This window comes from Lagopus muta, chromosome 3, assembly GCF_023343835.1.
Source record: "Lagopus muta isolate bLagMut1 chromosome 3, bLagMut1 primary, whole genome shotgun sequence".
NCBI lineage: Eukaryota > Metazoa > Chordata > Aves > Galliformes > Phasianidae > Lagopus > Lagopus muta.
In genome coordinates, this window is record NC_064435.1 from 44,870,121 (window position 1) to 45,014,299 (window position 144,179).

General features: G+C 39.8%; 2 protein-coding genes and 1 long non-coding RNA gene across 9 annotated transcripts in view; 1 reads left to right on the plus strand and 2 right to left on the minus strand.

Annotated features, from left to right (window-relative positions):
* Nucleotides 1-2,540: 2,540 nt before the first annotated feature.
* On the minus strand, nt 2,541-75,025 carry TAF4B (TATA-box binding protein associated factor 4b). 4 transcript variants are annotated; one of them, XR_007376047.1, is made up of 16 exons: nt 74,504-75,025; nt 59,801-59,949; nt 58,939-59,046; nt 54,582-54,749; nt 54,352-54,477; nt 51,869-51,958; nt 47,543-48,118; nt 42,670-42,805; nt 42,043-42,148; nt 36,241-36,413; nt 33,310-33,440; nt 28,119-28,244; nt 27,083-27,139; nt 15,607-15,726; nt 4,747-5,012; nt 2,541-3,061 (listed from the first exon to the last, which is right to left on the minus strand). XR_007376047.1 is itself a non-coding variant. In XM_048940284.1 (16 exons), exons 2-16 carry the CDS (start codon nt 61,749-61,751, stop codon nt 4,845-4,847), a joined length of 2,289 nt encoding a protein of 762 aa, XP_048796241.1. In that variant the 5' UTR covers nt 61,752-61,841; nt 74,504-74,559; the 3' UTR covers nt 3,085-4,844. The 4 variants fall into 4 exon arrangements, 3 of the variants coding, with proteins under 3 accessions (XP_048796240.1, XP_048796241.1, XP_048796242.1); XM_048940284.1 differs by lacking the exon at nt 2,541-3,061 and adding an exon at nt 61,697-61,841 and having other exon boundaries at nt 3,085-5,012; nt 74,504-74,559; XM_048940283.1 differs by lacking the exon at nt 2,541-3,061 and having other exon boundaries at nt 3,084-5,012.
* Nucleotides 75,026-99,368: 24,343 nt separating this feature from the next.
* Nucleotides 99,369-144,179, plus strand: part of SS18 (SS18 subunit of BAF chromatin remodeling complex) — a 49,353-nt gene continuing 4,542 nt past the window's right edge. Inside the window, exons 1-9 of one of the 4 annotated variants that reach the window (XM_048940286.1) lie at nt 99,369-99,536; nt 102,726-102,802; nt 103,989-104,073; nt 117,366-117,519; nt 128,867-129,088; nt 138,316-138,483; nt 139,227-139,331; nt 141,472-141,564; nt 142,284-142,406. In XM_048940286.1, coding sequence (XP_048796243.1) covers nt 99,468-99,536; nt 102,726-102,802; nt 103,989-104,073; nt 117,366-117,519; nt 128,867-129,088; nt 138,316-138,483; nt 139,227-139,331; nt 141,472-141,564; nt 142,284-142,406 — 1,096 coding nt within the window. In that variant the 5' untranslated portion in view covers nt 99,369-99,467. The remainder of the gene's footprint in view (nt 99,537-102,725; nt 102,803-103,988; nt 104,074-117,365; nt 117,520-128,866; nt 129,089-138,315; nt 138,484-139,226; nt 139,332-141,471; nt 141,565-142,283; nt 142,407-144,179) is intronic. The other 3 variants (XM_048940287.1, XM_048940290.1, XM_048940289.1) reach the window with 3 other exon arrangements.
* LOC125691230 (uncharacterized) lies at nt 106,636-111,533 on the minus strand. The gene is made up of 3 exons (XR_007376050.1): nt 110,856-111,533; nt 107,247-107,311; nt 106,636-106,990 (listed from the first exon to the last, which is right to left on the minus strand). It is a non-coding gene; the product is annotated as an uncharacterized LOC125691230 (long non-coding RNA).

The window sequence follows — 144,179 nt, forward strand, 5'->3', positions numbered from 1 at the left end:
CAAAAGTATCAAAGGATTTTAATATGCTGACACTTGCAACTTCTTCAGGAATCTCTCTCCTTGTTGCTGGAGTTTCACATCCAAGAGCTGTTACAGCTCAGAGCTTAGAGGAAGTTGTGCATTTCTTTTAAAGATAGGTTTTCACCTCAAACTGATTTTAGAATAACGTTCTCTGTGATCTGGCAGAGAGAATAAATTGTTTACTGATAATTGAAATTCTTAAGGAAAACACTGAGCTGCAGAGGGGAGAATGACTTGATAGTGTTGGCTGTATCACAGAGACCAGCTTTGTGGTGCAGGAAAGAGAATGGATGAGTGTCAGGTAGGGTTGTAGGCATGAATCACAAAATGATCCAGGTTGAAAGGGACCTCCAGTATCATGAATCTCCAACCCCCCCGCCAAATACTAGATGGCAGAGCCACCAACCTCTCCATCTAATACTAGACCAGGCTGCCCAGTGTCCCATCCAACCTGGCTCTGAAGAAAGATACCCTGCCAAGGAAATGTCTTGTAAAAGGTTAGAAAGACTGCTGCAAGGACCTGTAGAAAACCCTTGAATATAGCAGGGTCTAGAGGTAGAAGCCTTGGCCACCATGAAACACAAACTTCCTGTGAGAATGAAAAGAAAAGTCCAAAGAGAATTTATTGCATCTTTTAATACTTAAGAGGAGACTTACAAAGATGGAAAGAGACTTCTTGTGAAGGCATGTGGTGATAGGACAAGAGGTAATGGAAGCTGTAAAATAGAGGATCCTGAGAAGGGACAGGGCCACACAGTTAGCAACTAACACGCAAGAATAGTTACAGATAGCAGGAAAGGAGTAATCAGTTCATGCTTATAACAGAAAAGGCACTAGGAACGATGACCGACTTTTCCTTCCTTGGAAGGACAAATCTGGGTTTCTTGCCTATGCCTTCAAAATAACAGAAAAACCCCAGAGGGGTGCTTGGCTAGCTGGCAAAGGCCTGCACCAAGTGTAACACAGACCTTGTGACTTGCAGGCATGCAAGGCAGCCTTCTTACTGGATTGGGTGGGACAAACCACTGACTGGTGAGAAGCCAGTGCCAGAAATGGCAGAATGTCAGGTGTGATGAGCTCTTCAGGCTTTGTACTACTTTTGTGCCCATCCGAGTGAACCCTTTTCTGTGGATTCCTGTAACCTCCAGAGCTGCAGGCTCCATCCCTGAGTCCACGGATAACAATCTCACATGTGCAGACATCAAGTGTGGTACATACAGAGGTAAACACGTACAGTGCTTGGCCTCAGAAATTCAGCAGCTGTTGTTTGAGAAGTTACTGAGAGCAAGTCCAATCACTTGGACAGCCTATCCCTTTAGGACATCCTCATTTGCTTTTGTCTTTCCTTCTTAATCCCACTGATCGCAAATGAAAAGCAAAGAGAACACAGCAAACACATGAACCCGGAGAGCAGCTGACAGCATTTTTTTTCCAGGCAAAGTGCACTCACATGGTAGGACACAGGTGCCTACAAGAGAGCAGGCCTAGAACAACTTGATGCAAACAGTAGCCTTAAGCTACTCGTGTCAGTGTCCAAGAGAGCATGATGGCTTTGAGGAATCATCTAGCAGTCTCCCAGGGCCCTGCTACCTTCCTCATTAAACGTAGAACAAGGCTGCAGGGTGTGTTTGTGTGCTTCAGCTAGTCCTTCCCAGGGGGAGAGATGGAGTCAAAGACAGTGCAAAGAGCTGGCAAGTGGATCCAGCATTAAGACTCAAAAATGGCAATAAAGGAAAAAAGCAGCAGAGGGAGAAAGAGTGCAAGGCCTCTTTCGTCCCCATGTAACTTAGAAAATCCTGTGTAGTACGATGTTGTTAAAATGGTATTAATCGAGCCAGCAACAACAGCTTTCCCCCACACAACTGGATATACTGTTTTCTCTGAAGGCAAAATACTTGAATGCCATGGATAGTTCCCTGGACAGCTTGGTGCATCAGAAAGAGGCACTACACTAACAGACCATCTGGACAGCAGGAAGAGCCTGGAGTAAGCTTTAGACCCATTGCAGCATCCATGACATAAGTGGCTCTGCTGCTAAGTGCCGAGGCTGGAACACAAGCATCCCAGCAACCAAGAAGCACGGGAGAACAATGTCAGGGTTTGTCTTCATCATCTCATAAACTGAGCATTTATTGTGTAAAGGACAGTTCACCTTCCCATAAATGATGGTGAGTCTGGGAAAAAGGGGAAGATAATCCCATGGTCATCCCTCCTTTAACTCCTGGTATGGCAGAGCAAAGAGGTCACTTGCTCTTCTCAGAAGCAAAGGTGAGCTTAAATGAGATGTAGGATGTAGCCTCAGGAAGAAGACAAGTAGTTTTAGCCTTTGCACCTTCACCAAGGCTTCTTCTGTCTCAAGTCAGGCTTGAAACTGCTGAAAAGCTTTTGGAAAATGCCTGTTCTTCCTCCTAAAGTTTTGAACAGAGACAACTTGCTGTGACAGCAGTAACGAAAGCACATAATCTCTATTGCAAGCAGGCAATAAAAACATTCAGTTGTCTTTTGAAGTTTATTATATCTATTTATCATGTAATTCATTTTCTCTAATACCTTTTATTTTAAAGTCTCATTGGTTTAAAGAACAGGCAGGCCCATATGCAGATGCTCATCTGTGCTCTCCTACCTGCACTTAATTAGTTGCGAGTTGCTTCAAAAACAATCTAGGACAGTGCTTCCATTGCACACCTCTGAGGTCTGAGAAGCTTCCTGTGTTCCTACTTCCCAGAATATGTCTTAAGTACTTCTATTCATCTGATAAAACTAAACAAAACAAAAAACAGCTCTGTGCTGACTGACAGGGAAAGTTGGACAAATGAGGGGTTGCTTTTACTCTGCCCCCTCCCCATCCACTTGCCTTCAAGTAATTTTTTTGCTCTGTCACCCAGTTCTGTTTAAAAACCTTAGAATACAGATGCTTATCATTAACACTTCAGGTTGGGTAACCGTGCCAATCAGCGTGATGGGCAGATAGCTGGGGCTCATTTTCAGTACCATGCCATTAGTCGTGGTGATGACAGCTGCAGACGCTGAATTTCTCATACTAGGAAATAAACAAAGTTAGCTATTTATTATTTTTAATAAAATAATTGCTTTAATGCAGTATTTAAAATAATTTTAAACATCTGATCAATAAGATACAGTACACAAATATGGAAAATGCTGCACTTTACATAAAAAGTAAAGCTAAGCATTTAATTATACAAAACAATTTTGCCTGATGCTATCAATATCTTGCAAACTATAGCTTAGTCAAAGTACTGCTTTTCTTATATATATATATATATATGCCATATATACATATATAAATAATTTACAGCATTCATTGGCTAGATTTGTTTACTACTGTTTCAACACAAAAAAAAAACCTGACTCAAAACTTACTGAGTTTGGTAACTATATGCAGTGGTTCTGATGGTAGAGGGTGTTTAAGTTATCACTTTAAAGTTTTGAAGTAGCATGCCAAATAACCATAGGAAGCTTGTTCCTTGAAAGAAAATAAGTTTTAGCAGGAAGCCATTCAATATATCAGTGCCTTTCCCACTTGTCCTGGGAAGCAGCCATGCTATGCAGCACTGTGTCATGGGAGGCAAAGTGTCTGGAGGCTGGGGAGAAGGGTGACCTGGAGCTTTTCCCTCCTACCGCAAGGCAATCTTTACCAGCAGAGCAGAAAATCTTTGAATCTATTCTAGCAGTCTTGGTAGTCTGAGCATCCTCCTCACTGAATGGAAACAAGGCAACTGACTAAACTAACTACTTTCTACTTGAAAAGTTTCCCTGTTATACCACATTAAGGTATGATAAACATTAAGCTGACAACTAAATCAGTATTCTCAGTAAAGCAGTGAATCCTCTGCTTTGCAAACACTATGCTTCTCCTTAAAAGTCTCTAGCTGTAAAGTTTCAGAATGTTTAACACATCTCAAGTCATCCCTTTCTTGCAGTAACCCAGGCTTTGGTTTATTTCTTTCTAAATATATGCTTAAATCCATTGCCTTTTTTTTTTTTTTGTTTTGTTTGTTACCTACACACCTGTAAGAGATCAGTTTCTTTTTTTACCCTTCTTTTTCAGGCTTTTTTACTCCCTGTATTCAAGTTCAGTAACTCCAGATTTTCCCAAACATCAAAGTATGCCCTACCTACAACTGCTTGGTGTACTTTAACCACAAGAATGACCATTTGTTCATCCTCCCTCAATCACTTTTCTCCGCAGAAAGGGGAGGGGGACAGTTTGGAGTGATGTGTAGAAGACAAAGTGTCCCTCACTCCTTCTGTTTGCTACTTTGCTCCACAAAGTAACATTCAGTAGTAATTCTAAACCCAGAACATTTAAGGACATCTGATTTAAGGAGATTTGTTGAGACAAACAGGCAATACATTAGCATGTTGATTGACTGCTGGTTCATGAATAAATACAACTGTCATGCTGTGCAGTGCCTTTAAAGAGTTACTTGCCCCCTAGATAAGGTTGGATTAGAAGAAGGCACTACAAACAGATGTTGCAGATTCTGGAGTACTGAAGCAAGTAACGTACATAAACTAGTACACATATCGAGCCCTCAGAGCCTGCAAGACACACAAATGCAAGGTAGTCAGGGGCTTGTGTGTACAGCTCAGTGTTTTCACTGGTTTACAGACTGGTTTAAGCCAAACATTATTAAAAACCCTACTGGTGCTAAGTTAGGTATTTAATAAAAATGTTTATCTGTAAACAAGAGTTATCCTTACAACGGATCGTTTTCCAGAAATTGGAATTTCAAGACAGTGCAACAATGCTTCAGTGTTTTCTTTGGCAGTAGACAGCAAGTTGAAATGTGAAATTCAAATCACTTCAGAAGAGCACGGTACAAGGTTAGAGAATGCTTCATCTCCCTCTCTTGTTCCATGCAGAATATCAAGTCCCTGAGACAGACACGAGTTATTCTTGGACGAAGAAGCTGTTTTGTAAGGCTAAAATTTGATGACCCAGGAGCAATTCCATTGCTGTTCAAACCCTAAGAGTAGAAGGGGAAAGAAAAAAGAAAAATATTAACATTTCATGTCAATACAAGTTTTTAAATCAAATTGGTTGGGTTGTAATGCCTGCGTGCATAGAAGCAACCTGTTGATATTCAGCTTTACTTATTACAAACCAGAAATCCAGATGCCCTTGGTACATTCAAAAGACAAAGCAAACATGCCAGTTAATGGTTTACTCCAGTCAAAGCAATGAAAAAATTCTTACTCAAAAACTCCTTTTTTTCCTTAAACTGTATTATTGTAAGATAGGTACTGCTGTTTCACTGAAGTCATACTAAACAGCTGTGCTTTCTCACTACAAGCTCACAACAAAGGTGGTACTACCACTGTTCCTGTGCAGAGCTGTGTTGTGCTCCTAGTTGCAAGAACTCCAGATGTTTACATCTCTTCTTAAAGAAAACCATCACTGCGATGGGCATGAGCCTTGAAACGTGGCCAGGAGAAACTCTTATCCTGGCCATCACCCCTCAAATGTCCTTTACAAAAGCAAGACATAAACACAGTCCAAGCATCTGTGCATTCAGAATGCTGTATCCAAGCCTATCCATTTCAGACAGCAGCCTCACTTGGTTATGAAAGCACAATTGGTGTGCAGATGATGATGTTTAGTAGTTATACATTCAGGCTATTGGAATGAGCAACCCCCATGCATTCCAAAATGTCCCAAGATTTATTATTAGGGGTGGGGAGCAGGAAGAAGATTACCATGAGCTGCACAATAGACTGGCTACTTATCTTGGAGCCAATCTATGCTACACAGCCAGTCTCTTATCACTACTGGAGGGTTCTTGGTAATGAATGCAATTTGTACAAATACGAGTGCTCAGTCTCTGTAACTTCAGCAAGGCAATGCCTGCCAGCATCAACACCACTTGGAGATGGTGTTGCTTGGATGCTGTGCTAACTATATCAATTCTTACCCTAACACTCTGTAAGACTTCAGCAAAATGACTTTGCCCACTTTGCTTAGGGAAATCTGGTTTAAAAACCCATATATTAGATACAAATATCAGTAGTGGACTATTTATAGCCGTGAATGCTACAGTTGTTAGGAGGAAAGCATTGAAATTTATTTACCAAAAAAAAAAAAAAAAAAAAAAGGAAAGAAAAGGATTCACCAGAGAGCACATACTAGCCACGGAAAACCCAGGGCATATTGCAGAAATGGAAGCTGTATTTCTTACTAGCAGCATGCAGGGTATTCAGCACCATTTCATTTGCTTTACAGTCGATACTATTAAACACTATGAAATGCCATCATTTGAAACTTTCAGTTTGTTAAATGGCTTGGAACAAATGCGTGTGTGGGGAAGACTGCTGGCCACATAGCACAGAGAGGGCACTGCTGTCCTGGTAAGACACAAGGGGGTCACAGTTCAAGTTTGTCATATGACAGCCCCGAAGGATCCAGGGAAAAGATAGCTCTGCAATGCAGCTGCCAGCACGAGTTGAAAAGGAGGTCAGTCCAACAGGATGCGGCAGAAGGCCTGAGGCAATGTTATAAATGAAACAAACCCCAAGGGTTTGCAGGAACCCAACAGTAATGTCCTTTGTAATTCAAAGAACTTTATGGAGGGGAAAGTATTTTCTCTCTAAATAGTCATTAGACTACGAGACTTACCTTTAGAAAGATGCAAACCAAAGCCACCTCAATGCAGTTTTCCTCCTTACAAAAAGAAGGCAGACATCACAAATCCCCGAGTCTGCTTTGGATGCTATCAGAACAGCAAGCTGTTAAAACAGAGAAGCTGCCCATGCTTGAGACAGAATTATGGATTTGTTTATGCTTAAATTCTTTCCCATCGTGCTCAATGCAGGGACACAGAGTGATGTTTTGCAGTAAAGTCACTTCCAAGGCCAAAGCTTCTGTTTGCTAAGACAGTTCACATTTTTCAATTTCACACAGCATCAACAGGCCTATCAGAGCTGAGTACAGTATTTGAGGGGCTCTTCAGATAGCTACTGAACCTATCTAAACCAATGGCTGCCACATCCATGTTAAAAAAAAAAAAGGCCCCTCTGTGCAAGATGGTTTAAAATCACAGTAGTCACACAGCACAGCAGAGGTCATCCCAGCTCAGACTGGACTACAAACAGGCTCTGTATGGTCAGGAAACTCATCCTACATTACAAAACCTCCTGCATGTCTCTGATCAGTTTACACGGGGATGAGCAGTGACTAGTTGCCTCTCACAGCTGCATGGAAGTCTTTTATGGGTTTTGAACACTGGAACAAACAGCGCAGGGTGATAGAGTGTCTGTTTTTAATAAAACATTTAAGGAGTCAGAAGTAAAAACAGTTGAAGTTATGTTGTCACCTGCATACCACAATGAACCATCACACGCAAGCTTCAGTGTTCCCAGAAGCCTGCTCTTGCTCAAGTTCCTTCATCCTTCCTTAGACAAGTACCAGCAGCCTTTTACTTCGCATTTCATATGCCCCTTCTTGAAAGAAGATCTCTGATGCTGCTTTTCAGACATTAGTATTCATGTTAGAACAACACCAGTCAGCTGTACCTTACTCCCAGATATCTCTATTATGTTCCCTCCAGTGGGGCAGCAAATTGCTATGCAAAAAATAGAAAAAACTGTTTTGTTAGTCTGGGAGGCTCTTCATAGCAGAAGTCTTCTGTCTACCCTCAGACACATTTGTCATCCTTTTCTGAAGAGAACTGAAAAATAAGGCTTTTAATTATCAGTACCTCAATGAGCAAACAAACAGGAGAATTACCCAGCACAGGTACTGCCTGCCCAACAGGGTATGAGCAGCAACGCTGCAGCTTTAGTATAGCTTACAGACCCCATCTGTAAGTTAAGGAAGGTACTGCAGCAACTGGGCTCTGAGCTACTGGAAACCAACTCTCACAGCATGCAGGGCAGCTGGCTTAAAGCCAGCAAAGCTAGGCTACACAGGCTGCAGTTCTGTGCTTCACATACCCTCAGAGTTCAGTCAAATCAGCAGCACTGTCAGAGCAACTGCCTTTGTGATCCACATAGCCTTCTGTATATTCCTAACAGAGATCAGTTACTTTTACTGACTGTGGCAACAGAAAATACTGTGGAGCTCCTGCAGCAGTTCCATACCTGTTTTGCAGCTCCTGTGGTCAGGAGCCTGCTCCCAAAACACAACTTTAAGATCTTTAGAGCTCTCTCCAGTGGCCAGATGAAGAATTAAATATTGATTCTCTTTTCAAAGGCAAAAGTGAATTTGACCAGAGCCACAGCTGTCACAACAGTAAGGCTGAAAGACAAGACCCTTTCTTTACCTGAGCTATCATCATTCTCCTAATTCCTAGTCTCCCAGGTACTTGGAGCACACAATATAGAAGTCTGCATCTTAAACACTGCAGGAATACCAGAGCTGTTCAGAGCTATTACACAGGACTTGAAGCAACACTCAAAGCTCAACAGAATCCTGCCTTCCACGAACCTGCATAAGGCTCAGTGAGCTCACCTGGCAGAGAATACATTCCCTTCCCAAATTTAATGGCTTCCCATCAACTGCATTCAGAATTTTCAACTCTTGGTGTGGTTTCGCAGAGGTGCACTTTAAGGCAGCAAAACTTCAATCAGATGTTAAAAGTAGAGTCACGAGCTCTCATTTTAATTTATGGCAAGGCATAAATACTTCTAAGCCTCAATGCCAAGAGAGTAAACTATCAGTGCAGCTTTGCTGTGCATTACAAAAATATCACCAAAAAAAGGAAACAGTAAGGAGACAGTTTTCAATGGCATTTGTAGACACTGAGAAGTTGCAGCTGTTTGTAACAGATACACTGTTGGAAGGCGGTACAAACAGCAGCCAGCACAACTACTCTAATTCAGGTTCAATCCCCAACTCACTTGTGGCCACACTGAGTTCTGTGATAGCCAGTGTGTCCTGTACATCAGTCTCCTGTCTCATAGAATAGAATAGAAAAAAGGTTAAAAAAAAAAAAGCCATAAACATGTGAAGTGCTCACTTTTCTGGATCTCAACAAGAAAGGCAACCTGTCAAAATTCTGGAAATGTTGATTATGCAAATAAGTGCATAATTTAGGCTAGAGTGAATTTAGGCTAAGTGAAAGAAGTTGATACTTCAGTGGCAAACCAGCATACTGATTCTGCCTATTCTGTCAAGCCTCACAGTCTGCTAGAAATACTCCCACACTCGCAATGCTAAAATACTACGCTACTCAATGTTTATAAAAATGATTTATTTTTTAAGAAGTTGTTTTTGCTGTTGTTGTTTTTCATGTGTTGACATTTAAATCTCATAGACTATTAGGACAGATCAAGATGATGTCTGAAAGGCTCAGATCTGTTTCCTGACTGTTTTCGCATACAGCTGAAAACAAACATGTATATTTATGATGTTATCTATAGTCTACAAAGAAGTCTCACCAAGCTGTCAGATCTATACAACAGAGAATGCTATCCAACTACACATTTTCCTCAGATTTCATTGCAACATTCCTACAGGTCCTTTCATATGTAGGCAACAACATGCTTTACATATTGAAACAAATTACTGTGAATGCAACGTCAGTTTATTCACTATTATGCCCAAGATTCATGTACGCATGTCACTTCGTGTGGCTACATCAGATGCTTAATCTGTACCTGGAGGTAATGAATACTATACAAATATGTCATGTTAGTTAATAGACAATTATTAAGCTGAAATTTTCTGGCTCTTTGCCACATCTTTTTAAGCAATGTATTGTCAACTAAATTATAAATTGCTTGACCCTTCACATGTCATCAACATTTCTGCGTTACCAATATGTTCAGCCTAAAGCTACAGTGCAATTAGTCATTTAAATTGCAGATATCTTTCACACATAAGAAGAATTAAGTTCCCATCTAGCACAGAGAGAGCACAATGTGGGCCGATGAGCTGTGGTTCTGAAATGAATGAATGGCAGGCAGGAATATTTTGTCCTATTTACAGGGGAAAAAATTCACATCAAGTGTATGTATGGCCTAGACTGACAGCAGCCAGAAAATTCAGAGCTCAAATTGAAACTCCATAGCTGATAGGGCTTTGCCCACATATCTGCTGCAAGATCTAACTAGTATAGCTTCAATATCTTTTCTCATACCTTCCCCAAAGGTATAACTACACTGTAGACTCCTCAGTTGTCCAACAGCTTGAATTAAGAACTAGAAATCAAAATCAAAAGTCTGCGTATGTTATGCATATGCAAAGTAGAAAAAAAGAAAAACTCTCCTGTATTGCTTTAGACCTATGTCTCAAAATGGGCTAGGACAGAGAAAGGAGAGAGAGACCAACACAGAGACACTCACTGAGAGGAAGAAGAAAACCTCTCAAGTGTAGAAAGATTTTGTAGCCTGGCTCTGAAGACCTACTTACATGCGAGTAGTCTAATTTAAAGTGATTGATTTTAAATTCATTTTCTGTAGCTTTTAAGAAAATACCTTAGCAAATTATCGTGTACCAATATGAAACAGCAGTTAGAAGCTTCTCTGTACCCCACAGATACAGACAGGGCAGCAAACCCATCCTCCTTCACCACAGAATCAAGTTTAATTCACATTCAGGCAGAGCCACATCCTTCGCACAAATATCAAAGGAGATGGATTATGCTATTGTGTCCTCTCAGGAAGTCAAAAAGGTGGCAGTAAGTTCTTAAGCTAATACTTCTAATAGTGTAAAGCCACATGCCTCTTCCTTGACTGCCATGCATCCCTTTCTCAAACATAAAAAAAAGAACAACCAAAAAACCAAACCAACGTGGTAATTTGATTGTCACACTGTGGGAAAACAAACTCTCTCTTCCTCAATCATTTGTTTTTCCTTCATTTTGCAAGAAAGGACTTGTTGCTCAATGGCTTAGATCTTCCTAGTCAGCCCAAAAAATATCTCCAAAGCTTAAACATGCACCATTTACAGAATATGTTTGATCCACATGCATACTGGCATCCTAATCTGTAAAACAAGCAGAGTAAATTTAAGTCCTGCTAACAATGATCAGATGTGGCACAGAGCTTGCCCTAAAAGAGGAGACGACAAGCTGGCTTTCTCCACACACATTCAATATTAAAAATGGAACAGTGACCAGCATAGAATATGTATTTCTCCTGTTCCTTCTTGCCAAATTTCTTTCCAGAAAGAAAATGCCAGCTTAGTTGTGCACTGCAATATTGGAAGCTGTGCATCACCTCCAGAAGTACATTATTTTATGCTTGTTGACAAGAGCTAGGTGTTTTACAGAGAGAACGTATCTGAATACCTATTCATTGACCCCAAGATTTCAGCCTCACCATTTGCTTCTGCATCAGTAACCCAATGGGACCAGCCTGGGATAAGATCAGTGAAGGATACAGCACAATAGCACTCTGGGGCAAGGCAAACCTCAACACTTCCAAACGGTTGCTATATTATCATTAAGCTAGAAAACAGACGAGGAAAAAAGCACTCCCCCAAAAAGTTACAGTGACATGCAGGCATTCAAGAAAGTTTTACTATGTAAAGTAAGAGAATGGTCCAACCAGTTTTTTTTTTCCCATGCTGATCAAAAGAGTAACATTCAGTCTCCCTACTTTCAAAAAATAGTTTTTTCTTCCCTACTGTGTGATAAGGTACAAAACCACTGCTCTTACTTCACGATGGAAGACAATTTGGGAACTGTAACACTTTCAGTTAATGGAAAAAAAGCTTACAGATTCAGAACTGCAGCCTGATTCCTCAAGAAAAAAAAAAAAGGAAGTAATCTGCATGGGTTTTCAAACTTCTAAGATTCCAGCTATAGTGAGAACTAGACAAAACCGTTTTCAGAATGACCTTGACAATCTTGGCTATTTCTCAATATTGAAAACATCACAGTGTACGTTACTAACTAATAAAAAAGCCATGAAACAGCACTTGAAATCAGGAAAATAAATGTATGGCTTTGTTTTTACAAGAAGGGGTCTCCCTTTCTCCAAGGTAAGTTATGTCTCAAGTCTTCCTACTGTAATTCATTAGTATTCCCCACATGCCCCCAAGATGAGGAAGCATAAAGAGGTAACAAGTATACAAACCCCAAAACACACATGAATCAAATCTAAAAGACTTTCTCACACTTTTGTACTCAGAATAAGGTCCAGAATGAGAGATGAAGATATTACCACTTCTGCAATACCAGAAGCACCAATTACCACAATAGATGTATTTTCTTACCGGGATCTTCTGAAATCGTTATTTCTGAACAACATTCCAGTGTCAAGTTGCAATAAAGTCAACGTGCAAAATAAAACTAACACGAAAAAACTACTCCCAACTAGTGTTTGAAACAAGAAAATTGCAGAATTTCCAATAAATGGTTATTTTTCCAGGACCTGACTTTTTAATTTTGTGATCTTCATGGATTTGCCCCTACTATTGTTTCAAGTGTGGCAATGTGTAAAAAATAAACAAACAGGGCAGGATACAATTTACCCCTTTTATAATGCTTTTAGTTGAGAATTAGTTCAAATTAGATGAGAAAAACTCCTCTGGGCGGGTGCATTTGAGCAGGATTTATGTTCATTTGTTACCCGCCACTCTGCGAAGTGGTGTGCCTGCTGTTGAACAGACTTTTAATTGTAAAGCACATGCTTGTGCTCCATCTCGTTTTAGGCCCTGAATTAAATAATCCATAGCAGGTCTACTTAAGTAAAGAAATCATAATTCAAGAGAATAAGGTGCGGTAAATAAGTAATGATCAGAGATTCAAATACCCCAGGAAAAAGGACTTTCCAGAAGAGCTACAAAGCCCAGTGGTTGAGTGTGAAAGAAGCAGATACTCAGAACAGAGGAACCATCTCAAATAAACACTTTCTTTTGTGGAGAAACAGTCTGCTAACAAAATGCTGTTTCACACCCTTTACACTCACTGTTACTACACCACAAGATATTAAAACCAACTCCAACCACGTTCTTTAAGCTGCACTCTTTCAGTATCCATTACTTTTTGGTAAGGGATAAAGGTATATATGAAATTTGCTTGCAGTACTTCACTTTTTTAACAGTGTAACTGATTATTTCTTCCCTGCCTCTCCAAATACCTCAGGGCTTCAGTTTACATCAATAACAGCTTGAAATAATTCACTTCCTTTAATTACTACAGTAGGCAATGATTAAAAAAGCTGAATGCACAACTTTGCTGCAACAGAGACTAAAGAGATACAGACTCTGTACAAAGAACATTAAGCAAGTTGAAGAAGTCACTGTTAAAAAAACATCAGTGATTTCGTTCAATACTATCAAAGGATCACTCATATTCAGGAATAACTCCTTCCATCATGCCTGTCTGTCAAGATATTGGGCTTAAAAAACGGTCACAGGAGTATTATGCACAGATTTACTTTTTGACATTGCACAGTCGGGAAGTTCTGACATTTAATATTATTTGTGAGTGAAGCTGTCTGTATTTGCAATTTGAAATGAGAAAGTACATCCTGCCTGTTTAAATTATTCTCAGACAGGTTGCCCGAAAAAATGATTTTAAAGATGCCCAAATGTGTATCAGCCTAAGGCCATATTGTACTTGCTTTCAGTTTCAAAACCTCCTTTCATCTCTGAAGAATGGAATGTTGTTTACTGCTCAGAATGTTTTGCCATGTTATCATGAATGTATTACAAATGTTCTGCTTCTTGAAATATAGTGTTTGTCTAAACCATTTTTTATTCTACATGGTAAGTCTTAAGCCTTTTATAAATTTGTTTGGATATACTGGGACACTTAAATGCTTAAGTATAAAGAGCCTTCACAAGTTTGTCATCCTGCACAATTTCACAGGAAAAGAAATTCTGCAGAAAATTAATTTCTGGTAGCACGAAGCTTAAGTAGTAGGCATTGGAATGCATGTGAGAACAAAAAGTAGCTTCATTAGCAGAATTACCTTCCCCTTCTTCTCTTACAACTCAATAATTAGTAAGGCAATCCGTGAGAGAAACATCTTAAAAACAGCAGATACATTTGTGATAATGTTTATAGTGAGTTTTAGACACAGTCTGCACATTCCTTTTAAAAATGACAGTGTAAATAACGGATTGCCACCTTACAATTCCAGCACTTTTCCATTTCATTTTGGCACAATTCTGTAAAGCTTTTAATAAAACCGATACATTGCAGCTGATGAGAAATAACTGAAAAGCACCCAACAGGCAGACTTGTTAAATATTCAGAAACAAATCTGGCAATAATTGTAGGAAACCACCATGAAGAAGGGGAACAGTTATTTGATAGAAGCTTAGGAAAAAGAGAAAAGGAAGAGGAAAAGTTCTTATGTTGAACGCTGTTTTCCAAATCTTTCCGGGAGTAGTATAAAAAAATAATCTGTGCTTCCAGCTTCATGAGAATATGCATTAAAAAACAGGAGAGAAGTGAAGAGTAGCTACTCAAAAGCTTATCATGTTGCTTTCTATTGCTTGTTTAGATAGCAATTCCTTCACTTTACTGGCAGTAAATAGTGAACCTTTAAAGACTTGTGTGTCTGACTCCTTAACAGAACATAAAGAAAAAAAAGGAAGTTTACCCCACCTCCTTAGAGAGGTCTTTTGTCAGGCTGAAAGGAAACCAACAGGCCAGATACCACAATTGTCTCAGTTATGTTGCAAATATCAGTTAAGCTTTATACAAGGTCTTCCCAGATTCCAGCATACAAAACTATGAGAGTATTTTCACTCAAGCATATATTTAAGCTTCTGAAAACAAGCCTTAAGACAGGAAAAGCACTACTTCCACCACAAGTTACTTCCTGGGGCTTCTACTCATTGTGCTTAGGTGACAGGCCAAGCAGCCATTCACTCATGCAGCATTGAGGCCTCGTGAGAAAGAATGGCAAATCTGGCAACGTTTGCAATGCAGCTGGCAATACCCTTCTCCCATTCTCAGCCAAGATGATGATTTCTAACAGAAGCAGGCTGTCAGTCTTCTTGGAAAGAATTTCAGCAGCCTCATTAACTGTTTCCAGGTTTTGGAAACAGTTAATCTCCAGCAGAACATTAAGAGATATGTTCAGACCAAGGTCTGTTGAAAGCACCTTCAAGGCATTTTAAAGTGCTGGATGAGACAGAAAAAGAGATCTGACTCACTGCAGGAAGAGAACGGTCTAGCTTTATGTATTTATTTACGGTGGGGTTTTTTTTGGTGATTCAGCCAAGGCAAACTCAGAGTATAGTGAAAAAGAGTCCCTATGCATTGCATATGGAAAGAAGTGCACAAATGCCACATTCATTTCAAAAAGCTACCCAAAGCTACCATGAGTTCAACTGGTGAGCTATGACATCTAGCTACCACAAAAGACTAGTACAGCAGCATTATCCTCCACAAGTTTCTCTGAGCAGCCACTTGATCCAGTCAACACACAACATTCTTCATAGTTCTGGATATAGCACACAAACATGCCAATAAATTTACCAGAAGTAACCCTTACAAGTATCTAACACATGAACTGGTTTCCTTACTGTAGGTAATCAATCATTTTGTAAAAAGAAAATTCTTTTTCCCTGTAGGAATTTCTTCCTACAGGGAAGAATGAAAATAGTTCAGTATGAAGATACAATGCCATCATGTGAGTCATTGCAAACCATCTCAGTACCTCCATCCCAGATCCAGCATTTGATGAATCCAGTGGTCTCTTCTTCCTTGGTCCAATGGCTGCCAAAGCTGTAAGGTTAGCTTCTCTTTGTTGCATTTGTGCTAATTCCAACTGTTGCATCTAATTCAAAAAGAAAACACATTAAATACAGTACACAGTATCCTAAAAGGCTAGTGTTTTATTTTTTTTAATCATTGTTTCAGACAGTTCTATAATGCTTACTGCATATATATACTGCATATATCAGGAACATATTTGACAGCATCATTTCCTGTCTTTCTGGACACTCTTGACAAATTCCAATAAGTTGTTCCTGAAATGTTAACAGTCCTACAGGCAGTACTGCATAAATAATGCTTTTTATGGAGACTGTGCTGTAATATCAATGGAGTCACAACAGGAGCCTCTCTGCTGGTTCCTTACATCAGAAACCACTGCCGATTAGCAGAGAACATTTCGTCAGAAGTGATGTATGTGACTGCATTAGTATTATAAGTTGAAGCTACTGAGCTCTATGGAATAAGAATATGCTTAGTACCCAATATCAATTCACAACTGTGAATTCACTAGAACTCTTCAAGCTGTTTTTCCCCAACCATAAGCTTGATGTAACCACTCTGAAATATCTCACTGTTTAGATAAATAGGATGCTTTCAGTTCACTAATGTTTTCCCCTGCCCTCCCCTGATAAATATTTGAATCTCCAAACATGTCACACAAGTTAGACATATAGACTTGTTGGCATATATTTGGTTTTCAGTCACCTCCAAAATCCCTCAATGCAAAGACATTCTTATAGACAACCTCTGCCTGAGTTAGGTAGACTTAGGATGGGATTATTTATTTAAAGCCAGACCAAGTAGCCAGCAGATCTCAACAATATTTTTATGAATCTCAAGTAACAAAGTAAGACTTCCCTTTCTTTTACATGTCTGAGGATAGGAAATAGCCTCTGGAATAGAGATGGAAGGAAAGAAGGAAAAAGAAAGGCATATGTCCGCACTTCAAGATACATACTATTTTGCTCTGTTCAATAGATGCCAGCTGTTCTGGAGCTCAACCCAGGCAAGACTGCTGACAGACTTGCTAGCTTGGATTGCCGCTTTGCTAATACAGCTACACTGCTTTCAGATGCTTCAGCTGTCCAGCTGGGAGCACAGGCAGAAGGGAAAACTCTCCCTGAAGAAAACACAACTTCTCTATTTCATCAGGCTGAGTTTGTCCTTCAACACAAACCTCTAAGTTTGATACCAGTCTTTGGTATCTGACGTTTTTGGCATCTGACGTGCAATTTCAACAGTTCCTCAGCCAGCACTCTCCCTGCTCTCAGAACTTACAGAATCTGTTTGGACCGGAGTTCTCTGCATGCGTGTGCATGCACGTGTTTTTAGAAAAGAACACACAGCCACAGCATGGCAGCAAATTATCGAGTTCTCCTCCCTTCCTCCCCCCCAGTCATTAAAAAATTAACTGGAATTCCTCATTCAGTCAGTACAGTTATTTCACTTATCAAGCCTGAAATACACTGCTTTTATTTTTGCTCGCTTTTCAGCTGAGATTTCACTTGGAGAAAAAAATCAACTTGAAAGACCACCTGAGCTTGTTGCTCCTACATTAATTATCTCCTTCACCTGCTACTACTACATAAATTAGAGTCTGCAATAAAGAAATACTGTTGCTGTTGTTTGTTTGGTCAGTGGCAAAGGGAGGGTTTTTTTCCCCTTTTGTAATTTTGCTTTGATGTCATTTTTTCTACCATTTTATTTAAGATAGGCTTGTTCTTATTTTACTGATGCTGGCAGCTTCACATTGAGCACTGAATTAGCTAGGCTATTAAAAAAGACGAAAAAAGAAAAAAAGGCACTTCAGAGAATGATTCCTAAATGGATATCTTTCCATTTAAAACTCAAAAAAAAAAAAAACACACATTCTCAAGATTTTTCAACAGAAATTGGGGAATGAAGACCCTGCTATGAGTAGTTGCCTTTTTTCTTATCTGAGAATGAGTCAAATAATTCAGTTATGTAAACAGCAAAGTTTACAAGTCAGCACTGATTACAGTATTTAGGCTTTTGCTTACAGGAAAGTAGCAGTACTTCTGCAACACTAGATACCATCATTCACTTACCACATGCTATTCTTGCTCTTCTGCTCAATGTAAGCATATACAACTTTATTCATCAAAATTAACATAGTTCTGTGTGCTTAGTACCTTCCCCTCAAAGCATTTTTTTCTTCCAGTTATACCACTTTGTTTACAAGAACATTTTTAGAGATTGTAAGGTTTTATTTATCACTTAAACTTGAGAAGTGTTAGTGCTCCACCTTGTCCAAGGCTACCTCCAGCTGGTAGTATAAAACATGTTGTATAAAATGTTTCAGAGTTGATGGATCTTTCACCAAGCAGTCCCAAGATGATGCTGGGAACACCTATACACTATAATCTGCTCCTGCAGTAACTTCTCCACTCTGTAACTAGTCGGATCATTCAAATCAGTCAGAACCAGACACAGGCTTCAGAGTAAAAAGAAACAACAAAAAAAGGAAATTGCTGTCTTGTTGCATTCTAGACATCTTAGACTTCTTTTTGAGATCATAATTAAGACAAACAAATTTAAACATTCAGTTTCATAATGTACTCAACAGATTCCCATTCAGAAATAAAGGCAATCATCCAAACTACAGCAAAGCCAGCAAAATCATCATTTCAACAAGCTCTGTTCCCTTTGAAAGTGTGGCATTAATGCCCAAACATTGTGCAAGCGGTTAAGGGATGGGGATAAGAAAATGGTGAAGATAACATGAAGGGACAGCTGAGGATACTGACTGGCTAGCTATTGTTGCATTTTCCTAAACAAAATTAGGAAAGAGCAAGAGGCAACTAGGCGGAGTCAATTTTTTTTTTTAAAACTGGCATATTTGTAGCACACAAAGCAGAAAGATCACTACAATATGCAAAAGGCATTAAGACTAGTAAATACACCTTATTGAAATACAAAGCAAATACATCTAGCATTGTTTCTCATCGTTGGACTGCTTTTTTTTAGTATCAGTATCTCTGAATAAAATAGGATATAAATAGAAACTGTCACATTCAGACTTGTATCTTGAAAACAGATTTTTTTTTTTGTCTTCAAGACAGAAGTATAATGGCAATTTAAGAGAGATAGGGTGAACCTGTCATACACTGACCCACAACACAGGTTTCTCCCTCAGCTGACCTGCTTCATCTACTGAAAGATGCTGCTGTTTCGCCATGACATGGAGACAAATGCACACTCCATCCCAAATTCAGTCCTCAGGATCAATGTGAAGAGGGGACAAGCTCCAGGCAAGAGGCAGATGAGTGCTCCTGCTCCCCCTTTTCTGAATTTTATATACACGAAGAATTACAGTACAAAGAGTTCTAAAAACCTGTGTATAAAGATCAAATTGCTATGAAAACGTCTCAGAACTTGTAAAATAGTCTTTGTTGCTGCTGGCCTTTTTAATAATAAAAATAGGGTTTAAAGTCTGGTCTTGCAGCAAGCAGGAATCTCTAGGGTGACACAATAACCATTTTAGCTAATCTGACCTGCAGCACAAATCAAAAAGTAAGGTATGTTTTAAAGGCCTCTCTTATACTGAAACGGCATTTGCAGCATGGCTGTAATCACACAAAATGAAAGGTTTTCAAATTGACCTCTCTGTTCTTCACTCAATCCTCTACTGAGGAAAATATTTCTTTTTCTGCTCACAGAAATTGTAGTCACGATGCCTCATATCCACATTTCACAGAAAATATGCAAGATCTATTTTTACTGTTACATCAGTGACATTTTTGGTGGCGTTTTAGTATTAACAATTAAATTTCAAGCTGACAACAAGAGGCACTTGGGATGAAGCGTTGAGACTTTTTGAAGTTGATACTACATGTTGCTTTTAAGCCTTTTGAGCTAAAAACTACATGACATGTGATTGATCACATTATCAAAGCTCCAAAGCTGGATGTTGTTTTGAGGGACATGGTTTAGTGGGAGCTATTGGTGATAGGTGAACGGTTGGACTGGATGATCTTTTAGGTCTTTTCCAACCTTGGTGATTCTATGATTCTATGATTCTAATAATTCAAACCCTGTAAATCTAGTAAAGTTTTCCTTAAACCTGCAAGGAAGAATCTCTTAAGCACAACAGAAGGAAAGAAAAAGTATTCTCTACTAGAAATAAACTCATTAACACCAAGTAATCCATGAAGCAAATGGCAGCAGGTGACTAATATCAAGTAAGGAAAAAGGAGAGAATTGCTGAATGCATCTCCACTTTTGAAAAGGAGTAACAAAAGCACTTGTGTTCAGTCACAAAGCAGAACACGATTCCATATTTGGTATAAGCTTTCACAGAAGAAAAAGTGCACAAAACCTTTACTCTCTAGATAGTCAGTAACAGGTCTGAGGTTAAAGAGGAGCCAAACAGCAGTCATCCAGCACAATGCTGGCAGATGACAGGCACCTCAAGAAATGCATGCCACTGCCCACATCTGCAGGAGTTCTGATACACAAAAGTATTAGGAAAAACACTGAGAAAATTCTGAGAAGTGAAGAAAAAAAAAAAATCGAGGTGCTAGGAAGTTATGTTTGGGGAAAAAAAAAAAGCAGTCTTGGCAATGTGGTAACAAGTAGAGATGTACGGAAATGAGCTCAGAAGAAATGGTGCTAAGACAGATGGAAAGCTAAACACTGCAATTCTGGATTTGGTTTTAACTGACACAAGGGAAGAGACTAAAAAGTGTATCTAGAAGATACTGACTTTAATATCAAGAAAAGAGCAAGGATTGGGATGTCTCCACATACGAAGCTGTAGACTGACAGAGTATGGGACAGATTAAATAAAATATTTAAAGTAACAGAAGAACTGGCAAGAAAAGGCCAGGAAGAAAAGAAAGCAGGGAAGGCTGAAGACAAGTTAATGTATGCCTAAAGGCTTATGTGTGCTACCCAGCAATAAGTACATCAGGAGTAATAAAAGCACTACAGCAGATGAACAAGAATTTGTGTAAGACTTGCAGGAAGGAAAAAAGTAAGGGCTGCAGGCATACAGAAGAGGTATAAGACACAAATTCTTCCAGCTTCCACAGTGAAGAAATTAAACAATAAGTTGATTAATATCAAAATATTATAGATAAGTCAAAGCAACAGTCACCAAATGACAACAGTTCCTTCTAACTAGCTTGCAGCCAAACACACGTGTACATACTATTGCCCCTTACTAAATGTTTTTAAGCACCTCAACATTCAGTTCTTTAAAGTGGGGCACAAAACACACTGAAATTAATTCTCACCTTTTTATCCATTCTTTTTTCCAACCACCCTTTTCAGTTGAAGTTTTGTTGTGTTTCACTGTGTCCCCCATCAAACGTTTTTAAATCATCCCGTTCTCAGTTGCTTCTTCCCTTTCATTGTCTTTGGAAGAAAGCTTTCCAATTTTCTGCACTCCCTTTAAGCATTTTAAGAAACTTGTGACAAAAATGAAAAACAAACCTTAAAAATCTGTTTTCGGTTCTGTGTCTCTCATACTGGTTGTCATAAAGCTCAATGAGCATTACTGCCTCTGGCCTCTACCTTTCCTATACAAAATGTTCTGCCCTACAGGTTGAATGCTGCTGAATAGCAGTTCTCATACGGGGGGTATTCTCTGAAGAAAACTGACATTTGAAGGCAGCATATTTAAACATTTACCATCCTCTCCTCTTCCTATAATGCAATTTCTCTTCTTGCAATTGCTTTCTTCCAAACTGTTTTAATTAGCCATACAATTAGTTTCTGACTGACTTTTCCCTCTGTTGTAATTTAAAAGTAGAAAGACAGAATAGCACGCACTGAGTTGATATGCAGCCTAACTTACAGGGTACTACCAACTACTGTAGATTTCTTCCAATTTAATACTCCACATAGATGCTTCAGCAGCAAAACAGGCCTGAAAGTAGCTGCATCCTCCAAAACCAGATGCCTTAAATATTTATACCATAAAGGCTGCAAAATATTTTGGAAATTTTAGCAACACAACCATGCAGCAATCAACCACAGGTTAGAAAAAAATTGAAAAGTTTTATTTTGCTTCTCCTTCAGTAGATACTCGACATTTTCGAACGTATAAATAACTGGTACCTACAGATTTAAATAAAGATTTAAAGAAAAAAATCCTGGAGTTAAGAAGTTACTGCACCCTAATTTTGCCCATTCTTATTAAGAATTTCTCAGGTTTGGATTGCCTATTTCATTTTTCTGGCTTTTTAACAAATACTGATGTATTTCTGTGCTCCAGAACAACTGGAGTATGCTCAACCTCTGCATCCCATCAGTTTGCCTTACTTAGAGGCCCAGAGAAGTTCATGTGTGTCTAGTATCCAGCAGCAAGAGCATCAAGCTCTCTTTATGCATGTTGTTAGACACAGCTGAGACTACTTTTATTGTGAGGCCAATAAAAGGCTACAGCACCCTGCCAAAGCTATCAGCTTCCCCATAGTTTTCATTGTTTCTGATGCTATTTGTGAGAAGACTGCTCATCATTGCCATCGGACCTGCATTACCACAACAGAAGAAATGGACTTGGGGGTGTTGATCGATACTCAGCTGAACATGAGCCAGCAGTGTGTTCAGGTGGCCAAGCAGGCCAATGGCATCCTGACTTGTATCAGAAATAGTGCTGCCAGCAGAAGCAGGGAAACAATCATCCCCCTGTACTCAGCCCTGATGAGGCTGCATCTGGAGTACCGTGCTCAGTTTTGGCCGCCCCACTACAAGACAGACATTGAGGCTCTGGAGCACGTCCACAAAAGGGCAACAAAACTGTGAGGGGTCTGGAGCACAGGTCTGAGGGGAGCAGCTGAGGGAACTCGGATTGCTTAGCGTGGAGAACAGGAGGCTCAGGGGAGACCCTACCACTCTACAACTGCCTCAAAAGAAATTGTGGCAAGTTGAGGGTCAGCCTCTTCTCCGATATAACTAGTCACAGGATAAGAGGGAATGGCCTCAAGTTGCACCAGTGGAGATACAGGTTGGGTGTTAGGTAAAATTTATTCTCCAAAAGAGTGGTCAACTACTGGAATGGGCTGCCCAGGAAGGCAACGGACTCACCATCCCTGAAGGTGCTCAAAAAATCTTTTTCTTATTGCAGGGAAAAAAAAAAAAAACACCACCAAAAAACCAACAAACAATTATGCCTATTCGATAATCATGCTTTTTCAAATACCATAGAAGCAGGTAAGAAACACCACAGAAAAATAAAGACAATATAAATCAGGTAATTAAGTTGAAGCTCTCAGGAAGTCAATGAAAGCTCATGAAAAGCCCATTTATGGCAATGACATCTTATTTGCTTTTTTGCACTGGAAAGGAAACTGAAGAATTTTATTTTATCCTGCCACAAGAGTAGTCTTACAGAATTCCAACCATTAGATTCAGAAAACTAAATATAGAAGCAGCAGAAGAGTTGTGGGTAGGAAAGGAAATGATTCAATAGCTCGAAAATTGAGAGATGGAGATGGTAGGGAGAAGAATTGAGTTAGAGTTATTTGAGAATGTGAGGGGAGAAAGAAAGAGTCAGGATGGACACACAAAATAAAGTGAGATGATTTTTGAAAAAAGATAACACAGAACAACAGCATTTCCAGCCATTAGATAACTCCCAGGAATGCACTGGAATCATGCTGACTTCAGTGTTTTCTGTGGGGTTTATTTTGTCTTTACAGAAAAGTAGTGTTCAATCTTTTCCTCCAAAACAGTTAATGAGAAAGGTAAATTGAATCTTCTCAGTATCTCATCTGCTGCCATCTTTTAACATCTGAACCAAAATCATAATAAAATAACTTGTAGGAACAAAGAACTAGAAAGACCTGTGAAGTCATCAGAATACAAAGTTGCCAGAACAGCCAGGGAGGAAGCAAGCAAGTTTGCTGTTTATCATCATGTAGGCACTCCACGTGCTCTTCCCCTTGTTCAATATGCAGCTGCTCACCTTTTTCACTGCAGGGTGCATCAAGGTAAGAACAGAGGTGAAGGCCACTAATATGGATTAAACAAAGATGCTATCAGTACGATACTTGCTCACCTGCTTAACGTGAAGAAGCACTCTTGCACACACAAAATCCGAATGGCTTGCCCAGTTTCCACCTTAAACTTCCTACAGCTGTAGTACAAACAGACTCACTTTTCAAGATGACAAAGAACAAAAAAAAAATCAGAGTTTGTATTTAAGTTTACAGTACACTGATGCATACTGCCATTTTTACAGGTCGTCTTTGATGTACTATGCATATACCATGCTTGCTGACTTGATAGCATCCTACACTTACTTAAGTGGTCTCCTTTCAGAAAAAGAAAGGAAGCTAGAGATAAGCTGTAAATACAACTATAATAATTGCATCAATTGAATATTGTTTATAACAAGAAGTATAGTTGGAAGTAGAACATGAAGTATCAGAAAGCACCTGAAAAAAATTGAATTTTAAAAGTACAAGCATCAAGGACAGAGCAAGGACTGCATCTCTCTCAGTTTGAACCTGCAGCTAAGGGTGAATGAAAAGCAGGGGCAATTCATCCAGGCTTTGGAAATGCAGTTATACAAAGAGCTGGCCTATGAGGTGAGTAAGGACAAAATCCTTGAGTGGATAAAGGAGCAGCTTCAGGCAAGCCTAGCAGCTGTCTCACAAAGAATGTGCACTTTCTGTAGCTATTAAAATTTGCTGAAACAGGTGAAAGGGAGAAGTCAAAGACTTAATTCATAGCCAGCTATGTAGCCTAAGAATATAGCAAAACAAATGATTTATCATAAGGGAAGTTTTAGGTAATAGGTCATGCGAAAAGGGACAAGAAGGTCACAGCAATTACGTAGTCTTTTAGATAAAAGAATCCACTACCAAGTCTCTGGATGCACTTCCAGCAATTTCAAGAAGCTGCCCCCAGCTACTGGATGACAGTACATCCTGGTTTTAAAAGTATTCATTGTTACAATATACACCCTATATTTTGGGAAACACTGCTTTTGAAAACATCCAGAATGTCCAGTGCCATTACCCCACAGTCTTTCCCTAGTCCCAGCAGGTCACCATTAGCATACGGAAGATAGCTCTGAAGAAGGAAGACCCATATTCATTCTTTAAGACCTACAAAGGGACAATTAGATTAGCCTTTCTAGTGGATACTCAACCACAGTTGCCTGGAAGGGATTCGATTCCAGCTGAGAAAGGAATTGCAATTCCTACCTTTGGTTTGCTAGGAACAGGCTACACTCATAGCTTGACCAGTAAGAATGATAATGGTGAGCCTTTTCAGGCTTTCATCCCAGCACATCCTACACTAGTTTTAGGTTTAGGATGTTTGTTAATTTCAATTTTGCTCTTATTGCAGACCTACTTGCACTTGCATTTTTGTACTGAGCTAACCATCAATAAAGTGTCAAGACTGACCAGTTTCATGTGGGCTTCTTACAACTTAACCTTGACACAGACAAAAGAAAGCACCAGGAAGGTGGGTCTCCTGCACTGCTCATGAAATCTGGTGAAGTTCTAGCTGCCCCATACTCAGGAGAGCAGAGGGTAAGGCAATACCCACGAAAAGATCTTCATTGTCTAAAGTGGCACATCTGCCTGCTTTTCCTATGATGAAGCAGTTGGAGACCACTCTGTGATTGGCAAAGCACAGACAAAATGCAGGACAAGCACGATTAAGGCAGTGCTAATCCAGCACAAGATAAGATATAGGAAAGATATCTTTCCTGTATATGTCTTCGTAAGATATATGAACTAGAGGATTTTATACTCAAGCAGTCCTCTCCACTCTGTTGGCTGCTTTTTTGTATACCTAGAAGAACCAAAGTACACTGTTAAATTTCCTCCTTCTAAATATCTTGAGTCATGGAATATTTTTCAAGACCCTCTATGCTATTGTTCAAAGGCAAAGAGAAAAGTAGTTGCATAAACTAATTGCTAAAATGCAGGTTTGCAGTGGTTCAATAAGAAAACTACAAAAACAATCATATGATCTAGAAGTAAGGCCACCTACAAGACAAGACAAATCAGCGTTTACCCACTGATTGTTGAACCTGGTGGCAACGAGGGAAACTGGAAAGGGCTTTAAGGCAACTTCTGTACTGGTTGATTATTCTGTAAGCATGAAAAAGGAGTTGTAAGGAGGGAAAAGGAATTAAAAGATAGATAGTAAAGCAAGTTTTCTCTCCTCTCATTTTACAAATTTCTTCTTCTTTGGTGCAAATCCAGAGCATTGATTCTAATACTATTTTACTGGATTTCCATTTGTTTTGCCTCAGCTCCTACATTAATCCAAACAATAAGGGCCTTTAAAGCATTCATAAATAACCTGCTGCTGCTCCTGGCACCTAGGAGCCAAGTGCAGCAATGTTAAGCAACAACAAATTTCATAGTTCAAGAAGCACAGTTAAGGAAAAAGGTTGCTCAGAAAATCACACTCATTTAGCACAAAGATCCTTAAAAATTGCATGAAATCAGTCAAGTAACTATAGAAACCAATTTCTTCAGCTCTGTATCACACGTCTCACACCTCAATTGTCTTTATTATCATGTGCTGTCAGATCCTTAATCAGAAATGTGAACAGGCTTGATGATTTATTCAGCAGGGAAAAGAATCTGTAGGTCAAGTGAAAAATTTCACACACACATACACACACATCTTCAACCTTAGGTACTTTCATTTCATTCTGTTCCCAGTAGCTCTGGGGGCAACTCCAGTGAGATCCAATATTAAGGCTCAATTAAAATAAGCTCCAATTAGTGGAGCTTTTTTCTCTCAGGCTAGAAAAGTCAGGAAATGGATATTGGGAAATGTAAAAAGTCAGCTACTGAGAGGAGGCTGCAGACATAAATGAACTTATTTGTTGATTTCTACAGTTGCTATGCAGAGGCCTCTGGGAGTAAAAGCTTAACCAGTCTAAGCTATAAACTAAAACCCCTGCAGCTAAACATGAACTGTGTGAAACAAGGGCTCCATTCCAGAACAGAAAACTGCTGGGCCCAGAAAATTAAAAGCCAGAGGCGTTTTCCATTTAAACTAAATCCCAGTACCGCCTCCCAGCCAAAGAATTATAAGCAGTATCAGATTTACAAAACGAACAATTACCCTGGAAAAATGTAGCCTATTGTACAGTCCCAGATGCTAAATCTCAAAGTTTCTTTTTTTTTTTTTTTTCTAATCCCACATTATATTCCTACCAAGTGTATTGCTGTAGTTTACAAAGAGCCATTTCTAAACAAGACTAGAACTACGAAAATAAAATGTTGAAAGAGATCTCATAACTCATTGACCTCGTTTAAAGCACTGCCCTTGCCTGTAGCAGTTCCTGTCCTTCCCCAAGGCCTCTGCAAATGGTATGCAACAGCAAAATAAACCCTGACCTAATTGCCAGGACAGGGCTGCCAACCTTCTCTCAGCACACAAAGGCAAGCATGGTAACTTGAAAGACCTACCTCTTTCACTTTCTGCTTTAAACGCAGATGCTCTGGATCTTCTTTATTGGAACGGCTCTACCAAAGGAACAAGAAAAAGATTGAATAGGAATCACTAGCATCCAAACACCATAGCATACATACATTAAATATTTAATAAATGACAATTTTCTCCTGTGATTGAAAGATTTCGCTCCAGGGGCGAATGCCTCAATCCAGACTGGCTCCCCTCCCCCTCCACATACATACACCCTCCCCTCCCCCTTCCCCCATCTGGGCTGGCTGCCTCTGCTCCAGCCTGAAGCAAGATTAAACTGAAAATGATGCTAACGCTGTCAGTCAGGTCCAGTCTAGGCATGATGCTGTTCATGTCAGCAGCAGACACTTACAAAGGACAGGAAGTGCAGGAAAGAAAAGGAGTCATAATTCTGTACTTCTGCAAGTACAACTTGATTCTTTCCAGTCTGGATTACATTTCCACCCAAGGGGATCCAGAAGTCAGCTCAAAAACAAAACAACAAAATAGGAGAGGATCGAGTCTCATGTGATTGTGCAAGATCTACTGATTTGTTGGGGTTTTTTTGTTGCTGTTTGCTTGCTTTCTTTTCTGCTCTTGTGGGGAGGGAAGTGGGAAGGATACTTATTTCTGTTCTGATTCTCAGATGCTCAGATTCTCAGAAGTGTACCAGCTCAAAGTTGAACTCTCTGATCTAACTACAGAAAAGAAATATACCTGTCAGGGCAGCAAATCTCCCCAAATTCCAGGTGTGGAGAAGGACAAGGGCATTTTTTGAACTCAAAACTGAGCCATAAATGAAGTTTATGGCTATGCGAATATTACTTTTATTTCATTTTGTCCAGAAGGAATAATCAAAAGAAGAGCTCACTCTTACCTGAAAGAATTCCTTACCTACTTATCTGAAAGAATTCCTATGGTTTTTAGAAGAATGTAAAAAGCCTAAAACCCTTTTCTGTATGGTTTGAGTTATCCTAAACATTAAAGACTAGTTATAAGGCCAGTGTTTCAGCTCTTAAAAGCAAGAAATGATGTTCTTACCTTGGCTGCTCGTAGCAACATTTCACGTTCCTCTTCATCCTTCCTTTGCTTTTCTAGGTGATCAAGCTTTTCAAGAAATTTTAGCTGTGCTCTGGTGTCACTAGATACAATGTATGTATCACTCCCCTGAAAAGAGAACAGGACTTTTTATACACCACTAGAGCTAATTAATGGAATCAGCCTGAAAATAATGCTGTTTTCTCAAGCTGAGAAATGTAAGATGCTTTAGAAAGACTTCAGGTGGTATCTCCTCTCCACTCAAGCATGCTTCTTTGGATCTGTGACTAGCAAGAGGTTATGGAGCAATTGACAAAATTAACACCTCATTCTACTGTCTATTGACTATAATAATATTAGAATTGTAGTCTTTATGAAAGGCTATCATAAATTTCATAACCAGTAAACAAACAAGATTGTCTCCTGGATGGATTATTAAGAGGAAAAAGAACAGAACTGAGAATAGATCATCATACTTTCCCATTTAAAGACAGTGGATAAAAACATAAGACCCAAACTTTTGACGTTTTTGCCATCTAATCCAGAACTTGAAATAAACCTTGCCTGGTGGGGAATAAAACTGGTTATATTAATTTTGTGGTGGGGAATGTGAGGTGATTGTACATAATTTATTGTAGCTCCAGAAATATATATTTCTGCATCAGGGGATGCTTTCAAATCACGGAATAGTTTATGTTGAGAGGTGATCTGTAAAGTCACCTGGTCCAATGTCCAGCTCAAAGTTGGGCCAAATGAACATTATTGACTGGTTGTAACACTAACTGAACATGTATGCGTTGAAACAAGACTACAGTCATTTTAGTATGTACATAAACAGATAGCAATCAGTAGTTTGCTTTTCTTATCATTTTTTTCCCCTTTGGAAAGACTAAGTAACTTAGATTTAGCTTGTCTCGAAAGGAAGAACAACAGAAGGAAAGATCTAAAACGTTGTCAGCCATGAAAATCTATTTTTTTACTGCTTCTGCTCTTCTGCATTGGGTATTGAAATATACACATTGGACAAAGGACATCAAGCAAATCAAGATACTTATTTAAACCACTCTAATGTACATCCTAGAGTTTTCTGTCTCTGTTATTTTGTGATCTTCTCTTTTCCTGTTAAATTTATATTTAGGCTTTTAGCAACCAAACATATGTATTTTCAGCAATCCTTCGTTATATTCCATCCAATCTCACACTTAAATGAAGCAACTCTGACATGCAACTCTTATGGAACAAGCACAGGATGTTTTACAGGTATATTCTAAGGGAGGGTGTACTTTACATATATAAACTATCAGTGACTTCAATTTCCAAACACTTAAGTTTTCAGACACAGTATACTCAGACCATTCTTCCCACACTCATATACTTCTAAAAGTTGGAAGAAAAGTAAAAGTCACATTGTGAGTCACTGCTGTCTTCCAAACTCAATTCTCACAATTCAGACAAAGCATGAAATCAATCCCTCTTCTTGTATTCTGTTCGCTCTTTTCAGTGAGCCACCACATTGTCACGTATCACCAATTGTGGCTCAGACCACACCATGTGTTGCAACTAAGGAGACTTTGTCCTTCTCAAGAAGAGTCTGTGGTTCTGCAAAACAGTCTGACAAGCCTTTCTCTTCCCTCTTGTTACTGCTCTCAATTTTTTACTGCTCCCCACAAAACACACACTCCATGAGTCAGCCTCAGCACAAGTACAATTTGTTTTGGAGCAGTAGTTTATAATCCACCACCATGCTGCAATCCTTTTAACAGGACAAAGGAGAAAGCCATATTACCAGAAGATTATTTTTTGAAGTTTAGAAACGCTTCATTCTGGAATGTTGAAAGCCAGGGTTAGATGATTACATTTTTAAAGTCCAATCAAAGACTCGATGCCAATTAGTGATGCAAGCCACCCAATGAGAAGTACCCCGATGCACTATCATAAAGCCATAGGGGACAAGAACTAGGAGGATTTATTTATTTATTTTACACAATTTTTACTTAATAACAGAGGCTTAACACGTCTGAAGTTTCTTAAGAACCTCCAGTTACATTTTGTCCTTTCTATGCAACAAGCTTATTCTGTTTTCTGTTAGCACTGTAATTGCTTAGACAGAAAACGTTACATTGTATATGTGCTATACCTGCACATACCTCGTAACCGCTATGGCTATGAGGAAGCAAGCTGGATTAGTTTTTGTTCATATAAATGGATGAATTTCTTCACACAAGGCCAGACAGACCTCACCTACAGTAGTGTGACCCCTGCAAAAACTGAAGTTACACACAGGTTGTAATTAGGGAGAGAATCTGAGGATTTAAGTTAGTGACAAGTAATGCAAGTAACCACAATACAGAGCATGCCTAAATATGTGAGAACATCCAACTACAAATTAAAGGGAAAGCTGTACACCTTGTTCACAGTTTGCAAGCTCCTTTCTAGACTGTCATGTACTTCTAAATGAATTTGAAATCTAAGGTATTTCCAGTTTGGTACTAGGAAAGTATTTTATGTCAAGAGGTACACAAAAAAAAAACACACATGCGGAAGCTTCGTTCTTTTCAGTCCTCCAGGAGTGAAGCTGGAAGAATCCCATACAGAACAGTTCTTCTCCAGGAGCTGAACAATTCAAAGCATGTTGAAAAGCCTTGCTAAGGACAGAGTACGGACACAAGAGGTTACGGAGGATCAGCTACTCTGTGGGAACTTATTGAGCTTCAGCTTTACCTAAGCCAAGTTAAAAGCAGAAAAGTCTCTAAACCTCTCAGGAGTTACTTCTCTCTGCAGTTTGATGGGTTAGAGGTGGGCAGGGGGCAAGGGAAAGAAAAGAAGAAAAGGAATGCTGACACTTTTCACATCAAGGAGCATTTACAGCAGAGTTTACCCCTTTAACCAAAGGAGCTGCAACATCATATTGCCATACTGACAGGATGCCATACTTCATTGATACTGCACACTAAGACAGTGTTGTCATTAAACCAGGTTTACAACAGCATACAACTCTCAAAGCCAGGAGTTCATGGCTCCAAATACAGGAAACACAGAACAGTTGTCTGATACTGTGCTAAACCCAATCCACAGCAAAAACATTTTTAATCACTACACAGTTTAGTTGTCACTATTAATTCTGGTCTTGGCTATCATATGATGTCACAGGCACACTCATACCTCAGCAGCTCTCCAGATCACAGAAGGGAAGCAGCTGAGGAATGGAACCATTTAGCTGACTGTCTTTATTGTCTTACTAGGCCTTTCTCAAGGAATCGCAGTAAGAGCTGCAGAACAGACATCAGCTTATAGCAATTTAAAAGGCTATTCCCTGCTTTGGATACAGATCACCAGAACAGTTCAACACTAATTAAATTAGTAACTTACAATTACAATTAAGTGTGTGGCTTTTCTTTTTCTTTTCTTTTTAAGCAAAAAATGGCAAAAGTGGGAAAGTCTACACAGTAGCAAGCTGTGATACAAAGCCTTTAACCTGCCAAATCTCTTTGAAAGGCTAGTCATCAGATGGAAGCTGCTAGGCACAAGCCTAATACAATACAAAAGGTCTCCTTGGTATTAACCCATGAATTACTAACTTTCACAACAGCTTCTACCCTAGTATAGTTACCTTGATTTCACCACATCTGTCACAATACTCTCTTTTTCTAATGAATATATGCCAATAAAAAGCCCTGCAGAGCAACTATCCAACCCTCATGTAAAGTGTCTGGATGATTTTCTGAAATGCATGGAGTCCACAGAGTCTATAGCCTAGAGGGATAAAAGACAGCAGTGGCAAGCACTGGGGGGATAGAATACAGGCCTATACAAATACATACCAGTGCACTAAGACCCTGAAGTGTTCTGCTCTTGAACATAGATTTCTAAAAGCCTATCAGCATATTTGCAGTATTATTCATGTGAGAATAATCACAAGTGCAATCTTCCAGGGTATTCACCTGTAATTTAATACCACCTTCCTACTGAAAAAGGGCACCTGTGCCTCTAAGATTATCATGACCAGTACAGTTTTTTCCTCTTTTTTTTTCTTCTTTTTTTTTTTCTTTTCTTTTTTGAGAAGAAGTTTATTGCAAACATACAATCTTATCTTCGCTTCTGGCAATTCAATCACATCAAAACCAACCAGATTTCCCTCTGTTTTCACTGAGGAAAATCAGTCTCTCCAAGCCCACTGTCCAAAAAAACCCTCTTGCCATCTTTGGCATTTACAAGGCACTGAGTGCTACCAGAGCCCCTCAAGACTTCAGCTTCCACCTCACTTCAGCTCACAGATATACTGCATTGCCTACTTTGAAGACAACACAGAACAAAGTTTTCTCATAAAAACTGTACACATCCTCTGCACTGAATTTTTTAAAAACTCTTCTGGCAAGGAATGGTATGCTTAGCTGCTTGGGATGTCATTATAATACTTCAAATTTTCCAAACAGTTCCTGCTCTTTAATACTGCTTCTTCATTATCTAGAAGCTTATAAAAAGGATTCTATTAAAAAAATAACTCCTATCCTGTCAGTTGATTGCTCTTATTATATTGAAATAAAGTTCCTGTTTGATATTGAAAAAAAAAAATATATAAATTCATACCTTTGTTTGTAAAGAAAAGTCTCAAAGTGCTAGCTTGGTCTTTTGTAAGTTAATGCTTCCTATTCGTACCACGCAAACTGGCTCAGTGATATCAGACCTCCTTCATACTCAGTGAAGTTAATACCACAGGGAGGAGGTTTTCAGTAACACTGGAGATACAAAAATCCCTGAGACTAACATCAAAGGGTCTCTACTTTCACATGGAACTGAAAATAAAATACTCAAATTCTCTAGGCCTTTTGCTGAGAAGTACCATGGTTCCATCAGCAGCAAACAAAATAAGCAAATGCAAGCCCCTAAATCAATCCAACGACCAATAGCTTTATGTTTACCATGTAAAAGGGAGATTTTTACATGACAGCCACCATTTCTATGGAAAACTACAAATGCATTTACATTTGGTTTTAAGAGTGCTTATCTAACAAGTTGAATGGAAAGTATAAAGAATAGTTAGAGGCTATTAAACAGTTAAGGAAAATCAGCCTTCAGTAGACACTGAAAAGAATCACATATCGCATATGATGTACCTATGCTTGGAAGAAGTTTAGCTTGAAGGCGGTAAAGCAGGAAAACTTTGGCACAAAACTTGCTTAATGATTTCCTTTACCTTATGGGTTGATACTCTGTGCTGAGCAATTACAGTTAGTTTTTCTAGGAGCCCTCGTAATCTCTCCTGTGTAGCATGGGAGATCAAGTTCACAACATCAGAGTTAAGTTCCATAATGTCATGCCTTTTACCTGTGGAAGCAGAGAAAATCCATTACGTGTTTTAGTAGTAGCTGATAATTGAAATAATTAGCACAGCAGGTATTCTGTTCCCCCTGGAAGTCATACCCATTATGAATAAAGGTTTGGAGATTATGATTTTCCTGGTAAAGTCACAACTTCAAAGATCTTAGACACTACATTAATAAAACTTAGCCTGGAGCTTCAGAAAATATAGACATTGTTTCACTTAGCCTCTAGAATCACTCTCCTTGCAAGGTCATTTATAGGACAAAGTTAATAAGAACACAAATCAAGCTTCATGTTCAGGGATGGGGAGATGTGGTAGCTGTAGAAATTAGTGCCATATTCTGTTAATTTCAGTAATTAAAAAAAATAGAGAATTACATTTTGCCCTGCTTGACACCACACTTGTTAACAACTCATCACATTTATTCGATGAACAGGGAAGATTTTCGCAGTGCTCTCCAAGCATATGAGACCCAGGCATCCTCTCACCTACCTCGACCAACCAGTCCACAGCAGACTGACCCAACTATCCTAAGGTAGAAGCTTTAAAAACAAAGACATAAACCAACTGCGGTCATTGTGCCTTCAACCCATTTCTCTCTGGCTGACACCACTCTCCCTGTTCACTGACAAGTACTGCTATTCCTCTGCACTTCAGCAGCTGCTTTTGAGGCTGCCCGGACCCCATGCTCAGGGTGAGATGCTACCTCGCACGTTCCTGCAGGCTGCAATGGAGCAGCACGCCTGTGGTTGACACAGTGCAGCTCCATCAGGACACCTGAAAGCACTGCATTGTGGGTAAGGCTGACAGTGCTTTCACACACTTTCTGCACAGTACCTACCAGAAGTTCTTTTCCTTGCCCCTCATAGCATTTGCAATAGCTGTTAAGACTTTATGATGCAATACATAATAGCATTCAAAATCCATTTTGGTATTTATTGCCAAGTGAAGTGTTAAGAATGGATAAACAGTACACTGTAAAAAACTAATCACCTATTTCATCTGCCTTTATTATATATTTTCAGTTAGAGTAGCAAGTCGGGGACAATCTACAATGTTTTCCCACACTAAGTTCAAAATGTTCCCCCTGTTGAATTCACATGGTAAATATTAGACTGTACTTCAGTTGAGTGCAAAGCACATTGTGCTCAAGCATCTTTTAATGCTTCCTCCATAATTTACCACTAGACAATCAAGACACACGAAACTTCAGTTTAAGACCAGAATTAAATTCCCCCAACCCTCAAAACCACCCTCCACATACACTTCCTGAACAGAAGAGGGATCTCAGCTAAGGAACAGAAGCATTTATTTTCTAAGTTGTTGTAATCCCTGACAGTATTCCTTGCCTCACTATCAAAACATTTTTCATTAATAATAATTCGTGTCATAAACATACAACAGCTATCATGCAAGTCTTGAAAGAGTTGTATTTATGTTTTCCATCTTTAAATAAGCTATTTGAACACCACAAAACAGTTGTTGTACAAGCATGTGGGTTTTTTTTTTTTGTTTTGCTTTGTTTTTGGTTTTTAGAGCTCTGTTTTTCCTTATGCGTACTGCCTGGATAACTAGATCACCTTCTACTAAACTATGAGAAAAGCTTCTATGCTCTAGTTCCAACATGTATATTCCCCTTTCAATTAGTAACACAGCACTACCTTCACTAAACCATACCCTATGTAGTTCAAACTGCAGATCTGTGCCAGTGCGGAGTACATGGTGTATGAAGTATAGGAAGGTAGCATATAGAATTTGCAAGATACATGCTTTTCACAAGCTAGTTGCATTGCTTGGACTGGGAATAAGTTGCACATAGAAACAGGAAGTCTTTCTGATCATGTAACAAGACCACTTGTATTATGGCTTGAATTATGGCTGCACATATGAACTGGGGGCTTTATATTATAGATGCTGAGCTGCTAAACTCACTGTTACAGAATGGCAAGCTACCAAGCAGGGAACAGGAATAAGGCACTGAAAAATATCCAGCTTGCTGTAAACAATGCGGTGCTATACAAATGCACACTCCACTCCCTGTTTTGACATAACATACATTCCACAGTATTATCCACTCATACAGACAGATAACTAACATCTCCTTTTGTATGTAACTCAATGAAAGAGTTTTCCATAGAGGGAGTCATAAGCAAAAGCCTGCCCTGTGCATGTAAGGTAGATGAGTCACCATCCCTGAATGTGTTTTAAAACTGTCTAGATGTGGTGCTCAGGCACATGATTCAGTGATGGGTTGTTAGAGTTAGGTTAGTATGGTTGAGGTTGGACCTGATGATCTTTGAGGTCTCTTCCAACCTGAGCAATTCTGTGATTCTATCAGCAGCATGAAATTTCTTCCTAACCACAGGGGCAGGATCTGCAACCTTGGTCAGCAGAATATATACAACCCCAACCGGCTAAGGAATGCACATGTTTTTAGAGAAGTCAATTTAATGTATCCAATTAGGAGCTGCAGGAATAGAAAAGCATACTTCAGCATGTGAAATTAACATCTGTATGTTTTTTATATACTCCACTAAATGTAAGAGTAGTAGTAGCTAACTTCTTATAAGTAAAAGTGGCACCAGTTTGTCTTCTCTCCTATTGCACTTCAATCTTCTACATAAAAAAAAAAAAAATTGAAGATTATTTCTCTACTAGAAGGGGTCGATATATTCAGTAGAAACACATGAACGAAGTTGACAGATCTTAGAGTTATGACTCCTTCAAAGACGAGAGTCTGGCTAATGAAAGAGGCAAGGACACACTACATCAACACATACTAATCACATGTTTTATTCTCACCGATGTTCAGAATCTTCTTCTGAAGTGCTTCAGAAAACAGAAAAGGTTCATCTGCACAAGAGCGGATCACAGTACCAATGAGCTCTGAATTTGTTGCCAGAATGCATGCGCTCTCTTCATTAATGTTGACTCCAGCCATGGAAGTCACATCATTTATGTCATCTTCATCTCTTCTAAAGAGAAACACAACATTTTATGCTTCATTCAGAATGGATACAAAGAAAAGGGTGCTTCTATCAACAAGTATGTTCACATATTTTGGAGGCTACCTCTATACTACAGGTTTTTGGTGTGGAAGTGTTTAGGTAAAGAAGCCTCACAACAAGCCTTCACAATTCATTCAAGTTTCTCAAATGTTAGTTTGACTAATGTCTCAGTTGCTAGGTATGCAAATTCTTTAGAAGAAACTTAAATTCTGAATAACCTTGTAAACAAAGAGCTGAGGTAAACCACGGTTTAAAATTCCCATGAGATTCCCCATCTCCACCACTGATCTTACAGCAGTGGTATTTATTAGCAGTATTTATTATTCAGAAGTCAAGGTTCCTCTTGGAGTTATTAAAGTCACAAGTTAAATTGAAATTTGTTATAAAAACACAATTCACTGAATAGCAACAAGTGTAGAATAAAGTTGAACATTTGTTAAACTATAAGCAAGGCAATTTTCTAACAGATATGCCTGTCCTACAAACTGAAGATAGCAGGAAAAGTGTATTGGCACAAAGCTGATTTCTACTTCTTTTTTCAGAGTTCCCTTCTTGCCTCAGTACAATCAACTCAGATCTTCCTCTCTGAATCAGCCCTATTGTACAGCACGTGGCATCCTCCACACCACGTGCAGACACTTCTGAAGAACAGTGGCAGAGATCTAGTTCTCAGCATTCCCTTGTAAGCTGGATTCTGTTGAAGCTCAAAATAAAAATCCAACTGTGGAACTTCGGACTAACAAAGCTAGAGCTCCCTGCCATCATGGTAAAGTTCACATTAAGCAAATAGTTTGCATGTTTCAGCTTTAAGATCGATCTTGTAAGCTAAAATACTTAATAAATCTCGTATGTGAAATTTTTGGAGAAGTTTTGCAATGAAACAATTCAAGTTATTTTCAGAAAGCTTTAGATCATAAAGAGAAAGCCTTTTTGCTTCACAAAGTGACAAAGGCTGTAATGTTGGCTTCGAGGGTTTAGAATAGAAGCCTGCAGTATTAATTCAGATAAGCTGTTGGAAACACTCCATTTGAACATCTTTTGATTTGAGAAAAAGGAGTCTTTGCAAAGGTGTTCTCTGATGAAGTCCACCTTCAGAAAGGACTGTATTGCCTAAATAACTATTGAATCAGGAGCAGGTCAGAAACTTCCTATTCCTAGATGAAATGGGATCTCTTGGAGAATGCTTTCTGATTAGCAATAGGTATAAATTGAATTTATTGGAAAATGGGTTGGGTTTTAGTGATGCTCAAAAGATGCAAGAAAGTGATATTTGTTTTTCCTTAAATTATAGATTTTTCTTTTTCGGACTTTAATGGCATTCTATGGTGTAAGAATTCTCCCACAATATTATGAAGAGGAGGCAAGGAAATTAATCCAGCCTTCCCCTACCCTTCCTGCCTTTCATTTGTATACTTGCATGCCAGACAGCTTCTGTATAATTTGCTTAGGGAAAAGGAGACCAACAGATTCTCAAATCAGTTTCGTACATTAAGTCTTACCTAGACATAGCTTCCTGACCAGGCCTGTGCCTCAGATTCATCACACTAAAAAAAGGACCCTTGTTTATGGAGTCTACATTAGGATGCTTGTAGCACAGGTAAACTATTATACTATTTCAGTTTTTAATCTGGTTACATACTCCAAATACTCAAGAAGGCAACAAGTAACATTTTGAACTATACATCTAGCTACAATTCTATGTTTCACCTCACATTATCAAGTAACTATTTTTTTTTCTATATTTCCAATCATTATCTCTCTTATGAGTGCACACGCATGAGAACTCATGCACAAGTAGCCATCTCTACCCATGCTGGTTCTGAAGACCAATTCTAACTTCTTTACTGCAGACATAAGACTGCATTAAGTTACTAGCTTTAATGAAAGATTCTTTTGCATTTAGAAAAACACCGCTGCACTTATTTTACTTAGCTCAAAGAATGCACCACAAAATTTCCCTAGCAATAGTGCTCACTAGCAAATAACATAAGTTTCAGAAGCCAAATGAAGTCTGCACTCTTTAGTGTTCATTTTATCTTGTTATTTTAACAAAACTCAATCATTTTAGGCATGGTACCATGTATTTAGAGTGAACTATTAAAACCGTTCCAGTAAAGTGATAAATGAAAAATACTCTAGAACACACATGGAGGTGTTTGGTTAGCTGCTGACTTGCTTTCATCTTCAGCAAAACCTCTACAAAGTCCATTATCGTTATCACAGACATTAATACTTTTCTGCATTTGCTCATATCACATCCAGAGGTCAACAAGAAACACTCTCCTAGCTGTTACAGATCTCCAGTGATTAAAGTTGTCAGGACAAACAATAAAACAGAATGCTCTGCTGTCAATGTTATTCTGTATGGAGTCATATTTGACATTCAAATTGAATACTCAACTGGAGAAATATGTTCAAGCAATGCAGATGTACTTCCTATGTTACAGATTTGGCTATAGTGGCTGAAAAGTGAGACTGTGGCACCCTCTGGTGTTTGAACAACGCATTCATTTTCTTCACATTCAATTTTCTAGTTACTCAATGATTTACTCATTTTTTTTTAATAGTAAAAGTAAAAACTACTGAAATATACTTAACCCAAACTTCCATGCACTACCACAGACAACTACAGGGGACAGAACAATTCCAGCAGAGCAAGACTCACCAGCACTCCTGATCACCATGGGCAGGACAAGAGGCTGCTGAGATTTTTCCACTCTGCTATCTCACTCCTGCTTGACTAGCAGTTCTGATTTCTGGAACTTCCCAATCTAAATTTTCAAATCAGCTGTATCCATTTTTGAAAATAACACATACAACAGGTGCAAGAAAGGCACAAGTAGTTTAAGAGGTGAATATGCACCTTTTTTTTTTTTTTTCCCCCCAGGGTGCTCCAGTATATACTAGCTTTGTTGTTCAACAAAGCAAAGGGCAAGGTTTTGCACTTGGGTCAAGTTAATCCCAGATATGTATACAAACTGGGAGAACTCTTTGAGAGTAACCCTGCTGAGAAGGACTTAGGGTTCCAGTTGATTAAAAATGTAATGAGTCAGCAGTGTGCGTTTGCAGCCTGGAAGGCCAACGGTATCCTGGGTTCTATCAGAAGATGGGTGGCCAGAAGGGCGAGGGAGGCAATTGTTCCCTTCCACTCTGTCCCCACAAGGCCTCAGTTGGAGCACTATGTCCAACTCTGGGGTCCCCAACAAAGGAAAGATAAGGAGCTTTTGGAAAGCATCCATAGGAGGGCCATGAAGATGATCAAAGGGCTGGAGCACCTCCCCTATGAAGATAGGCTGCAATATTTAAAGGAAATTCATAAATATGAAGGAAATCAACTTTTTACATGGGTAGACAGTGACAGGATAAAGGGGAATGGTTTTAAATTAACACAAGGGAGATTTAGATGAGATGTCAGGGGGAAGTGTTTTGGTTGGTTTTTGTTTTTGTTTTTTTACTGAGAGTGGTGAGGTGCTGGAACAGGTTGCCCAGGGAGTTTATAAACGCCCCATCCCCAGAGGTAGTTAAAGTCAGGCTGGATGGGACCTTGGGCAATCTGATCTAGTACTTTACTTAGAAGTTGGCAACCTTGGCTCTAGCGGGGGGTTGGAACTTAATCCTTGAGCACCCTACAATCCAAGCCATTCTATGAGTCTGGGATACTTTACCAGATAAGTAGAACAGTTTATAAAACTCTTGATGTTTGCTTTTAAACCAGACCGCTCCTTACAGTGCATTCTGCAGGACAACTGACTCTCAGTGATGTGCAAGGTTAGCTGAAATCTTACTTTTTCTAGGAAGACTTTTCAAAATTGAAACAAGAAAATCACCCCTTCCCATTCTCATCTCTAGCAATCAAAAAAGAAACACTGTGGAGTACTGCATCCAGTTCTGATCTCCCCAGCTCAAGAAAGACAGGGATCTTCTAGAGAGAGTCCAGTGGGTTCAAAGAAGATTAAGGAGTATCTCCCTTATGAGAAAAGACTGAGAGACATGGGACTGTTTAGCCTAGAGAAGACAGAGAGGGGATTTTATCACCTAATGGCCATGTCTCAAGCGGATGGGGACAGGCTCTTTTTGTCGGTGCTCAGTGAGGGGAAAAGGGGTTGTAACAGGCACAACCAAAAATACAGGAAATTCCTGTATCACATCAGTTACGAAAACATGCTCTCTGTTCATAACAAATCCCATCACAAAACCTGAAAGGGGGCCATCATGTTCTCTACCTCATTCATCAGCTGGCTGATGGATCATAAACCAGGAAAATTAGCTTTGCTAGGAATAATAAATGACAGAAGAGAGCAAACCACTTCAGGACTCAATGGGGAAAGTCTATTGTCAAGGCTAGAATAATGCTATGTGATGCCAGGCCTGCTTGGTTGCATTGGTGAGTACAAGAATCGAGAAGATATCTGAAGAGATAAATTCTTCAGTGATGAGAAATCTATTAGAAAAGAGTAGGATAAGCTAGAGATTTCAAACCTGAGTTGTCAAGTACTTCAGCTAATTACAAATTCATAGTCCAGCAGAGCAGAAATCCATCTTGGATCACATTGCAGAAGCACAGTTTTTTCTAAATACTCTAAAAACCTGACAAGATAGAACCTCAAGAAACTCAGTTCAAACTTCTTCATCCTAGAAAGTTAATTTATTTTTACTGCAGGAGCACAGAAAAATCTCATTCCCAGGGAGGATTGGGTTTTGCTTTTTGAAATATTTATCAGGCGTTTTGTTAGCTGGGTTTTTTTTGCTTGTTTGTTTTTATTTGTTTTTGTTTGGGTATGCATCAGAATACACATAGCCATAGCTTTCAAACAATGAGAAGTCAATGGGTCAAAAGCACAAAGGTGTCATGTCTGCTTTTACTTCTGGAAGACTAACTTCAAGTTCGCCTTAAAGTCTTAAAGCTAATAACGCATAATGATGGCAGCCTATTACTATTTCAACATTAGATTCTAGAGCTACAAAAAAAGTATCATTTCTCCTTTTTAAAAGTTAATCAGTTATTAGAACTAGAAGCTTTAAGCATTCTTCAAATCTGAAAGCCTAGAGAACATGCCAGAAGCCACAATTAGAGGTGTAGTCAAAGAGTTCCACCTCTACATATAGGAACAAGCTTGCATGAAGAGTTAATAAAAGATATGTAATACAGCACACAGCTTTAAATAGGTTGCTAGCCAGTCCAAATTGCAGCTCAATGCTATCTGGCTGTCCATAAGAAGTAGTAGTTATATCTGACTTAATACTACGGAGAGCTTTTAATACAGGGTAACTTTAGTTAGCAGTACTCACAGGATCAAGATCAATGTCTCCTCTACAAATGAAAAACTGATACATAATGATGTACACCGTTTGGGTAATTACACTCTTGAAATAACAACGAAAAACCTAACTTACTGAGACAGTTATCCTATATTAGGAATAAGATCTACTGCAAGGTCTGAGTTCTTAGATTCCTGTTTGACAATTTATAATATAAGATAAAAACACCAATCATAAGTCTCTAAAGAAAGCTGCTTTTATCTGGGCTCTATTCCCTCTTCTATATGTGCTGTTTCTTTTGTTCCTTCCTGTAGTAAACTATATTGTTTATTTTTACCTGAAGGATGTTGTTCCATTCTCTTTTATTTTAGTTTTCTGAAGAGGAGACGCTTGAAGCGACAGAATTTTATTTCCTGGCAGGGTAACTTGTTTCAGAACAGAGCCTAAAACAAAACAAAGAACATGCCATAGTAGAAAGCAAAATGCTTTTTAATGCTGTTTAATCAGTTCATACTTCTAACAAAGGTACTGCAGACTCAGTAACAACCAGGAAACCAGACACTCTAAAGTGCTACATTCTGTAAGGCCAAAAATCCTACACTCTCAAACACCCTCCTCTGTTCTGACTAGTGAGAGGTTTAAGTGAAAACTTGTTGGCTGCGACAAAAACTTATGTTATGCATCAACCTGGATCTGCTGAAGGAAAAAGTCTCTTGACACAATTCTCAAGATTATGACAGTTCAAAGAAAGTTTACTGCAAGGATCTTACAGTATTTTAAAAATTAAATTGCTATGGAGGCAACAGAACGGGACATGGTGCTGAGCTTCTTATCGGGATTCCTAAAACAGAACTGAATGCCCCAATATACAACACCTTCTTACTTCGCAATCTACCAACAGCCCACGCTTATTTTTACACCTCAGTAGTGTTCACCCTTCTCCATTACGAAAGTTTCTCCATACCAGCAGGAAATTGGTTTGTTTGAACAAGTGTATTCAGTGGCATTCTCTTCTCAACAGGTGTCTGAAGAGTCAGTGTTGAGGACTGTGGAAGTGTGGATACTTGCTTTACTATGGTTCCTGGTGGTTGTTGGACTACCTGCAAGTGGGATAACAAATATGAAGAGTGAAAAGAGTGAAACAAATATACAGAGAGCTAGATAGTATCAACATGTTCATTCCGTCAGAAGTGCTGCAGGGCATGCATGTATGCCTAGCTCTCAGTTTATAAAAAACAGCATGCTCAAAGAAAAATTACTTTTAACTTTCAAGTCAAGAAACAAAATCTTAATGACTAGTGTCGAGCTTAAAGCTTATTCAGCAAGCTCTAACAGGCATTTCATCCCTACTCTCAGTAGCTATATCAGGAAAATTTCACTGAATTCTACAGTCTGCTACGCTAAGAACCTTTCCTAAGTTTTTCTTAACAGGCTACCAATTGAATATTGAGACTGCCTGCCAACAAGCTCAAAACAGTAGGTATCACACACATCTAGTTTCACAAAAAATAAAAATCACCAAAACAAACAGAAGCCTTGCATGAAATTCTTTTCCTTTAATGAAGTGTACAGACTATGAAGTTACTGATGCATTTTTGGAGCTGGAAGGTCAACTGTAAATTGAGATGCCAAGTTTTGAAGTGTTAAACAAAAGTACATGAAATGCACCAGTTAGATGGAACATAAGTACTAACTAGCAACACCTGTACTGAGGTGTTTGCCTCTGTGCAAAAACAGAAGTACACTGCTGAAGGGTAAAAAGGGAAGGGCTGATAGTGTTGTTTAAAGAGGCTCTTGAAAGAAACACAACCTGACAGCAGGATGTCATCACAACACAGACCTAAAGGCACAGCCTGTAAATACTAATTCTTCCTCTTCAGGGGTAACCATTAAAATGCAAGAAAGCAACAGTGATATCCCCAAAGCTTCATTTCCAAGGCTCCTAGCCAGCAGAAACGTGGACTGCAGCTTTTGATATATCCTCTGCAAAAGCTCTTAATTACAAATTGCAGAAAGACCTTTTCACCAAGGATTAAAAGTTACCAAAATTACTAACATTTTCAGATTGAATCCTAGCTGGTTAGAGGCAAGAAGTCAACAGAAAAATGGTTGAGAAAACACATTCTCTGCTTTTTAAGTCTAATTTCAGAAAGACTAAAGAATGCTCAAGCAGTGTTTGTATTTAAATAAACTATACAAGTTTAGAGTTAAATGTGAAGAATTGACATTTATTGCACTTAGAAATTAGACTGTCTCCTTCTGCCAACTAACTTCAAATTTAATCAGCAAACATCATGAGCACCAGAAAACCACATGTTCACAAGAAAATCTGCTCTGCATCTGAAGATGTCAAGGTACACTGCCCAACAGCTCCAGTTATAATATGCTGCTTATAGCATCATGATTTGACAAAACAGTGGTAATGTAGAACAACTGAGCTGAAGGTGGTGTTCAAAAACTAGACAAAGAACACACCATTCTCGAGGAAAAAACATAAGATGCATCTCTCTCTACGTTTTTATGCAGATGAAACAACCATAGGAATACAGACACTGATTGTGGACAAAGTCTCACACACAGAGCACTTCATCACAAACAAGTACAGACACTAATGTTTGCTTCTATTTGTTTTTAACCAAGACACAATTTGATCTTTCTGAAAAGATCCAGCTTCTGTACGCTGGAAGTCAAAAACGTTAAGAACACAATTTATATGTTCAGATAATTACTGAACAACCAAGCAGCTTGGACAAACTACTCACAGGATCTGCCAGCGTCCATACTGACAGGCACCTAGAGATCTTCCCTACCGTCAGTGAGCATGGTGCTTCATCTTCAGCATACAAAAAACTGAAACAGCACAGGAGGAAGCATAAGTATTCAAGATTAAGGTGTGGCAGACAAAAGAACAGATGGGCGATGTTAAATCAATAGCCTAGATGGAGACTGGAAAAATATATCAAGTGACTGATGAGACCAGATCAACCTGAAACTAGAAAGGATGCACTGGCAGTAAAGCTGCTTTTGTCTGCCATTCTAGACGCTAGGCTAGCAAAAGCTGAAAGTCCTTGGAACCAGCAAAGGGTAACAATTCTAGAAATTTCAACAAGGATCTAATGCCAGTAACTAAAATTCTACAGAAAGAGATATCTATAAGAAAAAGAGTTACTGTCTCTTTTTTTCTTCAGGTTAGTATTCCTTAAGGAAATTGACAGAGACATCAGAATAAAGAGCAGCAACACTTAAAGTGCAATTCAACACCCAGCTGACAGCTCAGAAACAGCTGCCTGAGAGAGACCTGAGCTTCAGCCACCAGCAGTAGCAAGTGAGCACACCTTACCAGTGGCTGCGGGGACTGCACCACGAAGCTCTTGTTCTTAATGCTTTAAGTTGCAGTTTTATTAGAAGTCAGCAGCTGGTAACAAACTTTGATTTACCATGTTTTACTGAGAGAAAGCAATGCTATGGCAAGACACGCTTTATTTCTCAGGTGAAAAATCTTTGCTAACAAATGCACTTAAATTAGTTCACATTAAGGAAAGAAGTCACAGGGAGGGTAACCTGCAGAGTGTGCAGCTGCTGGGAAGACAGCACAGACACTCAATCCAGTTCCAACAGCATCCCATAAGAGCAGATCCCTCAGAGTCCACCATACAGACAGAACTGTGATAATCATGTTCCAGAAAAGAAAGAGCTGCATGCTGCATCACTCCCATCACAGTTTTAATACGAAATCACTGCAGTGTTGAAATCTGAAGCATCAATGACATTACAATAGAACTGGCACATGAATGCACAGAAGATGCTCCCTTAAATTCCTTGAGCACAAGAAAGACAAATTAGAAGTGGACATGCAGAGAGAATGTATGGCATCAGACAACCCTGAGGGCCAGAAAGGAAAAAAAATTGCTGGCAGCACTGCATGGACAGATTTGCACAGCTGGCATGTGCTTCCTTTCAGTTGGCAGCAGGACCCTTCTCTTTAGGGAGGCAAGATCCTGATTTGTTTTCTTGTGGGAACAGGCAGACCCTCTTCCTTTTAAAAGACAAAGCATCAGGGAAGTCCTAGAAAATGCAGCCACTTCCACCAGCTTGCTCCTTGTGCTTACTGGCTGCCTGAACAAACACCAGCATCCTGATATGGCTGAGCTGCCAGTGGTCAACTAAACCCTTCAGCTACATCTAAGACCAAAATTAAACACCATTTTTTAAGAGAAATTATTTTAACTGCTATGCTTGGGATCTACTTAAACTAGATTAAAATATGCTCTATATTTTATATAATTTAAGTCAATGTTTATAACACAGAATAAAGAAAAGCAATTCATTAAGGATGCCACGCTGCAGTACAGAAGGAGGCAGAAGTCATTTCGTGGGTTCAACAAAATTGTATTCACAAAGCATCTTAACTCCCCAGTGCAGAGTTACGTTTCCTCATCTAGTTGTACAGATGGTCAATCTTTCCCCTGAATTACATGCCTTACCATGGAGCCAACAAATGTTCTCCAGCCTTTGTACAGCCTAAGCAGCTCTCATTTTCTTCTGGCTGGAATTTCAAATTTAGTCCTTGAAGAAAAGGTACCAATTCTTTTTCCAATTTGGCTCTAGCTACTACTATCCAAGTTTGTTACTGCTTAGTTTTTTTTAAAAACACTCATAAAAAGGATCCTCCCCTATATAGTTCAATATTTTGCTCTTCATTAAGTCTGAAGAGGTGAAAACCTGGTAGAATTAGCTCTTCACTAAGAATAATTCCTATATTATATTTTCCTTACACACTTGGAAAGGAAGAAAACAAATACAAAGTACTTCAGTGAATCTGAATACTATTAAATCAAGAATATACAATAAACAAACTACAATGGAAATTCACACAGTACTATACTACTACACCTGGTGTAAGCAAATTTAGCTTCAGAGGAAGCATATTTTCCCTTTGTTTGAAGGAACACATTTTTACAAGGAAGTTCTATAGAAGAAGTTATTTATCTGCCAAAAGATGACTGTTCTCCCAATTTTCCATGCAGGTAAACTACTTACACAACAGACTCCTCATTATCTCAAAATCTAACTTATTTCACAACGTTGCTCTGTTGGACATATACCAGTGGATCCACGTTTTCTGATATTTACCATTAACATCCATAAGAAGTTAACCTATGCCAAGAAGAAATGTTAACGCGTTGTTTTCAGGAGTATTGTTTTAACACGTCTATTCCTCCTGGAATTTGTTACCTATTGAGGCCTAATAGAAAAAAATAAACTTTGGATGACATTATGACTAACATATCTCAGTAAAAGTGGGGGTCAGAATTCTCCTCTGAAAAGCTCCTTGAGCTAGTTCATACCTTTCAGTTAGTGTATCGCTACATATCATCAAGTCACCTATTTCTGAAAAGTGCAGTGTCTATAAAGGTAGGGAGACTGGAATCCTTGGGGGTCAACACAGGCACAGCCCACACAGGGCATCTGATAGTAATTAACATAAGGATCCCACCATCAATTTCTTTTTCTGACACAAGCATTTCCTGCCTTTTCTTTCATATACCAAACACTAGCACAGCTGCATGCACACCAGGAGTCCAAACACATGTTCTCTCACGTTTCAATCTGGATGCTCAGTCTGGTGGAACAGTGGTCAGTACATCTTGCAGTAGACCTCACAGTCTGGCCAGATTGACCTTTTCAACAACTGCACAACATCCACAACTATCTCAGAACTGGTTAACTCATGACAGGCTAGCTTCATACGACAAAAGAACATTTCTAAGATGCAAATTGACAAAATGTTAAAAGTCAAATAAAAGAAGCCCAGTTATAGAGGAAATTAATCTTACCAACTGTTTCACTTTAACCACCTGCTGAGTGGCCACTGGCTGTGCAACGATGGAGTTGGGCTGTGAGATTTTAATACTGATGGGGGTGCCCATGACAGGTTTCAAAGGCTGGAGAGGGGTTGCTGCTGAGGATGCCACTGTAGAGACGAGCACTGGCTTTACAGACTGGAGAGATGATGTTGCTACTGCAGAGGTAAAGACTGGCTTTACAGTTTGGATAGCAGTGAGCCCTGATTTCGATATTGTTGTGGTGAGGACAGAAGGTGCAGGACGAAGAGAGGCTGTCACCACTGCAGATGCAGGAACAGGCTTCATAGCCTGCAGAGAGGCTGTCACTGATGCACTGGAAAGGACTGGTTTTATAACAGGAGCAGCTGTGACTGTTGTGGAGGCAGACACTGGTTTTATAACAGGAAGAGAATTGGTTGCTACAGGTGAGGTTACCACTGCTGTGGAAGGAGTTAGTGCAGAAGTACAAGCTGAAACGGCTTCTTGGGTCGGAGCAGGCTGCTGCATACACTGCTGGATAAAACTCTGAGCATTTGGCATTAGCTGCCGTAAGGCAAGCATGCTTTTCTAGAAGACAAAAAGAAAAAAACAACAGAAAAACACTAGAAGAGTCTTCAACAATAGCGAATATTACATTAGCAACTGAACCCACTTCCTCACATTCCAATTTAATTTCTTAACATCAGGAAATAATCTGATTATTCCAAACAAAATATTTTGCTAGAATTCACAGAAGAAACACAAGTATTCTTGAAATGATGGAGATAAGTTAAGAATCACCAACATAGGTTGAATAAAGACAACAGTCACCGTGTCTTCAGTATCTGGGTGCAAACAGTATCTATGGAGACATTTGTTTCCAAGTTTCTTCTGTTTAGAATGTTTCAGTGTGCAATTTATGCTCCAGAATAAGACCAATTGAACTATTCTATCTCAACATTTTTCATTTTGCCAAAAAAAAAAAGTCTGCTATATCATAACAGCTGTGTTTACTCCATTTAGCTTCTCCAACAGAGAGCTACAAATTATCCAATAAGATCAGAAGCAAGTCCTGACAATGCGAGCACTTGTACACCAATACAGCTGTATCTACACTAGGGGGGGATACCACTTTACTAATGTCTGAATAGCTGCAGCAGCATAGCTTAAGCCAGCTAAGTTTTCTGCAGCTCGAGAACATTAGTAAAGATACCTGGCAACATCTCATTTTTAGTACAGCTATGTTTGAGAAGGTTAATGGACAGAATAATCTTCATGCCCTCCATAGATTTTCTCCTTGACTATTTACAATCTGTTATGGCTCAGAATCAGGGGAAATAATTTCTACAGCTACCAGCATATTCACACAAAAACTTTTTTCCCTTGACAATTTTTGAAGTTTGTATGTCTCCAGCATAGTACTGTTGCTCTGGGCTTCATACAACAGAAACGTGATGTCTTGCTAATATACTGAGTGAGCAAATTCTTTGTACATCTGGGCTTTCTACAGCACTTCTATCTTTAATGTTTGCTTCCTCATCTTTTAAAGGATTGCTTAACTTTCCTAATGTTCCTGATGCAGTTTATTCAGGAAAAGCATCCAGCACAGATATGAACATCAAGATGGCACTGCAGCCAAAGTCAATGCTCTTTTCAACCTGTTGGAATCAGTGAAACAAAATACATGCAACAGCTGCATCGAAAGCCGCAGCTCAAAAGATAAGGACAGAGAACCTTCCCCAAAATTCCACTTTACTAGCTAAAATGAGTTGGCAACAACCCTTATCAAACCTCTTCCCAGACTTGAGACGCAAGTGTTTCCCCCAAACAAGGTCGGCAGTGAAGAGAAGTGCCTGTGAAGTCAGCTGCCATTTGGCACTCAGTCCCGTAGCAGCTGCCCACAGCACGTGCCAAGCAAGCCTGGTCTGTGCTACATAGCCTTAAGGTATGTCAGAAAAAAAGCAACCAGGGTACAAGATGCTTTAAGGGATGGGTAATGCTATGACATCAGTTAAATTCAACCATTGTGCTTGAACAATGCTGAAGTCACAGTATTTTGCTGTTAACATAGTGTACAACTGGGAGAGGGTACCTAATTAAGGATTACAGGGATGTGGATACAGCTGAAAGCAGAAAAGCCTACGTGGTACCTGACAGCACACAGCAGTTCTGTGTGACACCAGCCCAGGCCTTACACACGTCAATCTAAGTCCCATGGAACTGCCCTGAGGTCCTTATACCAAAACCAACCTGCTCCCCACACTGTGGGACAGCTTATTAACTCAGGATAAGCATTTACATCAACACATGAGGACAAAGCTACATGTAAACTAATGAACATCTGAGGAACTCAAAGGGTCGTAGAAGTGTTAGCAAATACAATGCACCAGCTCCCTGGTTCTTAGCCATGAGCTGGTCCAGGGAGCTTGCTACCTCCAGGCTGAGTTCTGGCTGTGCCAGATGCAGGCTAGAGCTCTGCAGTGATACTGAGATTCCTCCACACTGCTCTGGGAACACAGCTAGTGTCCAGCAGGGATTCTTAGCCAGGGCCCTGCAGAAGGCAGACACATTACTTACCAAGCCAAACTTGCCCTGGCAGCTACCAGAGCTCAAAGAAAAGCTTTGTTAGTTGTGCTGACCCTGCATGCACAGCCTGGTCATTCTGACGCCAGGATAAAGCTGTCCAAAAGTAACAGAGTACTCTGTGCTGCAATTGTTGCACATATTATTCTAGAAAGTTAACATGAAAAACTACAATATGTCATAATAATGCAAATAGGATAAAGGGAGAATTGCCTTTTGAGTTGCCCTTGAGTTTTTATAAGGAAACACCAGGAATTTAGACAGAGTAAAAAAAAAAAAAAAAAAAAAAAAAGACAAATAATTTTATTAAATCTAACAGAGAATCATAGATTGACTTAGGTTGGAAGGGATTTAATGCCCATCCAGTTCCACCCCATAACATGGGCAGGGCTGCCACCCAGCAGCTCAGCTGCCTTAGGGCCCCATTCAACTGGCCTTGAGCATCTCTAGGGATGGGGCACCACAGCTTACATGGGCAGCTGCGCCAGCACCTCTCTGCTCTCAGAGTAAACAATCTAATCTAAATCTCCTCTCTTTTAATTTAAAACTATCCCCCTTTTCCTATCACCATCTACCTATGTAAGAAGTCAGTCTTCTCCTTGTAATAAGCTCTCTTTAAGTACTGGAAGGCCAGAAGACCTCCCTGGAGCCTTCTCTTCCCAGAATGAACAAACCCAACTCACTCAGCCTTTTGTCCTAGGAGTGGTTGCTCCAGCCTTCCAGTCATCCTCATTGCTTTCTTCTGGATCTCTTCCAACAGCTCTACTAGCTTCTACAGCTTCTACTAGAATACTGTAGTCTTCTAGTCCAGCAAACTTACTATCAAAGCATTTGAAGGCTGCCACTATAACAGAAATACCCCATACCTGAACAGATCAGCACTATGTACCCAAAGTAGTAACAACATTGCAAGATCATTGTTGTATGAACCGTCAAATATTAAGAAAGCACCACTTAACTATTCTTCCTTGATGCACCACTGTGCCTATACTGAATGTCAAGGAAGTACAGATCTATCAGTTCTAAGAACACTGTACATTGCAATTAAGTAAATGTAATGAAGTTTCTCAAGTTTGCTGGGATTTAGTGATTGTTACATGATAAAGACTTTCATTTTTTGTTTTGTCAATAAACTATTCTACCATATGATTAAAAAGTATGGTAGGCACATACACAGAAGAAAGGATTTTCTTATTTATACAATTATTTCCCTGAATGGAGATAATTATCCTCAATTACTTTCTCTAAGTTGCAGCAGCCCTGTCAGAAACTTTCTGGAGAAATGAGAACTTTTTTTAAAAAAAAAAGCAAAACAACTGTCTGCAATTAAACACAAGCCAGCAGACAACAGAATGCCAGTGTTATGCAGATTCTTTAAGCTTAAATACTGCAAAACAGCTTCTGTTGCCGCTCTTCTGTATTAGAATTCAAAGCAACTACAGCTTTGCTGAGCAAGTAAAAGGTCATCTTAGTGTAACTGTTCTACTGTAGATGTATCAGCTTCCAAAAGATTCGTCTCCAGTAATAACTGTAATTACTCTCCAACCTGAGAATACAGCTGAAGGTAACTCTTCTGAAATCCCCCCACAAAAACCTCTGTCTGCCCAAGCACAGCAGTCACACAGCATTAGCTTGGCTAAGCACCATTTCCTCAACTGATTGGAGGAAATAACAATTTGAAAGCAATTAAAACATTTTCTGATCCTCCGCCCTCCCCTCCAACTAAATACTTTATATCCACAATCAGACACTTACCTTGAGAAAAGGAACTAAATAGGGCTGTGGAGAAGACTTGAGCTCTACATACAGTTTCTTTGTAAATTCTTCTGGTTCAATTTTTGCTTCCTAAGAGAAAAGTATAATTACAACAGTAATTCAAAGGTATGAATCTTTTTTTTTTTTTTCAGGTGTATCAACAGTTCACGAAAGTTTACACTATCATGATGTTGTTCACTTTCAGTACTCAAATACTTCTTTCCACCTGTATGTTTAAAGAAAGCATTTTAGGATAGACTGATGTTATAATCTAGATATAGTATTAGAAAATTAAGTTTCTTTGTTTACCCACAGACACTGCAGCTGCTAATACACATGAGGATATCCGTTCAAATATTCACTAAAGTGAATCAAAAGAAACAAATTTATAAGTAACATTGATCCTTTTGAGTACATCTTTTATGCAGAAATATGCAAAAATCCATCAGGAGTACTTATTGCTATAAAGGTAGTTTATCAGCATGAGGATCAAAATTTATGTAGAATGGAGACAAAAGACAGCTCCATAGCTTTTGTAAAATGATTCCAGTCTAATGCTCACGAAAGCATAATAAAGTGTAATACTTAATGTTTCTTTCTGAAAAAAGAGAAAGATCAGAACATCACTTCTGCATACCATTAGGGTAACAGTCCTCTCAATCGGTCTCTTCAATGCTCTTTACTCTTCCTGCCACAGACACCTATTTCAGTGGCTTCAGGTTAGGAAGCTGCAGCAGACTCCTGTGACCCCCTTATAGTTCAGTGCCCCAGCAACCCAGATGAAGTGGCATGCAGCCTCAGACTGGTGGCTACTGCTCACCCTGCCAGGTGAGATCTTTCCTTCCTTCAGAAAGGTACAGAAGACAGAAGGCAGAGAGGCCCTCTTAAAAAACCAGAGAAGTCAGCAGAGAAGTTATGCCTTTCGCCTCTATCCTCCCACAGAACAACTACGTGGTCAGAGCAGGGGGCTTAAGGACCATGTATTCACAGAAGAACAGAACTTCAAGCAGCTCAATTCTTGTCATTAGATCTGCTGCCTGTCTGGCTGTGGATACAGGTCACTGAGGTCCCACTGATACAATTGCAGGGATTTGGTACAGCACATCTCAGTGCACATTAAGGTTCTTGACACCCACTCCATGAAATGCTGCCTTGAGGACCACTTTACTTCACAGCTGCTGTTTACGTGTTTCCCCTATGCATATGAAACATTAATTTATTCTGCATTCACACCATACACACATACTGAATAACAGAAAAACAGCATTTTAAAAATACTGCAAAAAGCAAACAAATGCACAGTTAAACAATTTATTAATGGCTGGTAATTACTGTTCTTTATAAAAAGCACTGTAAGCACAACAAGGATTAATTCTAGCATGCTCCAATGGAATTGCAGTGTATAGTCCAGCAGGGACAAAGAAAAAGGCAGTGGGAGAAGGGAAATCAAAGATTTTTGCAAGGCTGCATCTGAAAGCAATCTGTTCTCTCAAATTACACCTCTTTCTACACTATGCCTTTCTAGACTAAGAAATTCCTTCAGTACAACTTGCAAAACCATCTCCCTCTACCAGCACATATCCTTCTGCTAAAGTGGTGTTATGGTTTTATGGTTTTTGGTTTGCGGTATTCCACATCATAACATCATGTGGGGCACTGGGACTTTAACTGTTAATGCTCAACTCCCAGATACCTGCCCAGAAGAGAACAACAACTACATTCCCCAGGGGAGAGGAGATACAACTCCTGGCAAGGTCACCTGATGCGCTCTTTCTCATCTGCTCTTCGTCAGTTCTCCTCCCATCTCCCTGCTGCTCAACTGGACTGCGGATCTCACCTCAGCTTTATGGTGAGGCCTATCCACCTTTCGCACATTTTCTCTCTCATTATATTTGATTTATTAGTTTCAATTCTGATTATATTGTATTATGGTATGTTATCTTGCATTCCGATACTATATTCAGTATATTAGTTAGGCAAGCAGACAGGCTGGCAAGCCATCACATTATTTTCTCCATCCCACTGTCTAAAGACATGGGTAATTTCACACTCATTTCAATGGAGCTTCACCATCAGTGTGCAACTCAGTTCAGTCCTGGAGTAATAGAGACTCAGTAGTGAACTACAATCACCACAGCAAAACCCTTGCTATTGAGAACTCAAACCTACATTAATGTAGTCTAGCTCAGACCCAAAAACTACATAAAAACAATACACTGTTTCTGTTGTCACAGTTACCTGTGTGCATAAAATGAAATTGGAATGAGAGGGGAAATTACAGTATGGAATCCATTTAAAATGCACATTATAATGAAATATTTTGGAGGATCTGATGTACTCTACCACAACTCGAGCTGTTTAAAAAACAACACACCAACACAAGTAGAAAGAGAAGAAACAAAATAATGAAGTCAAAATTAAGATCAATATAAGATCAATATACAAATGTCAGACTTTGCTTTAAAAAAAAAAAAAAGTCTCACCAATAGATTTTGCACCAGATTCTTCACATTCTGCCCCATCTCAGTGGCTTGAGGTCCACTACTAGATGCCAATTTTATTAGTGTAGCAAGGAAATTCTTGCATTTCTTCACATTCTCTAGCATCTCCTATGGTGGAAATAAAGACTGTTAGATGTCAAGTTGGCTCTCCAACCTCTGATGAATGTAGAGAATGTTAATTTTTAATTAAAAACTTTTTTTTTTTTCCTTACTGTAGAAGTGCTGGTCTGTGCTACTGTTGTGCCCTCTGCTTTCACAGAGACTGCCTTTTGGGAGATGGATTGTGCAGGTGGTCCTGTAACTGGAAGTTTTACAGGTGTTCCAGTACTCAAAGGCTTTACAGCAGTAACTGCAGTAACACTAGCTGCTGCAGCTGCTGGCTGAAAAGAAAAATTTAACACTTCTGAAACCAAAGACTAGCACAAATAACACACGCTATATTCTGCTAGCATATTATGTAGCACCCTTCCTCCTCACTCAAGATTATTATTTAAAACATAAATGAACAAATCTTATCTTTATTTTCAGAAGTTCGATTTTTTTAATTTTTTTTTTTTCTTTTTTCCTTTGAGAGATTATTTAATACTCTAAGTCACAGAACCTCCATAGCCAACCTGTTTTTAAGTCTGTGAGTGGTAGGGAAGGACAAAAGCTTACCAATATTAAAAAAAGTGTCTGTAACTTCAAGTGAAGGAGAAGAAAAAGTAGTCGTGAAGAAACACATAGTTCAAAACCAAAGTTCAAACTTTGCCAGGCTTCTGTAGTTTAAGACTAATCAATTTAATACTAAGCCAAGTGACAGTACTCTGAAGATAAATACAACTTTAGGTAATTATTTTATATTCCTTTCTTCCCATTTGTGATATTCCTTATGTTTCCTATCACACAGGCACCAGATGAAAAGTGTCGTGTCCATTTTGGAAGGATGCACCAGCAAAAATCAGATGAACAAAAGCACCTAAGTAGTTCTTCCTGTTTTTTCTTCATGGGGACCAATGTCAAACTGTCTCAAATTCATCAAGACATAAACCCTGTCAAAACTCATGTATGAGTTTCAAATCTCTTTATCTATCAACGAAACAGAAGCTCCAGTAGAATAAGAGTCGTGAAGGCTTAGAAAAAACAATACACAAATGCCTTTCTCCTTTGCAAACTAGGCTAAAAAATACTAGTTGCCAAAGAAAACCTACTAAACATGAGTATTTCTATTTCAGATCTAATTAGAATAAAAAACATCCAGTCACATCATTCTTCTAATACAACATAACACAAGTAAGATTTTGTCCCCCACTCCTTTTATTTTCTCAAGTTGCCTACTAAAAAGCCACAGATTGAAGCCATAGAATACAGAAACAAGCAAAGGTTCAGTTTAGCATTTGAAGCCTGCAGTTAGGTACTGTTTCTTCCTCCAGCCTTTCCCCAAAAGTCTCAAAAGAAAGGCTGTTTTGTAGGTCAAATTCATGTTTCAGATCTGCCCAACACAGCTGCTTTCACTGACTCCTAATACATTTAAACATCACCTTCGTTTAGCAATCACACTGCTAATTGACAGTTAGTCATAAGATGGTAATGCAATAGCCCAACTTACCTCATCATCAATTAAAAAAAAGAAATTAAAAAATCAGAACTGGACAGAACATGTGTAGAATATCAACGTGTTTTTAAATATTTCAGGACAGGGAAAATTAGTGAGCAAATGCTTAAAGCTAGAGCAAAACACTGGCACTTTTGTTAAATTTTCTTTTTCCTGGGTGTATCCTGCTCCCCCACAAAGTGCTGCCAAGCTTGATATGAAAGAAGCAGTCAGCTACCAGAAAGCTTTCCAGCTTGGGCTCCCACCATTGATAACACTTTAATAGCTCTCTGCAGGATCTTTGCCACCACCACTGCCTCTTCCAAGGATGAAGCTCATCAGCTCTAAGACCACGGGGAGGCAAACTGGGCATGAGAATCCCACAAACAGATGGAAGGGAGGAAGACAGAAGGGGACAAAGTACAGAACTGTCAAGCTGCAATGCCCTGGGCTTTTAAAAACTGAAAACATGAGGTTTGCTGGAGCTGCTCTCTTGCAAATTCCAGTGTGTTTACACATCAGGTCCAGAACAGTATTTTATCAGCTGAGGGAGGAAACAACAGGAAGTCTGCCGGACCCTTTTCCCAGGAAGACAAGTATATGGGAATTAACTTCTGTCATCTGCCCTCAACCTTTTTACACTACTGACAATTCTCATTCTCACTTTGAGCAACAGAGAAACAGTCACACACACACACACACACACACACACACACAAATGGCATTAATCCTGCACATTTTGAAGTCATTTCAAGAGAAGTGCTCTGCATCTAAATGAAAGTGCCCCAGCATGACGCTAATTAGATACTTTGCAACCATGTTATTCCATCTGGGAAGAAGGAAAAAAATTAAAAAGTGCAGGTATTTTGTACAACCTCTGAGCTCAAACATTCAGGAACAAAAACAAATATTTTTGTAGATGAGGAGAACAGTCCTCGAGTCAGCAACCAGAGGGAGTTTTGCAGTGTACACTAGGTTATACTTCAAACGGGATAAGAGACAAATGAAGGCAAGTATCATTTCATCTCAACTTTTTATGTTCCCCACTTTTTGTGAGGACATGCTTATACACCAACATTCCCCTTCTGGACCTCAAAAAACATCTAGGGCTAAGACCAACAAGTTCTTTTAGAACTTCTGAACAACCCTGTAACCAAGGAAGCCAGGCTCAAGGCCTCTTTTCCTTTCTTTCCACAGGCAGTTCGTGCAACCTTACATACAGGCTCCCTTGACAGACCTCTTCCTTTTGGCTGCCCCAGAGCTAACACTGAAGTGGCCCTATGATAGCGTGTATCCATACTGCACTTATTTACTCTATTATAAAAGGGACTTGTGCAGAGTATTTTGCAAATACTGTGCAAAACATGCTCTGAGAAAGCCATTCCAAACAAAACAGCAGTATTAACTTTTCCTAGTCATCCCTCCTGCAGCCTAAATCAAGTTGTATGCTCATTAGAAGTGTTCAAGTTTCTACAAACTTTCTTGCCAAAAATACTGTCTACCTCTTTAAACACTTCACAAAAATCACAAGTTGAACTGATTACATCAAAGATGAACCAAGAAAGTACAGAAGAACCTTTTTAAACACAAATGTAAGTGAAATTAGTTAACAGAATGATCAACATTTATTCACATTAAATGGTGAAGATGTATGCAGCTTCACCCATCTAATGGAAAAAAAAATCTTTACATCCATCTCTTCCCTGCAGTGTAAGGATAGTACAGCAGATGACTTTTGCTTTTACATTCCAAAGACCCCTGTGTAGAGATCACAAGCACACAGTTTGCAAGCTAGTAATCCAAAATAAAAATAGGTCAGGAATATCCACTGTTATTCTTGACAGACACAAAGCATACATTGCTTCCAATTCTAAGTGAAATAGAAAATGTATTAGAAGAGGTCTCTGGGTTTCCCCTTCCATTCCAATACTATCCACCTATAGCGAGAAGGAAGAGAGAAAACATCACAGACAGAGCTGTGGGTAGTTTTCAGTTACTAATACAGAAGAACAGCAGGAGGACAAATCTGTAAGTCAGACTATTAGTTACTGCTGTCAGCAAACTTATCTCTCCATCTTTCAAACACTCAAGGTCAAGAACATACATCCAGATTGGATTTTTTTTTTCTCCTCATTTTCTGAATGCTTGGTCAACTGCTACTGCTCAAGTCAGCTTGGCTACAGAAAAAAAAAAAAAAGACAAGTACAAACAAAATCTCTGATTTCTCCCCCAGCCTACAGGGAGAACAGAACAGAAAGAAGCAGTTCTCTTTTTGTCACATGTGCACACACGTATATCCAAACCCGTGGTCCCCTGGAACAGAGAAACAACTGGATCTGTGTCTCATATTCTACAAGTATCAATGGTCTCATCGCAGTAGTCCTATATCTTTTCACTCTGCTAATGAGAAACAAGACAAAAAACACAATAGAAAAACAGTAATACATTTCCAGTAATTGTGTATCTACATATTTTTGCAATCTGTCTACTAAGTTCACTTAATTCACTTGGAGAACAGAGGTCTTCAGCCTATAATGAGAAAAAGGAAACAAAATCTCAAAACCTCAAACTTGAGGAAAAAAAAAAAACCTGACTGTACAGATAGCTCATTTTCCCTTCAGCACCATTCTTAACTATACTTCCTCCCCACACCCCAAAGTAATCAGGGAACCCAAACATAAAAGCATTAGGAAGTCTCCACTCCCCAGAAAAGCTTCAGCTGGAGCTTGGAGGAGCTCAGTCACAGAGCACAAATGCACTGAAAATGGTTCTTTAGACTATTTATTTTACACATTGTTCAATGCTATTGTGAGAGTGCTTTCTACTACAGTGAGGGAAGATGATCTGACACATGCTGGCAGAAGCATAATTAAATTAAGAGCAGAAGTTATCAGCTTAGTGAAAACCACATTAGTTAGAAATAACAAGAATGCATCTATGTTTTCTTCAGTTCTCTCCATCACTTCTTCCACTGTACAATGAATCTTGCCACCTACCTGCATAACAGCAGGTGACTGAACAGTAGAAGTCACAGCATTTGTTGTTTGAGATAAGGGTTTCAAAGGAGTAGGTACTGCTTTCTTTATTAACTGGGTTCCAGAGTTCTTAAAAAAGAAAAGTAATAACAGTATTCATACACATGCAGAGAACAGTTGTCAGACAAGCCAGTGACAAAACATACCCTGAAGTTAGGATTTGTTCTTGTTGGATATAAACCACTCATAAAATAACAAGACAAGTAACATTCATACAACCCGTATGCTTGAAACGCTTTCCAACAAAGCTATCTGCCTAGTGGTTTTCTATGTGAGAACATATTCAGAGACAGTTAGCCACTAATCCTAATCAAAATAAAACGATTAAAGGATAATAATGTTGGTTGTATTAAGTAGATGCCTCTTTTTTGGATCAACTCTTACTTTCCATTGTAAAAAATGTAAGCAAAAAGCCAGCAGAGTTTAGGGAATGAGAAGGAACATCCTTCAAGGGAAGAAGCGAAAGGTTCTCAGTTTCCTTTTGCTCCAGAGAAGTATCCCATCAGAAAACCAAAAAGCTGCAGTTACACTAGCAGTAACCATTTAGGTAGCAGCTGGTTTAAAAAAAAAAAAAAAAAAAAAAAAAAGGAAAAAATACAGAACATCTTTCTTGTAAGACAGGAATTCCTTAATTTGTATAACCCCAAATGTAACAATTAGCAGTTTGAAAGACAGAAAGATAGGCACAGTGATGTTCATGTACAAAACACACCAATCACACTGCTGAGAAAACAATGAAATACTTAGTTAACTCTTAACAGCTTATTTGCAAACCCTGCTATGACCATGTTAACATACAAATTAAACCTGTGAGGGAATTTACCTGTACAGCACATATTCTCACTGCAGGTGTGCTGCTAGGTACAGACACTCGTACACTTGTGTTATTTTGTGGTTGAGGTTGTGCTCGTGCTATTGCTTGTTGAGATACTAGCATCAGTTGACCATTACTGCTTCTGATAAGAACAGTTCCTGTTGGAGAAAAACATCCAGTGTTAGAAATTAAGGGATGTTATGGCTTTGCTGTTTCTGTGGAAGAAATAACTAGACCACACTGATAAGCAAATGTAACATTTAGTTTCTTACTCCAAGGAACAGCTGCTCAAGAAGTAAGCATTAAAAGCCCACAACAGTTTTACTCTGCATTTTATGACAGAAAACAACCCCTAAAGTAAAGTGACAAACTTGACCAGACAGTCATATCAAAACTTTACACGACTAATTGCAAATCAATCCATCATTTGAGTAAAAAGAAATTTGGGATTTAAAAAAAAAAAAAAAAAAAAAAAAAAAAAAAGACAAGCCATTCCTCCCCACCACCATACAGACTTTCTGGAATTACTTTAACAGTAAACACCCTTCAAACAGTTCTTCAGTCTGAAAAATGCATCACCACTATTAGAATTAGCCGCTTCTACACATTTTGACTTTCTGAACACTTAGCTGCACACTTACAGGTGAAGACACAGTTTAGAGGAAGCCTATACAAGAAAATGGAGCCTGAATGTCAGTTCGCCTACCTACACCAAGGCCATCCCCTTAAACGGAAGGCAGTGGTCCCCCACTGAAAGCTAAGCCTATTCACACATATGAAGGTGTCCCTCTGTCAAGGACCTGTCCAAAAACATTCAAATTTACGGATTTAATCAAAGTTGGGTACAGCCAAACAGGAAAATTTCTTTGAAAAAGTAGACTCTTCTGCTTTGTTTCTTTAGTGTTTATTTTTCCTTCTAAGCCCACAGAGCACAACAGAACACAAACGAGCCTACCACCTTTCTCTCATCCTGTCAGCAATAATGACCAACAATTTAACAATTAACAAACAGAAGTATTTTTTATTAAAATATTACTTTCAATTAAAAGTACACTAAAGAGAATCATATGCTACAACACAGTGTCATGCACTCTGCATTTGGAAGCCACTCAGCTACCAATGCCCTCCCTTCCTCCCTGTCAGTCCTTACAAGGGCTGGACGCCTGAAAATCCAGATCTTTCATCAGGGTCACAATTACAAAAAGCCAGATGGATTCCTGGCCTCAACTGCTGCAGATCCTTTACAGCAGCTACAGAGCTGCTTGTTTTTGCTGGCACATCACCTCCTTTTACCTGAAACAGCAGCTACTACCATTGCCCCACACAGTAGTTGCTCACACATCCCAGTACATAACTACATCCCAGTAAATAAATAAGAGTCAATAAGAGTATTTAAACTTTTTTTTTTCTTAGAGGGTTGCACAGAACTCCAGAGAATCTGCTCTAGCAGGGAGGAGATTGATCCTATCCCTTCCAACTCCTACAGTTCCGTAAAGCTGAGAATTTTCTTGCAGGCTAGCCAATATCTAGAGAATCCCATATATTCAATGCACACTTATAATATTTTCTGGTGTATAATAACTCTGTATCAAGAGAATAATCTTTTCACTACCTGGCTTGTTTAAAGAAGTCAAAATACAGCATACAATATAACCTAAAATTTTTCTTTTGAGTTAAAATAAACAGCACACTTAAAGCAGCAAGCACACAAAAAAAAGCCAATAAACACAAAGCTATAGCTATGTGCTTAGAAGCAGCTTTTCATCCCAAAAGCGTAAGACGAAACTGCAAGGCAGCAAAAAACTTTGCATAGAACTCTGAAAAGACAACATATCACTACTTAAATAACACAAACTAAGACTGAAGAAGCCGCATCTAGAATGATTCCCCCCATTCTCAACCAACCTTGCCAGGGCAGATTCACAAGACAGTTGCAAATCCAGAAAAACACTTGTTCCATTTGACAACTCAGCTTTCTCCTGCTCCTCTGAAATCTTGACTACAGTTACATTTCGGTACAGATGGATGTTTTAATCTAATCCATGAATGCCTGGAATCACAGAAGACATACCTGGTTTTCAATTTTCTTTTCACACTATCTTATTTAAACAGTGATTCATTGCATGCAATTTCTCATCAGTCAGAAAAAGTGCATTTTTCCTTGTTCACATCACATGTTTATGCAGATTCCAGGGGAAGAGAGAAAGCTGATGATGCACACATTTTGATAGCAAGAGCATTTCTCTCTGCACTAGGTCTATATCCAGGAGCGTAGAACTATTACTTCTACTAGTTTTAGGTTTTCCCTTTCTCAGCTTACTTAAAAATGTTAATGCTAGCTCTACTCTAAGAAGGTGACTATAAATTTAATTCAATTCCTTTTGAGATTTGGAACATATTATACTCTTTGTTTTCATATATTTGGATATTTTATCGTTTGATTTTTTTCTTAGCAAAACTGACAGAAGCACAGATGCTGTATCTCTGAATTCTACTCCATACGATAGGATAATTACCACAGTTAGCACAGTTATATGGTTATTTTTTGCACAACTGGTGTGAAGTTTCAGTTAAGCTCCACCAGAAATGAACATCATGCCTGAAGAGTATTCTCTCCTCCAGTCACCTCAATGGGAAGCACTTCCAGCAGGCTCCGCTTGACAAGAAATTAACACAAGAGATACACTGGCAGCAAGCTTATGCAAATACAGTACAGTTTATAAGCAAATTATTGAGCAATTAAAAGAAAAGCACAAAAAACCCTCCCAACCATAAATACTGACAGCTTGCAGTAACACATTTCATTGTAACAGTCAAGTAACCCATCAGCATCATGTGCTGAAACACAAGGCAACTATCCACCCAGTAGCAGAATTAATTTGCAAAAGGACATCCATGCTTCATCAAAGCTGTTAAAAATGCCTTCAAGCTTGTTTTGGGTGAGAGCATCCATAGCAGAAGTTACCCAAGGCCACTCCAGTCTTGTAGGCCTCTCTGGCATAACAGGAACCTTTCCACTTCGAACAAACTTAAAACTCTGCTCTATTTGTACAACTCAGCAGAATTTTTATATAGTGAAAGCCTCTTCACGTTCATAGTTTTTTGCAACAACTAGTGAAACTAGAACTCTAAAACCAACAAGCCCAATGCGATGGTAACTCACCACTATTGTTCTTGCAGGTGTAATACCTAACTGGCTGACTTTAGAAAATATATTAAGACAAATTTGAAACTTCCACTATTGCAATCGGTGTTATGAAAAGCCATAAGACATCACTTCAAAGCCTCAAACACACAGTTTGGCCATTACAACCCAATGTTAAGAATTGACAGCAAACCAAGAAATGGATCATCTAAAGAATTTCCATTTCTGATTGTGACAGATTATACTTTCCCATATCTTCAAACAAAAAAACCCACAACCACCTTGAAACAGAAGAAATGACCTAATGCTGAAGTTACTAATCCTACCTTCAGATGCAGTCCTGTAGGAAAGCCAAGAGGGAAGGAACTGACAACCTGACCCAGCTCAGCTCCCTCTGAGGCTAACCAGAAGGAACCACACTACAGGTTCTCACACTGAAGTCTCCCTGACAGCTCTCCTCAGTGACCTGGCTTCTCCTTTAGAGAAGCTCCGGGAGCTCAGCCTTCAGAAAGGATGCCCAGCACCACTCAGACCAGGGCTGGGCAGTCACTACTCACAGCACATCTTACCCAGCCACAACAGCAGCTTGTGCTATGGAAAACCAAAACCTGTCTATTAAATTCCCATTTGCTACTTCAAATACAAGAAAACTCAGCTGTAAGTTTATGCTTTGCCAATCGTACCTGCCAAGGAAACCAAGCTTTTTCTAAACCTATTAGAATCCAATTTGAGTTTTCTAAACCATGGCTGTGCTTATCATCCAAGTTGGAAATAAAAAAAAAAAGAACAAACACAGGTTAGTGGAAGAAGCAGCTTCCAGATACCTGATGAAGTTGAGGGACAAGTATCTCTTCATTATAACCAGAAATATCAAAGACAAAACATTACCAGATATGTAAACAAAGTGAGATTAAGGCAGAGATCTGTTTATATCATGGTAACATCACCTGCATGGGCTTCAGGGAATAGTGTCAACAAAACTGCACTATTGGAAATAAATTTAAGTTGTGCCACCAAGCAAAGCCCAGGGCTTCCCCAACATTGCTGCACTACAATGAACCTTAAAAGCATCCCACAAGGGCAACTTTCACCATTCAATTTCTGTCAAGGCCACTTCCAAAGGAGAACAGCCAAAAGGAGTTTGCAGGTACCTGAGATGCACTAGCTAGCAGGTGTGCTCCTGTGGAGATGCACCATATGTTGTTACATTTGAAGCTTAAACTGTCATGTTGAATTGCCGCTTTGATTACATGATTTCCAACAGAACTGCTTAGCACAACAGCTCTATAGAACTGCTTTGCAATAGTAGACTGCAGTGCAACATAAGAAAGTGAAAAGAAGTCTCCTACTTAGGAAATCATACCTTTCACACCTGCTTCCTAAATAAAACACAAGCAAGAACAAACTAAAAAAAAAAACAAAAACAAAAACAAAAGGCATTTTTTCTTGAGTCATTTAAAAGTTACAGATTTCAGGAGTAAGACAGATCTAAAACGCTCATTATTAAAGACTGACTACTTAAACAGTGACCATAGCAAGGTGCACTGTGTTGTAGACAGGCTGCAAAAGTCCACTACAGATAAAGTTTTTATGAAATACCATGAAAGACAGGATAGGCGAGTTAGATACTGTGCGACCCAACTTGTACATGACTCAACATGCAGGGACCCTATTTTTTCAGATTAAGTATGGACCCCACAGCATGCACAATAACTACTTAATCCTCACAACCCCCCAACCAGTACCTGAGTTTTCCTGAATATCTACTTCAGATTCCTGTACTGAATATGAAGAAAGGAAGACAGCCCAATCCAGAGACAACACCAACGACAAGCGTAACTTCTCACTCTTAAAATGATGCAACCACAGAGGTTTAGCTGCTACGTTTAGCACCTAGTCCACCGAGATGAATGCTATCTTTTATTCTAAATTGAATACAATTGTATTTGGACAACTGATCTTCTGGAGAGCCACAGGTATCTCCTGCTTGGGAATTTCTTGTGACATCTCTTAAGAGTTTCCAGACAAGAAGGACAGAGAGCTTGTCTACACTACACAGACCAAACTGACTTGCTCAGCTTGTAGTAGACTGCATTCATAAAGCACTTCACTGCATGAGACAATCATCACAAACCTGTGGAAGATGATGTCAGTAGATGCAAGAGAAATTCAATCATGATTGGAACTCAGGAACTGTGACTAGTGCATGGATTTTGCAGTACCACCTTGAGATACCTAACGTTTACTTCTAATTCAAGACTCCTTGTTTTGCACAGAGGTACATGGATCTCCACATCAAGAAAAGCATTCAAAGGGAATAATCCTAATTTGCGTTTATGCTACAAGAGAACAGAGATAGGTTTGATAAAGCACAAGGGTGCAGGGAAATACCATATCCCACAAGTGCTTAAATGAGTTGATTGCATCTTTGCCAATTGCACAAACACCACAACGTGAACTTATGAACTCTGTCTTCATTTCAGCTGCAACAGAATTGGTTTCTTCAGAGCGCCTGATATGATGCTGTTTTGGTTCTAGGAGAAAAACACTGTTGGTAACACACACGTGTTTACAATTGCCTGCTAAACTATTGTGCAAAGGCAAGGCCATTCACAGCGAAGGGTCCAAGGAGCTGGGAGGGAACAGAATTAGGACAGCTGACTTAAACTGGCCAAAGAGATATTCTATACCACACGATATCAAGCAGAACAGGTCTTGAGGGAGGGGGGGAGTTCATCTCTCCCTCTTCTTCCACAGTCAGAGGGTAGTGAGCAGTTACTTGTGCATCATTTGTTATGTACATTCATATATACATACAGCCATAACTATTTTCCTTTTCTCTAACTTAGTAAATAGTTTTATCTCAACCCGTGAGTTCTACTTTGGTGGGGCATTTTTTTGTTCGTTTAATTCTCTCCCTCACCCCACTGAGAAGAAGGGGGAAGTGAGCGAATGATTGTGTGGTGATGAGCCAGCCACCTGCTAGGTTAAACCACAACACTCTGGCCTATAACTTCTAATGTAATAAAATGCTAAAAACACAAATATCTGAAGTCAAGTTTCGGGCACAGCTTAATGAGTAAGTTATCCAAACTGCTGGATGCTAGCTGCTCACTAATGCATTTTTTGTGCCCAGACAGATATCTGTTTCACAGACCAGCAGTCCTGCCCTCTCCTCCCCACAGCATTTATGCCTTTTCACAGATTACAGGCCGGTGCTCCCATTAAGAGCTTTCCTGCACTTTGCACAGAGTTAAAACTTCATTATTTGAAAGTATAATATCCATGCAATTTTACAGTTACAGTAAAAACCCCATACAAAAACATAACCAGCCCATCTGCAAGGTAGAGCACCTCTTACTTACAGCAAAGAAGAGATGTTCATATCAAACACTGAAGACAACCTGGACATTGTGTTGGATCTTGGAGGGGCTGTAAATAACTGACAGATCCTAGATGTTTTCTGGGCCTAGTTCCAAGACGGCACTACTGCTTCTATTCAAATTCAAAGTGTATTTATTACACTAGAATCCCAAGAGTTTCTGGTTTTATTATGGGCAAGCATACGGGATTCCAAGCCAACTCTGCATTCCACTAGGCAGTCTTATCTGATATCATGAGAACATCTAACTCACATTCTTGAGCCATGTCTTTCAGCTCCTGGGATCATTCTATGGTTCTATGATTTCCCATCAGCATGTCCACATCTTATCTCCGGGGCTTGCAACTTTACTACACAAAGCTCGGCTTCTTGCCTGTCTAAGGAATCAGACAGTTCTAGGACTTTCTATAGATAAAGTGATCTGACTGAGTTCTGGTCCCGTCCTTGGACGTGTTTAAGGCCAGGTTGGACGGGGTCCTGGGCAACCTGATCTGAATGTGTATGTTTGGTGGCCCTGCTAGGCAGGGGGGGTGGAACTACATGATCCTTGGGGTCCCTTCCAACCCGGGTGATTCTGTGATTCTGTAATGGACCCAAGTTACTTCATGAAGGAGTTTTGTGGATTTGAGAGGACTCTGCTGATAGCAACGAAACACTACCTCAGAGGAGCCCATTTCCTTGTTTTCTAGACAATTTCTGCTACAAAAAGGTACTGAATCCATATTCCACACCCTCTTCTAGCTAGCCCTGAAGTCCTAGTCTTTACTGAAATTATTTAAATCTGAAGTTTGAAGTCTGAGACATTGCAGCACACAGCTTCCTAAGAATCAGTACCCTGCACTTCCCATTTCCAGAATGGTCTTACAGAGAAGTTGTTAGAAAGAAACAGGAAACTCATTCAACAAATATAAAAAATTAAAACCAAAAGATGGTTAAAAAAAAAAAAACAAACAAACTGGCACCACAACAGAATTCTAATACAAGGCAGCATCATCCCCCTTTAGATCCCTGTCTCCTTTAAATAAGAGGAGAATTAACTCAATCCAGATTAGCTTTACAATGAGACTTTTGTTTTCTTAGAGTTCACGCAGAGAACAGCAGCAGCAGGTTGAATTCCACTTGATTTTCTCTAACAGCACAAATTCACCCCTCTTTTGAATGGATTTTCATATATTTCAGTAAGACAGGCAAGGGGCTTAACACTGAGTTTTAACACTGATTATCGTCCTTGTCCTAAACAGGATGGAGCAAACAAAAATTCTCGTAGAAGACAGCAAAACATTTATGGAAGTATTAACTCCTCTCTACACAGATACTGTTGAAACTGTAACGAACTGTGTGATATTTCAACAGTAATGAGAAGTTACATAAAGGCGTTCTGAAGAAAGAAAATGGAGATGTGAAGGGTCCTATGGGGAGCATCTGAGATAACTGTGATGGCTTGGCGGAGACTTTATCACTACAGTTCCCTGAAAGGAGGTTTTACTGAGGTGGGAGTCAGCATCTTCACCCAGGTAACAGCAATAGGATGAGAAGTAATGGCTTGAAGTTGTGCCAGGGGAGGTTCAGATTGGACATTAGGACAAATTTCTTCTCAGGAAAAGCGGTGAGGTATTGGAACAGGCTGCTCAGGGAGGTGGTGGAGTAACTGCCTCTGTAGGTTTTCAAGAACAGCATAGATGTTGCACCGAGTGATGCGGTTTAGAGCAGTAACAGACATGAGTTGATGTTTGGACTAGATGATCTTGGTGGTCTTTTCCAAGCTTAATGATGCTATGAATACACTTAACTCTTTCAATACAAACATTCCCTTGTAGTACACTACCAAATAGACGGATCTGGCTTCCTGAGGGCTCCACATCAACTATCTGGCATCTTCCACTTGGCAAGCTGCAGGTGAAAGCCTTCAGGAGGTGTGCCAACCAGAGGATATTGCATCACCCACCTTTCAATTCTGCCTGAATATCCACACAAGAAACTTTCCTATGAGCAGCAAATACTAACAAACCCACTTCTCCTGCCTCCGACAAATTGGGACTGTGCACTGAAAGAGGCCTGCAACCACGAGCTGTGAAAACCATGTGCCATAACATCCATCTGCTCCAAGTTACCCAGCAAGAACACTGAGCTTCATGAGTTTTCCAGGCTTAACAGAAACTAGATTTGCTCATTAGTAACAAGGATTTTCTATTTGCCATCATGTTTTCCTTACTTCAGTCTTGATTACAGAGTATTTTCCTGCAATACTGGTAGAAAAAATCTGCCAGAGGACTTCATTCTTAAGGTGACAGAAATGGCAGGACAGACCTCGATTATCACAATCTCAACAAGAAGTACATTACCTGCCTCTATTGTGGTATTTTCACCTTTGTAAATTAAACATCTTTTTCTTGAGAAATCACCAGAGTTTTTAGAGAAGTAGCTTTATGCAAAAAACTTCAGATGACAAAAGACAAAGACAAGCCCTAGAACAATACAAATTACTCTTTTTATATTCCTCAAAAGCTTTGCAACTTATACCAAAACTTGCATAAGTAACTGTAAGATGCAATTCTACTCAATAAGCTTACCACAGATTTCCACCACATGGCACAGCAAATACTTGGTTCTGTAAAAGAACTTAAAGAAGGCTGTTATTTCAAACTGCTTGAAATAAATAACTCAAAGCTTATCTACTTCATCAGTCTTTGAGAAAGTAATACTGAATTATCTTTAGTATTTTTTCATCCATTTGTGCACAGATGATGCTATTTTTTCTGCTGTAACCTAAAGGGTCCTCTAAATACCGCAAAAGCAACAGAAGTCAGGCTCACATTTTCTAAGGATTAAGTTAAGCATTCACCAATCAACAGCTGTAATTCTGTGCAATACAGCCCAATTGACTTTAAGATTGGAACAGCCTAAAACACTAATTTTACTGAGCATCGTATTTCAGTGCTTCAGTATTCAGAGCGCATTTGCTTTTATGTGAAAACCATAAATCTAGAAATTAGCTTTATATCTACTGCCAAGATTGAAATCATAATTCCCATAGGGCACCACATTTAATGATATGAAGGCATTGTTGTGCTAGACACATTCAGTTGTGAAAGTCAAATCAAATCCTATGGAGCAGTTGAAATTCCTACTGGCTGCAGCAGAAGACTTTTGCTCACTACCTGTTAAATTTGAATTGGTTCCTCAGGTCTGCCACAGCTTTGACAAACACTCAGGGAAGAGCTGACTGGCACTGGTGCTTTTGAAGAGAGAAGTTTTCAATCAACTCAGGTAAACCTGCTAAGCAGAGGACACTATTGGGATATTAAAGGTTGAAAGAATGCATCATTTAGCACCTTCTGGTCATCTACAGGATGAGTTTTATACTTAGAATTCAAGAAATTGTCCACATCCAGGAACTGCAGACCTTGAAGCAAAGTCTCTAGCTTCCTGATCTGCTGGAAGAACATTTTGACTAACCACTTACTAAACAATCAAAACATAAGAAGTTAAAAATTAGCACTTCTATTCTAAAAGCAAAGGACTGATGCAACTATGAAAACATCAAAACCCTCATGCAGCTTTACAGCCAAGAAACAGCATCAGAATGGAACAAGGGAGATTCAGAGTGCAGTACAGGAAAGCCACTATGCTGGCTGAGATGTGGATGATGATATTTGTCTGCTTTCACCTACACAAACAACCTTAGAGCCCACACAATTAGGAGAAACACAGGGAACACTGAGAAACACACTGCTTCAGTTCCCTCCTCCTTCCTGCAGGTGCCTGCTTCACTGTTCACCTGCCTCCTGCCACAACATTCAGTTGTGCCTTCTCAACAGCTATCTGCTATCAGCCCAGATAAGCTGCAGGCAGCAGAAAGCTTGCCAGGGACAGGCCAAAATACACAAGTGAAGACAACTGAGCTGCAAATAGGAGCCAAGGACCTGTACCTGTCACTGTTTTGCCTCCAAGGCAGATGGAGAGGAGCCTTGGTGTAGTAGCTGAGCCTCACACAAGCATGCTAGCCTAAAGTAAGGCAGAGTCAGGACACAAGCCCAGATGTGTGAAGTAGACACCTCCAGCGGTACTGGCTCACCAGCAGCACCAAACAGAGCCAGGCAGATCAGTTCTCTCCCACAGAAAGCCTGCCACAGTAAGCAGATCCAAAGGTAACAACAGAGGATCAGCCAGATGAGCTCTGCAATGTTTTGTCCCTTTGGGAGAGAAGCAGATATGACTGTCTCTTCCAACACCTGTACGCAATTTGAGGGACTGGGACAGTGTAAAATCCACACAGACACAGAATTCCATTCAAAAAAAGAAAAAAGGAAATCAAATGCAATAAAGGTAACCAGGAACCTCACCACTCCTTCTCTTCCCCAAGCCTTTACCCATTTCCTTCTTTTAGCAGCACAACCCAACAATTTCCTCCTGCAATAGGAAGCTTAAGTTAACCAAGGGTTCAATTCCCCGTTAAGAACGTGGTCTATGACAAGATATTTGCAGTTTGGGGAAGTTTTGGAACAGCACAGACCACAGCACCCAGAGCTGGGGTCAGAAGCATATGTTATTGGCAGCACTGCACTCACTGTCACTGCCTGGTCTTCACCAGTCATACAGACAAGTTCATGAAGTACAAAACTCTGAAATGCTGCAAAAGTTAACAGTGACAGTAACTGATGATCACAGATATTCCTTCTATTTAGGAAGAGACAGACCCATCATCCAGTCTAAGAGCTAATAGCATTTTAAGGGCAAAACACAACAACCAAAGCTTCAGGGTAGAATCTGTCTTGTTGAGAGAGGTGTGTGAAAGAGTCTTTGGCTGAAAACAGCACAGGCAGGCAGAGTCTCCCACCTCATGACTGCTGGTACAGGAGATACTCTAAGGACAAAAGAGGAACACAGCACTAATCTGGCTATTCAGCCTTCACACAGAATCACAGAATCACCCGGGTTGGAAGGGACCCCAAGGATCATGTAGTTCCAACCCCCCTGCCTAGCAGGGCCACCAAACATACACATTCAGATCAGGTTGCCCAGGACCCTGTCCAACCTGGCCTTAAACACGTCCAAGGACGGGGCATCCACAACCTCCCTGGGCAGCCCGTTCCAGGGCCTAACCACTCTCCTAGTAAAGAACTTCCCCCTAACATCCAACCTAAATCTTCCCTCCTTCAACTTAAAACCATTTCCCCTAGTCCTGCTGTTGTCAGCCCTTTTGAAGAGTTTACTCCCCTCCTGGGTGTAGGTTCCCTTCAGGTATTGATAGGCTGCAATGAGGTCACCCCGCAGCCTTCTCTTCTCCAGGCTGAACAAGCCCAACTCCCTCAGCCTGTCCTCATAGGGGAGGTGCTCCAGTCCCCTGATCATCTTAGTCGCCCTCCTCTGGACCCTTTCCAAAATCTCAATGTCTTTCTTGTACTGAGGGCTCCACACCTGGACACAGTATTCCAGATGGGGCCTCACAAGAGCCGAGTAGAGAGGGACAATCACCTCCCTGTCCCTGCTGGCCACCCCTCTCCTGATGGAGCCCAGGATACCATTTGCCTTTCGAGCTGCCAGAGCGCACTGCTGGCTCATGTTCAGTCTCTCGTCCATCAGGACCCCCCCCAGGTCCTTCTCTGCCGAGCTGCTCTCAAGGACCACTCCTCCCAGCCTGTACAGGTGCCTGGGGTTCTTCCGGCCCAAATGCAAAACCCTGCACTTTGCTGTGTTGAACCTCATCAGGTTCACCCGAGCCCAGCCCTCCAGCCTGTCGAGGTCCCTCTGAATGGCATCCCTTCCTTCCACCATATCAACCGCACCACTCAGCTTGGTGTCGTCAGCAAACTTGCTGAGGGTGCACTCAATTCCCTCATCGATGTCATTAATAAAGATGTTAAAGAGCACCGGTCCCAAGACAGACCCTTGGGGGACTTTTGCAGAGGAAAATGATTAAATACCCTTGTTAGTCATGTACAAGTCTGGTTCTGTATGCAGTGCAGAACTTGTGAAGCACCACAATCTTCCATGGGAAACTCAGTGAAGTATCACTTGGCAGAAGCATAATCCAAGCTCAGAGGATTGAAATACCTGGTCATCAGACATTAACTTTCCCACCTCTTCGCTTTACTCTGGGCAAGGAAGAGAAAAGCAGAAGCTGAAAAAGAAAGAACAGCCTAAATCCAAGTTCTTGAAAGTCATCAAGAACTTTTTGTGCCCCCCAAACAATAGAGTCAAGTTCTGCTGTCCTGGATGCCTTTCTTTTCTGCAAACAGCAACTGTCTATAAAGCTAAAAGAGCAAAACCTGCTCTAGACTGCAAGTTCACAAGTACTGCAAAATGACAAATAAAAGTGCTGTTGCCATCCACCTTTTCTTAGAAGAAGCCATTTTCAATGCCTCCAACTGCAGCCCAGAGAGAGCATACTTTCTGCATGCATTTTTCTTACCAGCTTTCACAGGTACTGCAGGTTGAATGTCACTGTTCTAAAGCCAGGTGCACTCTACCTAGCTAATTTTAGGCCATATGGCTAGGTTTTATAATTTCTTTGGAATAAACTCTGCAAGCTTAAGGATTCAGTATTTTATTCCACTGTTTTTTTCTAAGTAGTCCAACACTTGTAGTTTTAATGCTATACCATCTTACAGCACTTGGATGATTTTTATATCAATTCAATTTTTAATGAGTAATAAAGACAGGGGTAGAACATTAACACTTTATCAAGCAAGAATGCATTTTTAAAATTGTCCTTAGGATGATCATTCTGAAACATTTCCTGGAGACATTCACCAATTCATAAGAAATCCAACATCGTCGGTGCCCTTTTTGGTGTATTAAATTCTAGCTAAAATGTTGCAGAGTACTGGTACCTCTGAACTTTCAACACAAAGTCTTCTTTCTTAGTTTGTCCCAAGAGCAAGGAAAACAAGATGATGCAACAGAATGGTAACACCACTTTTGTTACATCTGCCAACTGCCACAACACAAGCCAGTTTATACCCTGCACTATGCCTTCACTTACCTGTATCAAGCTATAGCAGAGAAAAAAGAAAGAAAGAAAAAAAGAAAATAAAAAGTATTGCTAAGTTGCACTTTCCAAACTACCAGCTACTTATACATGCCTTCACCTGCATGGAAAGATGAATGCCAGTACATTCCAGAGAGTAAAGCATTAGGTAAAAACCCTGAAAATTTGAGATCCTGACTATTAAATAATAAAGAAACAAACATTTTCACCACATTTCATTTCAGAGGAAAGTTGACAGGGAGTTAGACTCATCCCTGACTGCTGACTTACCCAGATATTACAGCACATGTGAGTGCTGGGAAACCCAAAGCAAAACTTACTTATTAAACACTTTCTTTCCCCTTATATTAACAAATCCCAAAGAGACATGTGTCTTTGAAAAAGAAACAGAAAAAAATAAAGAAAGAAAAATGAAAGAGAAACAAAAAAGAGGAAATGCAAACATGCAGCAGCAGAGGACAGAACGTATAGTCAGACCTCCATTTAGGCAGCATCCTACGTGGAAGTAACTGAAAAAGATGCTCCGACAAAGGAGCTGTCCTAGCAGAAAATAACTGCAGCAACAATAGCAGAGGCAACTGTGTACCTCAGGAGAGTAAGAGTAGTGGTATCAGTCACTGTGGTACAGGTAGGAACACCTGGGCAGTCCCTGATAGCATCCCAAGTCATCGCTACCACAAAGGCAGCACTGGGTGCTACACCAGCGTTCACTCTGCTGCTCCATGAAGTACATCTACAAACTTATTTCCCGCATAGGTGTGATAAAAAGACAAGCCCCTCGAGCATTCTCACTGCACACCTTACACAGAGTGATGCTTTGCTCCACGAAGGGCTCGCAGGGGCCTGGTTAGCCACCACAGCCAAGAGAACTCCACTGTAACAGCTTGCGCGGAATGCAAAAAGTTGCCTTACGCGGCAGCTTCCACATCCACCCTGAATCCGCCTCAGGTGCTCTAAGCACCCCTAATAGTGCCCGACTCAAGCCGCCCGTGCTCTCCACGTCCCGCAAGGCAAGCGAACACCCCACCTCACCCACCCTCCTCACGGGGCAGAAAAGCGACCGGCTCCCAACTCCTGGGGCACTCATCCCAACTCTCCCCATCTCACCCAGCTTCCTGAGCTCCCATTTGCCCACGCGGAGGGACGAGGCGGGAGGACACGCGTGGGGCTCCGCGGCTGGGGGCAGGCACTCACCTGGGGGCAGCTGGAAGTTGGCCGGCAGCTGGATGGTGGCGGTGGGCGGCCCCTTGGGTACCACCAGCGGCCGCGGGCCCCCCGCAGCAGCCGCACGCATCGCCGGGGGCCCCGCGGAGGGAGCGGAGGGCGCCGGGCAGCCGGACACCTTGGCGGCGGGGCTGCCGCACGCGGGAGCCGGGCCCCCGGCGGGAGAGCCGGCGGGCGGCTGCTCCGGGTGCCCGCCGGGCATCAGCCTGACGGGGGCCGCCGCTGCCGCCGGGGCGCTCATGGAGAAGGAGAAGGCGAGGGGGGCGGCCGGGTCGCGTAGGGCTCCGCGCCGCCCCGCAGCATCGCTCAGCGATCAGGCGCTGCCCCGTCCGGCGGCACGCCGCCCAGCACACATGGTCACCCCGCTGCCTACTGCTCAGCGGCCCCACGTGGGCCCGGCCTCCCCCGCCGGCGGGAGGGAGAGAGGGCGGGCGGAGGGCGGGCCCGGACCGCCGGCTCGTCCTACTGCGGCGGCGCCCAGCCCAGCCCTGCCCCGAGCCTCTCAGGGCCCGCGCCCGGCCGCCGCCCGCCGTGTTTATAGCGCCATGCGGAGGACGCGCAGGCGCTGAGGCTCCGCGCCGGGCCGGGCCGCGTCACGGGGCGGGGCTGCAGGCATCCCGTGGCGCTGCGGGGGTTTGGGGTGCGCGGCTGCCCTTGGGAAACAACCGCGGCCTTTAATGGCGCTTCCCGTCACACGCTGAAAGTTGTTTCAAAAAGGCAGCCGGCGGGTCGTGCTGCTCTGCTAGGGATGTCGGCGTGACCTTCAGCTATTTTAGGGCTGTATATCGCTGGGTTCTGAAGCGTGCTTATGCCCATAAAGCTGAAGGATCTCTGCTCACCTGCTCAAGGTGAGTGCAGCAGGAGTTAGGGCTTGGTGTGTAGTACAAAAAGCACAACGTGCAGCGAAGAGCAAGAAAAGCGAAGAAAAAAAAAAAAAAACAAAAAAAAAAACCAACCACAAAAAGGAAGTTTCATTTCAACTCATGTTACCCATGTAAAATGTGAATGCAAAAAAAAAAAACAAAACCACCAAAAACCTGCCCTCTGTGCCCTGAGAGATGGCTCGCTGTACTGCTGCTCACAGTTCATCCCACTGCAGGAGGAAGACAAACACTCCCTAATCATTTCCACTTACAACTTTGTTTAATTTCAGTGTTACTGCTTTAAAACGCTGTCAGCAGTTGCTGAAACAGAACAGGGCACTTCAGAGCACTCAGAACTGCAAGCACGTGGTCACAGCTTCACGTCTAGCAAGGTCAAGCCATACTCTCCCAAACTGCTACAAGCAGCAGCAGCAGCACAAAGACACACCACAGAGCCTGGCTGAAAAAATGCCTTGATATTCACACACCTCAAGCTCACCCTACCCTACCTGCTAGTTACACTGCTAGCTGTAGCAGATTGCAGAAAAGGCTACTATCCTAAAATTTGCAACATACTAGGTCAGACAAGGTGCCAGAGATATATATTCCTACCTTTCCTACCTACTATTTGGGATCTAAGCACAGCACTTGCTCTCTTGCACAGCACCTCCTTGCCCTCATCGCCACAGCTCCCATTCCTCCAGCCTCAACCGTTCTCCTGCTCATCCAGAAGAAACTCAGACCAAAATCCCACAGAGGTAGCAGCAACAGAGCAGCTTCTGGAGAAGAGGAAGCTCGGGAAGACCTTATTGCTCTCTACAGCTGCCTGAAATTAGGTTGTAGCAAAGTGGGGGTCAGCTTCATCTCCCAGGTAACAGCAATAGAACAATAGGTAATGTCATTAAAGTGTGGATCCAGGAAAGGTTCAGGTTAAATATTCAGAAAAAAATCTTCTCAGAAGAGCTGTATGGTATTGAAACAGGCTACCCAGGTTGGTGGTGAAGTCACTGTCCCTGGAAGTGTTCAAGAACAGGATAGAAAATGGTGCTGAGGGACATAGTTAGTGGGCAAGGTTGTAATGGGTTAATGGTTGGACTAGATGATCTTGGTGGTCTTTTCCAACCTTAACGATTCTATGAATGGTTACAGTTTCAAAGCAAAAGAGTGGATGAAAAGGACTCTGGAAGAGGAGGCTATGGAGTACATCAGGGAGGAGGCAGTCTCCATACCTCTTACAGATCTTCCAAGTCTGAGCAAATTAAATCACAATTACTTATGTGTATAAGCCTATGTTCCATGCCTAAGGTAACAACCAGGGCATGAGTTACCTCCCACGCACTGAAGGATGTTCAGAGAAGATGGAGAAATTTCTGTTTCAGCAATCAAAACCAGTAATGACTAGTGACAGAAGGAATACGATGCACTGAAAGGCATGCTGTGCAGAAAACAAGTTCTACTCCGCTGGAACTTCAGGGAAGAATGGAGTAGGCTCATTAGTTAAGTCCAAGCTTTCTTATCTTGGGGCCATTCATCTTCTGAAGGAATCCCTGAGACCACCACAAGAGTGCTCAGGAGTGAAATCATACCTAGATGAGACCAAAAGAAAAAGCTGAAGTCAAAGAACGTGCATGAAAGCTGGTTGAACCACATTGTGAAGATAGCAAGCAGAAAGTATGGCATAGTGAGAGAAGACATCCCAACTCTGCAACAGGAACAAAGTAAGTAACATGAAAGACAGCAAAGGAAAAGGTATAAGACAGTGATAATAAAAAGGGAAACTCCTCTGAACAGAGTAGAGAGGATCTAGAAATATTACAAGGGCTGCTCCAAAAGTAATGCCTCCTGTTTTATGATGTTAGCCTATGATGTCAGAGGCAGATGGTGGTGGTATGGCAGTACAAGCTGAGCCTTCATACCAATATTCCATCACATTTTGTTGCCAGGTCACAGACAGCAGCAGAGGAGCAGTCTGACAAAACAGCATCTGGCATGGAAGTGCATAGGAAGCAAAGCTGTGTTACTGAATTCCTCCATGTAGAAAAATTGCACCCACTGACATTCACTGACGCTTGCTGAATGTTTATGGAGACCAACCAGTGGATGTGAGCACAGTGAAGAGTGGATGGTGTAATTCAGCAGGAGTGAGAGCAACAGTGGGTCACCTCTGCTGGTGCAGATTTTTGCAAGCATGGCATGCAAGCTGTTGTTTATCACTGGCAAAAACACATAGCTAATGGTGGTGACTGTGTTGAAAAACAGTGTTTTGTAGCTAAGAATTTGCTTTGTCCAACAGAGGGGCAACTGTCCAACAGTGTTATTATGCTCTTTGTATCTGCTTTATGAAAATAAATAAGAGGCATTACACACATCTCTTAAAAATAATGATAAAATAACACTGGGCTATGTTGAAGTACCATAAGCATCCTCTCCAAACAAAGCAGATGCATCAATTACTCTGTGAAACTGTACAAGAAGTAAAAGGAAGAGTGCTTTCTCCACAGTGGAAAAATGTATTATAATAAAGGACTGAATACCACAAAATTCCTGTCCAGACAAGCATGCTTTAACACTTCAAACAATAGACTTCTATAAACTCCTTAAACTAGAAGGCAGTTTGACATCAAATACCTTGTTATAGTTTCCTACAACACTATAAAAAACATCTAACATGCTTCAGTGTTTTAATCTGTCAGTAATCCTCTTCACAAAAGTTGTATTTTTTCTCTGATTGATAAATTATCAATTATGTACAAGCAATGAATTAGCTGGAATAAGAAACTTTTAATATTTACCTTAAACCTTTCTTAAATGACAGACCTGGAAGCACTATGGAATTAAATTAAGCATGTAAATGCAAAACAAGGGAAAGAAATACTTGTGACCATTTAATCTCGTTTATTAAATTAGATGATTTTAATTGAAGAAATGAAAAGGTCACATCTAGATTTACCATGAAACATGTTTGATATTAACAAAGAAGATGAGCTCTTCACGAAAAGATGCTGAAAGAAGTGAGATACTGAAGATAAGACTAATAAGAATCAGAGGAGAGAAAATTTCACACCAAATAAAAAAAGGAAAGAGTGAGAATGACTTAGCTGGAAATTACTGAGTAGAAGATAGGACCAAAAAGGTTAAGTAATGGGATAAGTTTTGCAAATGTTAACTTATTTACTAATGAAAATGGCCAAGCAAAACTATGACAGGATGTTTAATATCCTCAAATAACCATGACTTTACATTATATGAGCAATTTCAGTAGATTTGTTCAAATTTATAGTCGATGTCACAGTCTGCCCTATTTTTTTCTTGACTGATGATCTTTTATGGCGATGTCTTTTTCTTTTTGAACCTTCAGGCTGACAGATGCCAAAGCAAATACTGCACTTACATAAGTCAAACTCTTTGTTCCATGAGGTACAGTGCACTACAGCTTTAAACCTCATGAAACATTCAAAAGTACAGTAGGAAGGTAGAATAAAAGAATCAGGCATATACTTGTCTATTGTTCTAAGCTGTAATGTTTGCTTGACTATACTGAGTTAGTAACAGCAAGTGAGCTTACTGAACACTGAGCTTAGGCACAAGAGAAGCCATACGAAGCAGAAGTTTTACCTGCAAGTGCATTGTCTGTTCTGGGGAACCAAAGCAGCATCATAAACCACAAGACATGATCTGATGAGGTTGAATGATCAGGTGCATATGCAGCTCACAAGCTAGGTTTTAAAGCAAATAACATTTTAAGAATTATATAGCTGTATTACAAGGTCATAAAGGATACCACTTGTTTTCCAGAGGAATTCACTGAGGGAACGTGGTCTTCATCAGCTCCTGGAAAACATGTTAATAAATTTTTGCGGCAAATGACATGTGCAAGAAAAAAAAGAATAGGCAGGCCTCTCAACAGTGCAGGGTGAACAAGCATATCAGGATTAGCATTACTACAGCTCCCCTAGGTTTCAAGAAATATACAGAGCTCAGCTTAGGAAGAAGTCAGTTCATTCAGCAACTAAATGCACTGCAGACAGTTACTGCCTGTTAAAATTTCAAAAACTTTATAACAGCCATCACAGCTGTTCTGGGACACAGGTATTTTTCTTCCTTTTCAGATTCCTTCCCCCTCTATTTCTGAAACTTTTATTTCAACATCTTTTACACTAAAAAATAGGAATAAGACAAATAATAATCACCATCATCATCATCACAATTTCCATATGCAGTGCTGTAATCTATTTATTCATTTATGTTCTGTAGCAAAAACAGTGCTGCTAAATATCTGTGAAGCTTTTCAAAATGATGCCAACCATCAGAATCAGATTTTCTTGATTTTGATAGGAGAATCAGATGATAGTAAATTAAGATACTGCCTGCAACCAACAGAAGAGTTACCAGAGAGACTAAATGGGACTGCATCTCCTTCCCACCATTAACACTGTGCAACAAGTGTAGTCTTGTGTTATGCTGCAAAACAATAGCCATTTCACTGAGGAGCATCCTACTCTGATGAGGCTGAGGAAATGCTGTAACACAAATTACTCTGCTAATTCCTGAACTCCAGCTGCAGATAAATCAAAATTGCATTGGGGTTCTCCTACATCCTTAAGCAGAGATTGGAATTCTGTTGCTGTAGACGGAAACAGCATGAATAATTCTAAGTTCAGATGTGAGTTGTAACTACATGCCACAAGGTACTTTCTAAAATTTATCTATATTTATCTATGTTTAATTGCCTCAAGAATTATTATTATTATTATTATTATTATTTTACATCGGTAGTTGTGCCAGCTATTAGACATTTTAATTTTAAAAAAGTCTAAGAATTAATATTCTGGTGAATATTCCAACTTGGCTGGGAAAATAAACCTACAGCACAAAATTATTTTCTCCATGTGAAAAAAGAAAACAAAGCCAACAACAACAACAACAAAAACCAACCAAACAACAACATCAAAAACCACCCCTCCCAAAACCCATTACTGATTGGGAACATAACTAATCAGTTTTATCAGGGTAAACGATTAATTCTTGTTCAAAAAGCAGGTTTGTGTCTACATTTTCCTCAAAAACATTAAGTTGCAGGAGACTGTTGGTGGTGTGGTGCACTCTTTTAACTTCCACTTTCCTGTGCTTGAATATTTTCTTGCATTAAGCAGATACATGGTTTTTAGCTGATCTGCTCACCTTCCATTGGCAATTCAGAATTTGGTTCACCGTTAACACATAATGAATAAAACCATGGAAATACCCAATTTCTGAATTTGAACTGTGATCTTGTTTCCTCCTTTTAGACTCGTGAATGTTTCAAATAATTTAGACCTGAAAAAATAAAAGGAACTTCTGGTCTTAATGCTTTGTTATTTTCATGAGGAAGGAAAAAATCTTTCTACTATTTGCTTCACCTCACCCTCCACCACTTATTATACTTGAAAGGACAGAGATCTCACTTTAAACCTCAGGCAAATGGGAAAACTAAAACATTAGTCTAATGTCAAAAACATTAATGAAGAGCAAATTAAGCATTTAACTTCTTTACATATTTGGAAAAACATTTAGTTATTGTTGCTCCACCCTTTTCCTCTATGCTGTTTTCCTAAACATCCAAGTCACAGTCACTTACCGTACTGTTTTACGATCAAATGTGTGATGAAATGCACAGCAGATCTCAAAGCACACTCACTGAAATTTGTTACTCAAGCTGAAGGCCTAGATACAGTTAATAGGAAACCCCGTGTATCTCTATTTAGGAAGGGTAAAAATTCAGATGTACCCTTTGCTCCTGGGGATTGTCTTTCAAACAGCTAAACGAACACCTGAGAGCTGCTGGGGAAAGAAGTATGGTGAACTGGAACAATTAACACAGTTTTGAAGATGTTCTTATTTCTTCCACTGCTATCACAGAATCTTAGGCTGAATTTGGAAGGGATCTCTGGAGATCCTGCTCAAGCAGGGCCACCCAGAGTGTTGTGTTCAGGCCCATGTCCCAGCAGCTTCTGAAGATCTCCAAGGAGCAGACTCCACAGCCTCTGCACCTTTGCCAGTGCTCCATCATCCCCACAGAAGTGCTTTCAGGTGTTCAGAGCAAACCTCCTGTGCTCCAGTTTCTGACTGCTGATTCTTGTACTGTCACTAGGCATCACTGAGTAGAGCCTGGCCTCAGTCCTCTTTATACCCCTTCAAACATATATACACACTGATGAGAATCCCTTCCAAGTCTGCTCTTCTCCACACTGAACATCCTCAGCTTTCTAAGCCTCTCCTCACAGGATAGATGCTCCAGATCCTTCAGGAATTCTGTGGCCTACATTCATGTCCATGGTTTTCTTGTAGTGGGGAGCCCAGAACTGGATCCAGCATTCCACATGTGGCCTCACCAGTGGTGTTAGCAAGTACTTGGCCCAAGGTACTTTCTTTGCTGCAAGGACATATTACTAGCCAATGTGCATTTCTCTTAAGCAGTCAAAATATTTTGTTTATCACATCTCATGTCTAGAGTGGGAGTTCTTCAAGACACAGCAGAAATAATTACAAGCTAAAAAAATAATTTGTCATTTGATACTGACGTGTTTGTTTAGTAGCTCAATAAAGTCCTAGGTAGCTCAGCATTTTATGTATTCCCTTTTTGTCACACAATATAATCAGTAGTGAGAATATAGCTGTTCAAAAAAAAAAAAAAAAAAAAAAAAAAAAAAAGATTAAAAACACCAAAACAAACTACACACATTCTGGTATTTTTAATGTTAATTTTTGGTATATATTTTAAAGTCTACATTTCCTACTTGTGACTGAAACAACAGCTATCAGACCACAGCATATCAGAAGTGCTGTGATACAAATTACTGCAGGATAAAACATTCCTAGTACTTCCGTTATTTTCAAAAGTAATGATAATGTGTTATAACCAATGCAAATAGCATGTTGCCATACACCTTCCTACATTGCTTCTGGAATGAAACATTCCCAACAGTGTCTTACTCTATTGTAAATTAGCAGCAATCACTATAGCTCCCAGCATTATCAATCTACAGAGACACTATAAAAGTCACCTAACACTGTACCACCATATGTTAGGAGAGATTTCATATTTCAGACTGAATGCACAGGTGTCACCTGGAATAACTGCCATGAGGTTTTGTATAAAGTTTTATACTTGTTTCCTACAAAGTCATTAACGTATACCTGTAAGAGGCTGGTTTCTCGTTTTCATAGGAAGGTCAGTATAACTTTCCACCAAATTTCACAGCACACTATACTATGAAATCATTAAATCAAATAAGTTCACCAAGCATTTTACATTTTCATAATGGAAATAAATCCAAGCATTTCTTCAGCATTTACCTTTGCATTGTACTACATTACTTATATTACTTACTTCTACCTTTGATGGTGTCCTTTTGAGCTTTCCTCTTCCAAAAACTTTTATACCACTTCACATCACATTGGCCAGTGGAGTACAGAAAGGCCAGTATCTCACCACAACATGAACAAATTTACCTGCTGTTATCAGTCTCAGAAAGACTTGTATACATTTCATACTGGGATTCCACCAACCTCATGCAATATGCAGTTCAGAAATTGCCTCTCTCCCAGAGATTTCCCCTCTCAACTTAAAATCTCATAACAGTTCAAGATTTGATATTATATTTATGTTCCTAGATACTCTATCAGACCAGCAGTTCTCCACTTCTTCATGCCACACATCTTTTTCTTTAAATAGAAAACACAAGCTATTCTGTGTTTGCTAAAACAACTTCTGATACAGAGCTAGGAGAAGGACAGACATTTTGAAACTCTTTAACAGTGTCCCATGAGCAACAGTTGAAGAAATCAAAATTCTGTTTATCAGAGAAGCATTCTGAGTAAGCAGGATGTAGAATACTTCACTAAGCAACGCAGAGCTATATTTAGGATTTTACAAATGCCATGGTTGATTTCTTTACATCTGGTTTTAAAAGTGTTAATTGGATTTTCCTCAAAAGGAATTCAAAACTTGTTTCAGTTTCATATGAATTATGAATATATGAATATGAATTACTATTGGTGAATTGAAGTGTGTCTGTGCAGCTTGATGTGCAAAGCTGGTTTCTATTGTTTAAACCATTGTCTTTTCTTGCAATATCTTGTAAATAAATAATTGTAGTGATTCAAGAATTGTTTTCCCTTCTCTAAAGTTTAATAAAACCAAATAATTAAAATAATAAAATAGCATAAGAATAGTAAAACCCTAGTATTAGTTCTTTTACAAGAAAATGAAATGGTGGGCAGAAGTTTCACCGGAGTTTACGGAGCAGCTGATTACAGATATTTCCTCCCATACCATTACTTCATCAATCAACCGTTGCCCAACTGCCACAACACACCACTGCCAATCCTGTGGTCAAGGTTCCATCAACATTTTTGCAAATTACAATGAGATGGAGAGAATGTTCCTTGGACTATTTACAGTGGAACAAGTACATGGATCTTTTTCATATTTACAACACTGTAATTGTTAAAACAGTTGTTGGATCCTGTAAATTCTCAGCTTTTCTGGGGCTCATTCCTTGACCTATGTAATGTCTGTCTCCATGCCCCAAAATGCTTGTCCAGTGAGCTCAGAAACTCCTTTGAAGTATTATGGTAGCTCATGAGAGCAGTGTTCTGTGGTTTGGTCTGAGTTCATTAGAGATGAAAGAAACACACAGGACAGGGGAAAAGCAGATGGTGGCTAGGAGTTCTCTGCTTTCTTGCTCTTGGGAATCAAGCAGAGAACATGAACTGTAATCCAATTAATTACACCCCTGATGCAAAAAATCGAGAATAAAAAGAAACTACAGAATGTTCCCAGTGGGACAGAGAACCAAAAACAAGGCGTGATGGGTACATCACAGTACAAAACAGTAAAAGATTATAAAACAAAAATGCTACCACTTGTATCACTAAGTTAGCTCTGCTACCATACACTCACCTTGGGGAAAAAAATAAAGAAAAACAACCATGCAATAAGTAAAAAAGGAAGAAAGAAGAAATTAGTATTTCTGCTTACCTTTTGTCTGTAACTGCCAGGAGATAACAGTAACATCAAGAATAGCTACTATCTGACCTATGAAAGGTATCGAGAATAGCTAATTATCGATAATTAGTAATAGCTAATTTCCTCCACAAAGTTTTATAAGTAAAGACAACATGAAGTGCTTATTTACTTGTCAACAGTAGCAGCTATGTTAAAGCCATCAGTGGCTTTAAGATGTGTTGGAAAAGGACAAAAATATCACATAGATAAAACTAGAATATCAATGAGAAAAACATGCATTAACACTGTCCACTTGGAAACAAAGATAGGCCAGTACATATACATGTACATATATAAATTTTCTGTTTTGATTTTTTATTTCACTGATGGCCAAAGATAGCAAGAAATTCATGAAGTACACAGAAACATAAAGACAACCTGCGTAAGACTTTAAAGGATCATTGTGCCCTTCAGTCCTTTGCCTCAAAGTAAACGTGATCTTTGATTTTTAGCATACAAGTGCATGTTTGTGGATGTTGTGTGTATATTCAAGTGTATGTATATAGGTTTGGGGAGGTTTAATCCATTTTACAGGAAATTTTTCCAGATTTACACACAACAAAGGACAGACAGTATTAAAATATGTTGACTTACTATCTTTTTTCCACCTCTTGTTCTACTAAGAAAAGATACCTGTATCATACTGTTCAAGAGAATTAAACCTAGGCATTCTGAATAGGTGGACACTGCTTCTGTCTGTGGTGGAGAGATCACTCTGCTGCAGCAGCTTTCAGTCACCTATGCCACAAAAGTTATCAATCCATGGGTCCAGACACTAAAGCTGGATTATCTCTATTGCTGCAGTAGTCCATGGCATCCTTTCATTCAGCTTAAGTAATCCTCCCCCAGACAATGCCTGATCCGCAGTCAGGAATAGTTAGATAGAATACAGATGGTCAATTCCAGAGATAAGGAGAGCCTGGTACAAAAGCATGCTCTTGGGGACAGAAATTGGCCATTGGCAGTCTTGTTCAGTAACAAAGATGAACCCCATGAGCTCATGCACTACAAGAGCCTTCAGCAGCCACTAGGCAAAAAGCCAGCCATGAAGTTATTCCAGTAAATTAAAGTGGTAAATAATTTGAGCACAAAGTATAGGCTGTAGCCAGATATGACCACTCCTTTAGTGCCAGAGTGCTCCCTAAATCCTACCTCAGTCTGCCTTCCTTTAATAATAATTAATAAAATAATACTCTTGGACACTGCTACCATGAGTAATCAATACACTCAAGAGTTTCCATGTTGGTCTAGAAACTTAAGTATAACCACCCAAATTAGAAGCCTGCACCATTTGTGTCCCAGTCCTGCTCAAGTAAGTTGTGAAACCCATGATCAAGATCAAAGTATGACTCAAAATCCACTAGCACAAAATCTCTTGCAGTGTCTTAGTTGCTTTTTCATCCCTTCAAATACAGTTTGTGTGAGAATTTTCAGCATCAGCAAACAGAAGTTTCTATAAAAAGCAACAAAAGAATCAGAAAGAAACAAATTTCAGATGGAATCTGCTTATTGTTTGCTGTGTGAACAGGCTGCCATTTCTTGAGGAGAGCATCAAGCTTTGTTGATCCTTTAAAACTATTCATATATCTTTGCTGTAGCTAATTGTAAATTTACTGCCAAACCCAAATACACTTCCCTAGCTCACTTGAATTTTCTAATCCTGCTGGTATTTAATTCAGAATTCATCATCCACCTTTTAAGAAACGCATTGACTACCCAAACACTTTTATTGCACAGAAGAGATTGTCCATTCAGTCCATTTATGCATGTATATGTATATATATAATTGACACCTTCCAAAACTGCTAGGTACAACCCAGGACACCCAGTACTATCAAAATCCACAATCAAGACAGACGTACCCAAAGGTCTACAGCCAGTGCTTTATGGCTGGCACCATGAGGAGGTTGATCGGTACTAGCATCCCATAAAATTAAGATGCTGGCCCAATATACAAGAAAAACACAGAATTGAAAAGGCTAGATATGGAAGTTCACCACAGAGCCATTAATTTCTCATGTACCAACAGATTATTTTTTGTGATCAGCAATTAGTTTATAGATAGCATTCCAGTAGAGAAAATCCACTCAAGTCACACAGAAATAACAGAGGTAGAATTGGTAACCATTCCCTGTTAAAATCACAGAGACTACAGAAATTAAAGCTTAATCAAGTTATCCTTTAACAGGACCTCAGGCACAGATGTGAACAGATTCAAAGGAGCATCTCAGATGGTAGCAATCAATCAGCGAGCTACAGGTATTGCACCAGTCTTCAACATTAGAAATTATGAATGTATCTACTAGTTTTCATTTCACTTTGGCTGTTCATGCTGCTCTCTTCTGAAAGACATTTCACTGTTGTTTTTAAGTTTGTAGTTTCAGCTCAACTTTTTTATACAGTAATTTTATTTGCATTATCATTTCTGGCTTATGCAAGAAAGCTCTCAGCTAGATCTATAAACAAGGAACAGGTATGTTTAAAATAAAAAAGTTGATAATAGCTAGCATTTTCTTGTGAAAAACAGTTTTTAAAGAAGTCATGCAAAGACAATTTAAACTGACTTCCTCTTTTTACAGGTAAAAATAGAAACAACTGGTTTGTTTTCAATAATAAGGATCACCTGAAGCTTTTACACAAAAGACAAAAAGTGTTCAGCTGCTTACCTGCAAGAGTTCCAGTGTTGTATGAGATGTATTCAACTGTTTCTGGATCCTGAAGAGACAGTTTATGGTGTTATAAATCGCCAGTCTAGCATTAGGTGACAACATAAACGTGATGCTAAAGAAATCATGATGGTTATTTCATGAGTTAAGAAAAAGTCAAAATTCAAGAAGCAAATTATTGTCGTGATTTCTTTAAGTCAAAAACTGCTGAAAAAGCAATACAGAGAAAACTGAAACACAAATTTAAAAGGGCATGCAGAAGTAACTACGTCATTCTGAGGAATGTTTATGAATTTTATTTAAAATAAAAGGGTTTTTTTGTTTGTTTTTTAAGTTTAGTGAAAGTCCACTTACAGAATTAATATGGATGTAGACTCTCAAAAAACACATGAAAAATATCTGGCTCCCTACTGTACCACACATCATGTTTTTTGTATTGTATCACTCCTTGCGCCCCACTGCACCACAAAACCAGGCTGGCAGAATCACAGAATGGCCAGGGTTGGAAGGGACCTCAAGGATCATGAATCTTTAACACCCCTGCCACATGCAGGGCCACCAACCTCCACATTTAATACTTGACCAGGCTGCCCAGGGCCCCATCCAATCTGGCCTTGAACACCTCTAGGACGGGGCATCCACAACCTCTCTGGGCAGCCTGTTCCAGCACCTCACCACTCTCTCTGTGAAGAACTTCCCCCTGACATCCAACCTAAATCTTCTCTCCCTCACCTTAAAACCATTTCCCCTTGTCCTGCAATTATCAACCCTTTTAAAGAGTTGATTCCCCTCCTGTTTGCAGGCCCCCTTTAGGTACTGGGAAGCTGCAATGAGGTCACCCCACAGCCTTCTTTTCTCCAGGCTGAACAAGCCCAGCTCCCTCAGCCTGTCTTCGCAGGGGAGGTGCTCCAGCCCCCTGATCATCTTTGTGGCTCTCCTCTGGACCCTCTCCAACAGCTCTCTGTCTTTCTTATACTGGGGGCTCCAGACTGGACACAGTATTCCAGATGGGGCCTCATAAGAGCAGAGTAGAGGGGACAATCACCTCCCTGTCCCTGCTGGCCACCCCTCTTTTGATGGAGCCCAGAATACCATTTGCCTTCTGAGCTACAAGAGCACACTGCTGGCTCATGTTAAGCTTTTCATCCATCAAGACCCCCAGGTCCTTCTCTGCAGGGCTGCTCTCAAGGACCACTCCTTCCAGTCTGTATAGATGCCAGGATTCCTCTGGCCCAAGTGAAAACCCTTGCACTTTTCTGTGTTAACCTCATCAGATTTACCCAGGCCCACCTTTCAAGTCTGCTGAGGTCCCTCTCAATGGCATCCCTTCCTTCACCGTATCAACTGCACCACTCAGCTTGGTGTCATCAGCAAACTTGCTGATGTTTCCATCAACAATGTCATTGATAAAGATGTTAAACAGCACATAAAGATGTTGAAGTAGCACCATTATAGCATGTAACAAGAGAGAGAGAGAGAGTTGCTGAGGTACATCCTTATTCTTCTTCATTACAAACTACTGTAGAAAATCCAAGGCAGAATTTCACATTTTAATTTGCCTAAAAGTAAAACCAGCTGAAGAGGTGTATGATTTCCCAATTTCCTATTCAGTTATCCACTCACTAGCATAGCTCTTCATCCTCCCATTCTTTTGCAAATCTGCCTACCTGTGAAGCCATTGAAAATACCTGGTTTCCAAAACTAAAACATACATTCAAAAAAAGTTAACTCATTTTGCTGAGCCAATTATTATAAACAGATGAAAATTTCTCCTGTCCCTTGGAATACCCTTCCAGGGGAGTAGCTTGGTCAGTATCAGCCAACCTAAAACCACACTTCTATCAAGAGAAAAAATTCCCCCAACTCCTGTCCCTAACTGCACCTTCTTCTCCCCTGTGCCAGGAAAAGCTGTTCTGCAGCTGTTAAGCCAGATCCGGGTGTTGACCCAACTCATAACTGATTTTTTTACAATCTAAGATTAGTTTTCATCCGTTTTGAATGCAAGCTAAGAGGAGTATTTCACATCCTGACAGCACCACCTAACTGGAGATTGCCAAAAAGCAAAAAGCAGCAGTTCTATTCTTCCCAACCAATTCTACATATACAGTCTATATATACAGCTTCCCTTGAACTAGATTTAACAACCATGCAATTTGCAATTATGCATTTTTTTATTATTATTATTATTTTTTTTAATGAATCAGTGGATTTTGATGTATGATTGAGTTTTCTTCAGTAGCAGCTTGCATGCACGGTATTAAAATTTGCTCTAACATCAAAATACAGTCTCAGTGGGTGATAGTAATGGTTTAGTCACCAAAAATTAGAGTTCCAAACTTCTTCCCTCACTCTCACTTATCCTCACAGAGTTAGGAAGATTTCAGTTAACTCACAAGAATCAACAAAGCACCAGAGGCAGCACCAGGGAGAAAATGTAAGTGCCTAGCTTAGAGCTGATACAGGAGAAAAAAGTGGCACCCAGGAACACACCAGGTATGTGAGAGTGCAGGCTTACTCTCTTGTACTCTCTTGTATCTTGTAAGTCAGTGCTATACAAGTTCCCTGTGTCTGAGCTGTCTCTTGCCCAGCCTGGGTGAGACCCTGGTGGATAACTTTTCTTCTCAGATTATTTTACTGCTGGTCTCGCTTCCAGCCTGACTTACCATGCCTTAGTAGACAGCAAAGCCACTTTGATTATGACAGTGGGAGAGCATAGCTTTTGTCTTGCAGCGGCAACTAGCTATGACCAGGCAGTTTAGAAGTCCCATGAAACTTTATGTTGAGATGAGATGCATGCTCCAGGCAGCTTTGCTAATCAGTTTGCTGAGTTTCCATGCAGTCTTCCCTATATTCAATCTTCATCTGAAGAAATATAACATCTGGGGAGGCAAATATTCACAGGGATTACTTCATATATGGTGCAAGTGTTTCATAAATGAGAGGGAAATATCAAGAAGTAGTTCCTAGGGCAGAAGAGGAGGACAACAACACAGACTCAAGCTCAAACTTATTTTCAAATTCTCAGTGGGATGATATTTCCAGTGTTATCCCAATTTTCTCTGCTGAATTCATTTCCTGGGTTTGCCTTTCTTCACCTCTCCCCGTCAGTCTGCTTATTGCAGTTGCAGCCGGTCCAGAGCTGCTTTTATTCTCCATCAGACTTGTTCAGGCTGATGAGATGCAAACAGACCTGTCTAAGATGGATAAAAAAAATAACAAGGGATCAACAAGATCTGTCTTTTAAAGATCAAGACATTTTGCACAGTTCTCATAAGAATCCTTCTGCTACTCTTAGATCAGTTATGTAGGAACTCAGGTCCTTTTCAGTCCTTTTCTGTGATTTCCTAATACCAAGCTCCCAAACCATTGTGTCTGTCTCCACAATGCTTTTCACAAGAGCAGTCTTTAAAGGTGTTTTTCATACCACAAACCTGCAACAGAACATGTTGTAGAGTAATAAAACCAGGAAAAATACCTGCAAAGGTCAGACAGACATGGTCATCAAGTGTATACATTTTCCTTACAATTCTTTTTTTCCGAAGGATGTTGACAGATAATGTGTGCATCCAACACAGCTGTATCCAGCACTAAAATTCCAAACTATTAAATCAGAATAAAGTCATGTTCTAATTTTCAATATTAACTTATAGTATTTTGAGGAGGTGTAATACTAAGCCTTTTTACAATGATCTAGACATACATTTCTGTGAGGGCTGTGTCATCCTCACCAAGCAATAAATAGTAATGTCTGGCTTCTGTTAGGAAGGAAAAAAGATACATTGTGGTAAACATAACAGCAAAAACTTGCAAAGTTGCAAAACTTGTGGTTTACAAAGTCAATACAGATGCAGCCCCAGAACAAAACACTTACAAGCAAAGTAGAAGATAAAGGAAATGAAATGGTTACAGACACACAGGTGCAGGGAGGTAGCAAGACAACACGGATCAGTGTGATAACCAGTATTCTCAGTGTACTATGTGTTTATAGCTGCAATCACGGCTAAGCTGATCTAAAAGTTAATTGCTGACAAAGAAGGGCAACTCTGCTCAATTCTTCTGCCCCAGTAATTGTCTTCCCTTACTCTGACACTGAAACTCATCTACTCCCAGTTCATGAAATAAAACAGGCATAAAACTACTCATATAAAAAAAAGCAATTGTTTTTCTAATATCTTAACTTCTTTAACCATCTCATTACAAGATCAGATGAGTAACAGTGATGGCACAGTAGACAAAGTGGGAACATGTGGCCACAAGTGAGTGTAGAGTGGCTGTAGGAAAAAAACTGCTTTTGAGAATAGCTAGCTGTGAGGTTTACTTTGCTATAGAATAATGCCAAATTGCGACTTAAGTGCTGTCCCTGGTTTCATGGGGGTTTCAGCAGGGAACAGTTTTGAATGTAGACAGTGATGCACTGCAGACAGTTATGAGAGAAGCTCCTTTCACTCATGTTCATAGGAAAAAAAACACAACATGAGGACTGCAGCTTTGAAAATTTCTAAGAAGGACTAATGGAGAGGATGCTAGAGTCAACAGCTCAACAAACAACAACAGCTCAATTAAGAATAATTTCTTCATGGAAGGAGTGTTTAGGCAATATTTTGCCTAACCAATACATATTATATATATACGCATCTGTACAGTAACACAGAATGGAGACATTACTATTTCAAACAACCATTCCCTGTTCCTGCACTATCTATGTTAGAAATTTGGACAAGGCAAAGGAAACATTTCAAAATATCTTAGTCTTTTTTGGCTCTTGAAAATACATACCTTCTCTGTTTCCACTGATGATGGAACTACTCAGGACAGAAAGCTATAAGTGAGCAAGCTTTCAAAGGAAACAAGATTTAGCCTTCAGTGAGTCCTGTGCCTTACGTAGTCCTGGTGACTAAATTACTAGGCACATATGAAATACAGAAATGGAGCCAAAGGGAAACAGAGCCCCTTCTGGAAGGACGAATACCATGGTACAAACAGTGACACAATATATGTCTTCAACATAAGTATATCTTTGTTTCCTCTAGAGTATTATAAAATACGAATATTCTGTATCTCTCATTTCAAGCTAAGAGTGAAATGTATATGCAGTGTATGTAAGAAGTGTTGAAGACCCTCACCTTCCAACTGGATCAACAGTCATAATGATTTTACCCTTGAAAATACTTGGAACATAGAAAAAAAAAGCAAGCAAGCAGCAAGAATATCAGACATTAAAAGTGGAGAACGATAAATGTACATTCAATGCAACAAGATTTCAGTTAGCGTATATTTTCCCAAATTGGTTTCAAGCACAGTAATACTCACAGATGTTATTTACAGGAATCTAACTATATTGTTTCTTTGCTGAGTTTTGTTGTCACTGAGGTGCTGTATAACAGAAATTACACTGCTGGTTATTAAGAGTGACAAGATTTTCTCTGTAATCTATTTTTGGACAAATAAAACTATATTCCCTGATTTGTATTTTGTTGTATAATTTATTGCTTTTTATTTACCAAAATGATTAGTCTTGAATAGCTTCTGATAAGATATATGGTGACTTTGAGAAATCTTACATATAGAAAGTTAAAGAACACAGTTTTAAATGCCAATGCAATTTTTTTTCTATAATTTAAAGAGCAATATATAGAGTATATAAAAAATTGAGCAGAGATAAGAGAACAAAAACAAATGCTGTCTACGTGAGACCACAGCAGAAATGGAGTATGGAGCTCTGCCCTGGGATGGACAAGGAGTCAACTCAATTATATTTGTCCAAAACTAGATTAGAGACAGTATTGTCACTATTAATAACCAGTGGTGCCATTTCTCTCATACAGCACCTCAGTAACAACAAGTGGTGCAGAACAGCACTGGTGAACTTGTTCTGGGTGTCTATATTCAATCGGGAAGAAGTACAACCAGTGCTCTATTCTGCACCAGTGCAGCCTCACCTTGAGCACTGTGTGCAGTTTTAGGCATCACAGTTTAGGAAAGATATAAAACTATTAGATAGTGTCCAAAGGAAGGCTACACAGATGATGAAGGATCTAGAGAGCAAGGTGTGTGAGGAATGGCTGAGGTCCGTGGGTTGGTTTGGCCCCAAGCAGAGGAGGCAGAGGGGAGGCTATGTTGTGGCCTGCAGCTCCTCACCAGGGGAGCAGAGGGGCAGTGCTGAGCTCTGCTCTCTGGTGATTGTGACAGGGCATGAGGGAACGGCATGGAGCTGCATCGGGAGAGCATTGGGTGAGGGTTAGGAAAAGTTTCTTCACCAGATGTCTGTAGGCATGGATCAGGCTGCCCAGGGCAGTGGTCACAGCCCCAAGCTGCTGGGGCTTAAGGGGTGTTTGGACAATGGACAAATATATGATTTGAATTTTGGGTGGTCCTGTGTGGAGCCGGGAGTTTGGTCCCATCCAACTTGGGATATTCTATGGTTCTGTGTTTCTATGATTGTATGTAGAAGGTCTTCTTCACACAGTTGGTAGAAGTCTCACATTTGCTCTGATCATCACAGAGGTCTTTAGCACTCCTGCTGTCTGATGGTGTTGCAACACAGCAAGGCACAAGCCACACAAAAGGCTTGGGGAGCACATCGATGACAAATCTCTAAAAAAGATGATCGAAGAGCCAACAAGGAGAGGAATTTAGCTGAACCTCACACATACAAATGAGGAAGGATTTGTCAGGGATGAGAAGATCCTGGACAGATTTGGCTGCATTGACCATGAGATGTTGGAATCCCGGAAGGATGGAACAATGCAAAAAGCAGGATTACAACTGAGATTTCAGGAGAGCAGAATCTGGATTGATCAGGGACTTACTTGAAAGACTCCCTTGGGATATGGTCCTAGAGAGAGGAGGGATCCATGAGAGATGGCCAATTTTCAAAGATTCAGCTCCTCCAAACTCAAAAATGGTCCACCTTGACAAGCTGGAGACTGAGCAAGGATAAACAAGGAATTCCTAATAGAACCCAAATACAAAAATAGTTGATGTAAGGACAGAGGTGGAATCCTGGAAGAATATACATGCTGTCTGAGTATGCAGGGAATGAGTTAGGAAAGCCAAAGCTAACCTGGTGTTGAATCTGGTGAGGGATGTGAAACACAAGAAAGACTTCATGAATTTATCAGCAGCAAAAGGAAGACTGGGAAAAATGTGAGCCCAGTGCTGAGTGGGGCAGCGGACTTGTGTCAGTGGGTACCACAAAAGCTGAAGTATTCATTATGTTCTCTGCATCAGTCTTTAAGACCAGCTTTCAGAAACCGCCATGCTTAGAGACATGGGATATTCTGGAGCAAGGACAACAAGGTGGAACAGGATTAGGTTAGGGAATATTTAAACAAAATAAACTTACGTAGGCCCATGGGCCCTGATGGGAGGCACCCATCATCAAGAAAGGCAAGAAAGAGGATCCAGGGGACCATTCAGCCTCACCTCAATCACTGGGGAGGTAATGGAACAAATCCTGGAAACCATGTCTAAGTACATTAAGGACAAAAAGGTGATGGGGACTAGCCAGCATGGATTTATGAAGAGTAAATTGCACCCACTTGATAGCCTTCTGTGAATAGACAACAGGTTTGGTGGAAGAGGGAAGAGTACTGGATTTTTTAATCCCAACCTTTATGACATTTCAGACAGTATTTCCCATACCATCCTCATAGACAAATGGATAAAGTACAGATTAGGTAAGAGTAGAGTGTCTTACTGAAAATGAGCGGAACTGTCATGCTCATAAGGTTGTTATCAGTGGTATGGAGTCCAGCAGGATAGTCAGCAGTGATATACCTCTGGAGTCAGTATGAGGGCCAATAGTGTTTAACTGAGAGGAGTGAGTACTGCCATTCAGAGGGACTTCAACAGGTTGAAGAAATGGTCAGATATGAACCTCATTAAATTCAGCACAGGGAAGTGCAAAGTATTTCACCTCAGTAAGAATGACCCAGTACACACTGGGGCCAACTGGCTGGAAAGCAGCCCAGCATGAAAGGATGTGGGGATCTAGGTGGACAAGGTGAGTGTGAGTCAGCAGTATGCCCTTTTGGCAAAGAACAAGAGTATCCTGGGCAGTACTGGAAAAACTGACAGAAGAATGAGAGAGGTCTCAATTAGGTCATGAGATCAGTCTTTCTTCAGAGAAAGAAAACTACATGTGATTTAATTATCTTTCTGTATTCCTTCATCAAGTGGTTGAATAGAATTCCGATGACATGGCAGAAGTACTATCCTGTAGCTGCACAGTGTGCTTTCTGCTTTGCTTCTGACATTCAAAAAATGAAGAAATCAGGAACTATGGTACTTTGTTTCCATGTTCTAAAATAAAATATTAACATCTAAGAATTCTTGAAGAATTTTCAGCTCCAAAGAGGCTTAGATTAGATGTTCTGCTATTCTTTATTTATAGCGTACATTCCTACTAGCTGGAGATTCCCTTTTGAAGAATAAAATCAGGACACAGAAAGATTTTCTCTATTCAGCTGCTGCGCTTACTCCCACTAGTGCAAACTACTGAACACGATGTGAGTGCCCTTATTCTAAATATTTACATTTTCAGACTAAAATGACAGACACTAGAATAAAAATTTAGCATCACATTGATTTTTTTCTGTTTTTGTTATTGCCCCACTGGAACACGGCAGAGCCACCAATATAATTGTACTATGCAATCCTATTTGAGTAATCCACTTTTTATCAAAATGTAGAGGCTTGCATTTCAGGTGCTACTTCTTATTAATATTCTATACAATAGCCAGTGCAAAATACAAATGGCAAAATTTAAAGTATCAAACAAGAAGCTGAAAGAATTAATTTAAGACAAATTTACCATTAGTGCAATCCCAAGAAAACCATAATTTACCCTGACATTAATATTGCCGTATTTTGATAACAAATTACTGCTTATCAAGTAGAATCTAAATCGTTCTTCAGACTCAGCCATTTAAACAGACAGACGCTAGCTCTATTTCCAGCAACATGAACCCCCATGGAGACTGGGCATGTAGGAAATCCCACCAAAGTCATGAGGTGACACCAAGTTGAGCTGGTAAAGAAACACTAAACCAACAACAGTAATTCTTCCTTCTGCTATTTTCCATCTTCATCTATCAAAAGAAAGTGCTTGCTTGGGATTTGCTGTAACTGTTACCTGATTGTATTGCTGATGTTACAAAACACACAGAAACACCCTGATGTGCCCTAAAAAAAAGGCTGTAATTCAACCTATCATCCTACTAGCAGATGGTCTATCGTAGTAGAGCAAGGAGAGTGTTTTTTTTGCACAAAATGCATAAAGCATAGTGCTGTCACCAATATGTTAAAAGCTTTATTTGAGAAAAATTAACATCAGGAATTATTCACAGGAAACATTCTCAACTGACACATTTAGTCAAGCAAGTCTAAGCAGACAAAGCTATCATAACATTTTTTGCTGTCCTTTGTCTTGTGAATATCTCAGTAAACATCAATTATGAAATCTGAAATGTAAAAATAATAATGATTTAGCATTCTCTATTGGCCTGCTCATGGAACGGAATGTATGCTGATTCCTTCTCTCACCTTTCCATTGTATTCCAGAGAATGCATGGGAATTCAGGCAATACTGCCAGAAAACATAGGTAGAAACTGGAGATAGCTTACAATTTTTTTACCCTCAGAATTGTTCAAAGAGTAGATTGCTGCAAACATTGCATGTTTCTCAGAAACTAACTGAAACATGATTCCTCTTGTGATGAGGAATTTGATTCCTCGTGATGAGGAATTTTGACTCAGTCCCGAGAAGACTAAATCCACTCTACCTTTATTCCCTTCACTTTCTTTCTCAAGAAACAAAATGTTAATACTTTCCAGACTCCACACTTGAGGCCTGTATCATAACCTGCTACTTACCATTAAAAAGTATGAATTGGAAGCTTGAGGAAAAAGAATCTTTCAGAAAAGGGCCCATCCTTCTCTGTGCTTTTCTATCTCAAAGGAAATAAGGAATACTCAAATCCACATAAACAAAAAGGGTAATACATTGATGAAAATTAGAACAGCAGTGGAAGAAAGATCTGACTGAAATACATTCGTATTTGAAGCTCTTGGTGATGATCTGGATTTATGCATCTAAATTGCAATTAAATAATGTTAAAGTTGTGAGTAACTCACAAGAGCAAATAAATATGCAATTAAAGAGAAAATATACCATATGTCCTTTGATATCTAGGCATATTGCAGTGCATTAAGAAAGTCATAAAAGAGACACCCTGTTGTGGTTATTTGTTCTGAGACATGTGGCACATTTCCACTGTAGCTATCTATTTCCTTACTTGTATGTGTCTGTGCCATTATTTACAGTGTTGTTTTTAAAGTAGAGCTGTGGAGTCTTTTTCCAATGTCTCTTTAGATCTGTTGCTATTTATGAATATAGAAATCCAACATTTTAAAAATGGGAAGGAAAAATCATCACAAAGAAAAGGTAAATAAATGGATTTAATTTAACTGCCTGACAAAACTAGGACAAAGATGTGGTTTTAATTATTAGGAGTGAATGATCTTACGCACATATCAGTTGAATTCTATATACCAATCTCCCATATTTTGTGTGGAAATACGAAAGCACTCAAAAGTTTTTCATATTTAATTTGGACTATTTTTGCAAAATACAATGGCCAGTTACTCCATTCATTTCACAGTTTCTCATCTGTAGAATCTCATAAGCCTATTTTTTCTCCTTTCCTCATCATCAAGATGAAAACGTGGGAGAATATGGAACAACATTTAGATCTTCAAAGCAGTACTTCTATGGCTGACACATTAGCATTATTTTCTCCAATACTGCCATCACCAAGATACCCCTATGCAAAATGTTCTGCAGACAGCAGCTGGGTAAACAGAGAATGAGAGAAAGATAAGTTATACTTGTGAGAAAACACTTTGCTGAGTTCTTGGTGTTTAGTGTATTTCATGAGAACACTTACTGTCCAGTTAATGAAGGGGCCTGCTGCCTTAGGACACATTCACACACCTCACCAGTTCTGAAGAGTCATGAGTATACTGCTAAAGAGTGAAGTCCTTGTTTTTCTACTTACAGTTAGCTAAGAGATAGCACATTCTACAGCTGTCATGCATTCCTCATTTCTAGAGAGCTGGAGGACCTGTCCTATGAAGACAGGTTGAGGGATCTGGGCTTGTTTAGCTTGGAGAAGAGAAGGCTTTGGGGAGACCTCATTGTGGCCCTCCAGTACTCGACGGGAGCTTATAAAGCAGGAAGGAAACTGATGTTTTATGTGGTCTGATAACAATAGGACAAGGTGGAACAGCTTTAAACTAAAGGAGATTTAGGTTAGATGCCAGACAGAAGTTTTTCACTCAGAGGTTGGTGAGGCGCTGGCAGAGCTGCCCAGAGAAGCTGTGGTGCCCCATTATCCCTGGAGGTGCTCAAGGCCAGGTTGGATGGGGCCCTGGGCAGCTGAGCTGCTGGGTGGCAGCCCTGCCCATAGCATGGGATGGGACTAGGTGGGCTTTAGGGTCCCTTCCAACCCTGTGATTCATTCTAGGGATTCCTCACTGTGATACTTAAAACAACCTCATCAGTTTAAGCAGAGCTGCAACTGAGTTCACTCAAAGACCACAGAATGGTAACCATGAGCCACCGTGATGGCTATCAACTTGAGCAGAACAGGTTTCTTCAATCTTCTCACTTTTGCTGTGCTACGAGTGCGATAGCCGCGATGACGGTGAAGCATGTGGGACACAGAGGAAAAAGCCCTGTTAGCACAAACAGGGGCTGGGAAAGGAGCCAGCAGGCCCTACGCAGCCAAGCCGCGCGCATGCAGCACCAGCTGCTCCCCTGCAACTTCTTATTTCTTCGTTTCTCCACCTGTCGATTCAGACAGCCCTCCGAGCCTCCCCGCCCCGCCGGCAGAGCGGGCGCAACCAACTGCCGCCACGCGGGGAGCAGCGCAGCTCCGTGCAATGCGAGAGCCGCCTGCTCCCACCTCCCCCTCTGCCGGCCGTACCACTTCACCGCCCGTCCGGCGCTGAGCAGAGCGGGGTCGGAACGTACCAACGCCACGACAAAGAGAGGGGTGGCCGACGAGGTCGGCGCGGCGCGGGGCGGCGGCATTCGAACGGCGCGACCGGCTCTCGGTCCCGTTGCTTCGGCCAAGCTCCTAGAAGCGCCCAGCGGCCCTCGTGGCTCCCTTCTCGCTGTCGAAAAGCGGGGAGGAGTCCCGGCCCACCTTAGCTTTTCCCCGGCGGGAGCGGGCTGTGCCGCCCCGCCCCCCGCGCAGCTCCGTTCCCGGATCGCGGCCGCCTCCCGCCGCCGCGGGGTGCGCGTGAGCGGGCGGGCGCGGGTTGGGCCCTGCTGGCGGCAGCGGCGCGACATGTCGGTGGCGTTCGCGGCCCCCCGGCAGCGGGGGAAGGGCGAGATCACGCCGGCCGCCATCCAGAAGGTGAGGGAGCGCCCGGGGCTTCGCGCCGCGCGGGGACGGCCGGGCGGAGCGAGGCTGAGGCCTCGTTGCGGTGCGGTGGAGGGCTGCGGGCTGAGGGCCCGGCCGCACTGATGGGGGCTGTGCGAGGCCGTCAGGGAAAACGAGCCGGGCCCTACGTAACTGCGGGCTCCGCGGAGCGAGTGCTGGGGCCGCCGCGAAATAAGGCCTTCTCCCATTCTGCTCCTCCTCTGAAGCTTAAAGGGAAGCGCTATGGCCGGCGGCCGTGACGGGGCTGCTGCGGGAGGGAGCGGCGAGAGGGAAGCGTGCCTGTGGTGTGTTGGGATGTCAGGGGGAAATTCTTTACAGAAAGAGTGGTGAGGTGCTGGAACAGGCTGCCCAGAGAGGTTGTGGATGCCCCTTCCCTGGAGGTGTTCAAGGCCAGATTGGATGGGGCCCTGAGCAGCATGGTCTAGTATTAAATGGGGAGGTTGGTGGCCCTGCCTGTGGCAGGGGTGTTGGAGATTCATGATCCTTGAGGTTCCTTCCAACTCTGGCCATTCTGTGATTCTGTGTTCTAAACTCGGTATTCCGTGTTGGCAGAGGTGAGGGAGTGTGCTTCAGTTCAGTGCTGTGCTTTGGGACTTAACCATAGGCCCTCGCTGTCACCAGTGCAACTCTTGCTCTGAAATCTCTCCCACTCACGGTGGCAAGCTCCTTGTGTGGGAGCTCATCAGATACAATCAGCTTCTGGCTTAGGAAAGAACGTGGGAGTCAGCAAGGTGTTGCGGGCTCAGGGTGTCATGGAAGACCTGGGGCTACGGTGTAGCCTTACACAGTACCACAGAAGTCTGTGCTTCAGAAGTGAAGGTGGGAAATGCGTATCCACCAGGTAGAAAGCTGTCTGCAGGCTGCAGGTCACTGACTGTGTGTTGAATGTAGACAGTTAGGATTTTCTTGTGCTGTAGTCAAGCCACTAATTCAGTGTTAGTGTACTGGCACAACTCTGCTATAGCTGAAGCTGGAGAATTGTTGTAACTGGCACATGTAAGTTGACAGAAGTCTTGGAGGTGTCTTCATCCAGCTAGAAACAAGGCTATCTTGTGATGGCAGACATCTATAACTTCTTCATAGAACTTTTTTGGTTTTCCATCAGCAACAGCTTGATTGTATCAAACAGTGCCTTTAGTCCTGTCAGGCATACAGTTGTATTCTTATTTGTTTTCCTTTTCTTTCCTCCTAGCTTTACTTATTTATTTTCCCCAAAGATGTACAGCCTGCATGGCAGCACTGAGGAGAACAACCATCTCGCTGGCACTTCCAAATTCTACCTGTATTGTAGAATAGCTCAGATTGGAAGGAGCCTTAAAGCCCTCCCAGTCCCCCCCGTGCCGTGGGCAGGGCTGCAACCCAGCAGCTCAGCTGCCCAGGGCCCCATCCAACCTGGCCTTGAGCGCCTCCAGGGATGGGGCACCACAGCTTACATGGGCAGCTGTGCCAGCACCTCACCACCCCAGGTGCTGACATGCTGCCTTTCTCTAGACAGTTGGAGTCTTTGAGAAGAGCCTTCATTCAAGACTTCCTTTGCAAGTACTCTATATACTATATAAATTGTACTAATTGCTTTTTCCCCAGCTCTTTTTCTGTTGAATTTGGCCACTGCGTTTCCTTAACACTTAATGTTAGCACATATGAAGTATGCCAGTGTACAAGCGAGTCCAGGATCCTCTTAGGTGTGTGCAAATGTAATTCTGCTTAGTGTCAGGAGTTCAGAAACTTTGGGGTATTGTGGTTCTTGTCTGTGATTCCTACTTAAGGATGGTGTTTCCAGGTCCAGCAATTTTGGGCAAGAACAGTTTTTCACTGATTGTTCTACTGTATTTTGGTGAATTGCTAGTTTGAATTTGGGAAGACTCAACTGTTTGAACTGTTTGCTTTATTCTTATCTGGATGTAAATCCTGAGTGAACTGCTTAAGGTTGTAAGGTTTATGATCTCCTTTGTAATAGAGGTGGATTAGTCAAAAGGAATAAAAAAAAGTTGTTTTTTTGTTTCTTTTTTTGTAGAATTTGCTGAAGTTGGATTCCTAGGAAAATGAAAGTGATATAATTACAGTGCTTGTGCTTCCCTTGTAGAATTATAAACCTGGCTAATCTCAACCACGTTCAAACTTGAGATGTTTTGATTTGGTGTACAGAAGAAGGGAAGAGCCTCGAAGATGATTAAGATTGTATTAGCTTTGTGAAATTCAGTAGCTCAGTGTCAGGTCCAAAACATAAAGGAAGGAAAGAGGTGGCCAGATTTGCAGATTTAGAATGTGGCACTTGGTAGGCTGCAAGGATAGAAACCAGTTTTCCACTGAGAGGAACCAAGAAATTGATGTAATATTTTCCATTTAGCTGAGCAGACTTGGTAACTTTGTTGGTAGTTAAGACTTGCCATGGTTTTACTTAATTGCTGTCTGATCAGAGAGCAGATGAGGGGATTAAAACAAAGACACAAGCGTGAGAATGTGCAACTCTAGGAAACCAGGCTGTATATTTTTTCCTGTTTGTTGGCATAGAACATCTTTATTTCCTGTACTTCCTGCAGAAGGCTATGAGACCTGCAATTTCCCATGGTTTTAGAACTTTATTTTCCCCAGAAAAGTAATTAGCATGCGTTCATATTCCCAGACACTTCTGAAATATTGTCTGTTGTGCCAGTTAAACTGTGTTTTAAGAGTAATTATACAGAACATTTATAATGCAAATATGGCCTAACTTTTCAAAGTGTTTCCTTGAAACAATCATGCCTGTTAAGCTCAGTTTCTATCAATTAACCATTACAATGTCTTTTATTATTGAATTGTTGGTTTTGGAGGGAGAAGAAAAATTTATGCCCCAAGTTTTCAAGTTTGTTCTTCACTTGAGATTACATGAAAACTCAGAATACTTCCCATGAACTTCTTGTAGATGGAATATAGGTATTTAAATAGGGAGCATCATAAATGTAGTTATAATAGTGACTTAAAACTCTTGTACTAAAACCTATAAAAACTAAGGAGGAAGAGTAAAAGAATGTAAGTAATTGGTTGAAGTAGGGCTTTCTGGAATATTAATTTTGTTAGTTTTAAAAAGAAATCAAACTTTAAGAGTAAGACTCATAATTGTCTTCAGTTATTGTTTTTCCATAAAGAATGTTACGCTTACCTCAGACTTCTTTGTTGTTTCAGATGCTGGATGAAAATAACCACCTTATTCAGTGTATAATGGACTACCAAAACAAAGGAAAGACATCTGAATGCTCTCAGTAAGACATTAATCCAAATCTACTGTGGACCGGGTGAATTTCCATCTAGATCAGTTGATTTATTTAGCTCACCTTGAAAGAGAACCACGCTGAGAAGATTAGAAAAATACTGCTGCAAATACTGTGGTTAATTTTTTTTCTTTGCTGTGTAACTATCATTTCCATCAGTGCAACATTGCAGCTTGAGTACTGCAAGTTGATAGCATAATAACAAAAAAAAAAAAAAAAAAAAAAAAAGGGGACTGTGTAACTGAGAGATCTACCTCTGTGTTGTAATTACAGTTTGGGAAGGAGGTAGCTTTCTTCTCAGACCTTTCAGAACGATACAGTATTTATGCTGTTTACCACTTGCCCAAGAGGAAACTCCACCTTAAGTTTGGCTTGCCAGAATATACCATGTCAACCGGTTGTCTAGTGGGGTTTCTGGAGGGTCAGACAGCTGTGGACCTGGACAGATACTCCTCCATGTGATGACAGATAGGTTATCACAGTGTGGCTGTTGAGGCTATTTCTAAGAGGCTGGTAATCTGGGGGGGAAAGCTGGGGTGACAAATGGTAGGTATTTTTGTTTCAGGGGATTACTTCTACTGATATGAGTGAAGTGTAGCACACAGTTACTATATTAAGCTGTATGCAAGCCTGTAGTTACGTACTTGTACTCTGCTCCTGCTTACAAGGTTGTTCATTTGACTCTGGGCTGGATGTTGGTACTCTAGAATCTGGTTCTGCAGCAGAAAAAAAATTCAACAGCGGACATTCAGATCTCAGGATCCTGATGGAATGTTATTGCTGTTCTTGGTCATGATTCATAACAATATGATACCTTGTATCTAGGGACATAATAGAAAGAGCTCTCTTTCCCTAGTGTTTCTGTTGGAAATAACGTCAAACAGACACACTCATACTCCAAATGCCTCCTAGTGACTTTGCTTAGGGTAGGAAGTGAAACAGTCGAGGTCACCATGTTTTAGATTTAATTTGCAGTACAGAAATTGTAGCGGACAAGCCAGACTTGGCAGAGAAATTGGGAAAGGTTGATGAGTAGGGAGATGTGAGGAAAGGATGTAGGATTCCTAATAACCGTACTCTCATAAGCTGTTGGAAGTTGTTTCTTGACATGTATAGAGTTGAATTCCAAGATTGTCACTGTGACTTAAGGCCTCTTTTCCTTTGTTCGTTTTGGTAGATACCAGCAGATGCTACACACAAACTTGGTTTATCTAGCTACTATAGCTGACTCCAACCAGAACATGCAGTCTCTGCTACCAGCAGTAAGTACAAAGTAGCATAAAACCAAGGGACTAGGTGTAATTCAGATTCATGGGGAGGGGGAGATGTTTGAAAAACTGTCCAAATAGTTAGTCTGCAATTTACTACACAGCGAATACAAGATAGAATGTCTCTTCGTGTTAAATTTGAAGTCTCGTTAGCTCACTGCTTATATTATGCTCACAATCTGAGTTATTTAACTGAAGGCTTATGGACTGGGATTAAACATGCTGTGCATGCAGGTTGTCTGGTTTGGCTTATAGATGACTTTGGTTTTTCTCAACTAAGAAGTCTCCTGGTGTGGCTCTTGATCAGCTCCTACGACAGTATTCTCTTTTTCCCTCTACATCAGGGAAAAGTGAGGTGTTTAGTTTTATTTTACTTGTTTTCTGCTGGAATATTATCCATTCTTGAGCCTTCATGGAATGGGGTTGGGTAAATATCAGCTTTGAGGTACTTTAGGTGAGTTTCTTAAATTCTTTCCTTCTCTCCTTTGTCACAAAGCAACCTGTATGCCTTATTGATCGTGCTAACTTGTGAGAAATAAGGTTGTGTGGGCTTATATTGAAACACTGCATAGGTTTAGAATTGAAGCATTTGTTGGATAATGCTTGCTTCTTTTAAAAAATCTGTATTTTCTCTGAATCTGTATCGCTGAACTTTTTATTTCATAAGATACCACCAGTTTTTCCCCTATTTTTGTTGTTTGTAGAGTGGCAAGGAAAGATGCAATAAGCATTAAAACAACTTGCTGTCTGGTTGTGGTTTTGTGTTAATAGGAAAGCTCTGGGAGTTCACTGCGAGTAACACAAGGAAGTTCTTTTGTTTTTTAGTCATAAGACTTTTCTTGAATTAATATAGTCTTGATTCATTTCTGTAATATGAAGCTAAAAAGAATGTCTATAAAACAGCCATTCCTAGATACTAGTTCTTACCAACTGAAATTGAATTACTTTTTCTTTGGTCTCTGGAGAAGTGTTCTCCAATCATTGCTACTAGCAAAGCATCTTTTCAAGTTGGTACCTAGAGGACTATAGAAATGGTGCTTCATTATGTCCAACCTGTTGTGCCTGTAGAGGCTTCTCTTTATAAATCCAAGCTTGTAGCTGTGGGGGAAGGGAAGGAAACCTTTAAGAAGGCTGTGTACGTTACTCATCTAATATGTTCTTGGAGGCTTAATTCATATCCTGGTTCTGATGACAACTGGAAATGAATTTGACCTTATTTTAGTCCCTGGTGCACAGCTGTGTTGAGTGTGGTGACATTCTCTTAACAAAAAAGTGAGGATAGGGCCATGAAAGGTTTTTGCAGACCAGGACTGAAGTGCATTTCTGCTCCTCAGCATAAGGAATATTTTTCAGCAGTGACAAAGTAGTACAGTGTTTTTTCTCCTTTGAATAACTGGATAGGGAATACAAGGGTAATACAAAGTTAAGTTTAGATGTTCAGTCTTAGTGAAGTGTAGACTCTTTCACCTACCAAGTAAAATCTTTGAAGACTTGCTTGAAATGGGATAACTTAATCAGATAAGAACAACTTTTTGTTGTAGTTTTTGGAAAAATCATTCTTTAAACAATCTATCTTCCCAATGAATTTTAGCCTGCAGAATTTGGGTACGTGTGAGCTACTGCTTGTTTAATATAAGATAAATTTCTTCAAGCTTGCTTCATTTAGTTTTTCACTTAAGACCTAAGGAAGCTTATGAAGTGTTACATTTCAGCTCACCACACGTTCATGGCAGCATTTAAACTGTCTTAATAAAATTCAAGTTTTGTGGCTGACACCAATGAAGTTTGAAGCAAGACAATGTGTGTGAACATTTTTTAAGTAGTAGAATATAAAAATTTCATGGTATTGCAGTTGCAGTAGCTTCTCGTATAATTTAAGAGTGCTAGCCTCTGGGCAACTTCTGAAGTTAGGTTGTATCTGATCTGTTCCTATCTGCAGGATCTTCTCTGATGTAAACTACATTTCTTTTGTTATTTAAATTTTATCTTGTTCTCATTTTAATCAATGCACCTCTCATAAAATTTCAGACCTTAATATTTACTTGCTATAAAATATTGTGTGTCAATATTGTCGCTTTTAAAATGAGCAAAAGATCTAAATGAAAACTTAATACTGGGTCCAAGTTGGCTTGCCTTGTGACTTCATTTTATCCTCTCATAGTTGTCTGTGGATTTCACATTTCAGTATTACTTGACAAAAATGTTTGCACTGTGTTCTTTTTCACACTTTGCCTGGACTGTTAAAGGTAGTTGCTGCCTTTTTCCTGTGTTTTGTATTGAACATATTGGATATTATATAAAAATGATGAAATGCTGCTTTACTCCTTGACTGTCTTTCAGAATGCACAATTGTAATAGAATGATTGTACATCTTTTCTAAAATGAGCTTGATATTGCATGCAAGGAACAAGATAAGTCTTAATGTTATGCAAAATTATAGTGAACCAACCATGTTGCAAAGATAAATGCTTTGAAGGGCCTGGACATAAGGAAGAGTTGTAACAGATGAAGTAAGCATTGCAGGCAAAGAGAGCTGGAAAGACTTTGAAGCTCCGATGTCATATTAAAGTTCTTGTTGAATATTATACAACAGAAACATTTACAATGTGTGACTCCTGTTACAAGAGAGCTTCTTGCATATCAGAATACAAAGGAAATGTGAGGTTAATCTCCTTGAGTTGACGAGCAACAGCAGTGTCAATAGCAGTGTTGCTCAGAGTAGTGTCTTCTGAACAGGATGGGAGTGGTGGCTAAGTCTGCTGTTGATACCACCTTTTGTTGCCTCTTACTAAGTTTACAGGTGCTTGCCTTGGACAGCAGTGGAAAATCTGTTTACCATCATTGGGTAAGCTTCCCCAAAAGAGCTTGTATTGTGTTCCTTGCTTTACACGTGTATTTGGTTTCCTTTGGTCTAAGTTTAAGGGAAGTAACAGGGAAATATTGGTGTCCTTATAATGCATAGAACAAAGATGCAATTAAAAGTCATTACTAGGACTTTAAGACAACCCCCACCCCCAAATAGTAGTGTGCATGGAAATAATGTGTCCTGAACTACACGATATCTAAAATTACATCTTGCTTTCTCCAACCTTTATTTTAGTTCTTATGTTTTCTTGAGAGAATGGCATTAAAAGTTATTGCCAACTGTTGAATGAAAATAGGCTTACCTGCTCAGGCCTTTTTCCTCTCCTGTCCTACTGCTTTTTACCAGGAATTCATGATGATAACTTTCCTGAAAGAAATAGAGGGAAAGTTTTGTTCTACATGTGTGTGCATGTTAGTGGTTTTTATAACCGCAGATAAAGAGGTCTACAGGAATTATTAGGTAGGGAACTTTCTTTTTAAACACAGAACTTTCTCATATGCAGTGCAGCTTGCCTTCAGCCAGTACACAGGGCTCTTGATTTCTGTGTATACTTCAGGATTGTGATAAAAAGGAAGGCTAATGATTTTCACTAACTTTCTTATAAAAGTGAGTTAACTCTCTAGCAAACCAAATTCCATGTATGAAGTGACTTGCAGGAAAGCTCAGTGCTTGAGTTACAGGAAAATGTATGCATATCATTAATTTTTTTCTTGTTATTGTAATATTGAGAAGTTCATTAATAAAATTAATGCAATGATTTTTTTCTTGCTTGAGAAATTTCTCTCAAAAATAAAGCTGCTTCTAGGACTTGTGTGATTCTTCTGTTTTTCACAATGTAGTTCCATTTTGTCACAGTCCAAATTATTATTTTTACTAAATAGTTCTAATATAAAATGGTGTTTTTTTTTTTTAAATAAACACACATTGTCAACAAAAACTGAAATGCTGCTTACTTCCAAGGAAACAGAATCAAGAGGTAAAAATTAAGTAACACTACCAGCACCTGACTAAACTCTTCCTTAAGCTTCACAGATATGCAAAATGTCTTTGAGTGGAAGGGACCCCAAACTTTCTTAGTGGGAGACAGTTGTTTTCTGCTATTTTTGGTGAGGGGAGGGTTTTTTTTAATAGTTAAGAGTTCAGGTGGCTGAATGGTAGTCTACACTTAAGTACTTCTCAAATGAGTGCTATTCAATCTATGCATCTAATATATTTGGGGATGTTATTAGCTTACAGAAATAATGTGGAGACCTAGGAAATGCTAGCACTTCCAAGTTCCTGAGTATGCACTTTTTTTTTTTTAGAGAATCCTTCATTCTGGACATAAAATTGACCTTAAATACATGCTAATTAGAAAAAAAAGCAAGATACCATCCATAACAATTTTAATAACTTAAAGTGAAATTTACAAGTATAACTGAAGTTCCTAAGAGTGAAAGGGATACTGAATTAATGAGGCTTGTGTCCAGTTGTACACTAAATATTTGAGACAGTCTTGTCTCTTCCGTATGATAGTGGAAAATCTGTTAGTGGTGTTTTCTTTCCTCATAGTCACTACTGGCATCAGTCTTTGAACTTTGGGCTTAATTCTTCACACACTGAATGAGAGGGTTAAATTATTTTCAAAACAGAGACTGAAAGCAGTAGGAGTGTTATTCTGGATGAGCCTTTCAGAACATAAGTCCATTAATAGGCAACAGGGTGTAAAAGATTCAGTGTTTCCTGTCATGAGGCAAGTGAGTGATTAGTTAGAGCGGAGCATGAATTTTTGGAGAAAAAAAAAAATCACTCCTATTAAATGTTTAAAAAACAGTTTTCAAAAAGTATTCTAGAAAGTACTATATTTTTGAAAGACAAGACTCTAGATAGGAGGTGACAGTAATAGTAACCAAGCTAAAATCCCTGAAAAAAGGAGGAATGGTGTGGCATTCATATTCTTTATACTGCACAGGTACACTCCAAGGAGGATTTCTGTCACTGTCAGTGCTCTTAAAAAGAAAAAATTTAGATGATTCTGCTTGGTGTGAAGTTTCACATTAGAGTAACTTGAATAGGAAAACAATTTCCCAACTCCCTTTGAATGAGAGGCAACCAGAGCAGCTCTGTTTGGCATAGATAAATTAAGCTTTGTGTTCTGTGTTGTTACTAGAAGATATCAAGCTAGTGGAAATGTTGAATTGATAATAGCTAACTTGTTCCTACAGCCTCCTTAATGGGCTTTGTTCCTTTGCTCTGTTTTGTGAGCCAAAGGTGCAAATGGTATGACCCCTTTGATGTCCATAGTCTCTAGTAAGGCGGTCTCTGTTGCTAAATGAAAAATTTGGGAATACAACTAGAACCTTCTCTTTATGAGGAGGAGGTCTTGTAAAACTATCAGTATTACAAGCATGTTAGAAAACTTAAGAGCCAAAGAGTCAGATTTCCTGTAGCATAGGTTTGGTGAGCTGTTCCTCACCTGGTTGGTTTGTTGACTTTCTGTAACAAGAAATCCGTAAGTTATGCTGTATCTTTTGGGGCCGGTAGAGTCATCCTTATTAAGCAAAAGAAAATTATATGCAATACACTTCTAAAAGAATTCTCAGATTGTGGATCCTCATCCACTTTTCCAGGTGGTTTGTTTTACTGCAGAGAGGCTTTTGAAAGTTGGAAAGAAGTTTGGCTGTTGGATGAGTTTCCCATTCTCTTTACCTGGTTAAGCTGATATAACCAGTGCTGCACTGTCTTCAGATACAGTTCTGCTGCATTTTGTTTTTGTTTGATGAACCTATCTGGAAAAGTCAGTGGAATAATTATGGAGAAAGGGGGATATTCTCATTCTGAATTAAATCAGGTTAACTGCAGGACTGTATAGATGACTGTGTCAGCAACACCAGTACAGTAGTATTAGGAAATGGAGAGCAGCTGCAAGGAGCACCACCAGCACTTATCAGAAGTTCTTACTAGAATGTGGGGTTTTGAGATGTTTCCATGTTACGGATGGATTCACAGAGCACTTGAAATAAGAGGATGGCTGTAACTTCTGTAAGCTACTCTGCATATGCTGCTAATCACGTGTGTCCACATGGGGAGCTAGTGCACTGTGCACAAAGAATTACAACTTCTGTGGCTGATGGAGAAATCACTAAAACACGATGACCAATTTGATTAAGGTTATGCTCTAAAATGTAATTCTTGTGTTTGAAGATGTGATTTGCCTCCCTTCAGTACAATATTTGAACAATACATTTCTGTCTCAGCCCAAGACAGTTTGCTGAGAGCAGTACAAAGCACACTGGTAATATCAATGTTATTTGTACAGATGCAAGTCCTTTTGACTGTACAGCTTTGCTGCTTCCTTAATGAAACTTACATCAGGTTCAGCAGTAGTCTTTGTGCTTTAATTGAGTTTTTTTAATGCCTGGTAGCTGAAGTAGAGATGGAGTTTTTCCATTTTACGTTAATAAACATAAGCAAAACCTGTAAATATTGGACCAGGTCTTAAAGCATCTTGAAAGAGTCGGGAGATTAATGGTTATGAAATGGAAGTCTTCTGATATAAACAGCATTTTGTGGAGCAGCTACAGAGCACCTCTTCATTTGTCTGGTCCCAGTAGCTGAAGGTTCTCTGAATTAATGCCCACACCCAACTTATTCCTAGTCTTTTACAACAAAATTGTCTGAATTTGTACCGGATTATTTAGTTTTCTATTTAAATGATTTCTAGTTACATCAAGAGTTAAGAATTCTGTGTGATTACTTTTTGAGTATCAGAAGAGCTATTACTGTATAGAGAAAGTATTTTAAGGTTAAATTTTCAGGCCCTTTGGATAATCAATGAATATACAGGTATTATAATTAAGGAATATACAAGAGAGAAGAGAGTTTGGCTAAGCAGATTATTACACCAAAAAAGAATAGATAGAGGGCTTACCCTTGTCCTGGGCTCACTGGAAAACTCAGAAAGGAGGAATCTCCAGAAAAAGATCCTTCCCTCCTGGTAGTCAACTTTTAAATGGGGTCTAGGAGAGGTGGAGCCAAGCTCACCCCTTCCAGCAGCACAGGAGAATTGCCTTCACCTGTGCTCCCATGGCTGACTCATTGCTCACCTCAGGTTCAGGCCATGATTCAGCAGTTCCCACACACACTTAAAATGGGGTTAAGGTATATTTGTACAGTGAAATAGTTTTAGGCTGTCATTTACACAGTTTGAAACAACTGAAGATTCCAGTTTTCTCTTGAACAAAATGCGTAATTGCTACATTACAAAATCTTGTAACTTTTGATTCACGTATTAAGTCAGATTATTTCTGATTGTTGAAGATAATTGTATAAATTCAGACTTAGGAACTGGTTGTCATTCTACATTTACAATTCCTTTGCCAGTGTCACAACTACTTCCAATAATGATATAAGTTGCATTTGTAATTTACTTTTTAGTTTAGATTGTAAATGTTTTTTCATGTGGAAGTCTCCTCTATCCCCAAGAATTACACTTTCTGAGAGTTTATATAGGTTGCAGGTTTTTTTTTTGTTGTTGTTTTTCCATCTAAGATATTCTCAATACAAGAATACTCTGCTTCTAGTAGAAGAGTCATAACCCAATTAAATGAATTTTTTAATTAAATTAAATTTGTGTTTTTTTGTGTTTTAATTAAATTAAATGTGTTTTCAAGTCTTGGAAATGTATTCCTTTATGATCTTATTTCCCACTCTGACACCTCACTAAGTATTCTGCTGTGTCATCACCATCTATCAGCAGGGTGCTGTTCTCTGAGGCTGGGACAGGTGCTGTGCTATTAGCAATGTGATATCCCAGAGTACCTCCTGGGATAGGATATTTTGCTTTGCAGAAAATGGTATTTGAGAGCTGAAAACAAAGGTGATCGATTGAATCCCAAGTTAGAGCTTCTGTTAGAAAGATTAGAAGACTTTTATGTTGGCACTGCATGTAGCTTGTAATTGTTATTCTGAGAGAATTTCAAGAAAATTGAATTTGTGGTAGTGTCCTTTAAATATCTATTGCTATGTGTATTGATTAGCGATACTTTGCTTCAGCATATGCTGAACTGTATTTCCTGACTTGTACATTTTTATTGCTTTAAGTTTTCTGACTACTGAGTTAGTATTCCATCATTATGATGCGTAATCAAAACTTTCAACCTACTGCTGGTGGTAAGAAAAATCTGGTATTTTGGCACAGGGCAGGAAAGAAACGATAGATAAAAGTTCCAGATGTACAATTCCACCATGACACATTTTTGTTTGATTTCTTGCATTTGATTTATTTTATTGCTTAAAAGAAAATTGCCAGTAAAAAGCAGTTTGACTGTTGTTACGAGTTTTTGCTTTCAAATAACTTCTAAGATTTGTTTGCTGAAAACTGTCAGCTGGAATCCAGTGTTTATTTTTCTTGCCTTCTTTTTTAACTTGTAATTGTAGGCCAGTTTCAGTCTTACTCTACTTTAGCTTTCCACAATTAGGCAACATAGTTTAAACTTTCTGTCATGCTCTGATAAATCATAAATGCTTATGGTGTCTTTGAATTGCAATCTGTTTTTGGGAACATGACCCAAAAATCAGTGTTTAGCAAGCAAAGGTACGTTTAATGCTTATTTTACTTCAAATTTTTTAATTTACTTCTTATTTGTTTAACATTTTCTACTTCATAATTGGAATAAAATTAGGGGAGATTTTAATATTCATCCCTTTCTGTCTCTTATTCAGAAGAATGAAGAAAGTAGCCTTTCCTCTGGTTCTTTCAACCTAACGACATTTGAGTGTGATCTTATCCGAATGACTGAATGTGCAGGGTTCAAGTTGAGTCACTTAGCTTTCACAGTTTTGGGGTTTTTTTCTTCCTTATTTTCATTTTTATTTAAGTATTTAGCTTTTGAGTGTTGTGGTAATTTTGTACTTCAGAAGGTCTTTATCATGGTTACTGTATATTACCAGGAACTGTCAATTTAAAAAAGAAAAAACAAAAAGGCTAAGTGACCCACATTTACTTCCTTTTAATTAAAGATGATTTAAAAGAAGTGTTTTACCTCTGAAAGCATGGAGTAACTGTGATAGAAAGAGGGAAATTGCCATTTTAAAACAATTTTTTCTTCTTTTTCTTCCGTCTGCGGCAAGCAGAAAGATGCTGTAGAGGAATTTCACAGGGGAATAATTATATCTGCTGGAGACACTTCTTTTTAATTGCTATCAGGTAGTTGATTGGTTTATGACCCTGACATGAAAGCTTACAGCACCCTTTAAAAATATTATATATAATGTAACTGTCTCTATCACATACATGTATGTGTAATTATCTCCAAATCCTATTTAAACCTTGTTCTGATGCCTTGTGTTGATGAATTCCTCAGGTTTATGTGATTTATACGGTGTCTCATATGTTTAATGTTATTCCTCAATTTATTGACTGTTCTCCTGGGGTTTTCTTTGTTGTTAAAACATAAATTGGATGATCTACTTTTTCTGTAGATCATACATTAAATTGTATTTCTGACATATCCTCTTATGTTCGTTTCCTTTCTCTGTAAAAATAAAAATCTGTCATTTTTGATTTGTTTCAGGTAAAAGAAATTCAAAGTCTTTAATCACTGATTGCCTGTCTTTGGAGTCCTTTTGCTTTTATAGTATCTCTTTGTGATTGCTTTCCCTGAACCAAACATGCATTATTATCACAAATGCCACGGCATTTTATTTCTTATGTTTTATACCTGACTTTTGTTAAATCAAGCATTGAAGATGATCAGGAAGTAGATCTATGTATTTTGAGTGGTTTTAATGGAATTTTTCTACTTTTGTCCCACAAAACTCTCCAGGTAGTTGTCATTTTTTTCCCAGATCAGTTGCAGTGTTAGTTCTTGCAGAAGAAAGAGTGGTTCTAAACTCGGTGTAATCGTCTTACTTTTTTTCCATTTGAATTTCACCCAGCACTGTTCTACTTATTTTTTCTTTCATAATATTCAACAGTTAATATTGTAACACCTTCAAATGTTTGCGCTTAATATTAAATATTTTCAAGAGATCTCTGTATGTTCCTTTATTCTTTGACCTTCGTGTATTTTCTTTTTTCTTCTCATTGGGTAGTTTCTGATCAATTACAGCATATATCCACATACAATATTTAGCCTAAAGGCTTTGTCAAAAAACTCGTATTCAGAAGTTTTTGTTGCATATACAACTAAGGGTTTTTTATTTATATTTTTGAAGAATTTGAATGAAGTAAAGTGACATAACTTCCCTGTATTGATGGTTTACTGGCTCATCTCTTTCATTCATGGAATTTTATCATTCTCTGTTTGGTTTTGTCAATATGCTTGTAGCTTGGAGAACAGGGTTCACCAATCTGGGGGATTTGTGGCTCCTAGAATCAGTCCTACTAGTTTTTATGGCAAGAGTATAGTGTTCACTACTTTCTGGTTATTTCATGTAATAGTTTATATTATTTTTATATAATATTATTTATTATATAGATAATAGTTTACATTATGTTCAAGAATCTCAGATGGATTCACACAGGTCTTTGGGCTGTTGGCATACACAGATGCTGCTCTAGATAAATTATGAGGGCCGCACTGAAATTAATTGCTCCTATTTAAATATGTTCGCCAGTAGCATCAGAGGCAGATATTGGTGATATTGTTGGTTGGTAGGGATTGAACCTTTCTGCCAGTATTCTGTTACATTTTGTTACTGTGTCACAGACAGCAGCAGGGGGGTGATCTGGCAGAATGGTGTCTGACGCTGAAGCGTGTATGAAACAAACATGTGTCCTTGGGTTCCTTCATACAGAAAAAATGGCATATTTGATATTTGTTGATGCTTGCTGAATATTTATGGATACCAAACAGTGGATGTGAGCACAGTGAGGAGTGGGTGGTGTGTTTCAGCAGTGGTGACAGCCACATGCAGCAAGACAAGGCATTATTGCAGATGGCCGTGCAGAGCTGTGACACTATGAAGGGTGCCTTGATCAATGCATCTACATAAATTGTTGAATTATGACCAGGAAACTGTGCATGGAGCTGAACGTCCACTTCAGCTTGTTGGAAACAACAGCGGCAACCTTGGAATATTAGAAAGTTTGTGCCAGGTGGTCCCAAGAATGTTCACACAGGAACAGAAAGAACGCCATATGCAAGTTTGTGAGAACTTATTGAGCCAATGCAAGGCTGAAGATCACTGTTTGTGGATCACATCACATTACCGTGAGATGAGATGTGGTGTCACCACTGTGAGCTGGAGTCAAAACAGCAGGCCACGGAGTGATGAGATGTGAATTCCCCACTGAAAAAAATGTTGAAGATGCAGCCATAAGTCTGTAAAGTGATGTTCTCTGTCTTCTGGGATAGGAAAGGAGCAATCTTTCTACATTTCCTGGAACCCGAGCAAGCCATCAACTAACCAACCTGAGCTGAAGGCTCATACTTATGGAGTCAGGCCACAGAAGAAGACAGACTTTCTCTTGCAACACAGTAACACCAGGGCCTATGGGCGACATTTTCCTAGCAACAGTACCATCATACACCAACAACACCAGCTATGAAACAGTGGATCACCTCCACTGGTGTAGATTTTTATGTGCAAGGCATGCGGGCTCCTGTTCATCACTGGCAAAAATGCAGGACTGTTAGTGATGACTGTTGAAAAACAGTGTTTCGTAGCTGAGAATTTGCTCTGTCAAGAGTGTTATTGTGCTGTTTGTAGAGCACAACACTTTGTTGTAGTTTCCATGGAAGTAAATAGGAGGCATTACTTTCAGAGCAACCTACGTACTTATTTACATTTTTCTTCATCTTCTTCCTTCCTCCTCCTCAGAAAAGCCTTTCTTTGATTTCCTGAGGTATTTTTTAAAATATTGCAGGGAAAATAATGCTTGCTTGAGATATTTGAAGAAATTTTGAGGGAATAAATCAGCGCTGTTCCCTCCTTTCCTGTCTCCAGGAAGTGAATACATGTCTCTGTAATGCATGTGTATTAGAGCCATACAAAATCTCACGTTGAAAGGGACCTACAAGGATCATTGAGCCATTCCCTGACTCCACACAGGACCACCCAAAATTCAAATCATATTTCTGAAGATGCTGTCCAAATGCTCCTTGACTTCCAGCAGCTTAGGGCCGTGCCCACCATCCTCCAGGTGCAGAACCTTTTCCTAACCCCCAACCTGACCCTTCCATGATGCAGCTCCTTGCTATTCCCTCAGTCCTCTTGCTGTCAGCAGAGAGATCTGAATCCTCCTGCTTAGTGCTCTTACTGCAGATTTGCCATTTCCAAGGCAAAAAAACAGGTCCTGCTTTACACTCAGGTGTAAAGAGTTGCTCTTTTTAACATAATATGCTTTGTCATTATGAACATCCTTATGAGTAGGTTTAGTGATAAGTGGGGCTGTACTAAGTAAGGATTTATCTTCTCTCTCTGGTTCTTTCTTTGAAGTGAATTGGGGGAAAATCCTCCCATCATTGTCTTACAGGAAGGAGTTTTGCATAAACTTTTCAGACAGGGTGCTCAAAAGCCAGGGGCCAGTGTTTTCACTGACTCGGATAATTTTTGTTCCCCTGGAAGCATTTGGCTAAGGTGCACAAGGAGAATAGTGCAGTCTCACAGGAGATTTTAATAGGAAAACGAAACTGTCTACTGGCAGTTTCTGTGCCTCCTTACACTGCCGAGTGTAGAACCTAATAGTAAATTCCCCCTTGTATTTGTTGTTTTTCTTGCTCTCCCTCTTTGAACTCTCAAGGTTATTCAGTTATTTTCCTCACAATTTCATTAGGAAATTTGCCAAAAACATCCTTTCTAGGCAGCTGTCTCTGGACCTTTGGAGGCCAGCACTAATGTGCTTCCAGTCTGTAGGGGGTGTTTGGCACAAAGTTATGAACTAGGCCTTCAGTGCTTCAGGGGAGAGAGGAGAAGAGATCTCAAGCATTTTACCACACCCAGGTGCAAATTTCTGCTCATCTATGAGCATTCAGAGGCTTTCATCTCTGGTTGTACCTGCTTTGTCCTGGTGCAAGGTCTGTTAACAGCAACAAATTGTTGATAGGAGGGAATTGTAATGGGAGAATTATTTTTCTGTTGAGCAAACGCTGCTTCGAGGGAAAGCTTTGTGTGGGAAGGACTAATTCTAGCAGTCTTAGGCTGTTCCGATATAATTTTTTAATGAGGCATTGATTTGGTTTTTATTTATTTTAAAGCAATGCTCGAAGGTACCGTGGTGCTGCCCGCTTGCAATACTTCATGTAAAATGGATGGATATGCTAAAGGTTTTGCCCAAATTAATACCGAATTAAACGTACCGGAAAAAGCAAGGAACGCTTTTCAGTGCTTTTTCATACGCCGCTTAGCGATATAGGCAACTACCGTACCGTATGTACATAGAATATATTTGTCAGCCTAACTGCTTCTCTTGTTTGACTAAACTGTCTCCTTCCAGCCACCCACACAGAATATGCCTATGGGTCCAGGAGGGATGAGTCAGAGCGGCCCCCCTCCACCCCCGCGCTCGCACAACATGTCTTCAGATGGACTGGTAGGTGGGGGCCCTCCTGCGCCACACATGCAGAACCAGATGAACGGCCAGATGCCTGGTAAGTTTTTCTCCTCTAAGACATTAACACCAGCGTTGCTTAGCAACTGGAACGACATGGGGGCTCAGGGGATACTAGATTGTTGATGACAAAACTGCTTTGAATGCCCCCGAGTACGAGCTCTCTTAGAGTTTGTTAGCTACAGAGCTACGTGACCTGTATTCAGTGTTTATCAGGCTGCCCTTGGGCTTTGATGTAGCTGACACACAGCATTCCTCTGATGAACAGAACTGGCTAAATTTAGTCTGTTTGAAACCATGCAGTACAGCTGGCTTTAGAAGGCTTACCGGGGAAAGGTATTGGCCTGTGGCTGAGTGAATGCAAATCCTTCCATAAAAAGATAATGTGAAATCATCACAAGTAAATAATTAGATAATAATAAAATAGATTCGTTTTACCCACGTTCAAAACTCACTCCGTAAATACAAGGGAAAAAAATAATTAGTTCACTTTCGTACAGAAAGTCACCAGTTGCCACTAATCCTCTGTGTTCTTTATTATTGAAGACATGTTGAACGGTAAGGGATTTGTAAAGAAACAGTGTCATGGTTCTATGTTTTTCGTTTTTGTTTTTGGGTTTCAGTATTCCACATCAAAACATCATGTAGTGTACGGGGCATTAAAGTGTCACTGCCCCAATCCCAGCTACCTATCCCTGTACATTACAGAAGTCACGGGATCTGGCCCTTCCGGGTGGGGGGGGCGCGCTCTTGCTGCCTTGCAGTGGGTGCAGGAGGGTGCTTTCCTAGCCGTTCCAAGCTTTTCAGGTTTGAATCGGTCCCGGGAACTCTCTCTCTCTCTCATCTTGTCTGATTTATTAATCTCAATTTCAATTAAATTGTATATATTGTGTTATCTTGTATTCCAACATTATAGTAAAATAAGTTTTCCTCCATAGATTGTTGCCGCTGTTCTTTTCCTCCCTTCCTTCCTTCCCATTTTGTGGGACTGGGGTGGGGGGGGGGAGGGTAGAGGCCTGTCGCCCCTGTCACGGACATAGATTGATCTGGTCAAATCTGTGACAGATTTTTGGCGCCCAACGTGGGGCTCGATTGCTTTTTAGCTTTTTGAACGAATCTCTTTTTCTCTCTGCTCTTAGAGAGCTTCGTTAGGGAGCATTATCAGTAGTTCAGGTTTCTGTGCTGGAAAACCTGACCTTGAAAGATTAGGCGTACTGCCAGTGTTCTGGGATATTTGTAAACTTTGAGCACTACTTAGTCTGGGTAGTGCCTTTTTTTCTTTTTTTCTCTCCTCTTGTTAGCTTCAATTCATTAACCCTTTTTTAGCAAGCACCAGCGATGAACCCACTCGTTATCGTGGGGGTGCTGGGTAAAGGATTAAAAGCAATGGTGTTAGTCACAACCTACTGGCCAATAATCCAGCTCATAATTATGTGTTGTGGAATTGCAACCATATATAGGTACCTAATGACACTGATGGAGACACCTATGTTTTACCTATTTGCAATGTGGTATGATTTGAACTTTGACATCTACATCCCAGAAGGAATGGCTAATTTCACGAACAACTACATCCCAGAAGGAATGGCTAATTTCACGAACAACTACATCCCATATGGAGTAGCTAATTTCACAAACAACTACATCCCAAATGGAATAGCTAATTTTACAAACAACACAATGTTCAGACCAGTCTCCAGGTTTTCTTCTCGGTTTATCAAACGTTTTTCGAATCTTGAATTAATACTCATGTTGGTGAGTGTGTCATCAATACTCATGTTGGTGTGCATGTCGTTAATTTTCCTGAATGTACTCCAATGCATTCGTAATAAGGAGTCTACTCCAAAACTAGAGAATGATGATTGGCAGGGAATATGGAGAGGTTTAGGAAAGGTCTTAGAAGCATGGGGACCCGCAGTGTCATGGGATTTTACTCTTGAACACCTGTGGGATCCTGAGAAACTAAGCCAGTATTTGAGTCAGGGACTATGCGGCTTACATAAATCTAAGGAGGTACAACTTATTTGGGGTTTGGCTTGTGCTTACCGTGCCCTATATAATACCATTCGGGAGAGAGAGAGTTTCCGAGCTGAGGTTCAAGCCAAAGGGAAAAATCCCCAAGTCAAATCTAATCAATCACAGGAGACACCAGTAACAATACCGGTTGCTCCTGTGGAGGGCAAGAAATGGAAACGAGTGTCTTCACGTCTTGAACGAAAAAGAGAAGAAGAGGAGGAGGAGGAGGAAGATCCAGGCGAGGGGCCCTCCTCAGAACCACCACCATCGCGAAAGGCAAAAGCGAAAACTAAGAGACATGCAGAAGAGAGTGATGAAGAGGAAGTCTCTATTACTACTCGCCGGCCTCTAAAGATGACTGAAATCCAAGGTTCAAGAAAGGAGTTCACACGGCGCCTGAATGAAAGTATTGTTTCCTGGTTGGTTCGCTGTTGGGACAGTGGGGCCCATAGCTTGTCTCTGGATGGTAATGAAGCTCGCCAACTGGGTGCCATTGCCAGAGATCCAGCTATTGATAGAGGAATTAGTCGATGTTCGGATGAGGCTGCCTCCCTCTGGGAACGAGTGTTAATAGCCGTGAAGGAAAAGTATCCCTTCAAAAATGGCTTGAAGATTGCAATGAAAAAATGGGATACAGTTGAAAAGGGTATCCAGTATTTGAGGGAAATAGGCGTGGTGGAAATGTTGTATGACCCTGACTTTGTTCCTAACCAACCACACCAAAACCGCGACCCTGAAAGAGTGAGGACAACGCCTGAGATATGGCAGAAAATCGTGACAACAGCGCCGGACAAATATGCCGCTACACTAACGTCAGCGTGTGACAGATACCAGGAACAACAGAGAACGCCCTTAGTTTATGAATTAATTCTTACGCTCCAAAACTACGAACAATTGCTGTCCCCAATTCATTCTGCCGTTGCTGCAATATCAAGAATGACAGAGCAAGTGTCTCAACTGATTAACCGTGGCAAACCTGTAGCAGTATCAGAAACGCTTGATGAAGATCAGGATAATCAAAAGAGTCTAATGAAGGAGATGAAAGAGGTGAAGGAGACGGTGAAATTTTTGCGAACCCACCTAACTAAAGACGATGAACCTTCCTTCTTACGTGCACGATCAAAAATCTCAGCTGTTAGAGGCAGACGCTCTCCGGCTCAAGTAAGGAATAATACACCGCGAATTACCTTATGGTATTACCTACGTGACCATGGAGAAGACATGGGGAAGTGGCACGGTCAACCTACTCCTGTACTACGAGCCCGGGTGAAAGAATTACAAGGCAGATCTATCACCAGTGCAGTTGCTCCAGTTACCACAGGTAACGAATAGAGGGGCCCTGCCCTCAGTCAGGGGGGGGAAAGGGATAATAGAGTATATTGGACTGTGTGGATTCGATGGCCTGGCACATCAGAACCACTGAAATATAAGGCCCTGGTGGACACTGGTGCACAGTGCACTCTGATGCCCTCAAGTCACCAAGGGACAGAATCAATCCATATTTCTGGAGTGACTGGGGGCTCTCAAGAATTGACTGTGTTGGAGGCTGATATAAGCCTCACTGGTAAGGACTGGCAAAAACATCCTATTGTGACGGGCCCAGGGGCTCCATGTATACTAGGGATTGATTATCTCAGAAGGGGGCATTTCAAGGATCCTAAGGGGTATCGATGGGCCTTTGGAATAGCTGCTGTGGACACAGACAACATTAAGCAGCTGTCTGTTTTGCCTGGCCTGTCAGAAGATCCATCTGTTGTGGGGCTGCTGCGAGTAAAAGAGCAACACGTACCGATTGCTACAAAAGTGGTGCACAGGCGTCAGTACCGCACCAACAGGGATTCTTTGCTCCCCATTCATAAGTTAATTCGTCAACTAGAGCGCCAGGGAGTGATCAGCAAAACTCACTCGCCTTTTAACAGCCCCATATGGCCAGTGCGTAAAGCCAGTGGAGAATGGAGGCTGACGGTGGACTACCGTGGCCTGAATGAAGTCACACCCCCACTGAGTGCTGCTGTGCCGGACATGTTAGAACTCCAGTATGAACTGGAGTCAAAAGCGGCCAAATGGTATGCCACCATTGACATTGCTAATGCCTTCTTTTCCATCCCTTTGGCCAAAGAATGTAAGCCACAGTTTGCTTTCACATGGAGGGGCATTCAGTATACCTGGAACCGTTTGCCCCAGGGGTGGAAACACAGCCCGACCATTTGCCATGGATTGATCCAAACTGTATTGGAACAGGGCAGTGCTCCTGAGCACCTGCAGTACATTGATGATATCATTGTGTGGGGCGATACAGCAGAAGAAGTCTTCACAAAAGGAGAGAGAACGATCCAAATTCTTCTGAGTGCTGGTTTTGCTATTAAGCGAAGCAAAGTGAAAGGACCTGCCCAGGAGATTCAGTTCCTAGGCATAAAGTGGCAAGATGGCCGTCGTCACATCCCGACAGATGTGATCGACAAAATCACTGCCATGTCTCCACCCACTAGCAAAAGAGAGACACAATCTTTTCTGGGTGCAGTGGGCTTTTGGAGAATGCATGTTCCAAACTACAGCCTCATTGTAAGCCCCCTTTATTATGTGACGCGAATGAGAAATGAGTTTACATGGGGCCCTGAGCAGCAGCAGGCTTTTGAACAGATTAAACAGGAGATAGCCCGTGCCGTGGCCCTAGGGCCAGTACGGACTGGACAGGGTATAAAGAACATCCTCTACACTGCTGCTGGAGAGAACGGTCCCACTTGGAGTTTGTGGCAAAGAGCCTCAGGAGAGACCCGAGGCCGACCCCTGGGATTCTGGAGTCGGGCATACAGAGGGTCTGAAGAGCACTACACTCCAACTGAGAAGGAGATCTTAGCCGCTTATGAAGGGGTTCGGGCTGCTTCCGAAGTAGTTGGTACTGAAACACAGCTCCTTCTGGCACCACGACTGCCAGTGCTGAACTGGATGTTTAAAGGAAAGGTTCCCTCCACCCATCATGCTACTGATGCCACTTGGAGTAAGTGGATTGCACTGATTACACAACGAGCACGGATGGGGAACCTCAGCCGTCCAGGAATCCTAGAGGTCATCATGGACTGGCCTGAAGGTAAAAAGTTTGGAATACCACCAGGAGAAGAAGTATCACGTGCTAAAGAAGCCCCACCATACAATGAACTACCAGAGAATGAAAAGAAATATGCCCTGTTCACAGATGGATCGTGTCGTATTGTGGGAAAGCATCGCAGATGGAAATCTGCTGTGTGGAGCCCCACACGACAAGTTGCAGAGGCCACTGAAGGGAAAGGAGAATCAAGCCAATTTGCAGAGGTAAAGGCTGTCCAACTGGCCTTAGATGTTGCTGAACGGGAGAGGTGGCCAATGCTCTATCTTTACACTGACTCATGGATGGTAGCAAATGCCTTATGGGGGTGGTTACAGCAGTGGGAGCAAAATAACTGGCAAAGAAGGGGTAAACCTATTTGGGCTGCTGAACTGTGGAAGGACATTGCTGCCCGAACAAAGACTATGGTTGTAAAGGTGCGCCATGTAGATGCTCATGTGCCCAAGAGTCGGGCTACTGAAGAACAGCAAAATAACCATCGGGTAGACCGAGCTGCCAAAATTGAGGTGGCTCAAATAGACCTGGACTGGCAGAACAAGGGTGAATTATTTCTGGCTCGGTGGGCCCATGAGACCTCAGGTCATCAAGGGAGAGATGCAACATACAAATGGGCTAGAGACCGAGGGGTGGACTTAACTATGGATGCCATTGCACAGGTTATTCATAACTGTGAAACATGTGCCATCATCAAACAAGCCAAGAGGATGAAACCTCTGTGGGAGGAAGGGCGATGGCAAAAGTACAAATATGGGGAGGCATGGCAGGTTGATTATATCACCTTGCCACGATCTCGCAATGGTAAGCATTATGTGCTTACTATGGTGGAGGCAACCACTGGGTGGCTGGAAACATATGCAGTACCCCATGCTACCGCCCGAAACACCATACTGGGTCTCGAGAAACAAGTCCTGTGGCGACATGGCACCCCGGAAAGGATTGAGTCAGATAATGGGACTCATTTCAAAAATTCTCTTGTAAATACTTGGGCCAAAGATCATGGCATCGAGTGGATTTACCACATTCCCTATCATGCACCAGCCTCTGGTAAAATTGAACGATACAATGGATTGTTAAAAACGATGCTAAAAGCACTGGGTGGCGGAACATTTAAGCACTGGGAGAAGCATTTGGCAGAAGCCACCTGGTTAGTCAATACCAGAGGATCTATTAATCGTGATGGTCCTAATCAATCCAGTTCCCTACATACCGTAGAGGGAGATAAAGTCCCTGTTGTACATGTAAAGAACATGTTAGGAAAGGCAGTTTGGGTTCTTCCAGCTTCTGGAAAGGGCAAACCTCTCCGTGGTACAGTTTTTGCCCAGGGACCAGGATCCACTTGGTGGGTAATGCAGAAGAATGGAGATGTCAAGTGTGTACCACAAGGAAACTTGATGCCGGGGGAGTGCAGTTACTAATTCTATGTATATGTATATAGCCATGTGTGCATTTTAATCATTTTTTTGTTTGTTTGTATATATGTATATATATTTTAAGCATGATGTAACGATGTAGAATAAGGGGTGGAATGTCATGGTTCTATGTTTTTCGTTTTTGTTTTTGGGTTTCAGTATTCCACATCAAAACATCATGTAGTGTACGGGGCATTAAAGTGTCACTGCCCCAATCCCAGCTACCTATCCCTGTACATTACAGAAGTCACGGGATCTGGCCCTTCCGGGTGGGGGGGGCGCGCTCTTGCTGCCTTGCAGTGGGTGCAGGAGGGTGCTTTCCTAGCCGTTCCAAGCTTTTCAGGTTTGAATCGGTCCCGGGAACTCTCTCTCTCTCTCATCTTGTCTGATTTATTAATCTCAATTTCAATTAAATTGTATATATTGTGTTATCTTGTATTCCAACATTATAGTAAAATAAGTTTTCCTCCATAGATTGTTGCCGCTGTTCTTTTCCTCCCTTCCTTCCTTCCCATTTTGTGGGACTGGGGTGGGGGGGGGGAGGGTAGAGGCCTGTCGCCCCTGTCACGGACATAGATTGATCTGGTCAAATCCGTGACAAACAGCCTCCAGATTATTGTTCTAGGTATAAATTTTAAGTCTTTTTTATGCCATCCTGTTTTGTAATAAAAAGTGCTTGAGAAGTCAGAAACAAAGCAGTGGAACAAGATGTTAAAATTCCACATTATGTCTGCCAGTACTGGCTTTGGGCTAACTATTCCCTTCAGCAGTCAGATCAGAAAGGAGGGAGTCCTGGAAAAAGCATGCTTCTTTATAGTGAGACTGTTTTCCAGAATTTCCACTCATAAAGCCATACTGCCTCTTCGGTGAAAGTTGGCTTTCAACTTAAAATTACATTCCCAGGATTGCTTTTGTTCAGCACCCCTTTTATTTTTTTGTACAGAGGAACTTTTCATACGAAAGCTCTTCAGGGTATTGATTCTTCCAGGAAAGGAAAGTGCTATCAAAGGATCTTTGTATATTCACCTCTCACTGGTCACAAGGATAAGGTCCATGACAATCAACACAGCTTATAACTATGCAAAACTTTAGCTAAAAATATAAAGATAGCTATGGTTTCTAATTTGTGTTCAAATCTTGATAAAATGGACCCTGATAGTGGCAGCTTTTGTAAAAAGAGTAGCTAAATAGCATCAAAAGATCTTGCGAAAGAAGTGAATAATAGAAGATCTAGAGGAGAAGTCAGTTGCATTGTATGTGTTGGTCATTGTTTGTGCTTGGAAGTAGAAAGAACAATATATGCTAGCTCCTTAAATAGGGCAGAGATATTATGGTTGAGGAGTCTTCTATCCATCTAAGAACCATCAGCTCCCATGGAGAATAGCATTGCTTCTCACAAATCAGTCTCTTTGACCCTCTAGTGTAATCATATTATTGTTATTATAATGATCTTTTCCAAGGAGAAGGATTACTAAGTCACAATGTGAGCATAATGACTTCACTGCAGAGCCACAGGGGAGGAAAGTCACTCCTTAAACACACATATTTTGTAATTAGATAGAATAAGAAAAGAGTGCTTATGAAGATATGTGAAAGGTAAATAGATTTGTTTGGGTATTCACCTAGACAAATGCTTAAAAACAGTTTCCAACTAAGCTTTAATTTAGCCATTCTTCCCAACATGTACCTTTTTTGAATGTCTTTTCTTTCCCATCTGTGTTTAAGGTTGTCTCTGAGGATGTGAAGATAAACAGCTTAGGATGAGGGCATCTCTAATATTGGGAAAGCATGCTAAAATTGCTTCGTAGTTACACTCTGGAGAAGGGGAAGGAGAATCATCTCATTAAGTGGATATCTGAATGTTGTTTTTCCTTTAGTGTTTACTAGTTTGTCTGTTTGCGAGTCTTCCTGCATTTTGTAGACACATATTTGCGATTATTTATTTGATGTATACATTTGCTTTCTCTTTATAGGGCACTTAGTGTAAGATTGCATAAGATGCTTTATGATAGAAGTCAGGTACAAAACTTTAAATAACTGAAGAGATTATCTGTCCTGAAGGAGTTCAGTGCAAGACATGAGAATCCAGGGTCAAAAATCACAAGTTGCCTGGAAGAAATAAATTTTAGGCTTTTAAAATTGCTAGCTAAGGATTTCTGGTAGGCCTCATCCAAGTAGATGCTTCCAGAGGACTAAGTATGAGTGGAAGGACTGATGGGATGATTAAAAGAGCTCTCTAGTAACAGTGCATGAACTGCTGAAAAGTTCTGCCACAGACCTCTCCCATTACCTGAAGGGCAAAGGGTGATTTTTCCTACATTTGTGTTCTGGCTAATAAAGAGCCTGAAGTACTGCTGAGACCCTTAATTGCTTCCCTTGACAGATAAGTGTCTGTATCCTCTTACTGGTGAAGACAGTCAAGACAAGCCTTTTTCAGCCTGTAGTGGAATTCGATGCATCTGTACCTGTGACAGATGATAGGTTTTATCTGGAAAAAAAAAACAAAAAACAACCTTGTGTGAAGAATTCTGTTCATTGAATCTGTGATGCAGACTAAGGGTAGGGCATGGATTTGGAAGGAGGTGATAAAAAGGTTCTTGCTGATGTCAAATTTTCTCCCTGATTTCTTCAGTTTGTTTGATAAGTAAAAAGTTGAAAGATAAGACGAGCTGTAAGGTTCTGTGACCTTTACCTTGACAGTGTAGTTATCTTTCCTGAATAATACGTGCTTGTATGTCTCCAGCAAGTTCTTCCAAATTCTTCTTTGCTTCTGTCTCGCTCCAATTTATAGGAGGGAGAGGAGGTTCTTTTATTATCTATATACCCGGCGTGAGATTAAGAAGCAACGGTTCAAATGTTGGTCCGACCAGTTTATTACAAATCTTAATCAGGGGAAATGGGGAAGGGGAGGACGGACACTATTATGAATTAGGGTAATGGGGGAAGGGAAGGAGGGCGATAGAAAAGATAGAAAAGAAGAAGCAAGGAGTCTCTATAGGAAGCAAGAGGGAGATAGTCACCACCATGGATCCAGCGTGGTCCGTAGTTCAGTCTTTGATCTTCAGTAGCGGTGGGTCGTCAGGCAGAGTTGTCCTGTTGACAACGACGACCAAGCACGACGACGACCATGGCGATGATGGCCCCTTTTCAATGGTTTCAAAGTGGTCGAGTCAGCTCTTTTTGGAGTGACAGCTCAAATCCAAAGTGGTCGAGTCAGCTCTCCTTTGAGTGGCAGCTTCTGGCTCTGGGATCTCAGCAGAAACTCCTTTGTTCCCATATTCCGGGCCTTGCCAGCAGATAAGAGGGAGCAGGGGTACCCATCTGCATCCTGTTTCTCACAGGACACGATGGTATCGTTCCCCAATTTTCCCACACCTAGCTGGAGTTGTTTTGTCACAGGCCAGATCTTCCGCCAGTAAACACTCCTGAATACTCTCATCCGCTCTTCTATAGAGCAAGCAGTTCTGGGGGAAGGGGCTTTCAAATGTTCCCAAAGCGATATCCATTGTCACACGGTTAGCACCCATTAGTTGCCTCCTCAACAAATCATTCAGAGTCTTATCACAAGAAATACCTCAGGAAGCAAGCTTTGAGCCAAAAAACAGAGAAGGATTCTCACAGCTTCCTACAAATGTAGTCTCAAATGCACTTACAGCTTAGTCTCAGGACTAAGATGCTATCTATTAGCATTTGAGAGTTAACTTCAATATCAGTTAGGTAAGATACTTATTCCACTAACTTTAGTTTTAACACGGGATCTAATTAGTAAAGTATTTAAAGCAGTTACTTTAATGACAGATAGGCACTTGTTGTCTCATTCATTCATATTCCTCTTTTCATGTTCTTCATATTTCATTAAGAAAAATAACTTTTGTGTCCTTATATGCAGGAGAACCTCCTGAAGTGTATTGGCAGTGATTTCTCAAATACGTTCTTCTTTATCATTTGCAAGGTTTTTTCCATACTATTATCTTAGCTTTACCTCTGTCCTTTTCCTCTAGCTCCACATTAACAAAATTCTGGTTTTGATCCCAGAAAATACACATGCTGATATTGCCTCTGCCCACTGCTTCTTGAGTGCTTTTTTCTGTTTTGATGCTGCCCTAGACATTAAGTGTTAAATAATTTCCCTAAGGGGCTGGTTTATGTGCTCAACAACTTCTCTCTTTCTGTCTTCCCTGTTCCACTTCCTGTATTACTGTTTTTCAAAAACATATTCTACTGTGTACTTGGTGAGCTCTCTAGTATCTGCTGTAGACAATTTCTTCCTTTAAGAAGAAATTTAAAAAACAAAAGCAAAACCATTTCCATGCCCTTACTTTCTGACACTAATCCTGCGTCTTCCTTTCCTTAGGAAATTATAACAGAGGAAGAAGTCTTCTTGCAGTCCTGTCATAGTTGCTTGTTACCACAGTCTGGAGCTTTTTTTCACCTTAGCTTTACTTCAGTGCGATGGTCACATGGTTAGCGATGATCTCCTCCCTCTCTGTTGTCTGTGTAACACAGTTAGACAGTATTCATGGACAGTATTGCTGAGTGTTGTTCTTTGTCATGGTCATCATCCTATTTACTGACTTTCCTGCGTTTGTGGTGGATCTGTCTTTGTACAATTCAGCAATCTCTGCTTATCTTGTTTTGCAGGAGCAGTAAACCTTTATTACTCTTTTCACTTTCCTTGATAAAATAAGCTTGCTTCTTTATTTCAGCAAGGTGTCTTGCAAGTGCAAGAGGATAAACATTCTTAAACGTATTGTATTTAATAGCTTTATTTTAGTTTTGTAATTTGGTGTGACTGCATTTGTCTGTTATATAGTGCTTAATATAGAACCCTTTTTCTCCCCCTGCTTTTCTTTTTGAAGGACCTAACCATATGCCTATGCAAGGACCTGGACCTAACCAACTCAATATGACAAACAGTTCCATGAACATGCCTTCAAGTAGCCATGGGTCGATGGGCGGCTATAATCACTCAGTGCCATCCTCACAGAGTATGCCAGTGCAGAATCAGATGACCATGAGCCAGGGACAGCCAATGGGCAACTATGGGCCCAGACCAAACATGAACATGCAACCAAACCAAGGTAAATGAGGTGCTTGTTTGCTTCTACCAAAAAGGAAGCTTCTCACTCAGGCTTTTCTTAACAGAACTTCTCTTGTAGATTTCCTTCCCTAAATGCATGTCCCATCTTTTAGGACTCTACATTTCTATTCTCCAATGTGCCGATGAATTTTTATATTTGCAGACACTGTTTTCTGGTGTTTTGTGAGATGGGCTTAAATCTGTTTTCACAGCTTGTAAATTTGAACTACAGTTTAACTTTTCCAGACTTTACACTTCTTACTGTTATTATTGTTTGAGTTGATAAAAATATATCTGTGCTCTTCAGTCTCTTGGGCGAATTGAAAAATTCAAGTCTTCACATTTTTGTACCTAATTAATCTTTGTTCTTTCCTGCATGCTGTTTTAGCTCAGAGTATCTGTTAGTTGTAAGAAATAAAATTCAGTAGAGTGTAGAGGATTGTTCCTGGTTCTGTCTTCAGAAGATGTCCTTGTGTATATAGTAAAATTCAAAACTAATTTTGTATCTAGGATATTTACATAGCAGAAACTGTTGACGGTATGCTCCTTGGTGAAGTGCAAAGACATCACAGAATTAAAATATTGTATTAGAGTCACAGCAGACCAAATTATTAAAATGTATATATACTGTTTATTTATATGAATGTCTTCAAGTCAGCAAAAAAAGAGGTATTTTCTGCTTAGCTGTTCGTTTGTTTCTACACCGAATCTAGACATACAACCCAATAGAAGACATCCCACAGAAACAAGACTTCTGCTTACAGCAAGTTGGGTTTGGGTTTTGTGTGTTGTTTTCCCTTTTTAATCAGTATGAGTTTACACAGACTTATTAGCTGAAGTGTATGATTTGGGGTTTTTTGTCTCCTTATGCTGTAGAACATTTTTTCCTATTTTTAGGATTCTCTTTCTAGTCATTTGGAGGAAAAAAAAAGTACTCCAGTGATACAGGTTCTTCTCACAATATGGTTTTATTGGAGATATAGGCTCCACTTTGTTACATAGATGCCATTTCTTTCTGAGGTGTACAAATAGAGCAATTTGCACTGATCTGTTTGGTCATTACATCACTGAGAGGTTCAAAACAGAGGAGAGATGAAGATGATATGAAACCAAAAATGAGTCAAGCTAAACCAGCTATTTCTGCAGCTTACTTACCAGTAGTGAAAGTGGGAAGTCTGATAAATCTTCTGTTGCCCACATTCTTACTGGCATTTTTCTTAAATTTTAACAGTAAACCAAAAAAGGTAGGTATGTAGCAGAGGAAACCATTATGAGTGTGAATATTTTTTATTCTCAACTCTCAAGTTACCTGTGTATTCTATGCAATACACAATGGAGTCGTTTTGTAACCATTGTAGAATGCTTTATAAAAGCCCTGCATATTCTGTTGAAATTTCTTAGTTGCAGAGAGTTAGCAATAAATGTGCAGCTGTTTTTGTGAAGGAGCCATCAACTAAGTTGCTCCACAGAAAAAAAACTTACTTTGTGTGACTGTCTTACAGTTTAGGACTAGTGATTTTTCCTTCTCAAAACTGTGCTCTTTACTCTTCCTTGTAATATTCCTCTGTTGTATTTTCAGTACTCTATCAAACATGGAAGTTGCTCATTAGAAGTTAAGCAGAAAAATACTTAAAAGGTTTCTGTTCTGAACGAATAATAACACTGAAGTGGCTTTTGGGAATAAAGCAGCGTCTAACCAAATTACAGGTTCAAGAAGAGCAAAACATCTTGTTAGAACATGAGCTGATATTATTGCCTGCATGTAACATCACAAGAGGTCCTTCTGTTTGTTTAGGCTCATGGTTTTACATCTTAGTTAAGGCTGTAATTTTTGTGGAAGCTCAACAGAAATGGAGAGTCATTTAGGAGAGTGGGGTGAAAAACTGCATGCTTTAAAATATTAATGTTAAACAAAAACATTAATAGGTAGAGCATTTCTTGTGTAAACCATGAAATGGTTTGTGTTGGAAGAGACCTTTAATGATCAGCTTGTCCAGCCCCCTTGCTTTGGGGCAAGGCTTTGAAACTGGTTCATTAGTAATGGAGGATAATTTAACAGGAAGTTTGTTTTGCTGTTCCAATGAAAATACTGTTCTAAATCAGTCAAATTTCAATTAACAGCGAGAAAATGCTCTTCTGTCTGAAGTTGTGGATGCTTGTAATATACTGGTAGTTAAGTTTTTTTGATACAGGAATATTCCTAGACAAGTTTACTTAACCCTTTTCTCTATCTTCTTCTCTTAATTGTTGTATTTGTTCTGAGATTTTGTGACAAATTAGTGGAAGCATTTTTGTATTTTCCCTCTCTTATGGCTCCTAGACAGGAGGAAAAAAATGGCAGGCAAGTCTGTTATAAGTGGTGAGATAGTAATAAAAAAAGTAGGTGGCCAAGGTCCAGTCTTGCTAAGCACAGGGACTCAGCTAAATGCAGTCACTGCAGGCTTCTGATTTAAGTGAATGAGCAGTTAGGAAATGCATTGGGATGCGATTAAAGCAAAAGGTACATTCTGCTCACAAAGAATCAAAAGTGCTTCTGGTAGGTTCTTGGTGATACCAGGCACAGTATCTGCAGGTAGGCAGCAGTCATGTATTGTTTTATGTGTGTTACAGCACGTGCATGTCGGTATGCAGAAAGAAGAGTTAAACTCACACAACTAGTGAAGGATCTCTCTAGTGCACAACTCTTTCTTAGGAAGTATCCCAGGTACAAGAGCTGCTTTCCCTTCAATGGCTGGCTCTTATATGAGCGCAGCCTGGCTCCACTCTGGGTCCATCCCTTCTGGTCACATGCGGAGCACAGGTGCCAGCAGTGTGCTCCCTGTGCCTGGGTGCTCAATCACCAGTTAAAGCTGCAACCTAACAGTTCCCCTGCAAGTTAGTAAGTGGATTGAGACTTCCTGATTTCTTCATTAGGACTGCATGCTGCCATTCAGAAGCAGAAATGAGGCAAAATTTTCTGAACTTTGGTATTGCTGCTAAGAAGCATTTGTGAACTCATAATCACATTTTGCTTCTTTTCTGCTGAAAATAAGACATTCTACTAGTTCTGTCAGTTAATAACAATGCTAACTCAATATAATGCTAAATATTCCAGAAGATAAAATCTTAGCATGTCAAGTTGGCTATTAGAAATTAGTAGATATTTTTGACCATAGTTTTTCCCTGTATGGATTCCTGATCTGTTAAGGACTGAGTTGAATGGTGAGATTATAATAGCATCTGATTTCACAGGAGTGTTGTTAAAGTATTTTCATTATGAAGATTTAGGCATTTTAGTTATTAATACTATAAGAAAGCCCATGAGTAAATTAGTAACTCTGTCTTCAGAGTTTGAATTGGCATGGCATCTCACGCTGAGCAATTAGGAGGAAACAAAATATTGAATAGCTTTTCAGTGAATAATATCTACTGTTACTGAATGAGGACAGGACTTGTAGAAAAAAAGCCTGCTATCATATAATGGAAGATGACACTATAATGCATGAAAAGGTTTGATCTAACTTTTCAGTGTTCTTAACATAATGTTTTTTGTGTAGCTTTTAGCAGAACATCTTACTGCATGTACACATTTTGAGAAATATGCGGTTAGTACGAAAAAACATAAAGAAGTGCTAATTAAGGAATTGAATACTTAGTACAGAAGCCATTGTGGGATTTTCTTTTGGTCTACTCTTTATTGATTTTCACTAGCTTTATAAAGTGCTAGCCATAGAAATGTGTTAAATGAGAAAAAGTTTTCACATATGTGGTCACTCTACTTACAATAGAGTTTTAGTCATTTTGCACTTAAGAAACAGAATATTCAGAAAGCTGCTGTAGCAGCCTGGGACATCCACGTTAAATATTGGCTACCCTTTCAGAAAGGACAAGAAGCAACAAGAGCTGATTGACTAGGGGGAAGCTTCTTTTTTGTAAATGCATTTTCGCTTCTGTATGGGAAGCTACTTATGTTGAATGCAATTCTTTAACTCTTGTCAATTTTTAACTTTTCACAAGGGAGGAGGAAGAGGGGTGGCCAGCAGGAACAGGGAGGTGATTGTCCCCCTGGACTCTGCTCTTGTGAGGCCCCATCTGGAATACTGTGTTCAGGTCTGGAGCCCTCAGTACAAGAAAGACAGGGAGCTGTTGGAAGGGGTCCAGAGGAGAACTGCAAAGATGATCAGGGGACTGGAGCACCTCCCTACAAAGACAAGCTGAGGGAGCTGGGCTTGTTCAGCTTGTAGAAAAGAAGGCTGCGGGGTGACCTCATTGCAGCTTTTCAGTACCTAAAGGGAGCTTATAAACAGGAGGGGAATCAACTTTTTACAAGGGTTGATAATTGCAGGACAAGGGGAAATGGTTTTAAGTTGAGGGAGAGAAGATTTAGGTTGGATGTCAGGGGAAAATTCTTCACAGAGAGAGTGGTGAGGTGCTGAAACAGGCTGCCCAAAAAGGCTGTGGATGCCCTGTCCCTGGAGGTGTTCAAGGCCAGGTTGGATGGGGCCCTGAGCAGCCTGGTCTAGTATTAAATGTGGAGGTTGGTGGCCCTGCATGTGGCAGGGGGTTTGGAGATTCGTGATCCTTGAGGTCCATTCCAACCCTGGCCATTCTGTGATTCTATGTGATTCTGTAATATGGAAATTCCTTTTATTTATATTGAAAAGTTCTTTCACAGTCATAGATTCATATCTCAAATGCTTTAAGAGTAAGGACCAACGAAGTAATAGTTTGACAATCTCAGAATTGTTGTTTCTTATTGTTGTTTCTCGTATCATCTTGCTATATCCTGTTCCCATGCAAGAAGACCTTGAAGCAAGTGCCATACTCCTTCAGGTATTATTTAATGAGCATTATACATTGCTTGGGGTGAGGAAGCAAGACTGGTTTCCTTTTAACAGCTGAACCCTACATGAGAATGTTGTGTTGACTCAATTACTTGCAGAAGACCAGTTGTGTAGTCTGATGCTGAGACATTTTTAATAACAATTTCATTGATATGAATTTAGGAAAATTCCATGAAGTTTCAGAGCTCTTTGTATTACAAGCAAATATGAACGGATCACAGAGACAGCTGACTAGGCTGGTGTGGAATCCTGTGTCTCCTTTCATTGACCATAGAGTGAAAGGAACAGAAGGATGGGAACATCAGTGTTATCTGAAATAGAAACATATTCAGGGTATGACAGATCAGGATAAAATCTTTTGTGAGGTTGAGGATCTTTTATGAATTTCTTGCTGTCTGTTCATTCCCATGGAATAAAAGTCTGTTCGTTTCAGTACCTGAACTGCTTTACAGTAGCTTCACAGGTGCCATGAAGTAAGCAGGACAGTCATAAAGTTTTGGACATATAAGGTATTCAGGAAAAAGAAAATTGCTTCTAAATTCTGAAGTGCTGATGTGCTATAGCTGGCTTTGTAGCTTGTCTAGCTGTGGATGACACTGCAGTTCTCCTATCATGAAAAATAAAAGAAGACAAACAGATGTCACAGTTCTGTCATGTTTGTTCCTTAAGAGACATGAAAGGCAGCAGTGGTAACTAGTGGATTTTTTATTTTTTTTTTACATTTTTGTCTTTTTTATTTGCCTTAAATGACACCTGAAATAATGGTTCAGTTTAGGAAAAATTTTGTGGAGAAAGCAAGTATGGAGAAGTTTCCATTGCCTTTATTACAGCCTGTTATTAGGAGTAGCAAAAACTATCCTATGGTGTAGAAAAACTAGACTGTCAATAATCTTGAGAAAAATTAAAGTTAAATTTGCCCTTTGCTAGATTTCCTCACCTCGCTTTTGCAAGAATTATCAACGTATGTGTTTTAAAGCAAGTAATTACTGTAATTTTTTTTTTTTAATCCTAAAGGAAAACAGTGACAACAAACAAAATTTTGCAGAGTGCTGCTGCATTGCTTGGTTTACGTTTTGTTTGTCCAGCAGTGGACTCCAAGGTGAGATTTAGCTCCTGGCATGGTGTTTTTTGTTAATACTCTGGATGAGAGTATCCAGTAGCTTTATTGATGCCATAAGAAGAGACTCTTTTTAGCAACAAAAAGTGTTTAGTTTTGAAGACTAGAGAAACAACAGCTTGTTTTACTTTTCTGTTATAGCCAGCCTTTCCTTTAGCTGTTGAATTGGAACACAGAGTCATTGGAGTGTAGATTCTCATTTTTCTGCTTCTCCACCGGAAGTTTCAGCTACGCTAGCAGTTATTCTTGCCCCCTTATAGCATTTGCCATCAGTTGTTCGTGTTTCAGCAGAAGACAAGGCTAAGTAGACATTTTAAACTGCTAAACTTTTGAGCAGCTCATTCATCCTCAGTGCATTTCCTAAATTTATTAGGTTTATCTAGGGCCCACTTTGCTTTTTCTCTCTATTTGCTTTGTGTGTCCAACAGCTACATTGTTGGATTCCTTAGGTAGTTTCTTGTCAGGAAATTGCCCCAAGATTAGCATGATTTTTAAAAAGATCTGGAACCAACCTATTTTTACTTCAATGGTCATACCTTCTCTTTCTTGTATATCAATCCTTTTTATGAAACAGTGTCTGGAACAGGAACGGGTTTTTTATTGGTAGGTGCAGAAGGCTATTTGAGCTGAGCAGCATCTTAGAATCGCAGAATCATAGAATGGCCTGAATTGAAAAGGACCACAGTGATCATCTAGTTTCAACCCCCTTGCTGCATTCAGGGGTGCCAACCACTAGGCCAGCGTGATAACGTAAACTATTTTTGATTAAATTTTTAAATTCAATTTTACAGGGAATATTTGGGTTTCCACCTTTTGTCTGACTTCCCTTATACATTCACTCACTCTATACGCGTGATACAGATCTATATTTGGCGTTTTTCAAATTAGCCACATTCTTCACAGACCCTACAATATTATTATTTCCTTTTATCTTTTTATTCAGGCTTTTTTTTCCCAAGAAAGTTTCCAGTGTATTAGCACGTGAAGGCGATGTCCTTAATATACAGAAACATTGTAGTTTTTTGAGGTTTTACTGCCAAGTTAGTTTCTTGGAAAGTCCATAGTCAGTCCCTGTTCCTGCATATTCACAGTGGAAGCTCTATACAGTATTTTCTTGCACTCTCTTTGGGCTCTGTGCAAATAAGATATTTTGTCTCCCTGAAGTTAATAGTCATGATAGTTATGTTTAGATCGTGAACTGATGATCTTAGGCTTTTAACTTAAGCTTTGTGAAGGGGTTCTCTTAGTTACAATTGTGCCATATAAGCATTGTATGATGAATAAATATAGCTTCATTTTCGGTCTTTCCGAAAGAAAAAGCAAATTCAAAATCCCCCCACCCCTCAAAACTTCTACATAAAATGTTTCTGCTGTGTGAGATGATGGAGACCGTGGTTGTTCTCCTAGCTATCTTCGTAGTGAGAGGGAGTTGTGAACCAAACTGGAAGGAAGCCAGGCACTCAGTTATTAACACAACACACAGTCTGATACAGGGCAGTGAATTCTCATTGTGGCTCTACAAAGCGTTAATGAAGTTCTAATTTAAAAAGCAAACAGAAAACCTCTACATTGCACCATGGGGACCCAACACATTTTATCACATTGTATTGTGACTAATATTAATATTGTTAATTAACAAGCTTTCTTGATCTAGGAATATTATGGCAAGAACTTTTTATTTTTTTAAAGGCTGCCTCATCTTTCTCAGTATCTCTAAGCGGAGAAGCAGTGAAACGAAATGATCTAAATTACCTCCTTATTCAGAAAATCAAAATGAAACTTATTTTTAAGTGAAACATAATTATAGTATCCAAATATAAACCTTTTTTTTTTTTTTAAACTTTAATATCAGAACATGGAAACTGTCACCCTGAAGAGTAGAAGCAGAACAAGATCATTTTAAGAGTGGCCAGTATTTATCTTCAGAGGAAAATTAAGCTTAACAGAACTAAGGCCACTTCACTTCTCACTGAGAGATTCCACACAGGGGTTCAATGGCTTTAACTAACACACTTTGAATTCATACCATTAATTTGGCTTAACTTTCTCTTGTAACCCCACATGAAGAGGACGCAAGTGACTGTATTCTATTCCATCTGTAAACCCATTGTTGGTACTGACTGTACCTAGCTAGTTCTGTAGCACTTAGGTCTAACATAGGAATTACTAGTGCTCTAGCACTGTGTTCATAACAGAAATAATAAAAAAGAAATGCAATGGCAGAAACTAGCATACAGTACAAGTCGATGGCAGCCTTTTTCTCTTGGGATGGAGACTAAGTGTGGTTGTTCTGGTCTGATATTTTGATTTGTTTTGATTATTATTTTTTTTTTTCAGTGAGACTAATTACTTTCTCTTCTTCGTGTGTAATTACATTGTACAATGTGCTTTTTTTCAGTTGATGTATTATAAAAGTAGATTGTTTGAAAATTTTTAGCTCCTTGTCACAACTCTTCTCATATCTTAATACTGAAATAACTCTTCTGAGGAAGTGAAGAAGCTATTCTTTGTTAGAAGTTTTATCAGTGTAACCTATATTCATATGAAATGGCTCGGTCATCATTTTCATTGCTATATTGTGTCAGTGGGTCACTCTTTAACTGTCTGTTTTCATTACTCATTAACATGACTACAAGTTCAGCCTTAACCAATTTTTCTTGGTTGATAAAACACAGGCAGTACTTGATCTCTGTTCTTTTTCTGTGGCTCATAGAAATTTTCAGAAGCTTGGTGCTGAAAGATTTTCATACTAGGCTATGTGGGACTATTGTGTGGTGGTCAGAGCACATGTTCCTGTGGGTCTTTTTGCATATTGTCTGACTTAGTCATGCAAGTCGTTTGTCTTTACAGGCTTAATAAAATTGTTTATTTTGTGATAACAGGTAGGTGATTTGTTAATGGGCTATAACAACAACTAAACGTGTATTAAAACTATGCCCCAAGGAGTTCATAATGTTAAATAATGTTTCCACAACTTGTTGAGGTTTCACCATCAGGTGGTAATCTACATTTTCTTTGCAGATTCTTTTTTAAACAAACATAGAAAAGTGAAGAACATTTCAGTTATTTGTCTATGAGCAAAACTGTGTCTGTAGTTCAAAAAAGACATCTAGAAAGCAGTCCTACGTAGTGTGAGTTCTCTTTCATGACTTAGTTGCTGAATTCATTGTGTACATTTGCATAGGTGCAGAAACAACCAATCTGCATGAAAGAACTGAAGATAGAGACTTCTGATCTGCTTTTTATGGTGGAGTTACAGGAGACATACTTGTTACTTTTCTTTTATAGGTCCAATGATGCACCAGCAGCCTCCTTCCCAGCAATACAATATGCCACAAGCTGGTGGCCAGCATTACCAGGGACAGCAACCACCTATGGGAATGATGGGCCAAGTTAACCAAGGCAATCACATGATGGGTCAGAGACAGATTCCTCCATACAGACCGCCACAACAAGGTAGGACTTCACTTCAGTGTTCTTACATCGATTTTAAATATCCATCTTTGAAATTATTTTAGATCACTTTCTTGCTTACACCAAATCTCAGTGAAATCATTGGGTGTTCCAGTTACAGACTTTGCAGACTCTTTTTTTTTTTGTTTCTTGTAGCAACAGGTTACTGGTATCACAGCTTAACTTGAATACAAGTGTTTCTTTTGTTTTCTTTCTGATAGAAAGTATCTAAACATATGCATCTCATGCTGATTCAGATACTGTTTCAATATTAAGACGATCGGAGAAAAAGAGCCAAGTACCTACCTGTTTCTGAATTTGCTCGGTTACAAAAAAGGAACAGTGTTCTGCAGCCTTGCTTTTTTCTTTTTCTCCTTTTTTTCCTTTTTTTCCTTTTTTTTTTCTTTCTCCCCAGTCCTTTTAGAAAAAGAGTATCTTTATTTTTAATGCTTGGTGCTATTATACATGTGTTCCTAAAATGATCTCAGAACTGAAGTTTGATATATGTGTGCTCAATCTGATGCAGCCAAACGACTGTATGCTTGTGTGTGTAAAATTATATAGAGATGTGTTGTTTTTTTGTTTTTTTTTTTTTAAGTCACAGAGATTACATATGTTGTCTGAAATGCAACGATATGGGTGGGGAGTACATTTGAGAAATATTTCTCATAGTAAAATCAGAAAATAGTAGGCTTTATAATAGAGAAAACAAGTTATTTACGTATTGACTGGTTGTGGTTTTTCAGGCCCACCACAGCAGTACTCAGGCCAGGAAGACTATTATGGGGACCAATACAGTCATGGTGGACAAGGTCCTCCAGAAGGCATGAACCAGCAATATTACCCTGATGGTAATCTCTCATAAATGTTGACTTTCCCATTTTCTATACCTGCCCAATATTAATGCAGATATGCCCACAATTAGCGAGTGGGGCATAAGTAGTAATGGAATATCGTACCTCACATTTACAAAAGCTTCCAAATTCAGAATCGTTTATACAGTTTAAGTTACTATGAGTAGTCAATTTTAAAGTTTAGAGTATGTAATTTGTAATACTCCCATTTGAAACTATAACAACAGTTTAGTATTTCAAAGTAAAAAATCTGTAATTGGTGTATCTAAAAGGAGAGCTCTTTAGTATGTCTAGTATAATTGAGATGAATTAAGACATAACTTCATTACAAATAAAAGAGGGGGTGATATCCTTTTAATAAAGATTCTACTGAAATGGAAGAACTTGCTGCTTAAGAAATGTGGTTTTTTTTCTATAAATATTCTATTTTTTAATTAGTGCTTAGTTTTCATGTCGCACTTGCGTTCTTGTTCTATTGGTCTGGGCCTTCAGTGTAATTTTCACAAAGGAATGGAATGGTCCCTGCCCTGAGGATCTTGTAATTGTGAATCCTCCTTAGAAGTCCCCCCCCCCCCCCCACCAGAGCTTTCAAGGCAAGACCAAAACTTTGAATTGCATAAATCTGTCCTCCTACCTCGTGGAATTTAGAATGCTGAAGGCTATTGTATTGTGTTATAAGTTAGAAAAGTTACAATTGACCTGTTCTTAGACTGACAGAGACTGGGAGAACAAAAATGTTGAGTCATGACTACTGTGAGAATTGTGTGTGGTACATAATGCTTTTGTAAGAAGTTCAAGGAATGTGGTAGATGTTCATGTCTTTAAAAAAAAAAACATACACAAAGCTAAGCAGTGTAATTGTTAAAGCCATTGCTCATTGCAAATAAAAGGGCACAAGTTAGTTATCCGAATTTTCATTTCTGTTAAATTAATTTTGAGATACAACAAGCCATGCTTATATAAGTTTACATGTGGTTTTTTTGGAGATATATGTGTAAAGTTTTCTTACAGTGTGCATAATTCATAATTATTAAGCTTTCATTTTTGAACTTGCATGTTATAAACGTGAACTTTAAATGATTACAGTATATTTACTATAGTGAAGGCAATTGGACATTACCACTGACAGATCTGTGGCAGCACAGAGAAAATCACTGAGAATTATTCCTTCTAAGGATTCATTCTTTATCGCTACCTCTTTATCACACTTCTGTTGAAATAGATTGTATTATAAAACTTGTGTTAATGATTGTGTATTTTATTAGGTTACGTCTATGAAGTGTTGTACACTTCCAGAATTAATTACAAAGACCACTATACTGTTTTCTCCTATACTAGCTACCTGATCTAATTTTATTCAGAGTTTAAGCAAAATTTCAGCTTCATTTCTTGACCAGAGTAGCAATGCAATATATTTTTTTCATCTGTAAGATGTACTTACTCCTAAAGCAGCAAACAACTGGGATGCTTACTGCATGTATTGGTTTCACAATTGGAGATACCTACTGTCTCTGAATTGAAAAGTACATTTGTAATGATTCTGCTCAGGACTGGAGGAAGAGGAAAGGTTCACTAAGGCTTGTAGAAATTATGTTTGTAGGGAAACGTCGACCTTGAGAATGTTATTTTTCTGTCACTTCAAAGCAAAGTTTAATATAGACTGTAATTCATAACTTCATTGAGCTTTATTTGTTTTATTTCACACTGCTTTTAGCATATGCTTTCGAATTGGAGATCAGCAGAACAGGTGTTAGACAAAGTATGATAATTGCTTTCTTTGTTCATTCTAATTTAATTCAGGTTATTTACATGTGAAAGGCCTAAATGCTTTTTTTTTCCCTTTTTGAGTGAAAGATAAAGTACTTTTTTTTTCCCCAACAAGAATTAGCAGAAGGTTAAGATCATCCTTTGCTGTGATGTTGCTAAAACTACTGCTTTAAGCTTTTTTTTCCTGTCACATGTTAACTCAATATGAAAGAAAATCATCTTAATAAAACTTTAGCTAATACAATTGAAAAATATTTTTCATGTATATCCAGTTGAAATTTTTTTCATTTTTCTGAGAAATGAAATATTCTTAGGGTTTTCACTCAGAGGCCATTAACGTTTCTTCCTGTCTCTTGTCGAATTGATGTAGGTCATAATGATTACGGTTATCAGCAACCGTCGTATCCTGAACAAGGCTACGATAGGCCTTATGAGGATTCCTCACAACATTACTACGAAGGAGGTATCTATATACCTTCACACACATACGCACATACATTCCCTTTCCTCCCCCACCCGCAACGGGAACAAAAATTCTTGCACAACACAACTTATACCCATGCAAAGCTCTTGTAGAATACTAGTTGCTGGCTGTCTTGAGAATTGCAGGGAACTCGAAGCATTCAGAATAATTTCTTGCAAACACCTAAAATATATAACCATAATTTGCCATTTCTAACAACAGTAAAATGACTAAAACACTTCAGAGATTTTTTTTTTTTTAATCTCAATGGAAATTTTTATTTAAACATAAATTTGTTGGTTCAGTTCTAAATCTTTTTGTGCGTGTATATATTTTCTGTAATTATAGTGCCGTTAGGAAACAGCTTGCTGATCTTGTGTAGCTAGTCTGTGCTCTTGTAGCTGTCCTTAATTTTGTCTTTTTTATTTTATTTAGTATAGTCATGATCTTATGACTGTGATGTTCCAGTAAATGCAATGCTCCTTTGGCAGAGATGCTGAAAATGCTGCAGTTCAACTTTGCAAAATTGGCTTTAACTGCAGTTTGTTTGGCCGAATTCCTTCTGTTTGGTTTGAGTTTTCTTTGTTTTGTTCAGTTTTTGAAATCAATATTGCATTTTCATTTTGTTCTTGTGTTGTTGGCTGTGCATCTTAAAAGGAAAAATATTTAATAAAGTAAGCACCTTCAGTTGTTTCTTCTTTCTCACAATAATCTTACAGGAAACTCACAGTATGGTCAGCAGCAAGATGCATATCAAGGGCCACCCCAACAACAGGGTTATCCACCACAACAGCAGCAATATCCAGGCCAACAAGGCTATCCTGGACAACAGCAGGGTTATGGTAAGAACCTGATGGTGCAGGCAGAAATCAGAGATAGCACTAAGAGGTCTTCATATGTTATTGCATGTTGGTTGTACTGCGTTGAAAGGCTGGGCTTGTGCAAGAAAACTGTTTGCTCTCAATTTCAATGGAGCAAAAGAAGAAAGTGTAGAGAACAGCATCTGTTTGCAAGTAGATCTGTTGGCAAGATTGGACAAAGTGATTACACAGAAAGCTGAGCAATGTCTAGATACTATTTTCAGAAGTGTCTGTAATTTAGAAAAGTTCTACTCTATTCTGTCCTCTTGGTGAACACAGTCTAGAGGGCACAAAGTTGGCAAAGAGCCACTTGCACCACTTCATCTCTGGGCTTGGCATTTACAACAAAATCTTTAAAAACAGCAAACAAATAAAACCTCTTTTTAAATTTCATCCAACATAGATGAATCATTCTATTGAAATTCTTGTACTGACAAGTAAAGAAAAGAGCAGTAGCACTAACTATAATGTTTTTAAGGATTTGTCTTGCAAATGCTTGTGCTAATAGTGCAAACTGTGTAATGTATGGCAAGAATGAGAAATGTGCCACAAGTTAAATGATGAATTCTTTGAATTCAAGGAGAACACCCAAACAGGAAACTTAAAGTAGTAGTATGTGATTTTTGTGCACTGTTTGTGATAACTGTAAGTCAGCAGATAGTACTAAAAATAGTGCTCTTGTTTTTGCTTATTGTTGAGTATTGTAAAGCTGTACATATTTGTCTTAAGAGATGCAACATCTAGGAAGAGATCTCTGAAATCTAATCGCATATATTTTAACTTTAGCTTTCTTGTAGGTTGTGTGCTAAAGACTTCCAGCATTGTGGGAATGTGTGGAAGTCCATAGGTGACTACTGTGTAGATAAATGCCAGGTTTGCCCCAAATCCAGTTACACTGAGACAATTTTAAGGAAGATCCACTAACATTTATAAAATTTCCTCCTTTTGAATGTTATGGAAAAAATTATAGTTCCAAAATGATGTTTGTGTACTTACATTCTGCTAAGCTTAATATAGGAACAGAATGAAGATTAGAATGAAAGTCTATCTAGATCTCTATTCTGATTAAGTAAAGAAGTCGAATGTTCTGAAAATTTAGGTGAAGAGATACTGGAACAAAAGGATGAAGAAGTCTGTGGGAGCTACTTTTTTGTAAACACAAAAATCATGTTTTTTTAGTTTTTTTTTTTAATGAGTAAAAATAGACACTGAAGCTCCAAATTAAGATTCCACTTCATTTTGTAGAATTTATTACTGAATATTTAGAATTCAATCATAAAGTATTACCATGAATAAATAAAAGCCAAGCTTCATTTGTCAGATGAACACAGCACTTTTTAGGATATAATACCCTTGCTCGATTTAATATTTAATTGCTTTCTAATTTGCAAAAATAAATCAGGATCTCGGTCATTATTATCAATCTTTAAGGTTTTCTTCCACTGTGCAAAGCAGAAGCTGTATAGTTCAAGGAGATTTGAGACCTGAGGAGAATGGTAATGTGCTAAGGAACTTGTCTTTGCTGGGTCATCTTTCTGATTGTCTCGTAGATCCGAAATTACCAAAAGAGTTACAGGCTGATGTGGTTTTAACGTCCAGTGCCCGTAGTTTGAACAGCCCTCTCTCTCTTGTGCTGAGTCATCTTATTGGTAAAACAGAACTTGTTTTTTCTGATTAAAAAAAAACACAAAAGAACACCAGTTTTTTCTAAAATACTTCTCTGGAGTTACAGCTCTTCTTGAGTCTGCCAGTTTT

What these genes read in the sequence shown, in the direction of transcription:
- TAF4B (XM_048940283.1), bottom strand. Translation starts at nt 74,774, where the DNA reads ATGAGCGCCCCGGCGGCAGCGGCGGCCCCCGTCAGGCTGATGCCCGGC. An exon ending in TGAGAATATGTGCTGTACAG is followed by an intron (nt 59,047 to 59,800) that starts GTAAATTCCCTC and finishes TTCTTTTTTAAG; the next exon opens with AACTCTGGAACCCAGTTAAT. An exon ending in AATGGAACAACATCCTTCAG is followed by an intron (nt 36,414 to 42,042) that starts GTAAAAATAAAC and finishes GTTTCTCTTTAG; the next exon opens with AAGAGATGAAGATGACATAA.